The 142,198-nt window shown below is 45.8% G+C and overlaps 1 protein-coding gene and 1 non-coding gene across 4 annotated transcripts; one reads left to right on the plus strand and one right to left on the minus strand.

The window, feature by feature from the left end:
* Positions 1–7,709: 7,709 nt before the first annotated feature.
* On the minus strand, positions 7,710–7,816 carry LOC141570342 (U6 spliceosomal RNA). Its single transcript, XR_012494336.2, has one exon. It is a non-coding gene; the product is annotated as a U6 spliceosomal RNA (small nuclear RNA).
* A 34,157-nt stretch (positions 7,817–41,973) lies between these two features.
* On the plus strand, positions 41,974–108,866 carry NTF3 (neurotrophin 3). 3 transcript variants are annotated; one of them, XM_074326160.2, is made up of 3 exons: positions 43,624–44,187; positions 89,616–89,728; positions 107,761–108,866. In XM_074326160.2, exon 3 carries the CDS (start codon positions 107,782–107,784, stop codon positions 108,553–108,555), a length of 774 nt encoding a protein of 257 aa, XP_074182261.1. In that variant the 5' UTR covers positions 43,624–44,187; positions 89,616–89,728; positions 107,761–107,781; the 3' UTR covers positions 108,556–108,866. The 3 variants fall into 3 exon arrangements, with proteins under 3 accessions (XP_074182260.1, XP_074182261.1, XP_019609900.1); XM_074326159.2 differs by lacking the exons at positions 43,624–44,187; positions 89,616–89,728 and adding an exon at positions 41,974–42,370; XM_019754341.3 differs by lacking the exon at positions 89,616–89,728 and having other exon boundaries at positions 43,628–44,187.
* Positions 108,867–142,198: the final 33,332 nt, after the last annotated feature.

The following is a 142,198-nucleotide window of genomic DNA, read 5'->3' on the forward strand; positions in this document are numbered from 1 at the left end:
GCCTAGGAGAAGGCCTGTTGGGGTTGAGGTAATTAGGTGTTCTACTTACTTCTTGGATTTGAGGATCCAGTTCTTTCCACAAGTTTGGGAAGTTCTCATCGACCATTTGTTTGAATATACTCTCTTTCTTCTCCTTCTGGTATGCCCATTATTTTTATATTGCTCTTTCTAATGGAGTCATAAAGTTCTTGTAGAGTTCTTTCATTTCTTTTAAGGCTCAAGTCTCTTTCTTGTGGGGAGCCATGGTTGCAGTTAACTTTAAAGCCTTAACAGAATGGCTCAGTTTATACTTAACCTATTTCCTCCCACTGAGGCAATTGTCTCTGCCTGCATCTGGAGAGTGCTTGCATGCTGCTCAGAAATGTGGTGGGAGTGGCCAGTTCCCAGCACAGAAGGCTGATGCCTATCAGGGCTATTGATAAGATAATTACATTTGGGAGTTTCAGTAAATTTTGTGTCTCCTGTGTTAAAGTTAAAGATTCACTGTTAACTAGATAATGCATTTTTGTACTTGTTAAACTGCACGTCCACAGAAGGTATAAATTCTGGGGACAAAATAAACTCAGCGTCTCCAGGAACACTGGGGTCCGCGATCGCCATCATCAAAGTGTGAGTGCCTTTTTTCATTCCCACTCCCCTTGTCAGGAACCGTTCGACTCGTGGCGGCTGGCCCGCTGCAAGTGGCGCCCGAACAGGGACTGAATATAGGGGTAATAGTGAGGAACACCGTGTGGCAAGGGCCCAGCTCATTGGAGCTAATCAGTGGATGCACGGTGAGCAAGGCACTGTCCCCTCGGTCGAATGAGTGTGTGAGTGAGTGATAGCTCCACGACTTCGTGTTACGGAGCTTGATTGGGTCCTAACCTGCGGTTCCGGTTCTGTCATATGGCATAACGGCGACTGGGCTTTACAACCCACCAGGCCGGGGGATTATACCGGCGCGCCTCTAGCTAAGACGGATTTGGCCCCGCAAGGGACACGGCCAGAAGGACACCTGAGTGTTTTTTCTTTGTTTGAAAGAAGGGCCGAGTTAGGGAAAAAGGATGGGTCACGCCAGCAGCAAGGACCTGTATGTTAGAGGACTTAAGAAACTGCTTGCTGCTCGCGGCAGTCGTATGAGCCGAGAGCAGTTAGATAAATTCTTAGACTTTATAAAGGAAGTCTGCCCGTGGTTTCCTGAAGAAGGAACGGTCAGCCTGGAAACCTGGCAGAAAGTGGGAGAACAATTAAAGGATTTTTACACCGTCCACGGGCCTCAGCAGGTTCCGATTGAAACATTTGGACTGTGGACTTTAATCCGGGACTGTTTGAACCTTAAACATGAGGAATGCAAATTAGAGAAAGTAAAACAAGCCGGCAATGAGGAGGGAGGGGGCGCAAAGTTGTTAGAGGGAGTTCTTAAAGTTAACAAAGAGCCGGTTGCTCAAGAGTTTCCAGACGACATATGGGAAAATTTGAGCCCTAGAGACCAGGAAGAATTAGAGGATGAGGCTGCTAAATATGATAGGGACAAAAACTCTCCTTTAGTGGCTATGGCTCAAGGAGACGAGCAGCCTGCAGGCACTACACTTTCTTTTGCAGATCAGCTAAAAAAGATTCAGGGACAGCTGATTGAGCTTAAAGTTGCTGTGGACGGAGGAAATTGTCCTCGGAGTCCCCAGATTCCTTTTAGAGATCAATGAAATCCTCGGGGTAAAGATCCCCCCACAGTTAATCCCTCTGCACCTCCTCCTGAGGAGCCCCGTAGGTGGGGACCTCCGCTGCAGTCTTTGGTTTGGGAAATGCCTGCTGAGCCTTCGCCAGGTTATGTTAAGCCAGGATCGGACTCTGTTGTACGATCCCCTCTTCAAATGGCTTGTGAAGAAGCTCACAAGCAAGGGGAGTCCACAGAGCATTTTGGAATATATCCTATCTTTGAAAGGCTCAACAGACTGGGCCTTTATTAAAATCTCAATCAAAATAAAAGCCTAGATTACAACTAAATTCTCCTCCAAGTGTAGTTGCAGGGCTGGATCCACAGCCTGAGGCTCCTGTTTTAACACCTGTGACAATCAGGCAATTATCAGGTGTAAAAGATCAAAGGTCCCCCCTACAAAAGATTTTACAAGCTGCTAGTACAGGAGCAACTTTAAAAGGGACACATTGCTTCCTCTAATTCCACTGAAATTCTCCCATTTTTGTTATTAAGAAAAAATCTGGTAAGTAGAGATTATTACAAGATTTACAAAAAGTTAATAAAACCATAAAATTAATGGGAGCCTTACAGCCAGGCTTGCCCTGTCCTATAGCTACACCAAAAAACACATATAAAATTGTTTTGGACTTAAAAAGATTGTTTTTATACTATACCTTTAAATCCTGATGACTGCCCTAGATTTGCTTTCAGTGTTCCTTCTGTTAATTTACAAAAACCTTTTAAGAGATATCATTGGCTAGTGCTACCTCAGGGAATGGCTAGTAGCCCTACATTATGTCAAAAATTTGTATCAGCTAAAATAAAACCTACCCGAAGGGCATTTTCAGATATTTACATCATCCACTACATGGATGACATACTTCTTGCCCACTCTTGTGAACCAAAGTTGCTTGCTGCTTTTGCTCATTTACAAAAAAAGCTCCACAATTATGGGCTAGTTCTAGCCCCAAAAAAATTCAGCAAGTGCGTCCTTACTCTTATCTGGGATATTGTTTAATGCCTCAAGCCATTGTGCCTCAAAAAATACAAATCCGGCGAGATTGTTTAAAAACATTAAATAATTTCCAAAAGCTACTGGGAGACATTAACTGGATTAGACCTCAGTTGCGGTTGACAACTGGTAAATTACAACCTTTGTTTAAAATATTACGTGGAAAAGCTAATCCTACTTCTCTCCGCAAGATAACACGGGGAAGAGGCTTTGCTTGTATTTCTCCAGGTCCTGAAGAAAAACCTTTGTAAATTCCTGGTCGGTGTTAAACCATACCGTGAGCGACAGCCCACAAAAGAGAAGACATCTATAAATGCCCATCCACGCCCCTAGGGTGTGAAAAAGCTCTCACTTTCCACAGCTGCAGAAGGACTTACCACTTCAGACCCTGTTAAATGGATAAAGACTTTGGGTAGAGGGTTTGCTGGGGATATTGCTATTCTGTTTATTGTTCTGTTTGTTTTACATAGTCCTCAGATGTGGACAAATAGCCCTCCGACAGGCTGTAAATGAAATAACTACATGTTCTGTGTTTCTCATGCTTCAAAAAAATAAAAAAGGGGGAGATGTAGTCACACAACAGCCTAGCCGACTGTTCCCCCCATGTCTTTCCTTAAGGAAAGAAGAGCCTGTAAGACTGGCTTTTTAGGACTTTGCTTATCTTTATGTTTTACACCTCATGTCTCTCTGTCTGGTCCCCAAAAGATGGTTTGCAGCCAAAGACGGGTAAGATATCTCAAGGGAGATACAACCTAAGCCAGGCAAAACCGAGTGGGGACCCCCAATGAGCTGCCTTAGAAAAATATGGGAAGAGGCCTTGCCTCCCCTTCCCCCTGCCTGGGAAAAGCCTCTGCTGTCTCTGGCTTTCCTCAAAGGAGATCGGTAGCCAATGACGGGTAATGATCAGTAAGCGTTTTTACAACCTAAGACAGGAGTCGATCGCTTTGATGATTGATATCCAATGACGGGTAAGTGAAAATGTCTGTACTGACCACCTAAGCCAGACACGATCTCAAAAATATAAAATAAAAAAGGGGGAGATGTGGGGAGCCATGGTTGCAGTTAACTTTAAAGCCTTAACAGAATGGCTCAGTTTATACTTAACCTATTTCCTCCCACTGAGGCAATTGTCTCTGCCTGCATCTGGAGAGTGCTTGCATGCTGCTCAGAAATGTGGTGGGAGTGGCCAGTTCCCAGCACAGAAGGCTGATGCCTATCAGGGCTATTGATAAGATAATTACATTTGGGAGTTTCAGTAAATTTTGTGTCTCCTGTGTTAAAGTTAAAGATTCACTGTTAACTAGATAATGCATTTTTGTACTTGTTAAACTGCACGTCCACAGAAGGTATAAATTCTGGGGACAAAATAAACTCAGCGTCTCCAGGAACACTGGGGTCCGCGATCGCCATCATCAAAGTGTGAGTGCCTTTTTTCATTCCCACTCCCCTTGTCAGGAACCGTTCGACTCGTGGCGGCTGGCCCGCTGCACTTTCTTCTTCCATCCATGTAATTTCCAGGTTTCTATCTTCGATGTCACTGATTCTTTCCTCCATCTGGTCAACTCCACTACCTAAGCTGGCTATTTCATTCTTCATTTCTCCTATTGAGTTCTTAATCTCCAGAAATTATATTTGGTTCTTTTTTTAAATTTAAATCTCTTTGGTAAAATGTTCATGTTGTTCTTTGATTGTGTTTCTGAGTTCATTAAACTGCCTTTCTGTGTTTTCTTGCATCTTGTTGAGTTTTTTCAGAACTGCAATCTTGAATTCTCTCATTTAAGTCACATATTTCCATATCTTTAAGTTCATTTTCTGGAGATTTTTCATTTTCTATCTGAGCTGTCTTGTTGCCTTGGCTATTCATGGCAATTAATGATTTGTTATTTCTCTTCCTAGACATCTACAGGAGTGGGTTCTGCAACAAGTTGATAGGAAGTGGTCTTTCTTTTGTTTTCCAGTACGTGTTGCTAGAATGTTTTATTTTCTCTCCAACTGCAGCCTTTTTTTCTCTCTCACACTGTAGTGTTATGTTTTCTCTGCACTATTCCAGCTTCTCACACAATGGGGGGATTCCCTGGAAGGCAGTCTTCTCCTCTGTGAACAGTTCGCCTGGGTCATAGGTTGCCATGTACATGTGGGGATGCAGAGAGCTTTTGAAGTTCCAAACCTCTTCTGCACCAGATTCAGAGCCCATGTGTTTCAGCAGTTCTGTTTACTCCTGCAGGGATTTGCCCAGTTAGGTGGGGACAGGGGCGGGGTGAGTTGTGAGAGGTGGCCCAGAGCAATGCTGGCAACCACCACCACAGCCAGTCCTCCTTCCACAGCTCCCTCCCCTTTGCTGGAACTAGTTGAGCTGCGAATCTGTGTCTGCGGACCACAGTTCTCAGAACTGCAAATATTCTGTTCTTTGGATCTGACATTGCTACTGTTCCTCTTCTAGCACCGGGCAGGTGGGCGAGGGGCGAGCTCTGGGAGGGTAGGGAGGAGGCGGCTAGTCTCAGTGCCTAAGGCTTCTATTCTCTGCTCGGCAGTGAGGGCTTAAACCACCATTTTCAGCTTTCTTCCCTCAGTCTTTTCTCCGAGGTCTCTGCCGTGAGCATTGGGTTCTGCTGTGTTATATGCTGCCCCCTCAGCCCTGTGGGCCATAAGGGGCACCCTAGCAGTCCGAGTTCTTCCCTCTCCCACAGCTGCAGCAGTTCCGGGATGCAGGGAGCTCCGAGCACTGAGCTAGGTCTGTGTCCTGCGCCCGCTCGTCTCCGTCTCCGCCCTTCTCCCTTCCCTCCTCCCCCGCTCGCGCGATTTGCCCACCTTTAGGTGAATTCAGTAGTGGGCCTCTTCGTCTTGAATGTCTGCTGTGCAGGGAGTCCTTTGTGGAGTTACAGTTCTTCAATTTGTTGTAAATTCCAGGGGAGATTTCCAGAGGCTCACTTCACGCCACCATTTTGATGCCATCACTTGATGACCATACTTTTAAAATCACTGCTGTTGACTCTTCTTTCCTATATGAAACACTCTCCATCTTTGGCTTCTGTGGTAAAGACTCTCACTGACTGCTCATTCGATATCTGTTTCCCCTTTTATTTACTAGTAGCCTCTGATTTTATTCTGGGTAGTAATGCAAGTAGTACATTTCCCAGCCTCACTGTTGTTAAATACAGCCAATAATATGGAAACAGAAGTTGTCTGATAAGACTTATAAAAGAGTATCCTAAAAGTAGTGCAAAAATGACACAAGTACATTGCCTTTTCCCCTTCTTCCCTTAAGTGTCATGTGGATATGATGGCTAGAGCTCCAGCAGCCATCTTGGACCATGAGGCAAACAAAGAAGCCTTATACAAAAGATCATGGAGCAGAAACATAGAATGAACCAGAGTCCTTGATGACAACATGGTATAGCCATGCAAACTCATTGATTATCTCAGATTTCTTCTATGTGAGAGAAAAACAAATCCCTAAAATTTTAAACCACTGTTATTTTCACTTTTCTATTTACACAGCAAACCTAATCTTATCTAATTCGGCTTCCAATGCACTGTAGTGCTCTTTTTGTTTTCTTGCTTCTCAAATTACTCCTCTTGGTCACTACTCCTCATCCTTATTCGTGTTCCTCCTCTTCCTTCTTCTCCAATTTCTTTTCTTTTTAACTTTTCTTCTTTTTCCTGCCTTTTAAACCACAGCTTATCCAAAGATCTGACCTCACCTATCCTGTCTTCTCTACTCCATTCTTCCCTTCTGTCTCTAGACTTGTTTTTGACGGTCTCAGCCAGTTTCATTCCTATAATCGTAACCTCTATCCTGAAGACTCTTAATTTTGAAACTACAACCTTGCATTTGTAGAAAAAGAGCTGCTCCACATCTCCACCTAGATAGCCCAATGGACGGACACATTCAGTGTGTCCAAAAATGAATTTCTGGTCTTCCCTCCATAACCAGACACTTTCCTTTGGTTGCCCATTTCTCTTAATTGGTCACCCTGAGTTCCACTTCATAACCTGTAAACCTTCAAGTCATCTTGAACTTCACCTTCTGCCTGGGCTTGATAAAATTATACATCCCATCCATTCAACGTCTGTAATTTAACATCCAGCCGAACTCTCCTGTCCGTCCCAAGTCATTGTTACAGGTGGGGGTCTCACCATCTTTCTTCTGGGCCACTGCAGTAGCCTCATAACTGTCTTCCCGCTTCACTTCCATTCACCTGTCTGTGAGTGTGGGTGAAGTGCAACCCTCATCATATTCCACTCCTGCGCAGCCACTGTGACCCACCAAATATGGTCCACCATCTGACACCAACATATCTTTCCAAACATAATTTCTACTGTTTCCCATCCTATGCTTTATCTAAACTTCATCCAATCCCTACGATGACCATCTTCAGTGTTTGAGCTGCCTTTCCCTGTTGCTGTCTTGTGTTCGTGCAGGTTCATTTGCCCGTGTTCCCTACTACTTCCTATTTTATCATCCCTGAATCCAATCTATTCTTTGGTCCCAACAAAAATGCCATCTGGAGACTCCACAAAACCTACCATGACCTCTTGAACTGAAAGTTCTTTCTCAAATCCTGTATTAATTCATATGCTTATCCTAAGGCCCTGACTTTTCTCTTTGTATTGTGGTAATAAAGATACATGCTTTCTCTTGTTAACTAGACCTGTCATGTTCATCTTTCTTGTCCTTCAGTGCCAACGTGATAGGCACTCAGTAAATAGGTTGAGTGAATAAACAGTATTTTTAGTCTTTGAGTGCATGAATAAATACATATGTGTTGTCGTTTCTAAGCTCCTTAAACATTCTTATCATCAGTGTTCTGAACTCTGTCTCTGATGGGTTGGTTACTTCTGTTTCATTTGGTTCCATTTCTGGAGGTTTCTTCTGTTCTTTTATTTAGGACATGTTTCTTTGTTTCCCCATTCTGGCTGACTCTCTGTGTTTGCTTTGATGTATTAGGTAGATCCCCTAGGGTTCTTAGTTCTTGCTCGGTTATCTTTTGTAATATGTGTTCTTTATATTTGACTTGCACTAAAAATATGGAACGCTTCACGAATTTGTGTGTCATCCTTGCACGGGTACCATACTAATCTTCTCTGTATCGTTCCAACTTTAGTATATGTGCTGCTGAAGCGAGCAATACATACGTATTAAGTGTTTGACTGTTACTTACAGTCTGTCCTTTCGTCACCATGGTCATTGCCTCCTTCACATCCACCTTCCAGCCTCCACTACTTTGGACAAAATTGTCAAAGAGAAGTGAGAAAAGAAGGAGGAAAGGAATGTAAGTGCTATGCTAATATGCTTCCTTCTTGAAAAACAAATGAAACAGAAAGAAAGAGGTGAAGCCTTCATTTGAGCTGTGATAAATGAGGAGAGGATTATCAACTTTTTTTTTGCTGCAGGAAAGGTACTTTTGCTTCTTTAAAAACTATGAAGGATCTCTCAGAAAGGAGTTCAGTATACTTGATCCACTGCGTATCGGACATTAGGGGCTTATCCTTTGCGGCACTTGACACACTTACACTGCTCCGTTGCAACCAAACTGTCCTCCAGGGAGGTAATGTGCCCTGCTGCAATGATCAATGCCTTTTTTGTTTTTTAAATTCGTTTCAGGTGTACAAAACAATGTAATAGTTAGACATTTACACCCCTCACAAAGTGATTACCCTCTTCTCCAACTTACTCCCCCTCTGACATTGTATATAGCTGTTTCAATTCCATTGACTCTATTCCCAATGCTGATCAGTGCCTTTCGAAGACTCTCCTGAGGCTGTTTTTAGAGCAAAAACCCTCTCAGTTTCACTGCAACTTCGAGGGGAGAAGTTAAGTGCTATGAATCACACGTTGGGATTCATTAACCCCCATGTGGTGCACAGAGTGGGACATCGCACCCAACCCCTCGGCTGTGTGGACAGGTGTGTCCCCTGCTTGGTCCCCAGAGACCATACACGTGGGTCCCCTCTCTCCTCACAGGGTCACAGGGACAGTCAGATGTGGGGAAGAGTACAGTGCTTTGTGTCCTGGCCCCGCATCATACTATTTTACCATGATGCTCTTAATAGACCCCTTTTGTTCTCAGTTTTCTTATCTGAATATAAACTGCATAGAGGACGCTTGTTCACTGTCCCACAGAGAGTGACACTAATTAAGAGGAATTTTTTAACCTTTTTTTCCAGCTGGTCCACAGTATGAGGGAAATAATTTCTTGCCAGCCAATCGTCCATAAAAAGAGTGTGGTTTATACCTGAGAGATGACCACTGAGATGGGGTGGGGGTGGGGATTTCCCCTCTTTTTCTCTCTCTTGCCTTCCTCCACCTGAATACACTCTGTGTCCCAGTGAAGCAGCTCCTACTGAGGGGATCCGGTCACGCTCCCCTTGCGCAGGAGGTGCCATCTTCCCAGTGGGGTACTGAAACCCCATTTCTTCAGCCTCCTTATGCCTGATACATCTACTTAATCCCAATGACGTTTTCTAATACTCCACGTCCATCACTTTGGTAAAAAAAGGAGGAGCGTGCTTTGGTTCCTGAGGGGTGAGAAGCGGTGGTGTGGAGAGGAAGTTCTGGGCAAGCGTGGGGCAGAGGAAGAGAAATGAGGGCCAAAGGGGTTCTCCTCTGGACAGTGCCTGTTTTTCCCCATAAAGGATCTGAGACCCGCACATTATACCATCATGAGGATTAATGTCATTCTGAAGACTCTTGTCTGGTCTTCATGAGAAATTTGTATTCCTTTTACTTTAATTTTATTTCTTGCAAGGTAATAACCCTCACCTTATTATGCTAAAGGAGTATCTGCCCCTTCCCTGCCCTGTACTTTATTGCACAGTTTCATCACATTCGCTGACAAGAAAGAGTCCCTTGCCCAAATCAATTTTCTTGAACACGCAAGCTCCAACCCTGGTAGGGATGGGGGAAGGGGTGACTCTCCTCAACTACCCGTGTAGAAACATGGCTCTGGGCTTCAGGGAGATGATGGATTTCAAGCCTATAAAGTAGTCATCTGTATTGTTAAGGAGCTCCCTAGATGCCGTGGAGGTGGGCCACCCCTGGATTGCGCTCTGAGAGTACTAATGGAATGGGCTTCTCCACCATCCAAGGGGAACAGCCCTTGGAGGAGAGCGTGGAGGCTCTGCCACCATTCCAACTTGTAATAAGCATGTGTTTTCCTACAGTCACCTTTGCAGACAGTAATTGCATACCCAGGATGGTTCCCAGAAAGCTATTAACCTGATAATATTCAGACAAGCATCTATGGTGGCCCCACCACGTGCCAGAACATATGAAAGTGCTTTCGTGAGCAGTGTAAGCCACAAGAGGTGTTCATGCTGCAACAGGGAAGTGTGGGCTGCAGTGTTTAGGGAGGTCTTCTAACACAGTGGGAACTGGTTTTCTATTTAGAGGATGAGTAAACTTCATTTCCCCAAATTCATCAGCATGGAAGTCTCAGGTGTATTTATCTTTCATCAGCTCTTGGTCCTGAGACATGTTGTTGGATGCTTTCCTGGCTTTTGATCATGGGGGAGAGGCAGCAGAGCCAGGATCATGGCAGCACTGGACCGAAGTCTGTGCCAAAGTTGTGGCCCTGCCTCTGCCATTCACCAGCCACACGACCATTGGGCCAGGTCTGTCTTTCTCTCTGAACTTCTGCTCTGACCAAGGTGCTTATTATACTCCTTCAACTCATAGCAAGAGTCAAACACAAGGACCTATTGATTCCACTCCCAAGATTTTATCCTAAGTCATGTTTTCTCAATCTCATCACTACTCACATTTTGCACTGGAAAGTATTTGTTGTGGAAAGATGTCCTGTGTATTGCATGGTGATTAGAAGCATCCCTGGCCTCTACCCACTAAATGCCAGTAGCAACTCTCCCCAAAACGTGTGACAATGAAAGTCTCCAGACATTGTCGAATGTCTCTAGAAGGACAACATCACCCCTGGTTGAGAACCACTGTCACAGGCTATCAAAAGAAAGATAGTTGCAAGAATAATGAGATCTGCAACAGCCCTCAAAATACGCCCCCTCACTTTAAACATGCTTATCCCAGCATTCTTACCACTTTCTGAAGCAGTTCTGGAAGTCCTCTTTCGTGAGTGACTTTACTTCATCCTCCATCGTGACAATACTCTGTGTCACACATCGCTTCTGGTATACGGTAATTTCTGTCAAATAAAAACATTATGGCGTGTCCTCATCCACTGTATTCACCGGATCTGGCACCGTGCAACTTCTGGCTTCTCCCCAAAGTCAAAATGATTCAGGACATTGAGGCAGGCACAACAGTGCAACTAAAGACACTCACGAAAGAGGACTTCCAGAGCTGTCTCAGAAAGTGGCAAGGACGATGGGATGAATGTGTTTGAAGTGAGGGGGAGTATTTTGAGGGAGATTAATGGCAATGTGTCTTTTACTGTAATAATTTTTTTTTAATTTAAACATTCACCATAGTTTTTTATCACACCGCATACGTCTCCCATATGCATATTTATTAGACACCCTGGAGAATTGTAAGTAGTTGGATGGTGAGACTAAAGGATTTGTTTTCCTTTAGCTGTATGTTTTTCCAATTAAAAATAAAAACCTGCTTTATCTTTTTCCGTAGGATCAGTCATGTAGTATATGTGAACTAGCTTTGTACATTTTGAACTACCAAACAAATCTACAGACTCTCACCAATGATGTCACCCTCGTTTCACAGATGCTTATCTGTTTGGTGTGTTCTACCTGATAAGCCTGTGCTTGCAGCATTAGCAAAGGAGGGGTGTCAAAAAATATAGTTTCTGGAGGAAGGTAATATTTGTTATTTCAAAATATCATCACAAAGAAAATAAGAACTTAGATGAATATGATGATGATGACGATGACAACGACATGGCTGGGAACAGCTGACATTTTTCAGTGCTCAAGGCTTCAAAGAGCATCCCATCAGTGGGGTGTGGTGATCAAAGGCTGTCGTTTTTCTCAATAAATCAGTAAAGAGTTACCTCAGTTTCCCATCACACAAGAACCATTTTTCCCTCTCCTTTAATTCTTCTTTCCTTCCTTTTATTTATCTTTCTCTCCTTTCTTCAGTCCTTACTCCCCTACCAATATCGCTTTCATCCTCTTTCTTTTCCTCTCTTCCTCTCCTCCTCCCACTTACCCTTCTCTGCTCCACTCTCCCTCCTTCTCCCCCCACTTCCCAGCAAACACATGTCAGACATCTGGGTCCCAGCACAGAGAAGCAGCTCCTCTAGGTTATGAGGGGCAGGGCTGGCTCGACACCTCACTTGGATACAGAGGGGCTCTGAAATACTCCCCAAATCCCTCTCCCGACACTAAAATACACTTCCTTGTGTGTGCCCAGGCCCACTCAGTCACCACGGCGCAGGGCTCTCAGAACACGTCCTACCCAGTGGCCCTGTGGAGGGCTGCACCAGAGCCAGAGGCTCACGGCTTCCAGGGGTCACTCACCAATGTAAGACATCACTGCACTCAGAGATTGGTGGTGAGCCCAGAAGGTGGCCGGCCAGCAAGGAGGAGCCCAGATATCCACAGCCATTGAACCCACCAGCCAGAAACACCTGAAATGGGAGAGAAGAGCCCCCTTAGCTCCCTGAAAACTGGTAACCTGTTTTCTTACAGGCCCAGGTTATTAAATTTTTTTGTTCACTTGCAGACATGTGACTATAGCCATCTGCTAAAGGTCTTTTTAGCTAAGGGTCTCTTAGCACAGGGCACAGGGTCAAATTGCAGTAATAAGAAATCGATCTTGACAGTCAGGAGAGGAGAAGCCACTACTGTGCCAGATAGTCTGGAACCAGGAGCTGTTTCAGTTGGTAAAGAAAAGGGCCCCTTCCTCCCTCAACCCACAGCCAGCTGAAGTCTAGTTCCAGCCTGACTGCGGTACCCACATGAGAACTTTTCAGAGTTTGGGCCTTGTTTCCCCATCTCTGTAGACGACAAGCAGCATCCCTTCTTTCTCATTCTTTAGCCAGGCTGTTGTGAGAAGAAAATAAGACCAATGATGGTAAAACACTAGAGAATGCCATAGTCGCACAGCTATTGACTCTGCAAGTGAAAGGAGGGAGCGTATCTCCCAGCCTCTGGTCTCCATACTCTTCACCAGTTCAGTGGAGTACGTTGAGCCATGGCCCCCAGACGGTGTGTCCACCCAGAACTTGTGACTGTGACCTTTTGTGGAAAAGGGATCTTTACAGATGTAATAAGGATGAAGATCTGAGGGCAAGATCATCCTGGATTAGGATGGGTCCTAATTCCAATGACAAGCGTCTCCCTAAGAGATGAGGAGGGACAGAGACACAGAGATACAGCCCTGTGACGATGCAGGCAGAGAGCGGAGTGATGCTGCCACAAGCCAAGGAATACCCAGAGCCACAGAAGCTGGAAGAGGCACTGAAGGATTCTACTTAGAGCCTACGGAAAGAAACTCGGTTTCAGAGTGCTGGCCTCCAGAACTGGAAGAGAATAAATTTCTGCTGCCTTATGCCTCAGAGTCTGTGGTCTTTCATTGTGGCAGCCCTAGGAAACTAATATACTCACTGAGAGGACGTGGCATGAGGGTAGAAATTTTCAGTCTTACTGAAACACCCCAACACATTGCCCCAGAAAGGCACAGCTGTGGAAGTCAGATAGACCTGGATTTGAATCTCAGCTCTGATGCTTTTTGACTGAATGTTCTCGGACAAGTTCCTCATCTACAGAAAGTTCATCCATTCAGCAAACACATATTAAACAGCTACTTTGTGGCATGGGAATTGGGCAGGGGTGTGAAGACAATGATAAGATGGCAGGAGCTTAGTCTTTCATGCAAACCTACAAACCCGCAGACAGCTAAGATGCAATGGTCTGAATGCCTCTGATTTCTACAGTGCACAGCATCGTAAGCATGGGAGAGGAAAGAGAAGTAGGAATTTGCCAGGTGAACAAGGCACGGCAGGCAGGGTGGGGAGCTGGTATGAAGGACAGAAGTGTAAGCGCATGGTGACCGCTGCTCAGAAAGCTCTAACAGCTCTCTCCCTGGTGATCTGTAAACTCAAGTCCAAGCTCCGCAGTGTATGTTTGTGATACTTCACATTTTGCCTGCCCACCACCTCCCCTCCTTTCAAACCTCATTTCCATCGACTTTTCCCTAAAAATATCTGCTCTTGGCACTTACTTGTCCCTGGACCAGTCTTCTACCAACCTCTCCAAACCTTTACACATGCTGTCCACTCATGCCTTCCCCCCAACGGCTCCACCCCATCCCCCACCTCCCTCAGCATCCTTCCTGCATCACTTTCTCAGTGTTGATGCGGGGAACTGAACCATCCCGATTCAGCCATGGAGGCCTAAGAGTAGACAGATAGGGAAGACAAAAATGATGTGTTTCGTGGGTCCTCGATCTCATTCACTCCTCCTCCTGCCTCTTCTTATTTCCCTTACTTGCTTTTTTCTTGGTACTAACTTACTTCTAACATCCCCCACCCTCCCCACCGGCACCACCACACAGATCATTTACACTGTGGTGTAAAACAGTGACAACAGCTCAAAACATCACCTTCTAAGAGGGGACTCAAAGCCCGAAACCTAAATAATGAACCGCATGCATTATCAAACATGGAGAGGCCAAACGCAGAGCAGAGACACAACAGTCTTTCTTAAATCACACCCAGCTGCCTCTGCCCCCGAGTGTGCCTGCGGTTAGGAATGTGAGGCACTGACTTCCACCACCTTCCCACCCCATCTCGCTCTCTGCTGCCTGGCTTATCTGCCTTATTCTGACATTTGTCTGCCATTGGGTCTTGTCTCTCTCTGACTCCTTTTCTCTTTCCCACCCTGCCTTTTCCCTCCTCTTTCTTCCAGCTACTTCCAGGTCTAATTGCTCCCTGGGGGAGATCATCCATCTTGTGCACTAGCTGTTCAATTAGAGTGGACCTCAGCAGCCCAGCTCCTCCCTCCCCCCCCTCTGCTTCCCACTCTGCCCACCCCCAGAAGTCACCCTTCAGGAAGCAATATATAACACCCCCCATCCACAGCAGTCTACTGGCCACCCGCCATTCCCAGCCTGAGTCCCCATTAACTCCGCCAAGGCAAACGAATAAATAAATCTCTAAGTGGGGAAAGAAAGAGGAGGAAGCACCAGTTCAGAGCTAATGGAGGTCACCTCCCAGCCAGGCCCCCCACTCCCACTTCTGTGAAATGAACCCAGGACTGGGAGGCAGCTTCCTCTTCAGGCAAGAAGCCTGTGTGTGTGGATTTGTCTGTGCTGTGACGCTGGGTCAGTTCCAGCAGCACTGTATTATCAGAGTTTTGCTGTCATTGCTCAGCTTAATTTGGTCTTCACACACCATGACAGCTTCGGAGCCGACAGGCACAGCGCCTCTTGTCGGGGGACACAATGCCTGCTCGCTGATCAGTGAAGGACGGGCCATGTGTATGTGGTCCTGGAGTCGGTCACTGGAGGCTGGTGGACGGACAGGATTACCATCATTTCAGAGATGGAGAAACCATTCCGTCCGTGACTGGAGATGATGATGGAGCCAGATCTACTAATTCCTATTCTAATTTTTATTCACTGACAATCGTATTTCTCAGGAAGGGGGACACATACCTCGGAGAATGCCTGGCTTTATGCCAGGAGGTACATGAAACCCCAGAATGAATGAGACTTTTCCTTGGATGGTCAGTCTCACTGGATTCTGAGTAATTTGAGACAATTTAATATTAGTAACAATCTCATTATTTTATATTCTGTACACATACATAAATTATGGAATAGAAACAAATGTTTACATTAGCTTCCATGGTAAAACAGAAGACAAAGTGATTTCCCTATAGCACGGTTCCCAGGAAGACACTGCCACTCTCCCCTGATGTACGGATGGCCCTTGACACGCAGTTTAAGAAGCTCTGTCCACAGTTTCCCTGGACTGATCTGGTGAACTGACTTAACCCCCAAACACACACACACACACACACACACACACACACACACACACACACACACGTTAGCTGGACAACTCAGTTATAAACTATTTCTCAGGATTTTGCAGATAAAAGTAGCCTTATGACTTAAGTCCCTGCCAATAAGAAAAAGTGACAAGGGCAAATTCCATATCACTTGCTTACAGACGATTGCCTGGCCTCACTTTTCTTTTGCCTTCCCCTCCTCTGGAAGAGAGACTCGGTTAAGTCCCAGTTTCTGTCTTGCAGAGGAGGACGGCCCTGAGGGACGAGCAGAGTCACAGTGTGAAGGGAACCTAGGTCCCTGTATGACCTCAAGCAGAAAAGCTGCCCTGCTAGTCCCAGCTACTCACCTGGGATTATTATGAAACCGAGAAAACACACCTACCTTATTTACAAGACTGTATTTCCAGGTTACCTTGTTATAGCAAATGTGCTACTTACACAGCTTCCTGTCGGGAGTCTTAGAAAGAAGAACGTCAGTGTTGAGACTCCCAGTTCACGCGGCCTGATTCTCTCTCAAACTGTGGTGCCGAGTAACGTGATGTGGATGGGCGCAGTTGTTCTCATGGAGGTCAGCTCTGGAGACGAAAGGATACCCGCCTACCTTAATCTCTCGTCCTAAATCCGTCAGCAGGCACCTGAGTCCTCACTCTATCATAGTAACTGCAAACCTTGGCCATGGCACTCGGACGTGACACTTGATGTCCACATCTTGAAAAATGGTCACTCTTACCCCTACCAGCCTCACAGATGTTAGCTCATCATCTGCGAGAATGTACCTACATGAGAGTGACGACGATGCTTGTCCCCCACTTCTTGGTCCCAGTCCCCAGAGACCGAGGGAGCAGCACTTTCACAGGTGAGCATCCGTGGGCTGCCTGGTCCTTCAGGTTAGGGATGTTTATCCTTCCGTACAGGGGGTCAGCCACACTTGGCACGCTTGCCATTGTTCCAGTGGTTTGGGCTCTTTCTTAATAAGGACGCCGCTCGGGAGCACGTCATCTCATGAGCTTGTAAAGCAGCTCCTGGAACACATTTTCCAGGTTAAGAGCCAAGGTGTGAGATGTTCTTGGGGAGGACGCCAGAATAGAAGGAATGGAGTGAGGAAAAAGTCAGCTCCTGGACGGGGAATCACAGAGGCTGGATCCTATCCTAGCCCCGACACTGAGTTACTCCGTGACCTGGACCAGGCGCTTGCTCTCACCAAATCCCATTCTGGAAAGTGACGGGGTTTGATCTGGTAATCTAGAAGTTTCCTTTCTAGTACTAAAAATCTGCGATTGTAGACACTTTGGGAAAAAAGGACAAGGAAACCAAGGGGTAAGGGTAAAGGGACTAGAGTAGGACTCCAACAGACGGGAATCTGCTCATTCATTTGCCCATTTATTCATTCTTTCTTTTACAAGATGTCACCAAGCCTTGACTGTATGGGAGGCCCTGTGAGGATAGGAAAAAAAGGACTGCCTGTCGTCCTAAATACTGAGGGGGAGGGACCACTGTCTGTCTGGCACCAAATGAAGCCAATAATTATCCACTGTGTAGTGAATCCAGGTAGCCAGACAGCAGGCTGAGAGCAGGAGTCACTGACCCCATTCACTCATCCCTAATTTTCAATGTGACCTTCAAACAGTGGTAGATGAAATAAGAGCAATAAGGAGAATCACCAATGTTTAAAAATAAATGATGAACGCAACCCTCAGCATATTGGATTCCAAAGACCACAGAACTGCTGTGCCAGAACCAAAAAGATAAGGCAGCAACGTGAGCTAGAAATCTGGGCTGTTGCCCGAGATCTGTCACCAGCTACAGGATCTGTGTCATGTTGAGCAAGATGCTGTCCCTCTCTGAGCCTTAGTTTCCTTAGTTTAAAGCCTGGGGTTGAACTGGATTGTCTCCAAGGATTCTTCTAGGTCTGATGTTACATGAGTCTCTCCCTGATATTATTCCGTAAGGTGGTATTCCCTTGTAATAGTACCACACACTGAAAATACCCCAGAGCCAAGTGTAACCCCTCTGAGTCCTTTATGGTTGATTAAATTAGTGGAAACCAAGCAGGCCCTCACTGGAGAGCCTGGGAAATAGCTGGTTGCTGAGAAAGATTTCTATGGTTAGTGCACACTTGCCCTTGGCTGCATTACACAGTCTCCCAGTTTGCTTTGAGTTGTAATTAAGCACGAAGTAGAGAAGTTCCTCTATGTAGAGAACAGGTCTGAGCCTTTCCGTCACAGAAAATGCTTCTGCACTAAGGGATCTTTTACCATTTGATGCAAGGAGGTGCATTTATCCTTCGACTCATTTTTGTATCTCCACAACCAGTTTTTAATTACATAAGGATATAGAGGCAAATCTGAAAAACATCTTGAGGTTCAGCTGACATTGTTCAGTTATTCAGTGTACCAGAGATGGCATAGGAGTATTTGGCAATGGCCTTTGAGGACCCATCCCAGGGCGTGCGTGTGTGTGTGTGTGTGTGGTGTGTGTGTGTGTGTGTGTGTGTGTAGTGCATGTGTAGAGAGACAGGGTTTGAGACAGGAATCCCCTCCTACGAAGCCCTCTGAGGTGAGAAGAATGCCAGTGGGCCATAGGACAGGCACTGGGGATGGGGACCCCCCCTAATTCTGCGTTACCCACCTCAGGTCCATGTGCAGGGAAGAATCTTCAGAGCCAAAAGGGCAGGCATGATGCAAAGGAGAGGTGAATATGACTTAATTCCATTCTCAGGATAAAAACTGGGAAAACATAGGGGTTAACAGTTATTGAAAACCTACTATGTTCCACATAATGTAATAAGCACCTGATAGGGATTTTCTTTTTTTAATCTAAACACACCTCACAACTCTGAGGTAGGTATAATTATCCCCATTTCATAGATGAAGAAGAAAACAGGACTTAGCAAGGTGACTTAATGTGATCAAACTAGAAAATTGAAACCCAGGTCTTAACTAATTCTGAAGCCTGAGCTTTGTCACAAAACCAGTGATTCCCCAATTGCCAAAGTAGGAGCACCACGGACTATTTTCTCTGTACTTTTCTATAATGGTAAGTTTTAAAAATCTGTTCTACAACTAATTCTTGGGACACCTGTGAGTTTGAAGGAACTCTAAGGATCACTGCGTTAGGCAGGCAAAACAGTAACAGCTTCGTGGGCTCACCTGAGAAAGCGGCAGGAAGTGGAAGTGGAGATAACCATATCTGTGTTTTATCACATGTGGAGTGTTCTGACCTGAGACTTCAAATTGGGAGCCTAAATTTTATTCGTTCTTCTCTAGCACCTTATTTCTGAGAATAATGGATTTCTCACTTTCCTATACGTCCAAGGAGGTGTCACAGTTTCCTTGAGAAAACCAAAGCAAAGCTGCTTTGAGAGTAAATATATGCTGAATGAATGAATTACCATAAGCCATTCATTCTGGGTTCATTAGTTAGTGTTGCCTCATTCATCAGCTGCATTGTCCAATTTACTTTAGAGGACTAGCTGTCTTCAGCTCTGGAGGGCTGACACCTGGCTGAGCTCATCAGTCTCCACACCCTGGAAGAGAAGTGAAGACATAGTCATGCTCTCGCGCAGAATTGTACCCTGAGAAGCAGAACCGGCATTGAAATGAGTGATTGACTGAATATGAAATGATCAGATTCATGCGTATTTAAATGTGAGAGTTCATAAAACTGTAAGAGAATGTTTTCCAACATAGATGAGATGTTCCCTTTACCATATTAAAGACTTGAGTCCAATCAGGCCTCTCGCAAAGCTCTGTATCGAGGTGGAAATTCTGTAGCAGGCTGTCTGTAGCCCCAATGTGTGAAGCAGAGGCAGCATAACATGCGGCAACACTGGGGTGTAATCTAAGGAAACCCCTTCCCTTGAAATAATCTCTTCCCCATTGGCCATCTGGCAATACTTGTCATGCCACCATTCATTTCTTCAGGCTGATAATTTTTTTTTTTTTTTCTGGAATAAGGGCAATTGAGAAGATGAGAGCTGGGGTTGGGCAGTTCTGATGGGACTGCTGAGGAGTGAGCTGTCCAGAGCAGGAGACTGTTGAAAGGCAAGTTTGGATAAAGACTCGCTGTCAGGCAGGTGAAAGTTTGACAGCTCATGGAGCGAGCTGGGCTATCAAGGAAAGGGTGTAGAATGGAGAATCATTTGTGTGGATGTGCACGTGTGTGTGCATGTGTGTGCAGGCGTGTGCAGGTGTGTGGTTGCGTGTGTGCAGGGAACGGGGCTGTCTAAGAGAAATTTCCCAGCCAAGCTGCCCCACAGCACTTGCAGGAGGACGGATTACTGTTGCTGTCTTCCCTCTAGTCAATTCCATCTCTATGTTCTCCGTCGCCCGAACCGTATGTGGAATTTCTGGAAAGCATATGCGATGGCTTTCAGAGTCGCTGGGCAAGCTGGTGAACTAATCTTCCAGACCAGGCAGCTACAAATGATGACTGGGCCTAGAACGGAACTGAAAGTCAAGGGACATTGTTTCCTTTCTGGCTCTGCCTATACTAGATGAATGGCTTTAGTGTCCCTGGGGCTCTGCCATTCAGCATTTGAACTGATTGTCTCAGTTCCTTAGGAGCATCTCAGTGTATTGTCATTTCCCTGTGTCTTGGAGTTACATGTTCAACCTGGTCAGCTCTCTTCGGCTTCAGGCAACAGCCAGTCAACCAGTCAACCAACACAATCTGTGTGTGTGCATGTGTGTGTGTGCATGTGTGTGTGTGTGTGTGTGTGTGTGTGTGTGTACAGAGTGGAGGTAAGGAAGACAAGCTGAATCTCATCCATTCATTCATACAGTAAACAAACATTTGTGTAGCATCTACTGGGCATCAGACACTAAGCCAGGCAGCCAGACCTTGAAACAAAAGCTTTGTAAACTTGTTAAAAATATGTGCTAAAAGTATAAATTGGAGGAACTCACAGATTATGCCAGTGAACACAGGTAAAGGAACATTACACTAGGTAGGGTGAAAGGGGAATGTTAATTCCAGAAGACAGTCTAGAAACGTTGTGGTTTGAGGAGGAAGAGAGAGAAAAGGTCACTCCGGATATAACTTGGCTCCAACATGAATTTTCCCTCAAGTTGAAGTTGGCTCTGCAAAAAGCAGAGTCCTCACTATTTCCCTATAAACGGGTTGAGCCCTTTCCGCAAAGCACTATTATACATTCGAACATTCTCTTACTATATTTACATGGGAAAGAAAGAAAGCGATTCACAGCCTCCCAGTTCTTTTTCTTGCTGCTCTCCATTTGTCTTTGTGGCTGGCATGTTATTTCACTAAAGAGGAATGTCCTATTTTTAAGAGGTAGAAGGCAGTATGTGGGGTGGAGGTTATACTAATACATTTTGACATGGAAAAAAGGAGACCTTCTCTTATTTCCTTATAATGCAGAAAAACAAAGCCGAGAATCTTGAAACGCACTATCATCCCAAAGTGACGTGAAAGTGTTTGGGTGAGGAGAGATGTCTTCAGAAGTTAGCTCAGCACCTGCCTGGATGGTGATGTGGGCGTGAACAGCAGTGCCCCGAACCCCCTACCGCTTTGATTAATGCCCTAGACTCCTGGGAACCCCCACGTCTCCTCTGTGGTGGATGTGCCCGTGTCCCCACAGGGTGGTGCTTGCAGCTACTTGCCCCTGGGTGATGCCAATCCCAGCTGTCTTCTGTTATTTCATATACATTTATTGATTATCTTCTACATTCCAACAAGCTCTAAGTACTAAGCATTTAAAGACTTCAAAAATGAATACAACATTTTTTCGTGTTACAAATCTATTAGGGCTGCCATAACAAAGCACCACAGATGGAGAGGATTAAACAACAGAAATGTATTTTCTCATGGTTCTTCCTGGAGGCGGGAAGTCTGAGACCCAAGTGACCACAGGGTTGGTTTCTTCGGAGGCCGCTCTCTGTGGCTTGCAGGTGGCTGCCTTTCACTGTGTCCTCCCATGGGCTCCGTGTTTGTGCACGTCCCTCGCGTCCGTGCATCCTCGTCTCCTTTTCTTACAAGGACACCAGTCAGATTGGGTTAGGGCCACCCCGACACCCCATTGTAACTTCATCACCTCTTTAAAGGCCCTGTCTCCAAATGCTAATCCCATTCAGTGGTGCTGAGTGTTAGACTTCCACGTATGAATTTGAGGAGGACACAATTCAGCCCACAACAGCTAGGCAGCTCCCTATGCTCACAATAAAATAGATATCTTAAGCCAACTCACATTAAAAAAAAAACCAACACAATTTTTTGTAATGGATTAACAAGTTGAATGGACCTTCTGGCCAAACTAGCTCTTTCCTACAAGTTTGCCGAATTGAGCTCCTCTAAGGTTGTGGGGTACCCCACAACTCCAGGCTCTGTGTCTCATTCCAGTAGAGAGGGAATACACAAAGGTAGTTCCAGGCAGAGGGAACAGATGGTGCAAAAGCACAATCATGGTGAAGTCCTAGTGAAAACCTTGGGTGTAGAGGGTGGAGTTGTATTGGAGAAGGTCAAGAGGTAGGACAGAAAAGGTAAGTTGGGCCCCCAGGGCAAAGGTCCCAGCACGTGTATTAAGGATCCCAATTTCATCTGGAAGGTTCAGCAACAGGGTTGGCGCTTGGAGAAGGGAGAATATTTTGACTTGAAGATCTTTGTTTTTCAGACATATTAGTGAAGCATTGAGGAGATGGACTAGAGTGGGGTGACACACAGATAGGAACCCCACTTTGGGAAGTGACAGCAGAAGCCACAGAGGTAGGGGTCAAGGTTGTCATCATTGCAAAGGTATGGGTGGGATCTCCCCAAAAGACTGGACAGTGAATGGTCTTTGAATCTCTCAGAACAGACACATGCCAGCAAAGTCAGATTTGGGGGGAGGTTATTGGCCCACAGGCACAATGCCATTGGTTTCCCTTGTACTTGAACTAAAGCCATGCTGAGAGAAAAGGAAATGAGATCAGAGGCCCCCAGAAGCTACCTGTGGAGTTTCTATCGTCATGTTAGCTGTCAGATAATGAAATTACTTCTTGGACGAGCGAGATGGAGTTCCTCTTTCCCATTATCGTATTCTTCAGAGAAGAACGTGTGCCTTTTGCCGGCTGCCTGGTCTGCCCAAGGCTACATGTCAGGGCCAAGTCCTGAACATATCACTGGAGACCTTTTATCTGAGAGGTGGGTCAAGACGGGTCCCACCCGCTGGATCAGATGAGGCTTCTCCACCACTGGGAACAAAAACCAGCCTGGTGAAGATGCAAGAGTGGAACATTTTCCTGTTTTGAGAGGGTCATATGACTTGATTTTTTTCCTATTGCTTTTCATTCCTTCACTCAGCATTTGCCAAGCACCTTGTATGTGACAACCTAACCTGGTGGCACAAAGATGTCTATGACTCAGTTGAGAGAAGTCTCTTGCTGTCTGACAGAGACCAGGCAGAGATACGTGCATGAATTAAAATACCACATAGTACATACCTTCTTGGAACCATGAACCCAGGGGGACACAGAGGGAGAGCCACACCTGAGTGTGTGCCATGCTCAGGGAGAGCACACCATGACGTATATGGTGGCGTGATTTATCCAGATGCTAGGGTCAAATATATGGTTCACCGGCCTGTATGGGAACCGGAAATTTCTACATTAATCATTCCTTGGATTAAAGCCCATTTAAATCTGAGAATGTCTTATTGTAATCATATGCTAATATTTCAGCTCAATCCCTCAAAATAACCATTCACCTAAATGATATGAAAAGACATAGAACTGACAGATAATCCATTAATCACCCAAACATTCATGAACTATCTTTTATCTACAGGGCCTGGATAGAAGGGTACATAACGAGGAGAGAGGGGCCCAGGTAAGGGAGTTAGCATCTGTTGACAGTCAGGCAATATGTTGGGTATTTGACATATGTTACATTATTTGCTTTTGAAAGGAAGGTGTTATTATCTCTTTATACAGGTTAAGAAATTGAAGTGACGTGAGTTGATCAAGTTCACACAGACAGAAAGGGGCAGGTCATTGCCATTCCGAATCCCGTGTCCAATGTATCACTCCTTGGCACTCTGGCAGAAGTGCTGGGGTATGTTTTATAAGGAAAGGAAGGGGAGCGGGAAAAGCCTAACAAGAGCTTGGGCATCCGAGTGGGAGGGGACACCCATTGCAGAGCCGACCATGGCCTGATCTTTCCATAGGGTGGAGGCAGAGCACCCCCCCACCCCCCACCCCGCTGTACCTGGAGCACGTCCACACACTGTTGCATTTGTGGTCTCACTGGGTCAGCATTAAGGGCTGCTTTCGATACATGTGTGTTGTATATGTATGTGCTACTATGTTTCAGGTGGATGTATATGTTAGGACTATCAAAATCAATCCCTGTTTAAAAGAATTATTCAATTTGTATCTTTTTGTTTTCATCATGAATACACATACAGCTAAGGGATACTAGTAGGGCAGTCACTGTTCTGTGTAGTATATAATGCCATTTTTGTTTCCGGGCATCCAACCAGGGTCCTCATTTGGGAACAGGTTATGTGTCAAAGGACTAGAGAAATTGTATGCTTCCCTCTGGTTAATATCTATCAAAATCACAGCTCATACAAGGTGTCAGACACTATAGTGAGAACGTTGTACATTGTCATACTTTCCCTTCACAGCAGCTCTGTAAGTAAGAAATATTACCATCTCTGTTTAACAAATGAGAAAACCAGAGCTCAGAAACATCAAGTGACTGACCTAAGGTCACGCAGCTGTTTCTACACACTTACACATATTAGTTCATTGAATACTCATAATACCCCTGTGAGGTATGTACTATTCTTGTCATCATCCTCTCCACTTTACAGATGAGAAAACAGAGGTATGGAAAATCTCAGTGACTTGCCCAAGGTCACACAGCTGGTAAACCCTTGAACTGGGATTTGACCCATCTCTGGATTTGGCCAGCAGAGCCCAGGTCTTAACCACTAGCCCCTCTCACCTATTTGAGAAGCTGTGATTCTGCCTTCTTTCTTGATGGCATCTCAGACTCCAGACTATGCCTTCCTGCCAGAGCCTGGCTTCAGCCTGTGAGCCTGGAAACAACCTCAAGCATATTCTCTGAGGGATAAAGCACCTTGCCTCCAAAAGCTCTTTGGAGCTGCTGCTAGAATGCTTTGAAAAATAACTGTTCAATAAATTGGGGAAATTTTAGTGGAGTTTTTTTTTTTTTTTTGTCATCCTAATGGGCTGGTGCTCCAGACATAATCACGTACAAGAGAAACTATGCAGTGGAGAGGAAAGGAAGTTCCTTGCACTCAGAGCCAGAGGACACCAAGATAAACCTGCACTCAGACACTTCTGCTAATCGGTTGTGAGGGCCTTTGACCCCGAGGCCCTCTGCCGAGCCTGTCTCCCGTACACCTCCAACGTGTCTGACCAGTTTCCCTGGGATTAGCCCCCTTGAAATGGAATCTCAAGTTCATTTGATGCAACTGTAGGCTGCACTCTACTGTACTCTCTTCCACATAAACTACTCACTGTCGAATCTTATCACCACATTCTTATCCTGGCAGAATTGCCTTTCACATCAAAATGCAGGCCTTGACTTTTGTCATTTTCTTTCATTTTAAATTTGATATCGCTCGTTTTTACCCAGCTGTCACAAGTCTCAAAAATCTTTTGAATGTTATTTCTGTCATTCATCGTATTAAAAAATATTTCCAAGGTTGGAGTAGTCCACAGATTTGGAAAGCTTGAACTCTTATCTTCTTCCACGTCATTGATAAAAGGTATGGGACATGGACACAGTTCCTCTGTTTATGTCTCTTGGGACCTGACTGCAGGTTGACCGCAATCCACTGAGACAGCCTAACTCCTCGGTGACCAGTCCAGCTTGTGTGGTGTGTTTTCAGTGAACCCGTCCTCTATCCTAATAACTGTCACCTTGCAGTCTAAGAATTCAACACCATCTATTTAACACATTGGTACCTCGGTTTTCGAATGTCTCCATTGACGAACATTTCAGTTTACAAACACCGTAAATTTTATGAATCTATGGTATCATTAGATAGTAAGATACACGCTTTTGCAGTTTTAGGGGTTGATTTTAAAGGTCTGGAACGGATTATTCCATTTTGCATTACTTTCTATGGGGAAACCGTGCCTCGGTTTTCGAACATTTCAGAACTCAAGCGGACTTCTGGAACGGTTTATGTTCAAAAACCGAGGTACCGCTGTAATCTATTCTAGAATGTTCAATTTAATCTATAGTGACCTGCAGTCCTCTTTCTCACCTGTTTTGAAAATAAAAGCATACGCCCATTTTTCATGATATCTCAAATATTATAAACAATTGTCTAAGATCATAAAAGCTAATTCACTTGATATGTTAATATGTAATTAAGTGGAGCCGGAAGATTTGAATTTAAAAAGTGACTGGTAATCCTCTTTCTGTCTCTGTCCATTCTCCATTGAGGCTGAAAATAGATTTGGAATTTATTTATTGCCCCATACACACACACACACACACACACACACACACACATGCACACACGTGCACACACACACACACACACACACACAGACACACACACACACAGGAAAACCTCCCCCATTACTATCTATGTATCGAGAACAAAAACTCTAGTTATTCACCCAGGAGCACAGCATGAGGAATGGGAAAGATGTCTGTCTCACGAGGTCAGCTGTCAACATCGTGTAGGCGTGGCATGTCCCAAACACATTCATCAACTCAGAAGCTGACACCGATTGGCAAATGAAAAAGGATTGCAGAACTTTAGAACTCGGTGGGGGGGGGGGAAGGGGGAAGGAAGGGGATTAAGAGATTACTACAGCCCTTCATCTTGCACATAAAAAGTGAATCTCACAAGGGGAAAGTGGGTTAATGAGTATTACATGGTGTGTCCATGATGTAGACGAGTTTAAAACCTCTGTCTCCTGACTCCTAAGGCAGTGCTCTTTCCATTGCACCGGACTACTTTCCTAAACCTTAGCTAGCATATCACAGGAAACGGTTACCAATAGTGTAACTGATTTTGGCAAAACAGTAACAAAACTAAGAAATGTATGAAAGGACACTGTTGTAAAGTTTCCTTAGAATGATCCTCTACTCTACTCCCTGTCGTCCCCACCCATCCCCCACCATCCCCATTTTATAGATGTGGAAGCTGAGGCACAGGGAAAAGGCTGCCATTTTTCTAAATTTGCAGAACTGCTAAGGGATTTGAATCCAAACAGAGTGACTCCAGAAAGCATTTTTAACCATCAGGCAAAACTCTCTCTTGCTCACGTATGGCTTCTAAGGGGTTCACCCACCAGTCTGGCCCCCTAATAGGGATAACTGCCTCTTTCCAACAGAGAGTAACTTCCTTACCTGATCCAGCTGATCTGATAAACTGATATATGCTAATGAGCCTAAATGAGCTACACCTCACAATTTCGCTTTTTAACAGAAGCCTCCTGGAGACAATGTCTTTGTGTGATTTTCATTCAGCAAACATTTTTTAAGCACAGGCCCTGTGAGGGATCCATCAAAGATATCCTCAGGAGAGTCAACGTTGCCCTTCCTCTCACATGATAAAGCCATCTGCCTGGTGTGTGATAAATAATAACCCCCTGTGCTGAGATGCACGATACCTTGAGGTCACTTCTTCCCTTTAATCCGTCTACTGAAGCAACTGGCGTGCTGGGCCGATGTGGAACCCATCGCTTTGCGGTGCCTCTAGTCTAGGCACTGTACCAAGGGCCTCACATATGTTATCCTAGTTAATGGTCACAGCAATTCATTTTACAGATGAGGAAACACTGGCTCAGAGAAGCAATTACATGTTAATGATCTTGCCCAAGGTCTCCAGCTAGAAAGTGGCTGAAAAAATTGGGATTCAAAACAAGTGTTTTTTGGTTCTACAGCCCTCATTTTCCTTTCTTTTTCTTTGCATTTTCCCCCTCCCTTCCCGCCTTCCCTCCCTTCCTCTCTACCTGCCTTCTTTTCTCCCTCCCTCCCTCCCTTCCTTCCTTCTTTCCTTCCTTCCTAATTATCCTATACTCTCTAACATCTATTAGCCCATTTTAGGATGGAGGTTATCCAAGATGGACTGCTAACGGTATTTCACAGAAGTAGGATGGAGATATATGTTAAATTCACCAAATTTTATTGGAATTTGAGTGGAATGAAACCTAGACTTAGAGACTGGAGACGTGTGACATTATTTGAAACTTCCCTTATTGCTTAGTACCTATGTTCTAAAGTTAGAAGGATCAGATAAGATGCTCTCAGAGTGGCCATACAGGCAGCAGAAGAGTGAGTGGTAGGAAATACCAGAGAGGCAGGGCAGACTGCCGCTTTGTCCCCAGCCTAATTAGACACCAAGAAGATACAGAAAAAAGATGAGAAATGCAGAATGTAAGTTCCTACAAACTCAATGTTTCCCAAACTTCTGTCTTTTGCAAACCACGTAATGATTTTCCCATATATGCATATCACTAAAACTATTATAAACTTAATATTTTTCTTTAAAATTATTTGACTTAACTAAAGAGATGCTTTCTTTATTTTACAACAAAATACTAAAGTAGAGAAGTAGATAATTAAATATTCATGCAGAGAAATGCTCCAGTCATAAATACATGACTTGATCAATTTTCAAAAAGTAAGCACTCCTATGTAACTGTCATCCAAATCAAGAAATGATCACCAGTGTTCCAGAAACCCTCATTCTGCCTCTTTCTAAGAACAACAACTTTTCTTCTCTTCAAAGGTAATTACTATCCTAACTTTAAAAACCACCAATATGCCTGGCTTCTTTTAGAAACTTACTAAAAATTAAATCATGATATTAAGTAATCTTTTGTGTCTGCTTTTTTTTGTTCAACATATTGATAGATTTATCTATGTTTGTTGCAAGCAGCGATAATTCATTGATTTTCATTTGCTGTAGGGTATTCCATGGTGTGAATACACTATAATTTATGCATTCATTTGGTAGTTGAGGGGCATTTAGGTTGGTTCAAAAATATTGCTACCACAAACATTTTTGCAAGTTTTTTGGTGCAGAAGTATAACATGTTTCTGTTGAGTACGCATTTTGGAGTGAAACTGATGGGCCAAATAAGTGTACGTTCCCCTTTAATAACTACTGATAAAACAGTTGGCTGAAATAATTTACCAATTTGTAGTCACACCAGCAATATGACAGTTCTGGTTGCTCTGCATCTTTACCAGCACTTGCTATTGTCGGTCTTTTTATTTTTAGCTGTTCTGGTTTGGATGCAGTAATTTGCATGCCCATTTTAACTAATGAGGTTGAACAGCTTTACATTTAGACATTCTGTTTAACAAAGTGCTTTCAAGTTCAAGATTTTCACTCATTTTTCTGTTGAATTGTCTTTTTCTAATTTGTATAGTTATTTGTATGCTCCGGACACAAGTCCTTTGTTGGTAATACGTATTGCAAATCTGTTCTCTCTCTCTGTGACTTGCCCTTTCATTTTTTAATTGTTCTTTTAGATAAACATTCTTAAGTTTAATATAGTGCAATTTGTCAGTCTTTTCCTTTATGATTAGTACTTTCCTTATATCTTAAGAAATCTTTCCTATCTTAGGGTCATGAAGAAATTCTCATGATATATTTATACACTTTATTATTTTACCTTTTGTATTTAGATTTCCAATTCATCTGTACTTGATTTTTGTACATAGTGTGAAGTAGAGGCAAGATTCACTTTTCTCCATGTGAATATCTAATTGACCCAACACAATTTATTTTTGAAAATGATTCTTTTCCCCTGCTGTTCAGTGTCATAGGTGACCATACACTATGGTTCTGCTTCTGGATTCTTCATGCTGGTCCATTAATCTATTAGTCTGTTCTTGTGCAAAAACTACACTGTCTTAATTAATGTACCTTCATAATGACTCAGGATATTAGATAGTATAAGTCATCTAACTTTGCTGTTCTTCAAGACTGACTTGGCTCAACTTGGTGGTTTTCAGAATAAATTTGAGAATCAGTTCATCAATTGAGACAGAGAGAGAGAGAGAGAGAGAGAGACAGACAGACAGACAGACAGACAGACAGACAGACAGACAGACTTTCCTGTGACTTAGGATTATATCAAATGATTAAGTCAGTTTGGAAAGAAGTTACATCTTTATAGTATTGAGTCATCCAATCCATGAAAATGGTATATGTCTTTATGTAAATCTTCTTTAATTTCTCTCAATAATGTTTTGTACTTTTCTATGTAGTGGTGGTGTACCTCTTTTACTAGACTTATTCTTAAATAGAAATGTTTTTCATTCTTTCAGCTGACACTTACAAATCAGCATATGTCTCAAGAAGAAAATGGAGCTGAAGATCAGTTTTACTTCTCTGTGCTTCCGTTTTCTCTGAGATCTTGTCTGCTCATGTTCATGCTATGTTGGTAGTTCTCCAGTTACTTCAAACATATTGTTTTCCTTTTTTTCTCATCATTTTATTGTAGGAATTTTCAGACACAAAGAAGTGGTTACACTATTTAACAGAGAACAGCCATGTATCCACAGATGAGATTCTATAATTTACATTTTTTCATGATGGGCTTGTTTTATGTCTCTCCATCTATCTGTCACTCTGTCCATCCATCAATCCATCTTATTTTTTGATGTATTTCAAAATATATTAAGGCCCTTAGGACACTTCCCTTTAAATATGTCAACATGCATTCATTAACTAGAGTTCAGTATTATTTTACAGATATTTTTCCTTTAGACACAAAATTTATATAAAATGAATTGCATATATTTAAAGGGAACATAGATGGCATTTTGACAAATGTATATACTGTATAATCCAAACCTCTGTCACTCCAGAAACCTCTATAACTCCATGCATCACTGTATAACCCAAACCTCTATCACACTATACTCTGTTCAGTGACAGGATATCACTGTATAATCCAAACCTGTATCACTCATGCCTCTTTTCAGTCACTTCCTACTCCCACCACCCCAGGCAATAGCTGTTAAATATTTTTACACAGTAGGTTATTTTGCCTGTTGTAAAACTTCATGGGTATGGACTCACATAAGACACATGATTTTGTGTGAGGCTTCTTTAATTCAATCTAATGTTTTTGAACTTCATCCATATTGTGTACCCATAATTTGTTCTTCTTTGAATATGCAACAGCTTGTTTATCCATTTTCCTATTGAGAGATACCTGGGATATTTGTATCCTTTGTCTTATTCCTGACTTAGGGAAAATGCAGCCAAAGTTTACCGTTAAGTATTATGTCAGTTGTAGGTATTTTGTATATTCCCTTTATCAAATTGAGGAATTTCCCTTTTATTCTTATTTTTCTGTGTGTGTGTGTGTGTGTGTGTGTGTGTGTGTGTGTGTATCATGAATAAGTATTAAATATAATGTCAAATGTTTTTCCTTCATCTATTAAAAATATCTTATTATTGACATTCATTACTATTCAGCTTCAGCTTAAGGTGTACAGTGCAGTGATCAGGCATCTACATCATCCCTGAGGTGCTCTCCCTAATGAGACAAGTGTCCATCAGATACCCTACAGAATCTTTACAACATTATTAATTACATTCCCCCAAAATTTTCGTAACCCCATGGCAATCTTGTGGTTACTGACTATTTTCTAATCCCCTCACCTTCCCCTTTATCCCCACCCCTCCCACCTAGCAACCCTCAGTTTTTCCTCTATGTCTCCGAAACTGTTTCTGATTAGTTCATTCACTTATTCTTTTCTTTAGATTCCACATTCCTCTCTGACTTATTTCACTTAGCATAATGTTCTCTAGGTCCATCCATGTTGTTGCAAATGGTAAGATTTCTTTCTTCTTTATGGCTGCGTAATACTCCATTGTATAAATGTACAGTTTCTTAATCCAGTCATCTACCAATGGGCATTTTGGTTGTTTCCATGTCTTGGCTATTGTGTATAGTGCTGCCATAATGAATGTCAACTACAAGTTTATATATATATGTATGTATATGTATATATATATATATATATATATATATATATATATATATATATATACACTTACAAGAAGCGGAGTACAGCATTAGGAATAGAGACAGTGGAAATGTAATGGCTGTGTGCGATGTCAGAGAGATAGTGGATGGGGGAGGAAGGTTGACACAGTATGAGGGATATAAATGATAAACGTCTAAGTATTACTTTGTCTTGTGCACCTGAAACTAAAATAATAATAATAATAATAAAAATACATGAAAAAAAATCTTATGATTTTTCTTCTATATTCTATCAATAGAGTGAATTTATTGATTTGTTTTCAAAAATGTTAACTGACCTGGAATTACTGGGATAAACATACTTAGTTTATAGTATACATTCCTGGATTCTATTTTTTAATATCTTGTTAAAAATTTTTGCATTTATGTTCATAAGAGACATTAGTCTGTAATTTTCTTTCTCTTTTCTTTATTTGTTTCATTTTTTTCTTTTTTCTTTCTTTTTTTTTTTTTAAATAATGTCTTTGTCAGACTTTTGAATTAGCATTATACTGGCCGCATATAACAACTTACAAAGTGTTTTAAGCTTGATGATATTTCTTCCTTAAATTTTGATAGAATTTATCAGTGAAGCCACCTTTTCCTATTGTTTTATTTGTGGGAAGGTTTATGATAACAGATTCTATTTTTCTAATAGATGAAGGGCTATATTCTATTTGACCATTTGTTAGCTCAAATAATTTGTCCATTTTATCTAAGTTGTTAAATTCATTGTATGAAATTCCTTGCATGACTGTCCCCAGTTTTCCTTTTAACATCAGTAGGACCTGAATGGTAATATCTCTTCTGTTCCTGATATTGGTAATTTTTTTCTCTTTCATTTTTCTAGACAAGTCTAGCTAAGAGGTAACTAACTGTTCTATGTAGAAGTGTTGTACATCAAAAGATTTGTACATTTTTTACTAGACAATTTTGTTGATCTTCCAAAGAATACATTTTGGCTCTATTAATTTCTATTTCTTTGATTTCTTCTTTTATCATTTTTATTTTCTGCTTCCTACTTACTTTTGCTTTATTTTGCTCTTCTCTTTGTGGATTTTGAAGGTAGAACTTGAGGTCATTGATTTTTAGACCTTTATTTTTTTTAATATGAGCATTTAAGCTACAACTTTTTCTCTAAGACTGTTTTATCTGCATCCCAGAGATTATGACATGTTGCATTTTCATTATCATAGAGGTCAAAATATTTTCTACTTTCCCATGTGATTCCTTCTTTGACCTGTGGAATAGCTAAAAGTGTGTTGTTTAATTTCTAATTCTTTAGGGGTTTATAGACCTCTTATTGTTATGGGTTTCTAGTATTAATCCATTGTGGTCAGAGAACATATTCTCTGTGATTTCATTCTTTAAATGTAACGGGACTTGTTTTATGAGCCAGCATACGGTCTATCTTTGTAAACATACCATGTGTACTTAAGAATGTGTATTCTGCATTCATCGGGCAGATGTAGATCTATAAATAGTAATTAAGTCAAGGTGGTTGATAGCGTCATCTTTGTCTGTACTGGTATTTTGGATATTTCTTCTACTAATTGCCTGGACAGGGGTGTTAAAATCTCAAGCTATCACTGGGAATTGTCTATTTTTCCCTCTATATCTGTAAGTTTCTACTACCTCATATAGCCTATGGCCTTCCCTCCAGCTAAAAACTGTAAAAAAACAACAAAACCAACCAACCAAACAAACAAAAAAACACAGCAAACTTACCCCATCTTTTTCTCCTTTTTAAATATCAACCCCCTTCCAAAATATGCCTACTTTTATTCATTCTCTGGTCCCCAGTATATAGTAGCTGTTATCTACAGGAGGGTTGGCCTGAAAGGGCTCACACAGCCATACCATAAAGTGGAAACTTCAGATGGTTTTTAAAAATATTTTTTCCAGATTTTCTAGGTATTTGTGGTGGAAGGGTTGGTATATTACAATTTGGTCTGCCAGAACAGGAAGTGAGTCTCCAAGAAATGTGTTTTTAAAGGAAGTTTTGTATCACCATAAATAGAATGGCTACATTAAAGCAAATTAAATATAACTATTAAAATTGAAAATGTTTATCCATGTGCCATCAAAAATAATCTTAATATATCAGTGGGACAAACATTATGCTTTGGGAAAGTACCTATTTGCTAAAGTGACCACATCACTGATATGTGGTAGCTCAAGTTTGAAAGGGATCTGAACTGTTCAACCCCCCATCCAAATCTGAAACCCGTCCATAACACTGTTTCAAGGCGGTCCTATGCCAGTGGCAGAGAACAATATATTAGTTATGGAGGCAATTGATTCTGTTTTTGGAAATTCTCTGTGTCAGAACCATCACCCTTGTCTTGAGTTGAAATTTGCACCCATGTATATTCTACACATCAATCCTCGTTTTACCCCCTAGAGTCCTGTAAAACAGTCACATTTTCATTCACATCATGACCCTCTCGGTATCTAGGGTCTCTTCAGTTCCTATTTATTGGATGTTCCTAGGCTCCTGAGAGCCATAATGTCAACAACATATATTGGTGTCAGTTCTTTCACAAGGGAGGAATTAGGAGGTAAATAGGAGAGTAAAAATTTGACCCTAGGTTTTATTTTTATTTTTATTTTTTGCTTTATTGCAAGGCAAAATAAATAATTCTACCAAAGAAGCATTCCCTTAGCAAAATAGATCCTTTTGCATTTTCATTATCATAGAGGTCAAAATATTAATACAAAGGAAAGAAGATGAAAAAGCAAGAACAATATAGGGGAAAATTCATTCAGGTGGGAATCTAAAAGGTTATCTATAATGTTATTGAAAAATAGGGTCTAATTACTCCTTTCTCTTCAGAGAGAACCAACCCTATGTCATCGAAAATTAAAAAGTATCAATTTCACTTTTAAAGCTGTCCTTTGACCTCTGCTGTGATTCAAACTCTTTTCCAGTTCCTACTGAAACCTTGCCTTCTGCATGTTAAGTTAATTTTCTCTGTTTTGCCAGTAGAGCACAATGGGAACAAAATAAAGGAAATGAAAGGTCAAAATCAGTTAAAGTAAATAGCAAAATAGAGGAAAGAAGAAAAGATAGGGAAGGAATCAAAGGAACATGGAGTAGCATTTCCAGACGGAAAGCAGAAGATGTGTCTCTTTCCTGGGGTTGTATGGAGAAAGTAGACAAAAAACAGCATCCTGGGAGTCAGAAGTTTGGGTTCCACACTCTCACTGGTGAGTCTCATTATCTGTGTGATCTCTGGCTAGTCCGTTCATTTTCCTGGGTTTTAACAACTTCTGTAAACTGAGGGATTTGACTAGGAGAATCTCAGGCACCTTCCAACTCTGAAACAATGTAAGTCATTCATTCATTAATTTTACATTGTAGCCAGTCTCTGTTTTCCGATCTGAGATGTGGAGTGTGGGCCAGTGATTCATACTGTGAATCCCTGCCCATTATAATTCTATTCTCATCTTCACCATGGGGGAAAGACTCAGTTTTCGGCTTATTAATTTCTATATATAGAAGGCCATTTCCAACTTCATTGTGTACCTCTTTTATTTACCTTACTTTTAAAACGTCCCTAAAGTCAGTTGGGGAGATCGATACAAGTGGAAAGATACTTACTGTCATCATTTGTTGTGTTAGTCTTTCTATTTTCTCCAAAGGAGGTAATTTCTGTCTTTGGACTCATGGTTGAAAACTTGTGGCAAAGGACCTTTTAAGCAGTGGGAGAAGGAGCAGTGGAATTCTGTTATCATAGTTTGGAGGCAGAGAGCTGGACGTGGTGGAGCAATGAAATAACAAATCTGATGCCTCATGGTTACTATCTTGGCAGCAGCTCCTGATTTTAAAGCTCATTCACAGGCAGGTTTTGAATGCTGGCTTGCCTGCTGAGTCTGAGCTCTAAGTGGCATTTAAGTCTATGTCTGTGCTAGAGGAAGAGACATTTGCATGAATGTACATTTGCGACTGGATAGGATTCAAATGAAACATATGTAACAAAACATCAATTGCCCATACTGTTCTAATTCGGGGTTCTATAGTTTCTGAGTGGACATTTCCAGACTTATTGGACTCAAGGCTTAACTTTTCCCCTGTATATCTTGCTGCTGCAAACACTAGTAGATTTGATAAGAAGCCTTTTAATCTTTGGAACGAAGCCAATGGCCTGCCCCGTTGGAAGAATCTCTTAGTAACTTGGCACTGTGTGGCTTTGCCCTGCTGCTTGTGGGAGCTCTCTTACCCAGAGCTGTCATGGAGTCATACAGGTGAGTTCTGACCAAGAAACCTGCTGAGGGGATGGGTAGGTGCTGAATGCAGTCCTTCTTCTATGTACCAAGTCCCCATTCTGGTGTGAGTTACATTCTCCTAGAATGGCACACAAAGGGCCCAGAGATGGACCCGGCTCTACTCTGCTCCATCCTCCTTTTCCCTCTATCTCTCACTACCTAGGACAACCTTGAGCTCAGAAGAATTGACTCTGAGGATATTGCAGCATTGCTACTGCGGGTCTTAGCCCTGGACTAGAGACAGGAAACCTGGCTCATGTCTGAGCTCCTCTGAGTGATCTTCGGCAAGCTGCCGATCCCCTCCTAGACCTCGGTTTCCTCATCTGGAAAAACACCACCCTCTCACGGTTGGACGGTGTAGCAGGGATTGGCAGTTGAGGTTCAGACCTCTGTTTTGCCACTCATTCACACCCATGTATCCTTGGGCAGGTCATGTAAACTCTTTATGCCTCAATTTGCAAAAGCTGCACTATTGTTATCTCCACTTTACAGATTTGAAAAATTGAGGTCTAAAAAGGTCACTGGCCTAAGATCACACAGGAGCTCAGACGTGAATTCTGTCTCCTAGTCTAGCACTAAGGCCAGTGTGTGTGTGTGTGTGTGTGTGTGTGTGTGTGTACATTATATATATATGCACATATATTTAATATACACACATAGAGAGATATCTGTCTATATACATACACACGTGTGATGATATATGTACACACACATGCACACACATGTGTATACATGTATACAAACACACAGTGCTTAAAACATATAATGCATATAATGCTAATAGTATTAACAGTACCTGGCACTCAGTAAGACTCGATAAATGTTACCTGTGATGATGATGACGACGATGATCTTTAAAGAAAGTTCCCACCTGCTGACATTCCTTCCTGTGCTGGGAGCTTATGGTTCTAGGAGACCCGGCTTGGGTACTCTTTGTTGTTTGAGCATTATTTGCATTCTGAGTGGGGGCCTGAGGACAGCCTGCTCTCAGGGTGGGAGCAGGGACAGAACCATCAGTGAATTGTGCCTGGTAAATATAGCAAACCATCAGATGAAGTGGCTGCAGGGGTGTGTCTGTGTGTGTGTGTTGTGTTGGTGTGTGTTGGGGATAGCAGAGGTATGTGAGCTTATTTTAACTTGAATTCAACTTTCCTTGGCCCCCAAGAACTGTTAAAAGCTCTGTTCAGTGTTTTGTGCGAACTCTAGGCACAAGGGCTTTGAAGTAAAAGACTCAGTGATTAATGAAGCATTCTTTCCTTCGTTTTCCTAGACCACCAGAGTGGAGAGAACAATGTTACAAGAAGTGGCTGCAGGGCTGTGTTTTCAAGAAGACATGGCTACTAGGATGAGCCTTCTTTGCCTTCCAGCCCACCCCACATACTTCACACCTGTCTTGTCCGTGGTAAGTGAGGGTTGGTCTTGGGGGCAGGAGGATGGATGAAGTGACCTTTGCTATGTGCCCCCAGCCTCAAATTCTGAGGAGAGATGTGTAGGAGATGAGTATTCATAGGATATCTTATTATCTGTCACTGTCATTCACGTGGCTACATCGAATGGGGCTCCTGATTAGGGGTAAGGAGACCTCTACTTAGCCTTCAATCCTTGGGAAACTGCACGTTTGTATTGCTACACATTTGCTTCCCAGACTTTCCCCACCCCTTACTACCCAGTACGGATTGTAAATGGAGGGTATGGCTGGAAGATTTTTCTAATCCTTAATCCCACTTCAAGTCCCCAACCGGAGGTAAATCCGCATAGACTGCAATACCCAATGGTAGGAATTGTGTGACTGAAACAGCCCTAGTTTTCCAGTTGGCTTTTTTAGCCACGAACTTGCATCTTGTGTCGTTTTTTCCAGCAGGCCACTGCAAGTGCAAAAGACAGACCTTACTCTCACTGACTGCCCCAGTAGTAATGGGTAGGAACACTGTTGCTGTGGAATCAGCAGGGAAACTCAGAGTTGCCATCATGCTTTACATAGGGAAGTCATCTGGCTGTAGCTTATAATCAGCTGTAGCTCTCACTCAGAGATGTCACTCAGGCTCCTGAAGGTGGAGGAGAGCAGATAATATAAAACTCCCAACTGTATTCAAATTAGTGTGTTTCTTTGTTTTCTTAATTATATTCCCAGTTATACAAGAAAATGAAGGCAAGCCCCTTTTGAATACACGCTAAAAACAAGGAACTGAAAAGCTGAGCGATTTCCCTAGCTCTCAAAGCAGTGACCCAGCCAGCTCTCCATTCTGGTCCTCCCAGTCTCCAGCTCCCTAATGATTCTTCGGATACCATTGCCTTTCACGATTACTCAGTGTTCTTACAGCAGAAATTGGAGCCTAAGCTCCACCTACCACCATCCATTTCCTCCTCAGCATTCAATGTTTAGCATCCAGACCCTTCCCCAAATGAAGGAAGCCACAGTGAAAAGACTACAATGCTGGGGGTTTGGAAACTGGACCTGGAACCTGTTAGTTCAGCCCTGGGGCCCCAGCCTTCTTCTCAGACTAACAGACCTGTTCCAAGGTTCTCAGAGTCTCTAAGATCAAACGCATCTACATATTTTGAAATATCCAAATCGACCTTGTATTTCAGCATTTGGTTATGTCTAAATGCAACTGTGGAAGGCTCGGGAAACAGCTGGCTGGTGAGTGGACACAGTTCATCTGATGCATGGAAGGGAGATTACTCTCAACATGTGTAAGTCTGAACCTGAAATATGAAATGCTGGTAGACATGATGAGGGGGGATAGCCTATTGAGCATTTCATTGTCTGAAGATGGAATTAATGGCAGTGCCATATCTATGTCGAGCCCAGATAATAAAACTTTATACGTTCTTCTCCATGAAATATTTTGTTTATGTCACATGGGTCTAATCTGATGTTTTTTTCTTTTTCTTCATGTCCCCACCTCCACCCTTTTCCCTGCCCTCTTTGTCTTCTGAGGCCTATTCCCTTTGGAAATGCATTAGTTACCTAGGAAACCTTAATGCCATTTTTTTTTTTTTTTTATGAGTGGAGTTTGGTGCAGCATAAAGTTAATTTATAGGGTGGTTAGGAATTCATGTCATGACTAGTGAAATAGGAGCCTTTATTATGATTTCTATATCTACCTGTGTGGTAAGAATACATACCTTCCCTCTGTCATTATGGGTAATTTCTTGAACCATAATTAAGAATATGTATGCTATTTCACAAAATGAGTTGATCCACTGTTGTTCAATGTAATTCGTTTTATTGTTCAATGTAAGCCCTAGAACATAATTAGCAATAACAACAAACCAAGAATATACTAGGCAATCTGTTAAGAGTTGAAGGACATGGTGGAATTTCCTTTTAAGTGATGAGGTGGTTCTGCCTTAGAGGCAGAGAATGAATAAGATAAAATTTTGAAATCCTTCAATTGTGTTTTTCATGCTCTTTGAGGTCCACATTCAGAACCTATATAAATTCTAAATATGTCCAGTACTGCATTCTGCTAATTTCTTTCTGTCTGTGTCCATAGGGGAAAATACATACCCATGAATTTACATTAAGGAAATGCAGTGTTTAATGGCTTACAAATAACAAACAGGACATTCCAGAGTCCAGCTTCTTTCTAAAGGATGAGATCCCCCACCAGTGGGGAGGCAGTGTTTCCAGTTTAAGGACCATTAGGTTGGGAGTTAATGCTTACATTGTGTCAGGCAGTGTGCTGAGTGTTTGAAATAAATTAGTTCATTCAGTCGTCATAATCCTATGAGGTTGGCATTGTTTCTGACAATTACAGATGGCTTCTGAGAAGTTCAGGAACCTGTCCAAAGACACACAGCTACTAGGTGAAGAAGGCAGCATGGAACCCAGCTTTGTATGACTCCAAAATCCACTTTTTGAGTGAGTTCTAGTTCCTGATCTGTTACTACTTTTTTTTTTTTCTCTTTCCCTGGGGAAAGTCACTGAGAGGCAGGAGCTTCAGTGTTCTCAGCTATTACATGCAGGGTGGGCACACAGAGGCTGGTAGAATTTGATCTCTAGTATCCCCGCTCTGCTTAGAGATCAGTGCTGATAACAGCAGAGCTGTGCTTTCTCGAGATGATACAAATTTTAGGGACGACGGGGCTTGCTGAATGAACATAGACTAGTCACAGGTTCTGTGGACACTGCACCCACTTTGAAAAAAAAGAATAATGCCTCACACTGGACTCTTAAGGGCATTTGGGCGGAGCTGCTAATTGGCACGAAAGCTGGCGTGATTGTTGGTTCATGCGTGTATGCAGTTAGTATGCGTGTATGTAGTAATGGGTGGGCAGCCAGGAATCTTTTGAGTGCCAGGAGCCATGGTAGCATGCAGCCTTTCCTGATTCTTAAGTTCCCAGTCCCCGTGCAAACCCCTTTCACATTCCATTTAATTGTTTCAGAAACAGACTCTCGGGCTCCTTCAGCTCAAGCCGCTGACTGAGTGATTGAGGGCAGGGATGGATGAGGTAGGGCAAGAAAAGTAGCTGCAGCCCTTCTGGCAGACTTCTCCACAGTGCCCTCCAGCAGCAGAAGAGGCAACTTGCAAAGATTTTAGGCTCAGCTAAGGTGTGGAGTACAGTTTAGCCACCTCAAAGACAGGAAAAAGAACACAATGAGAGAGGACAAACATTCCAGGCTAGCTATATGATCATGGAGGAGATAACCAGGCTTGTTTTTGCCGATATGGTCACAGAGGAAAGGGTCGCTGGAGGCCAATTCTCTCATTTCCTGGGTCAACATGTCACAGTGAATTAACCATATGCTGCTACTGCCCCGACACACAGGCCACTTAACTGAAACATCAAGTAGATAAATGCTGCTTCTCAGAAGGTAAGGGCATAATTCTTTCCAGCATTTCCATGTTGTTTCGATTCAGTGTTTCAACCACAGAGTGGTGCTATTGCAAAAGATAAGGGTGGGCAGAAGGCGACCTCTAGAAATTTGCTTTAGGAGAGAGTTTTAAAGGGGCTTTCAACCACTAGATCTGGTTTCTACGGTCATGAACCACTTTCAGGAGTCAGGGCCTTACACTCAGAAGCAGCAGGGAGAAAGAGAAAGTTCAGCAACCTAAAAATACAGTCAACAGATGGACAGCCAAGGCCTTAACCACAGAATCAACGTGGAGAGAGGCGATTACCTAGCTAATAAAATAAAAGAACCAGTTCTGGATGACAGACGTCCATGGTCCACAGGCAGCAGTGTCTGTAGGGCATGAACTCACCAGCGGACTTCCCAGTTCTCTTTGCTTTAGCTGTCTATATCACTAATGTTTTTCTCTGTTTAGGAAGTCACAACGTTCAGCAATTCCAAAATGACTCTCTACTACATACAATACTCTTTTATTCTATCTTTTTTTTTAAAAAAAAATACACCTTTCTCCTCTTTTTTTTGGCCGCCCCTTTCTCTCACCTTGCCACCCTCTTGGAAACCAAAAGGAAGACCTAGGCAGCTGTCCTAGTCTTCCTTAGAGGGAAGAAGAGAACCTTTACCACTGAAGTAGAAGGGCAAACAGTAAGGCACTGCGGCTGTCCCAGGGAGCTCGCCTGAAGAATTTCTCACAGGGAGGAAAGGGCCGGTGGCTGTCCATTTGGGAAAAAGTGAGAAAAGTGGATCTTTCACTCTGCTTCTGCCTGGTTCTCTCACTCTTGCTCTCTCCTTCCCTCAGCCCCGCCCTCTTTCTCCCCCACTTCGCCCCCCCCCCCCCCAAGGCACCACACATATTTGGCAAGATTAAGGTGTCACCTCTCATATTACAAGGCGTGTTGATTGCACGCAAAGACAGACCCACCAGCTCAGGACAAAACCCCTGCAGTTGGGAAACAATACAAACGCTTCCTGTGATCACCAAGGTCCTGGCAAAGTGAGGTGGCCAGTCAGTGACCGCCATCTGCAGAACAAATTCCGGTCTGAAACTCACTGCTGCCTTCTCTTCTTTTTATACTTCGGATTTTTCAAAATTAGGTTTGCCCCTTCCCTGCCCCTCCTCCCTCCAGACTGCCAGTGACCGAGGAGCTGCAGGCCGATCAGCCCGCACATGTTTTTAACCCATTCCTCACTGCAACAGAAGCCAACCACCTCTTTCCCTGCCATCCTCGGGTTACCGCAGGACCTGCAGCTCGAGAAAAGAGACCTAGAACTTGGCCCATGGAGATGAAACTGGGGCCTGGATCTCCCCTTTTGAAAGGGGGGTGGGGGTGGGGGGTGAGGAGGCAAGATCGGGAAGTGAGGGAGGGCAAAGAGGCGGGCCAGAGCCGAGGGAGAAAACCAGAACCTAACAGAGCACGCCCAATCCAACCTTCCTGGTGCTGTGTACCGGGTGGAGGGAACAACTCAGCAGCCTAATCTGGCCGGGAAGAGGACCTCGGTGAGGGAGGCACTGAAGGACAATCCTGTTCTTCCCAGGGAGCGCGGGCGGTGCCGCCCGTGGACCTCGGTGGGCGCTTCTGGCGGTTTTCGATGTGGCAGCCTCCGTCAGCGGGATAATGATGAGGCAGGTACAATCTATTTAGTATGCAGCCCCAAGATGCCCCATCCCTTCCTACCTTCCCTCGGACCCCCGCAGCCTCTCTCTACGTGGAGTTCGGCCTGATCTAGTAGGCACAGTGCCGGTGCTTCTCGAGGGTTTAACCAAATTTTCAAACAAGTCAAAGGAATTTGGATTTTTTTTTTAAACCTGGACCCTAGCCGGAACATAGAGTGGGCTGCTTATTAGACACCTGGAATGATAGGGCAGGGAGGAGACAAGGTATGTCCCCACTTCCCTCCAACCCCACGTGAGTCAAAAGGTCCTGGCAAGAGATGGGGTGAGGAGTGGCTGAGATGGCAGGGAGGAGGCGGTGGGGGCTTGGAGATGAGGTCTGCCACGCCACGACCTGGGGAGCCGAGTAGGAGGGGAGCAGGAGCGCAAAATTCTGCTGAGGTTCTCTGGATTTCTCGTTGTCCCTTCAGTGACTCCCCCCCTCCACACACACTTCTCTCCAAGGCAAATGGACGAAAGCAAGATGACTTAACTCGGTAAATTTAGAGTGAACGATCTCAGAACAAGTGAAGTCTAATGGGAAGTTAAAATTGTCTCAAAATAAGAGATTTTGCCCCCACCCCCACCCCCACCTCACGACTCCGTTCTTCGAAAAAAATCTACGGGTGGGGAAGTGAGCGTCACCCCTTTCCGGGGTCTACGAAGAGGTCTGTCTGTTTCCTGCCTTTTCTGCTTCCTGCGCAGTCCCCGCGTGCAGACTGGTGGGTGCTGGGCCGGTGCTCGGTTGCACGGCCGGATCCTAGTTTGGAACGAAGGGGCTTAGAAGTTGGAAGGCTGGGTGAAGTGGGAGGCTCGGATCCGTCCTCCTCTCCCTTCACGCTCAAGCTCACGCAAACACACACACGCACACGCACACCCTCCCTTGGTCCCCCGACCCCAGACCCTCCCTCCCCCAATACCTCTCTGACTTGATCTCCCTCGACCGTCTGCACAGCGCCCAGGGTACTGATCCCCACGAGCAGCAGCGAGTTCGCTGGGGAGCGAGTGTCCTTGGGCGTGTTCGTGTTGGGGGGTGGGGGAAGGAGTGACGGGTGGGCTTGATAGGGGGTGGGGAGAGATCTGGAACTGAAAGGGTCTAAGGTTTGGAGGAGTTTACACATTACACCCAAGCTGCCCAGAGAAAGGGGGCAAGAAAGGCCTTTCTGCCTAGTGAAGAAAATCTTTATTAAAAAGAAAAAGAAAATTTAAAGAAAAACAACAAATAAGACAAGCTGAAGATGTGAACATGTAAAATATAGTCAAAAGTTGACTATTTCGTTTTTTTCCTGGGTCTCTAAAAGGGAAATCAAGGGGGAGATTGAAGCAGACGACTCGTTTGGATGTGTTTTGTGTTTTTCTTTAAGAAGGGCTAGGAGACATGACCCCGTCCCCTCGCCGGCCCCCAGAACCCAGGCTGAGGGGCGCTGGGGAGCAGGCCGGCGAGTCACCGCGGGCCGGGCGCGGGGGCGGGCGGCGCGGCGCGTAAGGGGTTAAGGCGCTGAGCAGGGAGCCATCTGCTGGGTTGGCTGGTTATAACCGCGCAGATTATGTTCGCGGGACTCAGAGTTGAAGGGTTCTCTCCCTACCGAACAGCTCCGCGCGCGGCCCCGCGAGAGAGCCCGGCACAACTAGTTTTCTCCGTTGTTTTCCTTTCTCCTTCTGTTTTTCCCCCTGCTGGGTAGTGGCGGCGGCGGGGTGGGGGCGACTTTGAATGACCGAGCTTTCGTCTACCTTTCTCTTCATGTCGACGTCCCTGGAAACAGTCACACGGATGCCATGGTTACTTCTGCCACGGTAAGGGGAGGCGGGCGCGTTGGGTAGGCAGGTTCGGGGCTGGGGGGCCTCGTGGGCTTTTTTTTTCCAGTGGAGTAACACAGGGGCTCCCACTCCGCACCTCGCCCCACCCCCATCGCGCTGCACTACTTTCCCGGGCTTGTGCCTTCCCCGAAGTTTGTGCTGGGAATCAGCCCCGGCCGAGCGCAACCACACCTCCCCCCCCACACACACAAATGCACACACACACACTCACACACACTCACACTCACACTCACACTCCTCCCCACCTCCTCTCTCTCATCCCTCGGCTGCCCGAGAAACCACCCAATATCTGGGAAAGTGATCAGGTTTAAGGGACCTGGGTTGGAAACGGGGGGCGGAGGCGAGGGGAAATGGGGACGGTGGAAGGGCAGGGAAAGGATTCAGCAGAACCGCCAACCCCCCCCGCCCCAACTCCCCAACACACGCGTGTGCTCCTGTAGAGAAGGCTCCCCGCGCATCCTGTAACAAAAGGGGGTGGCAGACAGATCCGGGGCAAGGAAGAGGCGAGGTGCCGCCGCCACTCCCCGGCACGCGCCCCGCACCGGGCTCCCGGCCGCTAGGAGTTCTCCGCATGCCTCCCGGTGCCCCGGCCGGGGCGTGGGCTGGGGGAGGGGACTCGGAGCTCAGGACCTAGAGGTTCGCTTCCCAGTTTGGGGAGTTGAGACTGCTTGCCCGGAGCGGAGTACCTGCTTTGGAGCCCCCTCCCTCCGCGGAAAGCTTTTCTCGGAAACTACCCCACACCCCGGGCAGGTCTTGGCCAGCGCCCACCCCACAGCTACCCCCTACCCTTCGTCTCTGCGCAGATGGAGCTCCGTGCGCGGCCGGAGCATCTGCGACCCCGCCGAGGAGCGTCGGGCACCGGGGCCGGGCCATCTCTGGGGAATTCCTTGAGGTTTCTCCCAGCCGGCTCTAGGAACTTGAGGCGGAGGTGTGGGAAGGCTGGGAGACCCAGGAACCCGCGGAGCTAGGTCGGAGTTACAAGGGCCCACAAAGGTTCAACTTGCTCCATTGTCCCAGAGCTCTACCCATACTCCTAATGAAATTTGGGGAGCTTGGGAGTTTAAAGTTCGGGAAAAGAGGGCCTGGGGTGGGGAAGGGGACTCTGCTTGTTACTTTCGGGCGCGAGTGGGTGCGCTGCGAGGAGGAGCTGCTTCTTTGGGGGAGTTTGTCTGCTGCGTTCCTCATCTGCGCTTCGAACGCACGGAACTGAGACCCCTGCGCCGACTAGTGAGGATCCCTCTCATTGGATCCGTGGCTCGGGGAGATTCCAGGTGGAGAAAAACACGGAACCGGATCGCCTGGTCTCGACCTCTGGCGGCGGGCGGCAGGTTCAGAGTCTGAGCTGAGCCAGCTGCCTAGAAGCAGCCTGAGCGCTGGGCTCAGCTGGAGAGCTCGGAGACTGCGCCCCGTGGACTTGTTTATGTGTGTGAAGAGCAGGGGGCGGGAGCTGGGGGACCGGGTGGGGGACGGAACTAAAAGGGGGTGGGTGTCACTCCTGGAGTCTGATGTTTGCAACTCAGCCGATTAGAGAAGGTGCTGGGCTACCTGCTTTTAAAGAAAGAAATACCCTCTCCCAGCCGACAGAACAGAGAGCAAGAAAAACAGCTCAGCCCTCTGCCCTAAACGTCAGGATGGGAGACAGGGGTAACAGAGAGGGAACTTTTCCGAGGGTACTGTTTTCACCGCGCTCAGAAATCCTCCGTCAGACTCAGGCTGCCCCCCCCCCCCGCCCCCCAATTCCTTCCTGACATGTTGCACAAAGAAAGTTGAGCGGTAGAACTCAGGGGATAAAATCCAGCAGCCTCTGGCTTGGGCTCAAACACTGAGTCCTGGGTACGACTTTGGAAGTGGGGAGAGATGAAAAGAAAGGCTCTGTGAACAGTGTTGGAGGAAAGTAGGAAGCCGGGGAGAGAGGGGTGCAGTAGGGCGCGTGTCGGTGAGGACTGCATTGTAGCTAGAAGTGGAAGACCGCTTCCGTGAGGACGGGGTCTGTGGGCCTATGGAGGTTAGCTCCGGACCCTTGGATGCCCCGTTCCCTCAGGGAAGGCGGTTCATGATGAAAAGTCTCTGCCTGAGGGTGTGCATGGAGGCGGGCTGGGTGTGCGTGGCCAGAGAGCAGGAGCTCCCCTGTGCCCCGTGTGCCGTGGAGGTGTTTCTGAGGAGTGTGTGTGATGGGCATGTGTGTGACTGGCAGGAGAGGAGAGCATGTGGGAACATAGGTGTAGCTAATGAGAAATCTGTGCCTGCGAAGGGTGTTAGAGCAGGAGGAGAGGTGCAGTGTGTTGAAGACAGATGGCTTGTGCATGCCTGCACAGACACATGCAGTGGGTGTGGTGTGGGAGGGCTGCTGGGCTGTGTGTGGGAGTGAAAGGTGGACGAGTATGGGGGGGGGGGGCTCAGGATTACCAGGGATATGTGTGGAGGCGGGGAAAGATTATCTGAGGAGAGCAGGGTGCGAACTTGATGAGTATTCTCTGGGAAGTTTGGCTGGGATGACGTTGGAGTACACGGGGGATAGAAGAGTGTGGGCTCGGATTCTCATTGTGGGAAGACTGGTCAGGAAGGATGCTGGGTTAGCTTTTGCCTTCTCTCTCTCTCTCTCTCCCCAGTTCCCCAGAGAGCAAGGAATTGGAAAAGGCTTAGAATGAGGGATATACATTTAAGGGGAGAAGTCGTGTGTGTTCACACCCAGTGGGATCAGAGAAGATGTGTGCATGGGGGTGGAGTGCTGGAGGAAATGTTTTGCATACCTAGTGGCAGAAATGCATCCTATATTATGCTGTTTAATGGGTTTCTTATTTAATAGAGGAATTCACTGTCAATTAATATTGGTTATCAATTAAAATTTGTGGGATGACTGCCGGATGCTCAGCCCATTGCCGAGTACTGAGCCGTGGAGCTGTGCCCTGGAAAAAATTCTTTCTTGGGGCACAGCTCACTGTTGCGATTTTTGTCAGGAGGAATGAAGCCAGCTCAATGCTAGTTGAGGTTTCTTCAAAAACTATAATTCAGTTTCTCGAGATGTTTATGGATCTTGGGGGCCAAAGGGAAGCTGTCTTGAAATATATCTGTGGTTTTGTAAAAAGAGGGTGTAAAGATAGGGATGGCGTATAGTTTTGTGTGTCGGGGAGTGAGCTAAAGAGAATCACTGTTTTTTGTAGGGGGTGTGGGCTGGGAACAGGGATGGGTGGCGTGCCACAGTCTAGGTCAGAATGCAGGTCCCCAATGAAGAGTGAGTTTGAGTGTGTGTAGTGCCTACTTATTAGCAGAAATAAGACTTGCTGTGTGGACCTGGAGAAGGGTGAAGCAGTGATCAGGGAAGATGAGGGTTGGGAGTGTTTGTTAGTCTTTGATGTTTTCTGGGCCATGAGTATAAAACTAACCTGGAGTGTGTGCACGTGTGTGTGTGTGTATCACACACACACACACACACGCACACACACACAACAATGGGGCTGGAGTTAAGTGACTAGGAGAAACCTAGCTAGGAGAATAGAAAGGGTATATATTCTGGCTCCTGTGAGGGGTTGGATGTATGTTTTTGCAGGAATTCTGTGTGTCTGAGGAAGGATGAAAATTGTCTTGGATGCTCGGATATGCATCTTAAGTTAAAAAGGTACAGATAAAAGGAGGTCTGTAGGCTTCGGGAGCCTTCAGGAAGTGAGAGGAGCATGATGTTGGTTGGGTTCATACCCTGACAGAGCTAGTGAGGTAACTAGATCAGAGCAGCGAGAGGGGTGTGCTTTGGCTGTACGTACTTGCTTGTCTGAACCAGGTGACAGGGAACCTCATTTATTAGGCTCTAATCATATGAGGGCACATACTTGGGGGGACTTTTTCTGACTTGTGACATTCTTGAATTCATGAAATTATAGCTGTACCATTTTGACGTTCAGCCTTATTTTAAGGGGAAATTCATTTATGTAAGAGAGAACTGATCCAGGGTTTGACCATTCGTCAGAAGATCTGGTGGTAGATATTTCTGAGGGTGTGTGGTGGAGGGGGGAGACTCCCCAGTGAGAATGCCTTATTCTAGTCCCACTCTACCCCTGTCGAGCAGTGTGACTTTGGGAAAGTTCTCATCTCTCTGATCCTCTGTTTCTTTTCTTTTTTTTTTTTCCTGATCCTCTGTTTCATTTCACCTTTTATATAATAAAATGGCAATGTCTGTGATGCCTCAGTGAGGAGCAAAGTTCACGCTGCTTCCCCCCAACCAAAGCTTGGTGAGCTGACATTGGAGTACAAAGCTTTACACTGAGATGAAGTCTAATCGAATGCAGGTGCTAGTATGTATGTGAACCATTATAAAAATGGGATCTATACCTCTTCCCCATGATGGGGCAAGTTGGTGAAATCGTCTTAATGCCCTCTGCATGTCTGCTGCTTAGCCACTGTGCAAGTAGAACTTTATATAACTGCCTCAGTTTACTCATCCATAAAATGGAGGTAGCCAAACCTAGATTATGCTTGATGGAAATCCGTGTTCATAAAAGGTCTTTGAACTATTCATAAGAAAAGTGGTCCAAACTCAATGTTATTAATTATCAGAGACAGCATTGTCCTATTCTTTAACAGCTGTGCAGACCACGACTCCAGAATGAATGTGACTTTGAGAACACAGAAAATAGTAATTATCCTTGGCATATTTGAATAAAAGAGGAGCAAAGCCCAGCCATCCTGGGTTACTATGAAGACCTGTTTTTCTCTAAACTATGGGTCCCTGGCAGGCAACAGCCTTTAGATATGTGAACAGGCTGCATGCAGTGCCGCAAGTTGGTATAGCGACTTTCCCCAGAGACAGACATGGAGGCACAGAAGGGCGAGGAAACCCACTGAAGCCTCCGAGTCCTCCCAGAAGTCAGTACATGCTGTCAACTCCTGGCTCACAGTCAGACTCCCATCCTTGAGTTCAGTGGCCATAAATAGTCAGGAGCTAAGCTATTTCCATGAGGCACTAAACCAATTCTGTTGCTTTTCTTGGCGAGATTGGGCCAATTAAGTTGATTGGAAGAGGTCACTGCTGATGGGTCTCACATTCCCCAGGCAGGACAGGCCAGCAGAGTTTAATTACATAACATTTCCCATCTCTGCAATTCCACTCCCAGATGGATCACATATTCAGGCCTCTCCTCTTCCCCTCCATTCAGGACGATTAATTGAGCAGGCAGCTTCTGCTCCGGGCTTCTCCAAACCTTTTCCTGAGCAGTTAGTCCCACTCCGACAGGAGGGAATGTAAATCCACGTGTTGGCTGAAGTGAGAGAGGGGAGTCAGGCCGACACAGAAGGTCTTTAAAACCCACCACCCTGCTTCAAGACCTCACCAGCTGCTCTTTTACTCTTTAATGAGGCAGGCAGTTTCTGGCGGTGGGTTGAACTAATGACCGTTGCTAGGGTTTTAGATTTAGTTTTATTTAAAATTGAGTTTGTTGGAGAAGGACCAAGTCTTCTACTGGAGACAAGCCTAAGCCCCGTGTGGCGCTGCTGATAAGGTCTGTGGATGTACTTTGTGCGTGGACAGGCATGTGCAGAGTGAGAGGAGAGCACGGGATGTGTGTGTGTGTGTGCGGGGGGATGATGCGTGAGCACAGAGTGGCTCTGGGTGGGCAGGATGCATTTGTAGAGTTTATGCTTTGGGTGACAGGTAAATGGGGATCTTTCTCAGATTGGGCTGTCATCATAGTGCTTCTTGCGAAAGGGCCAGCTTGTGGAAAAGTTGGGAGCAGCTTCTTTCAGATCATTTTTATGTGGAGGTGGAGGATGTGTGAGCTTTTAAGTATGAGGCCATTGTGGATAGGACCTCCACTCTTGCCTGGGCAGATTTCTATTAATACCAAGGCTGGGCAAAGGAAACCTTTCAGAGGACGCACTTTAAAACCTGTGAAAGCACATGTAGATGGCCCAAGATCTTTAAAGTATTTTTTCTGTGGTTGATCATTTTCCACAGCTCAGCCTTTCACTCTACCTAAAAATACCAAGGGCTGGAGAGTGCATGCACCCCTGGGTGGTCAGAATGCATCGGCTGTGTCATGTCCTCCTCTGTGCTGTGGTCCTTCTCAAGCAATCTTCACTAGGAACCACCAGAGGCTGTCTGTGCCTCTGGCATCCCCACAGGACACACCTCTGACTGTAACTGTGGTTTAGCTGGAGAAGGACAGATTTTGAAGTGAGATTGGGTGGGGTCTGTTGTGGTTGCTCACCTTTTAGCAGTATCTCAGAGAAGACATTTGTTGAGCCCCAGATCTTTTATAGATTTGGTCAGTCAGAAAGAATTGAAAAGGATTGAGGTTCTTGCTCACTCAAGGCCAGAGCTGTAGGAGTAAATGGTAGCTTACTGATCTCAAAAGATTCCAGGCCAAGGTGGTCTTAAGCAGCATAGGGCAACAGAAAGTCTTCAGCTGCATGGGGCAGCAGAAAGCCTGCCAGTTGGAGGTGGGGGACCTAACTTGAGACTGAGCTCTGTCACTAATCAGCTGTTGTGAGACCCTGGATGTTCTCTCCAGGCCTTGATTTACCCATCTGTAAATGAAGGGCTTAAACTAGAATATCTCCAAGTCCCATTCCAAGCCTACCATCCTAGGATTCTACAGTAGCCCCACCATCCCACTCAATCAGTCCTAGTATGCCTTGCTTGAAGTGCATCTTGGCACACCCTAAATGAGCTCCCGTTTTTGTATCTTTGGGGAATGGCTGAGTCAAAGGCAAAAAGGCATGCAAAGAATTTGCCATAGTGTTTTGTTTTGGCCAAGCATGTTCGCAAAGTTGGCTTAGCCTGCACAGTGTATACAGAGTTGAAAGGGGTTGGGTTTGGCTTTCTGGTCGGCCTGATGCTAATTAGTCATCCAGTTTCCACATGAATGCCTTTTAGTGTCAGTGCTTCTGACTAAGTACCCACCTTTAAGATGATTGATGATGATGATGGTGATGATGATAATGATGATATTTAATACTTGCCTACTTACTGGGTAGGATTAGAAATATTGCATGGCATCAATGCCCCAAACAATCTCATTTACAGATGAGGATACTGAGGTTACATGAGGTTAAGGAATATGCTTATACTTATACAACTAGGTGGTGTGCTGGCTTTCTGTCCTGAAGCCGGTGTCCATCCTAAGTCCATCACCTGCCAGTCAGATTCTGTTTTCTGCATTGTATGGTGTCATCCAGATGGAAGATTGTTCGATAGTCCTCTGCAAAGTCTGTCACCCCACAGGGTAACCTGCTCCACTGAAGATTCATTTTTACTTGAAAGACAAACATTGAGGCTTTCTAGCCACCTGCTGGCAAGCGTGTGTCAGATCTGTCTTAGCTCCCATTTGCATCCCCCACTTTACTTCCCATTCTGTTGACAAGGGCATCTGCCCTTCAGAATGGGGATATTGATTTAAGCCACAATGGCCTAGGTTTGATTTAAACCCTAAAAAGATTGAAGCTCGACATCTGGTTTTGAACCACACACCTACGGGAGGTGGTCGGTCCCAGCATTGTTGAGCCCTGTGATAAGGGTTGCACAGAACCAAGTTAAAGAGAATCTGAATGGAGACCATGAGGGCTTTTCAGAATTTGGAAAGTGGCTTTCCTTGGTAGGCTAAGGAATTCCCTCCATTTATACCAGGGCCAACGTGAACATAGATTTTTGTGCTGAGAGGCTGGAGGCAGGGGTTGCTGCTGCTAAGAACTGGGGCCCCCAGGCTCTGTTTGATGCAGAGCAGAGCAGCTGTAGTGCCCTCCAGCCCTGGCACATGCCTGCTGCATGCCCTTCTCTCTTGGCAGTATCAGAGGTAAGGAAGCCAGAAGGGTGCTTGGGGGTGCATGTTGCTATCTGTGAAGGCTGTGACTGAAAGTTCTTGTTCTTCTTTCTCCCTCCACTGATTTCCCCACCACCATTATGCACACTCATCTTCAAGGCAATTCATGAGAAAGATGTTTTGTTGCTAAAGGTATCGCGGTGTGCAAATAAATGCACAACACTAACCTAATGCTCATGAGGTTGAAGGTGCTCCAAAAATATGTGTTTATACTTTGTTTAGAACAACTTTTCATGTGTAACATGTTGCTTTTCTTCTTTATAAGATAACATAACCCTTCTATGACTATTTTTTGACGATAGCCAGCTCCTTGCAATTTACTTCCCTACGCCCGCCCTGTTTCTAGGTCTAAGCCCCCAGCATTTAAAAATATCTGCCCCTCTGGTTCCAAATGATCCCTTAGGGAATATGTTTCACTTTCTCAGTCTGGGATTATTTCTATCCTGTGTCTAGCAGATCTACTCTTGATGGTTCACAGGGCACGTCCCCTGCTTCCACTGAGCTCAAGAGGAAAATGCAGCTCTGGAAATCACCTGGTTCCCAATAAGTGTGGTCCATGATGGGGAAGGAGCCCAGCTCCCCTGACACCCAGCTTGCTACCTCAAACAGCCTGCCACACTTCTCTTTGCAAAGGGCTCAAACTAGCTGTGTGGACTGCAGCAAATCACTCCTGCTTCACGGGCCTCTGTTTCTTCTTCTGGAAAAGGAGGGGCTTAGATTCACTAGAAGGTCAAATGGATCCTGCCAGTTGTGACAGCCCACATTCTGTGATCCTGCTGGTCCCTAAGCCTTGCTGTGGCCCAGGCCTGGGGCTTCCAGGTAGCCCCGCTGGTCTGGAGAACTTACAGGCACAAATGTGGAGGGGAGGAGGAGGAAGAAATTAAGTTATGTGGTGCCAGCTGACTTATTGAGCATATGGATGAGTGCGTGTTTACAACGTGCTGAAGAAGCAAGCTTGCCAGATTTGTGGCATATCTCCGATTGGAAGTTAGGAGCATAGGGAGAGATTTGTGTGAGATAAAATTGTCTGTGGGTAGCTGAATTCAGTAAGCTAAATCAGAAAGATCCCAAACTAAGAGCAAGGAGTCCAGATTCTACTGCTAACTCTACCAGAGACTGTGAATTTAGGGGAGTCCCTGAACTACACCAGGTTTCACTTTCCTTGTGTGTTAAGTGAGAGAGTGATGGGCTACTGGCTTTGGTCATCCCTAAAGTCTTTCCTGCCTCATCATTTTTACGGTGTGAATTTGGGATTAGTAGAAAAACCTAGATGGATGGCTCCATAAGAGGATATGACTTCAATGTAGAGGGAAATGTGCCTTGCAGAATGATATGAGTGACAGGAATATACATCTGTTCTTGAATTTGAGACGGCCTTGGAGGATATGTTCTGTGTGCACATTGTGTTTAGAATGCTTTCCCCTCCATCTCCACCAAGGGTATGGGCGTCATCCTTCACATCTTTGCTTCACCATTACCTTGGCTGGGAAGCCCCCCTGCCTTCCCCAGAGAGCCTGGGGCTCCTTCCCCAGCTTCCCTGTGTGATGCCACTTAGCAAGGACAGTTTTATTTGCATTTCTATCTTCTCAATAGAACATGAGCTCTGTGGAGAAAGGGGATCTCATCTTTTCATCTTTGTGTCCCTCAGCACCTTGACCAGTGTCTGCTACAGAAATGTGTTGGGTGAATGAATGCGTAACAGGCCATAGTGAGTCCAGACTGTGCAGGGGTAAGAGTCCGGGCTCAGAGAGGTGATGCACTTGCTGAGGGTCCAGAGCCACGCTCTCTGTCCCAGGCCTGAGGTCATGAAGCTCACTGCCTGCTCTCCCGGAAAGCTGCTCTTTGTCTCTTTAGAGACCCCTCTACCCCATTGTCTTAGTCTGCTTAGCTCTTCTGCAAATTTGGGCTTTTGGTCACAGGGAAATTGGGTGTCATTGCACGTGAAATAGGGCAATTTATGTCTAGGCACTCGGAAAGCACATGTTTGAAGATTATTCAGTAAGCATCCTGTTGAAACCTGCTAAGTCTCAGGCCCTCTGCTAGATGTTGGAGAAGAGGTGAGGTGAATGCTGCAGCTCTGATTTGGAAGATCTAGGAGCTGGTGAGGAAGACCAGCTGGGTTACATCATTGCGCTCCTGGAGGGCCAGTGTGAGCATGGAAGGTCAAATGCAGGGGTCCCAACTGAAGTGAGTATTGTTTTTTAGTGTGAATGATGATGGAGGATCCTCTGGTCAACAGCAAGCTGAAGGGTCTGTGTCTAGTGTTCACTTCAGCAGGACAGTGGTGTTCTGGTCCCTGCATTCCCAATGCCAGACCAAGTCTCTGAGCATCTCAGAATCCATTGTGATGTGTGCCCTTGATTCCTCGTGGGGAGAGCTTGGGGAAGGTGCTGGGGCTTGGATGTGTAGGTGTGTGGGCTCGCAGGTATGCTTGTCAGAAGTCTCCTGCTCATGGCTGCTGTCTGCGGAGACAGGCACGTCTGCTCTCACTGCTGCCTCAGTGCACAGTGTATTGTCTCTGTGACCACTTCTGACACAGAGACAGACTGCCATCTACTGTCCACTTCTGTCCTCTGAGTCCCTCCTGCTTAGTGAGCTCCATGGCTTTTTTTTTTTTTTTTCACATCCTGTTTTTAATTGGTTCAGATACCAGGAAAAATAGAATAGACATCAGGTCCTTATTTAGTAATTTCTTTGGAATTTAGGAGGGAGCCTTTCAAAAACAACACATCTGTTAGATGTTTTTCTTATCTGCTTAACAAAAGTGTCATTTTAAGGGGGCCTCATGTCTTTCCTGACCCTCCTGAGCTGCCGTGCTAAGTACCACGTGGAATACCACGAGGTGAAAGGCATGGCCCTACTCCCGTGAGCCTCGCACTCTAGTTGGGAATTCAGGACAGACTTGTGGAGAAATAGACGATAGGGTGCGGCAGGATGTGTCCGGTAAGTGGCACACGAGTGGCAGGGACCACAGAGGCTCTGGGAGTTTGGAGGAAGGGGGCGTCCTTGCAGGTTGGGTGGTTGGGAAAGATAAGTGTGGGCAGCTTGACTCAGGTCTGCTGTTAGCAAGCCCAGGGTTCCGTGAGAGCCTCCTGAGAGAGCCGTATGACGTCGTAGAACGGGCTCCACTGGGAGTTCCGAGACCTAGGAGGCCTGAGGTCTACCAACCCCTTCCTCCCCCCACCCCCACCCCCGTCCTGTGACCCAAGGCTGTGGGTCTTGCTGTCTGAGGGTCCTCCATTCCTGATGCTGCATTGGGTACCCCACTTACACGCAGTAGGAGGTGGCTCCTGGTTCCAGCTTGTCAAAGAGCAATAGCGCCAGAGTCCCACTAGGGTCCCATGCAGGGAGGGGCACCTCAAGGTGTGGTCCTGTCCTGACAACTGCACACACAGTGGGAGAGAGAGAGGCTTTCCCCAGAGGAATCTCAGGTGCTATACAAATACCAGGGGGTGAACGGCTTCGGGAGACGTCGGCCATGCTGCTTCTCTCTGTGCATCACCTGGCCCTTCCTTCCAAAAGCTGTCTGCATAGTACTTCAGTCAAAGATGGCACCCCAACAAGAAATTGCAGTAGTATTTTAGCTGGTCATAGCTCAAGTGTAAGATTCTTTCATGTTAGAATACATTTTACCATTGCTTTATGGAGTTTGTTTGTTTGTTTGTTTGTTTACAACTATGTGAGATTTTTTGATGGTTGTGGATGAAAATGGGAAAAAAGTTTTCATCACTCATTCTCATACTTTTATCTCTCTCTCTCTCTCTTTTGGTATTTAAATTATCACCAAGGAAATCTTCAGTGTGTTTATTTGATGTTCTTGTCTGTGTGTGTGTGTGTGTGTGTGTGTGTGTGTCTGTGTGTGTGTGTGTCTGTGTGTAGGGAGAGGGGAGGAGGGGGAGGGAGAGAGAGAGAGAGAGAGAGGTTGGGAGAACAAGAGAGAAAGATATTTTAGATTGTGGTCTATTAGCAAGTCTAGGAAATCAAGTTGAACTTGGTTTGGGTTACTGGTGGAGAGACCTCAGCTTGTCACTCTAATTCCCTTGTACTTTTGGCTCTTTACGCATCAGCACTATGTCTTTCCAGTCCCGCATTCACTGTTTACATCTCCTTGTAGGGTTGCTGTATAAAATTACTGTCTGTCTGCCACAAGTCTCCTGAATTCTTTAAGGGACCACTTGACAGAGGCACAGTCAAGGAGAGAGCCATTAGGGAAGGCCCAATTTTAGACAAAGAGAGAAAAGAAAATGTTAGGGGGTTGGAGAAGGATTCCAGTGGGTTTTTTTAACGTGCTTTCCTGTGGCATAATGATATCTGTGACTCTTGTTCAAAGAGATGCAGTGAGCAAGGGCTGGGATAGAGACAGAAAGGGAGGTTCTTCCAAGAAAACCAGCGTGGAGGGAGAGCACCAGTTCTGAGCAATGTCCGCGAAGCCACACACCCTTAGGCAATACTTGGGAGGTTTGCTGAGGGCCTGTCAGGTGATTTGCGAAAATAGGAAGTGATGGGGAGAAGAATGCTCCAGGTGGGGAAACAGGTGGAAAGAGGCCGTCAGGTGAGAAAAACAGATGCTAACAGACCTGAAAGAAGTCCAGGTGGGTGGTGCACAGGGGCCATCGTGCGGTGAGGGGGGTAGTAGGCAGGAGCTAACAGGGGCTTACTCTTTACCCCCTGAGAGATGGGGCACCATTGGAGACTTAGAATTGGCACGGGGGAGGGCACTATCAGGCCTATGTTTTAAAAATGACCGCCCTGGCTGCAGTGTGGAAGGTGGCTCTTAATAGTTTATCAATGAAAGAATGACTGGTGGTTGGATTGATGGGAAATGAATGACTGAGTGAACAAATGAATAAAATGTAGAAGGGGAGTATCAAGCCTGATTTTACCTCTGGTTCCTCTGACCAGTGCTGGCTCCCAGGGCGATTAAACCAGCCTGGGAGGGTGGAGGGAGGTCGACACATGAATTATTAGCTCTAGATATGCGGAAACGGGGACGAGAATAGTAGCTCTTAGTGCTGAGAATTTAGGGTGGTTGGTAGTGGGGGGCTCTCCCAACCGTTTTCCTTCTCCTATGCATTTCCATCCTAATTGGATTTAATTCAGGATCAAAAAAGAAGAGAACTCATGGAGTTGCCCCCCAGAAAACCTGAAATTGTGACAGTGACCTGCATCAGAGGGGCTGCTTGCACTGCAGACCTTTTCATAGGCTCAAAATGGGATGTGGACGGATGTTAAGGCTTCTGGGACACCTGAGGGGGACCCCGATTCCTGGACATCAGAGGCACCTGTAGATGATTCCTGTGTGTGTGTGTGTGTATGTGTGTGTGTGTGTGTGTGTGGTGTATGTGTGTGTACACATGCACACACACACATGCACACATGTGAGTTTGAAAAAATCTCCAAAAAATTGCCAAATCCTACAGAATTTCTTTTGACAGAAGTGGGTCTATATAGACAGTTACTTGCAAGGTTGCATTGCTTAGCATACACAAGGAGAGTGTGTGTGACAGTGACCCAGACAGACACCTGACATGCCATCCAACAACTTGGGATGTGGTAACATAAGAACTACTCTTGGTAAAGCCAAAGGGAGCCAAAGAGAACCTCTAGGGCCATCGCAAAGGGGCTTGCTCAGCAGTGACTCTCCCATGTTCTGACTGTTCCAATCTCACCTTTCGCTTTCAGATATTTTAACGTAGGCCTGGGACACAAGAATATAAAAATGTTAAAGCTCATCATGTGATTCCAACGTGCAAACACTAGCTTACGAGTATGACTGTTGTGCCCTATCCCTGCCCTCTGCAGCTTTGCTGTGACATCTGCCCCATTCTCACCCTGGGTGTGCTTGTGAGGACACCCCACTTAGTTAAGGGTGTTTGGCTCATTTGAGCTGAGGTCTCCTAGTCCCTACCCATCTAGGATTTGCCTCCTCTAGGAGGACAGATCACAGGTGCTCAGCAGATTCTGATTGCTGACCCTCATCTACTAGAGGGGTATTGAGGGTGAAGGGTAGGGAGAGGGACATAGGACAGTATTCTCAGGGCATTAAGGCTGTGCAGGTACTTTTATATATGTCATCTCAGTGGTTCCCGCAGAGGCGGGTGTTATACCAGGCTGGAGGGCATGGTTTCCACAATGCATTCAGGATGTAAGATGCTTTGTGGTCTCTGAGTGATCAGTTTTCCTGCGCTGGTTCTCCCTGGGAACATGCATTCCAGTCAGAGCCGCTCCTCTAGGTTTAGCTATGGACCAGGGCTGCTGCTGTCTGGCACCGGTGGCTCAGCGGGAGAGTGAGCACCTCCCGTCCCTCTCAGTTCTGTGGAATCCAACCCAAGCACCAGCCTTGGGAGGGTGCTTCCAAGAGGCCCAGCCTGAGGCCGTGCTTTAACCAAAGGACCTCCAGGTTGAGAAAGCAGTCGTTCTCCTCCTCTCTATTTTCCTGCTGGAAATCAGGGCTTGCAGGAGGGCTGGGGAATGGAAGGTCAAAGAAGGAAGCTAAACATCAAGGTCTGAAAACATGAGTAAGGTCTGAAAATGTTATGTTTCCAACCACATATTCCTGGATTGTAAAGTGGACCATGTGGAATCATTGCAATCCCTGGGTTTCTCATTTACAAAACGATATTACTGTGTATGCTGTCAGGCAGGCTGGGGCCGGATGTCTCACATCCATTGCTAAGTGCGTGCTTCTGTAAGCATTTGGGATTCTCCAGACTGCTGAGTGGCCGAAGTGTAGTGTGGGAACTAGAAGGGTGGAGTGAGCCACGCTGACCAGATGTGAGGACATGGTCTGCAGCAGTGGGCATTGAGATGGGGACAGGCCTCATTCTGCACCAGGAACTTCTAGAGGATTGCACATCACAGACAGAGACCAGCCCTGCAAAGAGCAGTGGGAGCAAAAAACCACAGGGCTCTCGCTGCTCTGTCTGTATAGCACGTGGATGGAACTGAAGTCGTTCTTGGCCAGATGTATCTGCCACTTCCATCTCCCCCTTCCCCGATTCCCCCTTCCTCACACCAAGTACAGCCGCGGCTTTTTTTTTTTTTTTTTTAATCAAGAGACAGTAACGTTTTAAGGAGGCGGGTAGAGAGATGAGCAAAAGAATTTACATCCGGACTCTAGGCAATTTTTTTTGTCTAATGGAGAACTTGTTCATAAGGGACCATATAGAAAGTCGCCTATAGTATTGAAGAATATTAGATACATTGACTGTAAGAGGAGTTAAGAGCGGTCCTCCAATAACCCCCCTACAGGATTATGCACAGAAGTTGAAGGAGAAAGTGCTCCTCGGGCTATTTCTGCCTTAGAGCTAATGGTGAAGGAATGTAAACCTCATTAGCGTGAACGAAACTGGGAACTAACATTTAAGCAAGCGGACCCACGTTGTATTTCTATTGCTGTCTATCGCTAAGAGTCACAACCTCTGGGAGCCTTCGTTCCTCTTTTGTAAACTGGGATAATAACCCCACCTCCTCACCATCATTCAGGGGGAGTTTCAGATGAGATCATGCATGGGGAAGTGTTTTACAAGCTGTAAATTATTTTACAAATACATGTTCTGCTTTAAACTGGTATAAACAGTTTGGTTCAAACAATACTAATAGCTAGCACATTGTTCTGTTTGGAAGGTGGCTGTCTTCCGAGTCAGGCTGGGAACACGTTCCTGAACAAGACACTGCAGCACCCCACTGCTCTGGCCACACTGAGAGGTTGGGAGGTGGCCGCCGTCAGGTGGCACCATAAGAAATATTATAGCTGTGGCTTGGAAGAATTAAAGTATTCCTTTCTGATGATGTCATCTGGGGTATAAGCTCAGGGTAGTGGCATTTGTGAGGGGTGGCTTGTGGGACAGAGGGTTGAGAGTGGACGTGCCTGGGGCAGTCAAAATGTTGTCCAGGAAAGTTGAGTGTATTTCAGAATGTGTCACCCACCCCTTCTGCAAGGCTGGTCACCGAGTTTGTCTCCAGCACAGTTATATATTTGTATCTGCAAAACAGACTTTCCCTTCCATCACCATCGTGGGTCTAGTTGCAGATCTCAGGGATGACTTCCCCTACTGCAGTGGCCCCCACCTTCTTGGTTTATTTTCTTATCATTCTGATATTCCCTTTGAAACATCCCTATTCGCATTTTGTGACCACAGTGCCGTATAGCTTTGAGATCATGAAATATTCAGAGTCCTTTTCCGTTTGCTGTTTTAACTGCTTCCTTGTGTTTGAGTTTTTCTGGTAGTGGTAGAATTTGACGTGTCTTTTCATTGTGTTGGCTTTCCTCATACGGGTAGTTGGTTATTCTTATTGCCGTGTTATCTTCTATGGCAGATTCTCCTAGATTTCTGGCATGTGGCTTCTGTGCTTGGCTTCAGCTTCTTAAATTGTCTGTGGTTTCTTGAATGTTTACTTTCTTTTGAGGATTCCTTACAGTTTCTGGCCTCTGCAAGTCTCCCATCTTGCTTTCAAACCTAGGCACTACTTATAAATCTATGTTTAATGTATTTCTGTTACATATGTGGATTTGATACAGGAGGAGGATGATTGCAGGGGTACTCAGTCTGCCATCTTGAAATGGGAATCCCTTCAAAGTTCTTAAGAATGCTTTGGTCAAGTGAAACGTTTAAGCAGATGGCTACAGTGGAGATAATGGTGATAAAAGCTAGGTTACTTAGCACGGTGCCTGCCTCTTAGCAGGAGCTTGTTTTTGATAGATAAAATTGTTTTTGTTATCTGAATATTATTGTGATGAAAAAGAGAGTATGGATCTCATTTGAAATCCCATCTCCACCTCCTCTTGGCCACGAGACTGTCACAGTATCTCAAAGATACAGTTTCCTGAAGTGTAAAAGGATGACATTATAGTGTTAGGACTAAATAAGATGTAGTGTGTATCTCTCTGTGTCTGGAACATGTCAAGATTCAATAAATGTTAGCCATTGCTATCGTGATATTATTATTTTGCACATAATACAGTGCCATAGTAGGGCATCCAAGGGCAGGAAGTGCAACCAGGCTTCATGAGAGACTTACGAAGACCATTCTGTGTGTCGGATCATTGGCTCTGCTCTCCGTGCGTTGGTGTCTCACTCGCCCTCTCTCTCATCCTAGACCTACCATAAGCTGACTGTCCCAGGGCCCTAGTTCCCAGTTCTGTAGAGAGAGATTCTGATTGGCCCAGCTTGAGTCAGAGCTTGGCACCAGTTCATTAGCTGTGGACCAGAGAGCAGGGTCGTGTCGTGTGGGACACAAATAACTTCAGAGGCCCAAACTTTCCACGAAGGTGCGCTGTTCTCAGAGTGCAGGCCTGTGGACTGAGGACTTCCCCCCAGTTACCCACTCACATCACTACATCATGTTAGAACTGAAAAGCTATGGGAACACGTGAGCATTCCCAGGTGAGTTTAGATAGGGGCCGTGTGAAGGGGGCCAGTCTCTTCTGAGCTAAATTGTGGAGCAGAGCCTCTCCCACCAGGGAGGAGAGCAGAAGTCAACAAAATGCAGACTAACGTGGGTGACAAATAAGTAGACTACGTGGCACCCCCAGTTAGGAAAGGACAGGTTGGTTGATGTGTCCCCCTGCAAGACTCTTGTTCTCACGTTTAGGACCATGCCTGGTCTTTATCTTTGGGTAACGATTCAATCAGACAGACATGAATGAATTCTGCATGTAGTGTAGGGAGGCTTGGTGAGGTCTGTAGGGCGGCCCCTCCTACCTCCCTCACACATGCTGGTGGCCCTTGGAGCCGAACACGCCTTCCGGCTGGCAGTCAGTCCTCTTATCAGCTCCATTTCCCAAGTACAAATCTTAGGCTTTTCTCTACAAAGCTCTCCTTGGGCTCTGCCTCTTCACTTCAAAAGTGCCAATTCTTAGTGTACCTACGCAGGTCCCGATTTGTGTGGGCTTTTCCTCTTAATTCCCTGCATTTATCGAGCTGAACACAACAGTCAGCAAGGAAGGCCTTGGACATAGCCAGAATGGCAGAGATTCAGATGCTTAAATCCTGGGCAATGAGATAACCAGGACGAGGGATTTTAATGGGACATTTTTTTAAATGATTTGTTCAGGATTTGTTCACTTATTTCTTTGCACGTGTGATCATGACACCGGGGGTCACACTGTGCTAGGTCCTTTATGTGTACATTCCCAGTCCCCATAGCAACTCAGCAAGACAGACTAACTTCCCCTACATGACAAATGTGGAAACTGAGGCTCAGAGGTGTTAAGCAGCTTGCCCAGCAGAGCCTGGGTCACAGGCTAGATCTCCCACTTGCTTCCCATCGACGCTCATCTCTTCTGTCCAGCTTCCGTTCCTCCCTGCTTTCAATAAAGCTACATACCTTTCTGTAAGAAATATACAATGCGGTTACTGAAGTCCTTATTTGGAACCTTTTATCGAATTGTTAGATTAATTTTTAGGTTAACCTCAAAAAGTTTAAGCCATCACCTTGCTTTTCATTCTTCTCTTTGTTTTCTACATTAACCGGGATTTTGGTTGATGAACAATTTTGTTGCTTATGGAAGAAAAGAGGGAATACACCCAACACCACCTAACGCTTGCACATTTGGAGAAACAAGGCGTGGTGGAAGACTCCATCACATGCCAAGTACAGTCACGCTCCTCGAACATGACTTGCTCATCCCTCTGTGACACATCTGCCTGCCTCACATTTTATGCTTGAGTGTCCTGACTCCATGGGGTTTCATGCCGTCGTACTTTTATTCATGTTGTTCCCAAAGCTCAGGACCTCTTTTCTGACTTCGTTTACCTGGCTGACTATTACAGGTGCTCATATAGGAAACCTTCCCTGAAGCCCCAAACGTCCCTGGTTCACCATAACTGCATTACATATGATGAGAAGCCAGGGTTACCCCAGGCTTCCCTCCAAATGTCTTGGGAAGCCATAGTTCCCTCCTCTTCAAGTGTGATGGAAAGCCACTGGAGGGTTCGGAGCAGGGAATAATGTCAGCTGCTTGACATTTTTTCAAAGGTCGCTCTGCCTGTTTGGAGGCGGGGTGGGCACAGGCTGTGGAGGCAGTGAGACAAATCAGGTGCCAATACAGAGGGCAGGGGGAGTGGTACCTGGACTCACGTGGTCACAAGGGACACGTGAAGAAGCCAGAAGGTTTGGGATCTGTTTTGGAAGTAAGGCTGGAAGGACTTGCTGATGGAGAAGCGGTAGAGTGTGAGAGAAAGAAAGCTGTGATGAAGAAGGAGCAATCACAGGCCCAGAAGGAAGAGACACCTTTGTTCTTGTGAGATCCCTAAGCCCCACCCCCAAGAGAGCTTACTTTCCATGCCTGACCACAGTGTGTGTCATTACCAGGAACACAGAAAGAAAGAAAGAGAATGTTCAGTATGCTTCATTTAGCTATTCTGAAAAACTGAACTCTGCACGCTGACCTAATGGGCATAAATTCTGGTTCTAAAAAAGCTGTTCATTCAGCAACTAGCTCCTGAGTGCCTGATATGGTAAGGTATTGTGCCTGTGCTGGTGGGGAGTACAAAATGCGTGGTTCCTCACCTCTGAGAACTTGGACTAGATCTAAGGCAATAAGACATCCCAACTAAATAAAACTTGAGATAGAAATGACAGGGCCATGGGAATGTTACATGCAGAGGGCAGTGAAGTCCCAAAGACTTCTGGTGGGTGATTGAGGCGACCCTTGGGGGAGGCAAGAGAATTTTAGTGAGTAGATCGGCATAGCACAGACCGAGGCACAGAGGTAGGAAAAGGCATGGACTGCTTCGGGCTTGGACAGACTTTTCTGCATTGCTCCTAAGATCACTTGAGAAACTATGTATTTGACTTGTTTTTAAAAATGTATTATCTGTTTCTCTCTAGTGTTAGTAAATTTCATGGGGGCAGGACTTTTTTTGTATTCCTGCTGCACTTTTGTACCTCCAGGACCTAGAATACTAGTACAAGGCATATGGTAGTCTCTCAGTAAATATTTGTGGAATGACCATACAACATGCCCAAGGTCAAATGCCTAGGGGGTGCTGGCACCAAGCTTGGAATCACTGTTATTTTGATTCCGGAGTTGGTGTTCTGGACCCCTACCTCACACCACCTTCTTGTTTATTTGTAAATAATCTCCCATCTGCCACTCGACCCTTCTTTTCATCCTCTACTGTAATTGAATAAATAGCACAACTGTCATTTACTAAATGCAATGACAGGAGCCCTCCAGGTGGTATCCTCGTCCCAATCTGCCCCTGCACACGACCCTTTGTTGATTCTCCATTAAATCAGCAGGTATAGTTCACATATATATGGTTCTTTGATCTCATCAGAAACACAAAACATTTGTCTCTTTAATTCAAGAATTTTGGCTTTTCCTCGATTAACGTTAGGGCCAAAGAAGTATCACAGAGCGGACAGGAACTGCTTAAAGATCTTGTACCTGTTCAGTGGAAAGTGGAGGAGACCGACAGCTAAAGGTGACAGCTAATGCTTTGAGGGTCCTTCCACAAGTAGTTGTAACATCCAACGTTGTTTTCTGATTATGAAATTGATACTATTCTAATGCATGTTCATTTTAGAGAATTAGGAAAATATTAGAAAAAACTAAAGAGGAAGACAATTACCAGGAATTCCATCAACATTTTAGTATATAGCCCTGGAAGTTCTTTTTCTGCATGTGTGTGTGCATGTACATGCATGTTTCTGTGTCGCTGTGTGTTTCCTTTTTTATAAGGGAGCTCATTATACTTTGTAAACAATTTCTAATTGGCGTTTTCCTCTTAATATTGCATTGCATGTATTTTCCCATGTCTTTAAGTGTTTTTGTGTGAGAGGATACAGTGTATTCATTCCATCTGCATACTTTAACCATTTCGTTACTGTGGCACATTTTCACTGTGGCCACTGTTTTTCTACTGCAGATAACCATCCTTTCATACGCATTTTTATACACATATCTGGTTATTTTCTTAGAATAGATTTATAGACATTACTTGTCTGGGCTTAAAGGTGTTAACATTTTGAAGAAAGGCAGTGATTTTTGAGAGGTTTATCAGCTATGAGTGGGGAATCTGAGTTGACAGTTATCACAGGACAGCAGAAGGGCTCATTGGCCAATTCCAGGGTCCCTACATTCCCGACACCCTCCAGCATGCAGGCCCAGTGAAGAACACTGTGGATTATGAGAAAGACTGTCACCTCCCCTTTGTGCCATTAGCTTGATACTCCAGGCCTATGTGATTCTTTGATCTAATTTTTGGATTCCTCTGTGCCTGTCTTCTCCCCCCACCCCACCTTCAGCCTATCAGCTCGTGCACATTTCATAGTGCAGTGGAAAAGAACTGGGGTCCCAGAGCCAGGCCAGCTTGGCTTTGACTCCCAGCTGCATCATTACTAATGGGGTGACCTTGACTAAGTTACTTTACACGTTTATCATCCTCAATTTCTTCATCAGTAAAATGGGGACAATAATCTAACTACCTCAATGGATTGTGCAAGGAGTAAAAGGTTGAATTAATATGGAATGCTTAAAACACTGCCTGGCCCATAGGAAGCATTTAATAAATGGCAGTTTATTAAATGGATTTTAAGATAGACAAACAAATAAGAGATTATTATTATTAATATCTATATTTATATTGTTTTGACCTCTGAAGTCTTTTGCAAGTGTGTTAGCATTACAGTGTGTATGAGACTTGCTGACAAGACTTTTCCTCGAGTCCTCAATACCAGCTCTCTCCTCCCTTTTAGTATTTTCCTATCCTTCTCTCTCTCCTTCCCTAAGACACTCGGTATTTTGCAGTGTGGGCTTTTCTCTGGCTTCCCGATCTGCCCACATGTGCATACTTCTCTTTCCTATTCCTCTTGGACTCTCCCTCCTTATCAGTTTATTTGTTTCATTTAGGAAGAATTGGAGCCTGGCTGGCAGCTTTTCTAGTTGGCTTTATTAGTGCTGCATTGTAAAGCATTCTCTCTGTGACTTAAATCCCTGTCATCCGTATCGCACTGTATTTGTTCTCCCAACAGATGTGTTGGGTAGTTGCAGGGTTTTCTCCTACCGTTTGCCTAGCTTCCTGCTACTGCAGGCTCCCCACTTGTTTAGGGGCTTTTCTCCAGCTCACTACAGACCAGGGACATCTGATCTCCTTAAAGATCTCCTCTGCCCAGCAACACCAACGCGAGGAGTGGCACGGCCACCAAGACTTTCTGGAGTGGCTGCTTAGGGGGCGGGGGGAGGATGAGGTTGGGGACCGTGCAGGGTACAGGGTGAGTTTCTTAGGCAGGTTCCGGGAGCTTTCTTGATGCACAATATGCGTGATTCAGCTTGTACTCTGTGGCGTGTTAACAAAGCCTCAACCTTGTCTTGTCCGTTGTGGACAACAGAGTGAGGCTCTGTGGGACGGCAGGTAACGTAGGAAGACTTCAAGAGTGGGGAAGGGTATGGGTTTCCTCGGGCTGCTGTAACACAGAATCACAGCCTGGGTGACTTAGAAAAACAGGATTCATTACCTTACCATTCAGGAGGCCAAAAGTCTTAAATCGAGGTGTGGGCAGGGCCGTGCTGTAAATGAAGGTGCGAGGGAAGGAACTGTCCCATACCTTTCTCCTAGCTTCTGGTAGTTGGAGGTGTTCCTTGGCTTGTAGATGCATCCCTCCAACACTCCATCTTCATACGGTATTTTCCCTGTGTGGTTTCACATTGTTTTTCTTCTGTGCAGGTCTGACTGTGTCCAAATTTCCTCATTTTATAAGGACAGCAGTCAGATTGGATCAGGGCCCACCCTAATGACCTCCTTTTAACTTGATTACCTCTATAAAGACCCTATTTCCAAATAAGGTCACATTCTGAGGGTTAGGACTTCAGCATATCTTTTTGGGGCACCCAATTCAACCCGTAACAGGATGGAAAGACCCTGAGGATTCGTAACTCCTCCACATACCTACCATGTGCAGGTCGGGCTTTGTACAAATATGCAGTCAGTTCTTTTCAGGATTAAGATGAATAGGGGAAAGACCTTTGAGTGGGGTCTCAGTCTCAGCAGTAGTGATAGCCAAGGAGGAAGGTATCTTGCCATCCTTGTCTGAATCCAACCATTTTTATTTTCAATATGACTCCTGCCTTTTTCTTTCATCAATGTGGGAGTTTCTGAGAGCTGAGTAGAGAAAGCCACACGGTGGGAGGCCACCTGGCAGGGGACAGAGGGAGGTGATGGAGGTCTGGGAAATGGAGGGTGGAGGTAAGTGTGGAAGAGGTGGGGAGACCAATCTGAGTGGAGCACCAGATTGGTGGGAGGCTGCAGAAGGCTGCTTGGCAGCCGTGTGTGCTTGTCCCAACCCTGCCACTAGGCTGTGTGGCTTTGTCCTAGGCGTTTAACGCCTCTGTACCTCCATTGCTCCATGCATGAGATTGGAAGGTGGATGGTTGCTGCCTAATATCCTCTTCCTGGCCAGAACAGAGTTCTTAAAGCCTAATTTTAGAGCAGTGGGAGCCGTTGGCCCTGGCCCCCTGAGAAGAGCACAGCCCCTCTTCTTGTGGAAGCATCTTCCCAGCAGGGCTGCTCTGTCCAAGGGTCACCCAGCATTAGGGTTTCCGGGTGGGAATTCCTGCCCGTTCTCAGGAATTTCACTTTCCCATTCCCAAATCCCGAGATATAAACTGTTTTCTGTTCTTCATGATGAATCGTTTCCACAAAGTGACGACCGATACTACCAACAACCTGGGTTCAAGGAGCCGATGTTCCCAATTTCCCAACCAACTTTTCTCAGGATTTGGGAATGGGAAAGCGAAAAATTTTCATGAGAATGGGGGGGTGGGGTGGGTTCCTGCCTGGAAAGCCTACCCAGCATTCATCTGCTGCCCGGCTTGTGCCTCTTTATGCTGCTCCCACTTCTCCCAATGCTGACCCTTGTTTCTCTCCGCCTGTGAGCTTGCTGCTCCTTTTCATGATCCCCATTACTCTTTGACTACGCACATGTGTCTCTGATCGTTGTCAACTCTGGAAGGCTCTGCCAAGCTTCTTGAACACAGCCCATGACTGCCTGGGCTCTACACTAAGGTGGCTGGGAGGCGAGAGCAAGGATGCCTGCATGCCAGGGTGGGGGACAGAAACACCGCCACACATTTCCGAAGCCTCCAGCTTTGACTCCAGAAGTGCTGCTCTAACAGATTCAATACATATTTGGGCTGTTAACCTAAAAATATAAAGGCCTTTCGAAGTGAGAGGCAACACGCGTTTGTTTGAGATCAATAAGAGCAGCTATTTGGGCCACACTGATTCAGTCAGAAGCCCAAATAGTGTTCTGATTACGAGACAAAGGCAGTGGAGTTTATGAGAAGGGGAAGGGGCACAATTGCATCAGTAGAAGGAAGGCATTTCTATTGGTGCAGGTAATGTAACTCAGTGATGTTAATGCTAAACCATGTTTTTAACTTTCAGTCCAGTAGTTATAATAACTACTTTCTTGTTCTCTTTGCAAGTCGTTATTTGGGACACAAGGCTGCTTAGGCCCAGTCCAAAGGTGATTTTGCCTTATTTTTAACATTCCAAGATTTGAGGTATAAGATGTATAAGGCAGTTCCCCTGGCGTGGCTCCGTTTCTGTTGCTGTTCACAAGGCCTTGATCGCCTGTTCACCTCTCCTCAATAACACACACACACACACACACACACACACACACACACCCTGTATTCAAAGGAGCCCATGCCCTGCTCAGACCATTCAATTTAGCCTTCCTGCACCCTGTTTGTAGGGATAATGGGGAAGGGGAAGGGAGGTGTGGCTCAGAGAAGCGAATGCCTTCCTCAAGGGCACTCAGCCGCTAAACGGAGAACACGCTGCCAACTCAAAGGCACTGGCATGCAGAATCTGGCTCTGCCCATCTGTTACTGACGCCCCCTTTATGATGGACGGGGACAAGGAAGAATAACCAGGGAGAAGGGTCAGGAATGAAGGTCAGTAGTTAGCATCAAATCGTTCAGAGTCTCAGAAAACAGTCCCAACTCTGACTCTCCCCAGACTGGATCAGCTTCAGTGCTATGTGAGCTGGCAGAGAAGAAGGAGGGGTGTGATTTCACTGCAGGGCAAGCAAGCTGTTTGCTTATGGATGGCTTCTTCCTTCAAGTGTCCTAGGAATTCCCCAGTCAGTGGGTGGGCCATAGGTCTTCAAGGGGCATTGAGTTTTTCTTAACAGGAATACTGCAGTCAGTTTGCATTGGTGCAGGATGCACTACACGCATCAAATAACTCCTTTCCAGTCACCATGACAACCAGGAATACCTCCTCACATTTCCAAATGCCCTTTGGTAGGCCCACTACCAGCCCTTTTTGGGAATCACTTAGCCTAATATTGACTAAATGAGTGAAAAACCAATGAATGATAAACTACCTTTGTGATTTTGCAATATACTGCAGCTCTCTTTTCTCGCTCCAGAAATGGGCTGAACACTGGGGGCTTTGGCCTCGTCAACTCCAGGTGGAGCCTTGCCAACGTTATTTAATCCATTCCCCTGCTGCGGGCCGCCTGCATCTAACTACCTCAGGCAGGGCTGATGCTCGCTCTTCAGAAAGCTCTGTGGGTCAAGGTGGTCTTCATTCTGTTTCTGTCAGGCTGTGATCTCTGGGAGCCCACCTCCACCTGCACCCCTCCTCCACGGCGTGTGACTCGGTCATAGCTCTGGCGTTCATCTGCTGACTGTCCCACTGTAGCAGGGGAGGTTTGTGTAAGACTCTCTCTTAGCAGCTCAGTGCAGATGGGATGACGAGGACCAGATTCAGTTTCTGAGCTCTGATATTTGCCAAGATTTTTACCAGGCTTCCTGGAATAGACAGGGATACCGCACGAGCTCCCTTAGGTCAAGTGATTTGGGCCCAAGTTCACCAGAGTCTCTGAATGACTGCTCTGTTAGTAGGCAAGTGTGTGGAGCGTCCCGCAGCTGCTCTTCCAGGAGAGACGGGGGTGGGAGGAGCTGCCTTCCTGTCTCTACCACCCAGCTACTGGGTCGCAGGGCCTGGGCAGTTTCTGCCTGGTTTTGCTCACCTGCAAAATGGAGAAAATGATCATCTTGCTACTTTTGCTACAAAGGTATGAAATGAGAGCAAAGGGGAAATATTTATGAAGTGCTTTGAATTCCAGAGAGAACAGGAACTGTGAAAATTCATGGCATGTTAGGATTTGAGGAATGCAGGGTCAGAAGTTAGAAATGAATCTAATCCAGTCACGAGTGTCATTGCCGGGAAGTTCCGGGGCTTCCTGAACTAGAGGCCACACTGTCCCTCTTGCCACTCTGGGATGCCTGCCTTCATTCCAGCTCTTTCCATGATTCTCTCCTCCTCTTCATGACCAAACTTCTTTAGTGGAAACTCCATTTCTGCAATTTCTGTCCGATACTCAAACCCACTGCATTCTGGCTTCCACCATCGACAAGCCACAGAGTCTTCTACGGCCCATGGCCCAGTGAAGAGACGCAGCCTCTTCAACTTGCCTTGTGAGCACACGTTTCCATGTCGTCTTCTTTCTTAAAATCCTCTCTTCCTTTGATCTGCCACACTGTCCTGCTTTTGGCCCTACATTTGTGGCAGTGTCTTCCCACTTTTCTTAGCTGACATTTTCTCCTCCCTCTGACCCAGGCTCTTGTCTCTCCACACACTCTCCATAGCCAGTTTCAAGCCTTCCAGTGGTCTCCTATATCTTGTGTGAGACTGACTCCCAAAGATACAGGTACATTCTTTTAAGCCACAATCTATATGTCTAGCTGCCCAACAGATATTCCATCCAAATGTCTTATGGGTCCCTAAAACTCAGTGTGTCCCAAACTGAACAGGGGCTCCCTCTGGGCCCCAAACCTGTTCTACCTACAGCGAATATTCTCCATTGTTGCCCAGCTTAGGCAGTGGAACCACCTGCTACTGCATTTGGTCCAGTGAGAAACCTGGGACTCATCCTCAGCACGTCCTACTCATTTGTTCCCCACAACCAGGCAACCTCCAATTCCTCATAATCCCAACCTCTAAATACCTCTTGAGTTTGTCCAGATCTCCTCCTCCCCACTGCCACGACCCTAATGAAGCCGTCTTCTCTCTTGCCATTCTCCACACTTTGCAAAGCTAATTGGGTCATTCGTCTACTTGAAATTGTGTAATGGTTTCCTCCCTCCTCCCATCTCCTTTCTTCAGCCATACTGGATTTTGTTGTGTCCCAGAAGGCACAATGCATCTTCTTGCCTTTGAACCTCAGTGCTTAGGTTCTACTACCTGGAGCCATGTCTCTCTGCCCCACCCCACTCCTCATTCCTGTGGCCTGATGCCATCTTTCAGGTCAGCTCGAGCATCACTTCTGTGGGAGGTCATCCCTAGCCTGCTGTCTTATGCTGGGGCCCCTTGCCACATGCTTCCATAGAACCCTGCACTTTCCCTTACACCCAGCTTCTCTTATTCTAACTATTGGTACAACTTCTTTCTCACTAGACCATAGACTTCTCGAGGGCAGGAACTCTTCCTGCTTGTTCATAGCATCGTTTCCAACTACACCTAACACTGTGCCTGGCTTATGATGAAGAGTCAATAAATAGCTGTTGAATGAATGGATGAGTGAACAAAAGGTGTTTGCCTAGCAGAAGCTTGGAATCGCATCAAAGCTCAGGGCTGGAATTAAGGAAAAAACTTCCTCAGGGTGGCATTATGAATTCCCAGAAGACGTGACTAAACCTCCTTCACTTTGGCAGACATTTCTTCCATGCCACACAGCCAGGTAAAAAGTTGAATGAGGCTTAATCCCTTCCCACAAGGAGCTTATTCTTTCTTTGAAAGTCTCTGAAAACAAGCTCTGAAATGATTTTGGCAGGTAGATGAACTGGTCCTTCCTTCTCCATGGCCAGTGATGTAGTAAGGGTGTGTGCATACACACCCCCATGTGTGCACACACACACACACACACTCAAATGTGCTCACACATATGGACATGCCCAAAGCCTTCTTCTCTTTTACAAGATGCTAACTCATATTTCAGTCTGGGCTCTTGGCATGCCGTGGAAAATCCCACTAGTCTTAGGTCTGGGGAAGCAGGTTGGACTGTCATAGTGAAGTTTGTAGTTTGATCTTTGCTGATTTCCTTTATGTCCCCATTGCTTACTTGCTAAGAATTTCTTCTGCACTCTCCTTCCTCCCAAACTTAACCCCTGACGAGGCCCTCCCCACCTCCAAACCAGCTTTCCCCTTTCTGTGCTTGGAGTTCATCTTCTCTTCCTCTTCCGGACTCTCAGATGGAATGAAGTCAGACGATGGAGACTGACCACACCTTTCCTCCTTGACCCCGAAAAAGTTTCTTGGAAGCTACCCAGAGGCAGCCAGTTCTGGAGAAGAGGCCTTGGGCAGCCCAAGGCCCAGTGTTTGCCCCCACGTCCCTCAGTTAAGGACATGCCTGTGCTTCCCTCTCAAAGATGTTGCTGTTATTCCCCTGCTAGGGCGACACACAGCGCTGATCCTGCCCTTCTCACCCCAGCAAGGGGGCTATTTCCTGGAGGTCTTATAAGTGATTCCATCCTCTTTGGTGCTGTTTTCATTTTTAATTATCTTCAGGAAGGAACATACATGCTGGACTTCTGCCTGGCTGTGAAATTTCATTTCCATTGCTTTACACCTGTGGTTGTAACATGAGAAAAAAGACCCGAGCTCAGTTGATGTTCCAGACGTAGGTTATCAAGGTACTTTGGCTGTCGCTTCCCAGAAGGGGCTGTGTTCCAAGAGCAGATTTCATCAGCAGGGCCTTCGAGGGGCTGCATTTCTTCCGCTGCCTTCTCTTTGGGGGTCTCTGGCCTCTAATTCTTTCTTCTCAGCCCCATCAGCTCAGTCTGGGTACTTGGTTCACATCTTCGAGTCTGACGTTGAAACGATACTTGATTAGCCCTTCCAGATGCTCGTTCCAATCGTAATTCGTCCTAAGGGGCCATCTTATCCTCTTGCTTTTTCCTTTTTCCTGATCCCACCTGTCAGCTCCCCCGTGGGACCTCACAGAAGCAGAGCTGGTCTCCGTTTTGTTCTTCTGTTACCACCATGCCAATCATCTGAGGGATTTCTTTATCATCCTATGTTCCTTTCTGTACCCGTACTTGCAATATAATGGATGTACACTTCGTGAGCATTGCCTCCCACGACCTGGGACACCTTCCCAGGGACAACAAAAGAGGGCTAGGTCAATACCAGCACCCACACCAGATTGAATGTCATTCTCTCTTTTCTATAATAAAACTGGATCGGAACCAGCAGCCCTGTAGGAGTACATTTCTTTGCCTCAAAACCAGGCCCCAGAGAGCATTTGATTCCTTGGCAGAGAGGTGTAGGCTTAATTAATTTTTCTCTTTTTTCCTTTGAATCTCTTGGAATACACACACATACTCACATTCGTGCACAATTGGGTGTATAAGAATTTTAATGGCAGGTGGTGTTAGCAGTTCTTTTCCTCCTGAAACAGACCAGGGTTTTTCCATCTGGACTTTTTAACAGGACCTAAGAATATTGACTTTCTAACCACTTGGATTTGGGTGGAGTGAGCAGAATGGGAATGGGGGAGAAGGTTCAAGGGGGAAATATGCTTATATATAAATCACATGTGAAGGGAGTTTTGAAGTCATTATTGCTTCAGGATGTGTGAACTGTAATTATTTTTTAAGGTCCTGATTTGCCCAATGAGCATTTCCCGGGGTTGCTGCTCCAAGCATGACGTCTTTGCTGTCAGGGGGTCCAGCCTGGTCTGATAGGAGTTTAATCGCTTTAAAGGGGGCCCAGGGTAAGATCCGGTTTCTCCAGGTTTTCAGCTGCTGTCAGTCCTGCCTGCAGCGTGACATCCAAATGACTTCGATGATTAAGACAATGGAGTTCAAATGAAGAAGAGACATTTCCCCCCACTCTTTCCTTTTTATTTCTTTTTAATGGTTGGCTGCACACGGCAGTAAATCACTTTTAGGCTGCAGGGCTATTGGCCATTAAACTTGCTCTTTGCTCTCCTCAGTTTCTTGCTCAAAACAGGCAGTGCTGTTTTGGCTAAACTCTGAACGTGACTTCTCAGCTGCCAATGCTCAGCCTTTTAATTCCCAAGCCTGGACCTGCCTTCTTACCATCCTCCGTCCACGTCCTCACACACCCAACTCTCCTTGATTCCATTCTTCATGCTTCACCCACTGCAGCCCTTGGTCAGTAATGGTCATTCCAGGGAATAGTTGTCAAGGGTCATGACAAGCATGCCCCCTCTGTGTTTTGAGAATATTTTCTATCCCCAAAGGGCCTTTCTGGGTAACGAGGAGGGGCAAACTGGGGCAGCCGACAGAAAGAAGCCCTTAGAAAGGAAAAACCTACCTCCATATGGCATACTGATCCAAGACTTATTTTTTGGGCTAGCTACTTAAAAAGAAAATTGGTGAACTTGGAAAAGTTGAGAAAAGAAAGTTGAAAGAATGTTGAAAATGTTTGAGGGACCTGTGTGTGGGGAAACTTTAAAAGGACGTGGTAGAGAATTGGATTTGTGGTAAAACTTTGTAATGGGGTAACTTGTTCTTTCACTGAAGTATGCTTTAATGCAAGGATGACCAATAAATTCAGCACATGTGCTACAATTCTCAATTTTTGCGCATAGCAGACATCACTAATCAATCACAGCACCCTTTCCCTGTCACTCCTTTGCTCATAGCAGACGTTACTAATTCCCACTGAGCTTTACAACATCTTTTAATCCTCAACACAGGTCTCCAAGTAGCCATATGTCAATCAGTTGGACTTGGAACTTAGATTGAATCCCATTGGCCACCTCCAGTTTAATAGAAAGAACATTGGGGTTAGTCAGAATACCTGAATTCTAATCCCTGACCTACTACTTATTAATAATTAATTATTAATAATGATGATCTAACCTCAGTTTTCTCCTCTATATTAAGAAAATAATGCTTATCACGGAGGTCTGAGGTAAGGATTAAGTAAGATAACATATATAAGATAACATACGTGGTGGTGCCTAGAACATTGGCACATTGTAAGCACTCACAAGTGATAGCCAATATGAATTTGAAGTGGCACAGGCACATTGTGCCCCACCCCCCACAATATATAGAACCATAGATGGCACTTCTTTCATTGTTGCTGCTTCTTTAAATGTCCTCAGCAAAGGCAGATGGAGAACAGCTGGGCCCTCTAAATCTACCTCACTTTAATGTCACATTCTTAATACTCTTATTAAATCTCTCTTTCACAGACTAATGAAATGCTCCTTGTTACCCTGGGAGAACAGAGTTAACACCCATGTGTTAGGACCTGACATGTTACGTGTGTAGCCGTGTGCCAACACCAGGCCTCCCTTAGTATGTGGCTCTCCAGAGCATCTTCACTGTGATTGAAGAAAGCCAGAAAGAGATCTGAGGAGAGGGCTTTGTACAACATATTTTCATTGTGTTCCCACTGGTGTGATGACAGAGAAGTGGGTTGACACAGAGGTGGTAGAACAGGCTTTAGGGAAGTGATTTCACTATAGTTCACCTCATTCCAAAGTGAGAAGACTGGAGAGGAAGGTGGAGGCATCCCCAGGAATGCCTTCTCCAAGGTGGTATCTGCCAACAGACAGACTGGGAAGGCATTATTTTCAGAGAGGCAACCTCAGGGAGCATTCTTTGAGCAAATTTAACCCTTAATAGCATAAATTCATACATCCTGCAGTATCAATGACTTCAAATGCCTTTCTCAAGAGAGACAGGTAGGTAGGTAGGTACGTAGGTAGGTAGGTAGGTAGGTAGATAGATAGATAGATAGATAGATAGATAGATAGATAGATAGACAGATGACAGATAGATACATGATAGATAGAGCATTTAACTATTCTACTTCCTATTCTACTGACCTGCACCGAAAAGGCCAAGCTGAATAGATCTCTTCCATGTGGCTTCAAATTCTCTTTGGACTTTGCCTTGTCATTCCTTCCATTCAGGTGTGGACATTTCATACTAAAGGTCCATCAAGGGCATTACGTCCTTTCTTCTGAAATGAAAGGGACAGGACCCAGACAGTTGCACCAAGTTCCAATTCAGTTTCATTAGACAAATACATATTGATCAGCTAAATGTGTGCCAGACAATGCAAGGGATATTGAAAGGTGTAAAATATAGTCCCTGCCCTTACACAGCTTAAAAACTGTCATGAGAGAATAAAGAAATACACAAAGGACAAGGCAAAATAGAAGATCTACAAAAGAGACCATCAACATGCCTGGGAGTTACAAGGAGGCAGATTCCAAAAGGCTTCGTGGAGGAGGAAGCATTTGAGATAGCATTTGAGATGAGTCTTACAGCAGGGCTCAGATGCACAGGCAGGGATGGCTGAGGGTGGGAGAGTAGAGTAGGGTCAACAGACAGAAGGGGTGAGATGGGGGATAAAGAAGGGTATAGGTTACTGTGAGAATGGATTTATATAAGGGGCATAACCCAAGAGATGGGATTCTTGCTCTTGTTGAGGTTGGGTTTTAGAGGCAGGAGTCTGGTATGCATGGGTCTGAGCATGAGTCCAGTGTGGGGTCTCGGCAGGTCTGTGAAATGCTTGGGTACCTGCACAGCTGGCTCGGGCCTCGTTCCATTATGCCACTCACTGGGCTACCAACTTGCTGGGAGAACTTGTCCAGCCACGCCTCTCTGGGCCTCTGTGTCCCTACCTGTAAAATCAGGAGGTTGAGTTACCCAGTCTAGGTCTGACACCTATGATTTCATGATGATGATGAAAAGGTAATAGAGATATCTGTGTATTTGTCATGCCTTTTCAAGATGGAAGCGGGAACCAAGTGGTATGTGTTTCCACATGCAAGTAAATTCAGCGGTCCGGTTCCGGGCTTGGCCTGAATCTGGTGTGAGCTGTGCTTTGTCTGTCTGCTGCACAGGCACAGGTAGACAGCTGGCTCCTTCCCATCTGGGAGGCCCAACGGGTTCTACATTGCAGGGCCACCAACCTGGAATTTCAGCTGAGTTCAGCAAATGCTTTTTTTATTATTAAAGTGTAGTTGACATGCAATATTATATTAGTTTCAGGTGTACAACCTAGTGCTTCAACATTTATATACCTTACAATGTGATCACATGATAAGTCTAGCAACCATATGTCCCCATACAAGGTTATTACGATATTATTGACTGTATTTCCTGTGCTGTACATTATATCCCGTGACTTATTTATTTTATAACTGGAAGTTAGTACCTCTTATTCCCCTTCACCTTTTTTACCCATGCCCCCACCCCTCTCCCCTCTGGCAGTAATCAGTTGGTTTGCTGTATCTACGATTCTGTTTCTGTTTTGTTTTCAGCAAATGCTTTTTGACAGTTCCTGTGTTGGCATTGTGCTGGGTTTGGGTGGGGGAGAGAGTTCTGCCCGTCTCGAGGCTGATACATAGACATGGAGGGAGCAGTGGTTCCCTGACCTGGTACTTTTAGAGTCATTTTGGCGGATATTTTTAAATGTAGATTCCTGGGCCCCATCCCTTGGTGATGTTGATTTAGTAAGTCTGGGGTAGGGCCTGAGAATCTGTAATATGCAATATTAACTGCTCCCAGATGGTTGTGCTGCTGGGCCAAATTCAGGGGGCTTTGATCTAAGGAAAATTATCAGTTGTCACTGCTCCGAATGACTGTTCTACCTTATTTGGACTTATTTTAATTTATTGAACATTTGTTCTTTTGTCCCATGTACTTGATATAGACATCTATGTCCCGGGGTGGGGGGTGGCAATGGAGAGTATAAATCAGAATATGCTAAGATCTCCACTTCTGAGCTTCTTCCCAAGTTAGAGCCTCATTAGGAAGGCAAGCCATTCACATGGGAAATGATGTCATCATTATCATCGCCATTCTCTTTGTATTTATTTAAGACTCACATTTTATCAGCTGAGCCTAGAAAGAACCCCTTAAGGTGGACAGGTCAGGTGTTATTATCTTTTTTTTGACAGATGTGGAGACTGAGGCTCAGAGAGATGAATCGATATGTCCAAACTCACAGAAGTAGCAAGACCAGGCCTCATAGCAAAACTCCTGCCCTGAATCCAATGCTACTCCCTACTCCATGCTAAGTGAGAAGTGTCCTCTTCACCCAAGAGTGGTGGATTGTGGACTGGGAAAGGCCAGTGTGGGCAGGGGGTGTTGGGGACCGTGCGTGGAGAGCCGGAATCAAGGTGGCAGAGAACTCAGACTGGAGCCTGTTGCCAAGAGCAGGGCAGCTGACACAGCTTTGATCTGGAATGAATCGTGCTGCTGAGAATGACAGCTCTTTTTATATCTGCGTTCTAAGGTAGTAACGCCATGACAACCTGTGTTTATGTCATTTTATCTGCACAGGATTCACATGAGGCAGAAAGAAGGCCGGATTTGGTACACAGACATTTATCAGTGGGGAAATTAAGCTGGAAGGTAGGAATTTTCCTACATGAATGGAACTACTGTTTATTAGATGCCTACTGTGTGCCAGGCGCTGTGCCTACTGACGTTGAGCATGGCGTGCTCATTTTATCCCCAGAGCGGCTCTGCGAGGTCGGCGTCGTTAGCCTGATTTTACACTTGGGAAAACTGAGGCTTACGGAAATTGTGTGATTTGCCCATAGTCAGACTGCTAGGAGATTGGCGAGCAAGCCTTTGAGTGTGGGGCTGTTTGACTTCCCGGCCCCCCCACATCAGTGCCCCCTACTGCCCAGCCTTCCTAATGGAACTGGGTCTCCTGAGTCCCAGGCCAGGGGCGCTACTGCACTGCTCCATCAAGGGAACCACAGCAGTAGCAGCTCCAGCAGAAGCTTGGCGTTTTTCTCCCGGCAGCCTCCATGCTTATCTAATAAGAACCATGGACCAGGAGTGGCGACCCAAGGAACATTTCACAAGAAATTTCTTAGCTCCCTCTCAAGGCTCAGAGAGACGATGGGAGTTGCTCAAGACCGTCCAACTCGTAAGTGGCAGAGCCAAGGCTAAAAGGCAGGTCCCCTGACTCCCATTCTTCTATCCGACGTGGCTCAGCCTCTCTGAAGAGTGCTGAGTGTTCTGAGGCATCACCAGGCTCAGGGCCACCAAAAGCGGAGCCTGGACAAGACCTATGGGTGCCATGGGGCCCGTGCTCCGGCCTCGAGGCTGAGCTGCCTTTAGCCTGTCCCAGGACAGGTCCATAGTAGAGCTCTGCACATCTCTGAGGCAAGCTCCATTATCTCTTAGTGTCACACTTTGCATGTCCTTCCTGAACGGCTGACCCAGCTGTGTTCTGCTGTGGCCTCTGGTGAAACGCATCTTAGTGAGAGTAGCTCTCAGTATTCTGCTTCAGTGCTGTCCCCAGTGCCTAAACCGAACTGGGGCCTGCCCTGTTTTGTGCAGTTGAGGTCAAAAACCAGCCTGCAAAGATAATACCAGAAGAATGTGCTGCCAGCCCCAGGGGTGTCTTTTACGACAACTGCTTGTTCCCTCGTAATTCTTCTGACAAGTTCTCCTTTTGATCCAGACTTTCCTAGGCACTGATTCATTCCAGAAGTGACGTGTGTGCACACATACATGCTTGAGGGGGATCCAGAAAAGGGGAAAGAAGAGACATGGGAACTCTACATCTGTTCCACTGTGGTAGAGAAATATATTCAGAAACTGCTGCCTACTCACTGAAATGTTATTTGCTTTTTTTTTTTCTTCCCGGGTAGCGCCTCCTGTTCAAACTTGAACATGAAAATTCCTCCACTCAAAACGAACAGGCAAGAAATGCTGCAGGTTGGGATTTCCCAGGACTGGCAGGGAATCTGAACTCTCTGTACTTGTTAGTTTTGTTCATGGAAAGGATGGGGGAAGAGAGAGGGAGAGAGAGAGCAGCAGGGAGGCACCACCCCTTGAAGTTTTCCTTCAAGCCCTTGAGGAGTGGGGACTTTGCAGGCTCCTTTTCTGGAGGTTTGGGAAGGAAACTAGGAAGAGCTGATCCTGTGATTTGAGTTCTGTGATCTACATCAGACTTTTTCTTCTCTCCCTCGCATACCCTCATTGCAGTCAAAGAGAAGAGTTTTGTTCTTCCAAAGGGGGACATCTAGTGCCTGGGAGGAAGATGTCTTCAGCATGGTGCTTGTTCTTCCTCCACATTTAAATTACCTATTCTTAGGCCATGTTCCTTTGAGTGTCTTCTGTGATTTAATTAATTTATAGAGGGTTACAAAGTTGTCATAAACGCACAACATTTTTAAAAATAAAAATAAAACAGGTAGACACTTATATCTAATTGGGTACACAAAACCCAGTTGGCACTCAACCATTACCTGGGTGTGTGACCTTGGGCAGCTCACCTGAGCACCTTGGGCCTTGGTTCCTTCCGTTGTAAAATGAAGGTCGAGGGGTAGGTGATCTCCAAGTGCCTCTGAGTACTGAAATCTTGCTCTTCTGTGATTACTGCTTTTAAAATGCTACCATCATTTTGAAGCATGTATTTGGGGGGATTCCCCCAGGTGAGTGTGACCTTGTGTTGGATTTGAGAGGTTTTGTTATTCAGTCAGGCGGCGATCACTGCAGCTGCAAGTGGCTTTGCTTGCTAGCAGGGTGGAATTCTGAATTTGGCATTTTTTTCTCCAAGGGCTTGGCCAATTGCCAGATTCTTCCGTCTCCCACCTCTCACCCTTCCTCAAATGGTTGTGTGTAAAAGATTCTTTTGATGCATCCTCTAGACCTGTCCATTAATCTTGCTTTTCTGAAAACTTTACATGATGTATGTCCATCCTTGAATTCCAACAGTTAGAGATGAGCTATGTTTCACTGTTCAGTTATCAAATCGGAGTGGATTTATTTCCCAGTTCGCCGCAGCAGACGGATAAACAGGCCAGTCCTTACGCACTGCCTTTTCTGTCCTCCTTCTCCCTCCCAGCCTAGATTTCCCTTTGTCCCAACCTCTCCCCTGGATTTATCGCACTGTCTACCTCTTACACACTTGCAAGTGGAGAGGTGAATCTTTTTCATTTCATTTTCCCAAACTCAGCCTGTAAAGCAACTTCAACTCTACCCCCCACCTTCCCATGGCTTCTTCCCCACCATGCTTTTCCTCTGATGAGATTTCCTCTCTGAGGGAATATTATGGTCCTGTTCTCTGTTCCCAAACAAATTCCCCTGGTTCTTTAAATCTGGTTTCAATCAACATAATCACAGTCTGTTCAGTGATATCAACTCTCTCTTGATTTGTTCTTGTAATTCACGCTGTGTCTTCCACCTCTCGGGCTGTTTCATATATACACACTTAAATGCATATATATATGTGTATATATTACATGTAATGTATGTATATTATATATTGAAATAGAGATACATATTTCATCATGCCTGTAATTTCTTTTCATCTTTCTCTAAATCAGTATCTTAATGTACATAACTTAAACTGGATTCATTTGAGAACCCTACGGGCTTTTCTTACTTTTTAGGAAGAGCTATTTAAATCTGGGTCAAAAACTAGTTATATGCTGAGGGCAGACTTCTTTTATCACCCGTCATAAATCTCATCCATAGAACGGACTAGTGAAGCAGTGAGGTGGGCAGTTTGCTTCTCCACATCTCACCAATGCAATATAGTGTTTTCTCCTCCGTCTTCAGCCTCATCCTGTTATAAGTTCATTCTTTTAACAGGACGAAAAGATATGAGGTGGCCCTGGGGAAGCTCTGACACATGGAGGCCATAGAAGACATTATAGACACGAACTTGGAAATGGCAACCCAGTAGTAGAATCTCAGTCTACCCGCTTCCTACTGAATTCTGCGAGCCCAATAATTGTGCTGCCCTGGCTGTGCTAGGATACAGGGAAGCAAGCACTATTCTGAGCGATAATGAAGCTCCCCCCACCAGCTCCCCACCCCCCACCTGTTGGGTCAATAACACTCATCACCTCATCAGGGAGGGTGGATACCACCTAGAATAGAGAAATCAGCTGAACTGCTGAATGGATTTTGTAATCCTGTAACAGACAGTTTGGGCAAGTCATGGCTTTAATGTCCAGAGCCAAGCACTTAAGAGAGAAAAGTTTTTTGTGAATTCTGCAAATTTAACTTTACAACATCAGAGCCAGTCTAGAGTCAGAGCATAGTGACATCAGAGCCACTTTCCCAAACAACAGGCCAGGAGGGGAGGGCTTAAAGGAGAAGCCACAGAGCTTAGACAGGCTCCATGGAGGGAGACGGGGAGCGGCTGGAGTGTGTAGCGTCCTAGAGAAGGAGGGAACTATATTGGGAGGTGTCACCATGGTGGGGTCAGTGATGTTTCCCACGGAGCAGCAGATCAGTCATCATGTAGCACACAGGACAATGGGGAAACACACATCGTCATTTAACTACAGGCTGTGGAATTAGAATTAGATGGGATTTTCTAATTAATCTAGAACTGGCCCTCACCAGTAAGGCAAAATGTCAAAACACTGGCCAAACCTTTCTTGAAAGTCACAAATCTTATAGAATATCTCTCTTTCACATTCCAGAATAATATAAAAATAGTTTTGAACCATGCATTTTTTTTTTTTTTTAATTTTGAAATAGTTTTAGACCCATGGTATCCATTGGGTCTAAATTTCTAAATTACCCATCTCTTTGATTTAGTGAGATACCCTGTGTTAAAAAAACAAAACCAGAACGAGGTGAACCGCATGTCCCTTTTGCACTGTGACTTGTTCCTTAGTTCATTTGAAGAGAGACTGCTGGCGTGGAGGTTCTCATGGGGAAATCATGCGATCGGGATTCTTACCCTTCTCTTTCTCATCTCTGCTGAGAACAGAAAGCTGGACTAACTGCTACAAGCTCCAGGAGGCAGTATCTAGTACATCCAAGTTTTTCGGCAGGAAAACACCCCCTCACCCTGAGTTTAATTCCTGAATCCTGTGTCATGGCCTGGATGCCAAAGTGGAAGCAGGGACATCCGTGTCTCTGGGACATTCCACTGGGAGGCCTGCTGTAACCTGAGTGAACCATTTGTGCAGTTCCTGTTGATAAATCTCCCCGCCACCCATCTTCCCTTGACTGTAGGGCAGGGGGCTCTGTCTGCCTTCCTCTTTACTTCCTGTTCTGGATGAGCATGCCCCTGCCTTCTCCTGGGTCCCAGATGCAACAGCTGGAGAAGGGGGACCTGGGAAGGCAGGGTAGGGGGGCATAAATGGCTTTCGACACTGCCCTGCCTTCCCTGTCTCTGCCTATCCACACCGGCCCAGCAGTGCTATGAGGCCAGAAGACCTAGTGTTTCCTTCACCTACAAAGTCCAAATACATACTCTGCCCGTGCCACTGAGGCTTGAGGCCTCTCTGCCATCAAATACTGATTGTAAGATGAGTATGCAACCCTGATGACTTCTGGTAAAGACCATTATTTTGAAATTACAAAATGTGTGTCTCTTAGTTGCTGGTATTCACGGAAGCTGGGTCTGTTGTCAACACCTGCTTTGAGCTCCTGCCTTCCCCACCCTTCCTTGTGGTGACAGAAGTTGCAATTCCTTTCCTCTGTTATTGGTCTCCTCTCTTCTCTCCTATTGCTAGATCTTGCAATAGACATTTTAAATAGTTTATTCATTCACACTATAGTTTCTGTTGCAAAACATGGACTCACTGACTTTAAGGTAGTTTTTAGCACTAAAAATACCTCTGGTTTTTATGGACTGTTTCGTGGGCTATTAACATGGAGCAGACTGCGTCTGGAAGCAGCAATTCAGAAAGGGTCGGAACACCTGGATTCACACTTCTTGTGTCATCAACCAGGGAATGACTGTGAATATGTCACTTTCCTCTTTGGGGCTCAGTTTCCTAATCTGTCACACAGAAGCACTGTGTGCGTTTGGGAACCTCTAACGCAATAGTATATGTTAGAATTATAAAGTAACACTAAAATACAGACCCGCAATCATGTTCATACTCTGTTCCCAGCAGGAACATACCAAAAGGAAAGGGACTGATGTTGCAATGAGAGGATTTGGGGTCGACAGTGGGAGGAACAGCAATGCACAGGGACATGGATGGCTGAGGGGACCCACGGCCCTTCCCAGAGGCCTTTCAGAAGGGTCAGCTGCAGTATCGGCTGTTTATTATGTACGGCCCCTCTGTGGCCATACTCTTAGGGAGCTCTTCTTGGAGACCAGGAAGCGGTTCTGGGTGGGAGGCAGCTCACCCAGAGAGTGCGGAGAGGGAGGGCCTCTGCACTGAGATTTGAACTTGTTCGCTGGGGATACATTTCTGGGTCTCCCTGGAATTGAGGAACAGATCTCTTGGTGGGAAGCCTCTGCTTCCTAGCGGAAGGTAGAAAGTGGACTTCAGACATCCTGGAAGTTTTTCTGTCTTGGTTGGTGGTAGGAAGACTGGGAGAGATGGAGATACAACCCCCCCCCAGTGCGTTGCATAACCCCAGCAAGTCTGATGCAGGAATGCGTGATGTACAAGGCAGGAAAGCAGCCCGGGGTCCTGAGACCTGGTCTGCATACAGTCAATTTTCACCCGGTTTCATTTTGTTAAATGTGATGTCTGAGATCCTGTCGAGAAAGCATCACCTGGCTAGAGGAATGTTATTTAGCTAATGGCAAGGTTGTGCTCTGTACATAATTAGGCTCTAAAGGAGGGTTCGGATTTATGTATGTATGTATGTATGTATGTATGTATGTATGTATGTATTGGAATAATTTGAAATTTCCACACACAGACTTGACCTTCATGGAATTGCTAGGAATACCAGGACTATGTTGATGAAAAGAGGGTTCAGGAACGGTGTGGTGGGAGAGGCAAGCGTGATCAGGCCTGTAGTGCACACGAGTCGTTAGGAAAAAGAATGAGAGTCAGAGGATGGGGAATCTGCTCCCAGCTGGATGTTTGCCATTGGACAAATCATTTAACCTTCCTAAGATTCCGTTTTCTTAGATTTAAAATGAAGACAATATTGGCCTTCAGGTCTTTCATGATTGTAATGATCAATCCGAAAACTGACAGACAGAGGATATGTTGAGAATTAATGACCTTTGGGACCCACTACTACCACTAACCTTGCTTTTCCGCTTCCGTGGTTACTTACACTCTGTTCCTCTTTCTGGTCAGTTTTTTTGTCCCTATAATTTGAACCTGTCTGGGGTGAGGGAGGGGGGCTGCTGATTTCCAGTGATGCTGGGGACAGGGCAGCTTCTCAAGGCTGGCTTGACTGCTCTCACTGGTTGCTCTCCCATTTGCCCCTGTCTTTTCCACGGGCCCCTGGCAGGGCGATGCTAAGGGATAAAGTCATGGCAGTGGGAAGTGGCAGGATGAGGGACCACTACTGCCAGGAGTTAGAAGCTAGCTAGCCTTCTACTTTCTGTTCTAGATAATCAGTGACCTCAGATTTCTAAGTTGATGCCAGTATTGATTTATTCCCAGAGTTGTTATTCAGTGAAATTATTAAGTGCAAAGATAAAATTCTCAAGCCTTCTATTTCTTTGGGTCAGGAAAGTGCCCTGTCTGAGGCTCCCTCGCAAGGTAGATATACAAAGGGTGCCAAAAAATGTATAGACATTTTAAGAAAGGAAAAAACTGTATTAAAGCTGTAATACTCAATATATGCTGATAACAAAAGATGAATACAAGTCATGAGTATACATTTCCCAGTGTGTGTATATATATATATATATATATATATATATATATATATATTCTTGGGAGGTTCCAGCAGAGTTCCTGTCTTATTTTAGTTCAAAAACAGCCTCTTCTCTCCTAAGTGGTCTTCTTGCTAAAAGCATGAACCTGAACCTTCTTTTTGTCACCATGGGGGACAAGTTTTCTTTCTCTTTACCGTTTGCCTACCCAGATCTTCCCAGATAGTGTACATCTCCTGGTAGTAAATTCTTTTCAATCGAGACACGTAGTTATACAACTCATGTGCCAGGCACCATGGTAGGCACTGGACTGCAGCAAAGAATGCTCTGTGGGCCCCGCTCTCAGGAGCAATGAAACCCAGTAGTTCCCTGGGGCTTCAGGAGCCCCCTGAGCTGATAGGAGGGTCTTCCAGAGCCTTGTTGCAGCCAGGACTTGGCCTTCGCAGCATTGGCTAAAGGGCATTTTGGCCCAGCCCTAGTCTCTCCTTCCCAAGTCCTGTTGGGTGCTGGTTCCCACTTGCTTTTATTTGCAGGTTCTCTGGTCTTGTGCATTCACTTCTGTCCCTAGGAATTCCCAATCGAATCCTGACCTTAGACCAGAGCTGTAGGATCAGGAAGTCTTGTTAGAAGCATCATGGCCTACCAGGTGATGGACTGTACAGAGACGAGACGCAGGTGCAGAGGGGCCACTTCCTTCCCATGTTAGTGCAGGTGCCCTTGTCTGTGCCAGAGAGCTGCCTTCCTCCTGGTCCCTCTTTCCTAAAGAGAGGCTACCATGCTGCTTCTGGGCAGTGGGCTGGGGCTGCTGGAATTGAAATTTTTATTTTCCTCAATGGCATCTGAATTCTTCCTTTGCAGTTACTGACACACAGTTTTGTCTGAGAGATCACCCATGTCGTCCGTCATTGCTCAGCACATCTGGAGACCACTCACATACGCATCCTCAGCTGACTCACCCTGGCTACTTTATTGCTCTTAACTCTGAAGAAGTCTCTTTTTTCTTTAATTCAAGTTTATTGGGGTGACAATGGTTAGTAAAGTTACATAGGTTTCAGGTGTACAATTCTGTAATACATCATCTATTGATCACACTGTGTGTTCTGACCACCCAGAGTCAGTTCTCTTTCCATCACCATGTATTTGATGCCTTTTACCCTCATGTACCACCCACCTCCCCCCTTATCCTCTGGTAACCACTAAACTATTGTCTGTGTCTATTGCTAAGCAAAATAAGTCGGACAGAAAAAGTCAAGAACCATATGATTTCACCGATATGTGGTATACAAAACTGAAAACAACAAAAGAACAAACAAATGAAGAAACAAAAACTCATAGACACAGACAATGAATAAGTCTCTTTAAAGGTTGTAGGTAGTCCATATCTGGGGCCTTTGGAGAAGAGAGAGCATGAAAGGGAGAGCTAATACTAATTGTACCAGGACAAAATCATAAATGGTCACACTTCTTAAGAGGTTCATCCCTTTGACCCAGTGTCATTGTTTATAGGAGCTTTTATTGAGTACCTACTATGAGCCAGGCACCGTGGTAGGCACTAGGGGGGTCAAACACAGAATGAGAGCTTACAGTCTGTGGGGAGATAGGCAAGTAAAAGCATGAATATAGAAGAAGGTGGTAAGTGCTAAGGGGGCGTCTTCTTCAGGGAGGTGATGTACGAGCATGACCAGACAGATAGGAATTAGCCAGGTAAGGGGAGCGGTGGGGAACATTCCTGGCAGAGGAGGTAGTCAGGGGAGTCCTCTCCTAGGTGAGAGAGCACACACTGTGTCTGCACAACTGAAGTCCCTCCCTGTGGCTGGCACACACAGTGTGAGAGGGGAACTGGTGAGAGGGGAACCCGAGAACCAGACCATGAAGGGTTTCATGCCAGGCTAAGAAACTGTGTCTTTACCTTGAAGGTTTTAGAAAAGAACAGAAATTTCTCCAGCTGGAGAGTGACTCAATTAGGCTTAATTTTAGAAAGATCTTCCATTGCTGTGTAGAAAAGAAATGATGGGATGCTGGGAGAGGGCAAAAGTGGGGTCTCAGAAACCACCTAAGAATCCACTGAAGTAATTCAGGCAAGAGAGAGAACATGGGCTATAGAGAAAAGGGGGGTGGATTTTGAGAAATACGGGCAGAGTCAACTAGAATGAAAGATCAATTTGATATTGGGGGCAGGGAAGAGAGACGACTCAAGCATGATATGTGGTGAATATAGGTGCCCTTTCCTGAACAAGCACAGGAGGCTGGAAAAGGAGCAGGGTTTGGGGAAATATGGAGACCCCCGTATTGGATGTATTGCCCTTGAGATGCCTCTGAGACATTCCAGTGGAGATGTCCAGTGCGCAGTTAGCCCTGCAGGCTTGGAGTTCAGGGTTGAGGTCTGTGCTGGAGGTGGGGATGTGGAAGTCATGCACGCATACACCGGGTGCATGAGACTGTGCAATCATCAGTGCAGATGAGAGGAGAAAGACAGGATTTGGGGAAACAACACTGAAAGAGTGAAAAGGTAAGTGCTGGTGGCACTTGGACAAAAACCATAAGACAGTTCTGCCACCAGAGAAGGAGCTGTGAGAGGTTAAGGAAGGAAGGACTGCAATGCGTCTGTCTGATTTTACAATGAGGAGCTCGGTGTTCTAGGAGGTGTGCGTCATGAGGGACGTGGTGGTGCCGGTGGTGATGACGGAAAGAGAGAATTCTGCCTGTCACAAGGGGGTTGAGGAAGTGGAGGTAATGGACACAGGGGCTCTTCTAAGAAGCTGGGCTGGGATTAGGGAGTTGTCCTTAAAGGAGGACAACTAATTCCTTTTCTATTTTTAAGATTGACAACACAGGAATATTATACACTGATTAGAGAACCTGTAGAGAGGGGCAGGTTGAAGATATGGCTGGGAGGGAGCCGTGGAGAAATGAAGCTTCTGAGGAAACAGCGGGAGGGACCAGCCTGTCAGTATAGGTCCTGTTAGACAGGGTTGTGTGGGAAGGACCACTCCACCACTCAGGAAATTATAGCTTACTCAGGGTGGCCACACATCCTGGTTGACCCAGGGTAGGCCTGCTGTGCAGCTGTTATCCCAACCAAACAATTAATAAAGCCCCCTTTCACTTTCAAATGTGTACTAATTAGAGTGATAAAGTATCTGGTCACTTCAATACAGTATCTGGTCTACTTTATACATTTAAGTCGAATTGTGGGTGGCGGTAGGGTTAGAGTCCCTACCTGAGGGATTTTTTTCTTTTCTTTCTTCTTTTTTTCTGTGAAGTTGGAGGCAAGATTTTCTGTGTTCTCAGAGCCTTCAGGAGACAAATGCAGTTTTCAAAGAGCTGTTGTGAGGAATGGAAGAAAGACCTGGCATGAGAATAAAAGCAACAAATCGTTGAGCTACAGCAAGGGCTGAGCTAATCTCGAGAACATAAATTTACTTGGCACCACAGAGTGCATATGCATGGTTTGCCCTTCTCAACAGCCTGGATGTCAGCTGGGAGAAATGAATGTTTGAATTGACCTGAGGTCGGGAATGTACAGGGCAGATGTGACCACAGTGTAGAGAGTGGCTGAAACAATGGACCATGGGAATAACATACCAATAGTTGGCTTTGAATATGAAGACATTAGTTGCAGCATTACTTATGAGAGTGGAGAATTGGAAATACTGCATTTCCTGCAAAGGGGATGTAATTCAGTAACTTACTGCACATTTCTATGATGGAATATTATGTAGCTATCAACATTTTGTTTACGAGGTGAGATCAAACAATACGGTGAATAGTTAAATAAAGAAAAATGTATTACAGTAAAAGACACATTGCCATTAATCCCGTCAAAATACTCCCCCTCGCTTCGAACACACATCCCGTTGTTCTTGCCACTTTCTGAAGCAGTTCTGGAGTCCTCTTTCATGAGTGTCTTTAGTTGCACTGTCATGGCTGCCTTGATGTCCTGAATGAATTCAAAACGTTTACCTTTCATGGTCATTTTGACTTTGGGAAAGAGCCAGAAGTTGCACGGTGCCAGATCCGGTGAATAAGGTGGATGAGGACACACTATAATGTTTTTATTTGACAGAAATTGCCGTACCACAAGCGATGTGTGACACGGAACGTTGTCATGATGGAGGATGAAGTAAAGACACTCACGAAAGAAGACTTCCAGAACTGCTTCAGAAAGTGGCAAGAACGGTGGGATAAGTGTGTTCAAAGCGAGGGGGAGTATTTTGCGGGAGATTAATGGCAATGTGTCTTTTACTGTAATAATTTTTTCTTTTAATTTAAACATTCACCGTATTTTTGGATCACACCTCATATGAAGAATTTTAATATGATGGAAGAATGCTTAGGTTATAAGATGAAGTAAGAAAGTCAGAGAATGATATATATTAAACAATCTCAACTATGTAATGCATAGAAAAACTTTGCATGTGTGTTCAAAAAGCTGGACACCAATATCCCATAGTGATACTTGGGGGAGCTGATAGATTTCTTTATATATTTTTTTGTATTTTTAGAATGTTCTTCAATATGCACTTATTCCTTTTATAATAAGGAAAATAATTTCCCTAGAAATAATATTTAAGGAAAAAATTTTAAACCTAAAAAGGGGTCTATGCATTCACAATTTAATTCGGCCTCCTCAGAAAACTACAATACTGAGTTTTTATGCTCTCAGTCCTCAGGGTGGGGAACGTGACCATGGTTCTGGTGTCGTACACATCCGGGTTTGAATCTCAGCTCTGCTACTAATCTTTGCTACAGTATGGCCACAGTGTGATCTCAGGCAAGCTATTTTCTCCTGGGCTTGGTTTCTTTATTTATGAAATAGAATAATACACGTCTCCAGTCTCTTCCTTACAGTTCCCAATTCTAAAAAGCTCAGAAAACCCAAAGTTATTTCTTAAGACGACAGCAGATTCATTTTACTGCAAAATATGACCTGAATTGACATGATCTTTATCTCACTTAGTGAATATAATTTTGCAGCAGAATATGAACTTATTTAGTCATGGGATGCTGCTCCAGACCCATTGAGGATATTAGGTCATACGGGGTTTCCGATGAGGGTTGTGCACTGTAGGACTTGCCTCATAGGGTTATGATGGCATTAAATCAGAGTATGATTGTACAGTTCTAAGCACAGTTCCTGGCATGGAGTAGATGCTCAGTCATGTTAGCTATCATCATTACTAAAATTATAATTATTCTTGAGCCCTCACTAAGTATAGAGCGCGTGACGTCTTCTTGCCCTCTCTTCCTTCCAGTCCTTTCTTTATTGGGATTTTTTAGAAGACTGAAGTGTCATTTATTATGGGAACTTAGGTTGACATTGTTTAGGACATAGGAGTGGAAAAATGGGAACTTCCAGCAGGGAAATCTCCTGCTTCTTTTTTTCTTCCAGATTTCTAGCTTCTTGAAGAATAAGTCATAGAGAATAATGCCTGTTAACAGGGCACCCAGATAGCTGAAGAGCTAATCAAAGAATAAATCTTATTTCCTTGATGAAGACTTTAATCTTAAAGCATTTGTGTTTATTGTGGAATTGTAATATATTTGCAGCATAGTTGGTCTACATTTAAAGATGTACTTTGCTTTAACCTAAAAGTAGTCCAATATATAATGTTTTAAAATTGAAGAGTGATTATTTACTGCTTTCTATAGGAATCTACAGTTAAGATTGTTTATTGCAAACCCTAGTAGTATTTTAAAATATAATTCAGCCTTTTCTGAAGCATGCATAGAGTACAAACTGAGATCATTACTTCTTCCTTTTCTTGGATGAGTCGGTGCTTCATAAATTCCGTGAAAGTGGCATTGGGCAACTACATTATTAACATCACCAAGGCAATGAAAATGTATTATGTTATAGGAGCAAAAATTCCACGTTCTGAATCAATACCAGTATATTTCCAGACCCTTCATTTAGAGCACAGTTAGCAGCTTTCCCCTCCCCTCAACCACGTCACTCACCCACATTGGGGTAGAAGTCTCTCAGCACTACTGATCTCTGTGGCTCCATGGGTCTCTCTGTGGTGAAGGGTTTTGCCTTCACAACATCAGCATAGAATCACAGAGCCTCAGGTCTGGAAGGGACATTTTTGCAATCCCCTCTATGACATCCAATTAACCTGATCACCTAGACTGCTTGCCTGGAATCTCAGTACAGCATTCTTTCTAGTAAGCCAAAATAGAACTCCCTGAAATAGATGGCTGTAAATGCTTTATGAGTTGGTCCAGTGGCAGAAGAGCTAGTTTGCTGGCCAAAAGTGACTGCCTATTATGAAGTCTCCGACCTTTTTCCACTTCTTTTTTTTTTTTTTTTTTTTAGCATATATTATGCACACTTAAGTTCCCTTTGCCATTTTTTTTTTTTTTTAAGATTTTATTGGGGAAGGGGAACAGGACTTTATTGGGGAACAGTGTGTACTTCCAGGACTTTTCCAAGTCCAGTTGTTGTCCCTTCAACCTTAGTTGCGGAAGGTGCCATTCAGCTTCAAGTTGTTGTCCTTTCAGTCTTAGTTGTGGAGGGCACAGCTCAGCTCCAGGTCCAGTTGCCGTTGCTAGTTGGAGGGGGCACAGCCCACCATCCCTTGCGGGAGTCGAACTGGCAACCTTGTGTTTGAGAGCCCACGCTCCAACCAACTGAGCCATCGGGGAGCTCAGCGGCCGCTCAGCTCAAGGTGCCGTGTTCAATCTTAATTGCAGGGGGCGCAGCCCACCATCCCTTGCATGAGTCGAACCAGCAACCTTGTGGTTGAGAGCCCGCACTCCAACCAACTGAGCCATCTGGCCAACCAGGAGCTCAGCCGCAGCTCATTGACTTCATTCTAGTTGCAGAGGGTGCAGCTCGCTGGCCCATGTGGGAATTGAACCGGCAGCCCTGTTGCCCAAAGCTCGCGCTCTGACTAACTGAGCCACCCGTCCACCCCCCTTTTTCCACTGCAATTCATCAGGTCCTTGTTCACCTCCCTACTCCGTGCCCAGCACAATGTCAGGACACATTCATACACATTCTTGGGTTCCCACTTATCCTCCATATTAATCCATTCATTAGCACCAAATTTCAGGGCTCCTTGCCAAGCCTATCCAGCATAATTGGAGCTTCTGAAGTCAGATTCCCCCAATTACATTAGTTCAGTTGTCTCATTAGCTGCCATGCATCATCCAAACACATCATCAAACATGTTTTCCTTCATTATTGTCATTTTCTTAATACAGGTATTGTTGAGAAAGATTGTTTTTAACACATACTTTGGCTTAGCCTGTTGTTTGATCTCCAGAATACAATAAATCTTCAGACTAACTAGAACGAAGGCTGGGGGGAGGGGGGAGGATGGGAGTAGCAGAGGCTTAGAAAGAAATAGGTGCAGAGCTTGGGCCAGTGACAAGCCACATCCATCTCCCTGGACAGGAGGATGCTCTTGCAGCCACAGGTGGCCTCGCTTTGGAAATGACTGGCTTTGTATAAACTGTTGCAGCAAAGATATGGTGAGCCTAGAGAAAAGTGTAGTCTGCTCTTTGTACTGCAGGGTGTCTCCCCGTGTTCACAGATAGGTGACAGCTCTCCACTTCCTGGGTGGTCACAGGCATGTGGTCTGTCTTTCGGACTCTTCAGGACGTTGATAATAGAGAGGATTATTTTTTAGGAAGCGCGTAGGATCAAGAGTTGGGAAGCAGGGCTCTGGTTTTAGCTTTACCGCAAGCTGTGACAGCTTTTGAGTCTATCACTCACCTACTTTATGCCCTAAATTTCTCAGCTTAAAATAGCAATGCCCTCTCTGTATAATTTTCTTAACTTCATCTGCACCCAAAAAGCTAGAGACAGTGGGATTAAGTCTTAAAATGCAGGCCTTGGCATATATAGTTGGTGCTCAACGTATCACCCTTCCTTCCTTTAAGAAGGTTCTGCCACGCCCCCGGATGTTTCTCTGCCTAAGACGTGTGTGTCTGTTTTGGAAAACCTTGAGCCCATGATCTGGCCCATGGGATCTCATGTTTTCCCTGCTTGCTCCTGTCTCCACTTGTTAGGTTAAAGGGTTGCCTCACTTCCTGCTTCAAGATGGCTTCTGCTCACTCTCCAGAGAACCCACAGGGGCCTGAAGCCTTTAAATACAATGATGCTTCTGAGGAAGAGGAGCTGCATGGAGTTCTCAGGCTCCTTTGACAATTTGAGGTCACCTTCAGCCCACCCATCTCAACCCCTCCAGACCTGTGGAAACTCACAAAAACTAGTGTGAAGCTGTGCATTGTATTTTTCAAGAGTCAAGCTCAGTGGCCAAAAGATGTATCAGAGGGGGATAGGGGAGGTGCATGATGTAGGGGTCAGGCAAGGAGGGATGGAAAGTCTGTTCGCATCCCCAAAAGGAGCATTGGAAGTTAGGTTGGAAAAATCTCTTCAGCCTTTATTTACTCACCATGGTGGGTAGCCACGGGAGGAGGGGGAGGAGGGGGAGCCGGGGTGGGGAAGGAAGACAATAGAACGCTGTGTTGCCCTGCTAGAAAAGCACGCTCTAAGCAAATCATGTGGCCAGCTCCTTCAGAGCGCTGCTCAATTAGCCCCAGTGCTTAAAGGAGGGTCTCTCACAGCTGTCGTGTCGGCGGGTGGGCTGGAGCAAAGGCAAGCAAGCGCTCTGGGCACTCAGGAGGCAAACCGGCAGGAATGCTTAATGGGAATTGACCTTGGGGGGGAAAGCACAGTGTGCTCCCACCTGAACTAAACTCATCCTTCTTGAACAGAGAGGGCTCGAGAGGGACTTGGTAGGCTGTTCTCAGGAGAGGCAGTGTGGGGAGACCACGGAGGAGGTGACCAGAAAAGTGAGTGCAAACGTTTCATGCAGAGTGACCGACATATGGAACGTGTTATCCAGAAGGGTTACAGGCTGGAGGAGCTCCTAGAGTGTTTCAGGGGTGGGATGGGGGAGGGGGCAGCTTTCAGAAACTCAAGGAGGTTTCCAAACAAAAGGAATTTGAGAAGGGTTGGAGAAATAATGAGAAATGCAAACTTGACCTAGAGTTTCTCTTTCTATCTCCCGGGTTTCTCTCCTGCCTATCCTTATGTGTTTCCAATTGACAGGGACCCAAGAAGGCCATTGGAGCCATGTGCCTTACTATGCAAATGAGCAGAGCTGACAGTGTGTAGGGGGGTAAGTAGGACCCCCCAGAGCCATCTTTCCCTCCTTTGTATCCAAGGGCACCAGAGGGACAGCATCAAGCCCGGAGCCTGGTTTAGGCCTCCTGTGGGCAGACACACAGCTAGCACTGGAATGATCTTAGGCTGATTTATTCGGACTCCCTCCCTTTGGAGAAGAGCAAACTGATGCCTGGGAGGAGGGAAGAAAAAGGCTTGTCCAAGGTCTTGCAGTGACTTAATGGGAAAGCTGTGGGGAGCATCCAGTCTTGGGATCCCTCTTAACCCTTAGATTTTTCTCCCCTTCTCAGCATCTCTCTCCCAACTTACAACACAGACATACACACACATACACTCACACACACACTCAAGGACACATCAACTGAGATATACTAGACACACACAGACGTACACACGCTCACACACACACTGCCCGGCCTCTTTCCCAGCAGCACGTATATTGGTTGGAATCCCTCTCCACCACCTGTGATGGCAGTGTTGCTGCGCATTGCCCCAGCCACTCTTGGGACAAGGAACAAATGTCCTGTATGACCATGGCCTGTTTCGTGGGCCTCTGCATCACAGCCAGGGAGCTCTCTTTGAAACTGAGTCCTCATGTCTTCATGCTTTCTCATGGCACCTGGTCTGTGGCTACCTGCCATGTCTGCAGCACCAGCTTGTTCATTTCCCTGATGGGAGGGAAGCAAATGTACACCAGTGCAAGGATTTAGCTAGCTCGGGGGAATAGTGACAGGGTGGAACAGTTTCTAACAGGACTCTAAGTGCAGACACCCTCTGGAGCTACTGTAGTAGTGGCCTCGGAGGGGGCATTCTCTCTCATGACCCCCATTTTTCCCTAGCCCGGTAAAAAAGCCACGTGTCCAGGGGCCTTTGACTCAGCCAAAACCTCCTGTTCAAAAAAGCCTTATCTGCCTGCCCCCCTCCCCCCACCCCGACACACACAGATGTCTCAGAGAGTAGAGAGTGGCTTCATACCTCTGCATTGCCAAGTTGCCAATTTGCAATCAGATCCACTGGATGGCAGGACCTTAGCCGGAGCACATCTCAGGTGATTGGCAGCTCCAAAGGACATGCCTATTCTACATGGTTCCAGCCTCAAGTAGCAAGTAGTACAAGTAATTATCCTAGCGATCCATCTCAGATCCATCCTCCAGGAATTGACTCAGATCCTTCTAAGCAAATCTAATGACATGCCATTATTGACACTAAAAGGTGACACCTCTGATCCTCTGTAGTTTTCCCAGCTCTGAGTGTTTGCTTATCTTTTGCTGTGTAACAAACCATCCCAAAACTTAGTGGTGTAAAACAACCACCATTTTATCATTCCTCATGATTTCTATTGGGTAAAACTGGGTTCGGCGATTCTTCTGTGCCATGTGGCATGGACAGAGGTTGTCACTTGGTGGTGTTCTGCTGGCTGATGGGCGGGTCCAGACCGTCCAGGCCAGCTTCATGTGCAAGACTAGAGCCTCGGCAGGCTGGCGAGAACACTGTCGAGGGGAGCCTCGCTAGCATGGTGACCTCGGGACTGTCAGATGATTCACATGTCAGTTCAGGGCTCCAAGAACAGGAAGAAGCTGCATGGCCTCTTACAGCCAAGCCTTGGGAAGTCATATAGCGTTACTTCTGCTATACTATACTGGTCAAAACGGCCATAAGCCACCACACACAAGGGGAGGCCACATGGACACCACCTCTAGATGGGAGGAGCATCAAAAATTGGCGGCTGTGTTTTAAATCAGCAACATGCTTATGCACTGTATCTGGCCCCAATGTGTTTTCTGGCTAGATCCTCTTGTAGCGTGATGAATTTACGTACTTTTGCTATCTGATATATCAAAGGAGCCTCTGTTTACGCTGAAGCTTCCTCTCTCGAGCTTTCAGGGGTGTCTCCCTAGGCCAGTGTCCTGTGACTGCCCTGCAGTCTCCCCACCTCCAGCTCCTCCTCCTGAGAGAACGTGCTCCTATAATCATAATAGCAGTTGGCTCTTCAGAAACAGTCAAGTTTCCAAGGTAATGGAGAGCACTGGTCTTGAGGACATTGCAGAACAGGGAGACCAAAGGGATGAAAAAGCCATCAGGTTGGAAGTGAAGTCATCCAGTGTTGGTAGATGAGAGATGGAAAGGAAAATGCACAGAATCCCAAAGCCCTCACAGAATGTGGATGTCCCTAGGTGTTACGGTGCCAACACTACACAAATATTTGTAAGAGGAAGGAGGGAAAGATGCTGCCTCCATGGGCTACCTCTCAGGCTGGAGGAGGGGAGGCTGTCAGGGCCCCAGCCCTCTCACATGAGTGTAGTGTTAAACATGTCGCATTGGTCAGGCTCATGTGGGACCCTTATGCCTCCCTGAGAAAGCCCCGCTGGCAGTTGAGCCTTGTGGATGGATTTCCCTCTTTGTGTTCTTAAATATACCATTCTGTGTTGGTTCCAGATGAGCAGCCCAGGGCTGGTTTTCTGGAGAGCTGGGTCTCAGTTCTGGCTCTTCCACTAATTTATTGTTTCATTTTGGGCCAGTTACTCTCCCATTGTAAATTTCCTATTATCTGAGAACCCTAGTAGTTCAAGATGCCATTACCTGGCTCTGTAGCTTCAAAGGAACACAGAAAACAGGGAGGACCAGAAAATGAGACTGGTAATGAGTATCATGTGGTCTGGTGAAGAAATGACTCAGGGCTGGCAGAGGGTAAGAGACGCATAGAGTACTGCGGCCAGGGAGAACCTTCGAAACTCTGTAGTTCAAGGATTCTTCACCTAGGATCTGTGGGTCTGTGGGTTAAACTTTAGGGAGCCTGTGAACTCACTTGAAATTACTTTGCAAAATTTTTCCTTTATGTGCACATGTATGTTTTTTAGGGGAAAGTGTTTTTTGTTTGTTTTAACTTTTATCACATTCTAAAAAGGTCAACAATCCAAAAACAGCAGGGAACAACTGCTTTAGGCCACCAGCATTATGTTATACGATTCTTAGCCAGGAGGGGTAAGGCCTTCCCAGATGCTGTTTGGAAAAGTGATTGATATTTAGTAGAGGGCCAGGGCTTCGTGTGTCGGGGACAAAACTGAGCATTGAAGAACTTTCCAAAATACCAGCACCATCCCTGTGGAGAAGTTCCATTAGGAATTGAGACCCCAAGATCAGCCACGGTTCTCCTGCAGCCACAAAGCTGGTTAATAGCAGAGTTGGTTTTCATTCATAAGTCAGAGCAGGAGATGTGCCAAGAATCCATGTTATTTTATTTTTCCTTGTCAACTGCAAATATATTAAGGTCGATGAAAACCAAAGAATCAGAGATCTTTCTCACCTTCAAAAATCCAGCAATTTTCAGAAAGAATCCCTGAGTTACTGGTCTTCTTTACCATCAAATAAGGAAAGAGGAATGTTTTCCCTTTGGGGAAACTGAAGCATCAATAAATGAGCCTATTAGCTCCATGTTGCAGAGATGTGTTTCAGCCTCTGTGCACTGGTGATGCCAGCCTCAGATGGTGAAATGTCGTGTGTGTTTCAGACGTCCTGTCTTGGATGTCCCTTTCTCTAAAAAAGGATGGAAGCATTAATATACCAACGTGGTGCTCACTGCCTAGTTCAGTGCAAGCCTGTGGCAGGTGCTTTAGACTTTCTGGAATGAATTGGGGGGGGGGGGTGTTAAACGCGGTATCTGTCCAAAGTCCTGTGGGGCTGCACAGACGGGTTTGCGTCCTGGCTCTGCCTCCCAATTGATGTGTGATCTCGAACAAAATGACTTAATCCCTCTGAGCCTCAGTTTCCTCGGCTGAACAGTGGGGATAATAATCAGATCTGTGAGGATTACTTGAGCTAATCCGTGTGAAGTGTCCTGCGAAGTTCCTAGCATGTGGCGCAGCTCAGTAAATGCTAGCTGTTATTATTAGCGATTATTATGGCTGTGTCTGCTAAAAGATGGCTTTGGCTTCAGGGTGTTGGTGCCAAACTTGCTTTCAGAGGACAAGCTCTGGGTTGGTTTTAGTCTCGCCCAGCTGTCCAGAAAGAGTCGGTAGACTGTGTGGGATCGGAATCAGCTCATTTATGAAGTGCCTACCACACACTCCAGTTGGGGGGGAGATTGATTTTCTTCCTGGGTACACATCCCAGCGTCACTTCCCAAGTGGGCGACAAGAGGCTCAGAAGTGACCGTATAGCCAGCTGTCTTGCCTCAGTTCCCTGGTCTATCAAGGTGTTCATGTGAAGGGTGGTGGCCAGAGTGAGCAGAGGGGAGAGATGCTAGCAGAATAGAAGGAAGCCTTGCCCTCAGAGTCTTCAGACATGGCATTTTCCTAGAGAGGAAATCCAGACCAAAGACAGCCACGGACCATTTACCGATTCCTTATCCTCATGAAAGGAAGTTGGCTGTGAGGGGGAAACATAGGCTATATTTGATACAGGTCTGATCGCCACTCCTGGAGGAGAAAAGCTGCCATCTGACCACACTTACTGCGGCCAAGTCCTCGTGGGGCCAAGCCATTATGGTTTGGGTTGATCCCGGCCTTGCTATTGCTGCTCTGGGTGATGCACAAAGGTTTGGCCATTGCCAAGCCAGCTGTGGTCTTGGTTTGGAAGAGGCACCCAAAGTGTGAATGGAAGTCGTTCTTTGGGATTTCCCTTAGCTTCCAGCTCTCAAGAGAAAGCCAACTTCTTTATTCTGCCATTTGATGACTTTCTTGGCGAGGTAAACAAGATTGATGCTTCATCTTCACCATCATCATTATTTATTCTAATTATTAAAGATTAATTACTCAGCAACCCATCCCTTGTAGTAATATTAACTTACAGCTTTATGGGAACTTTGTGGGTTGTACATATGCTTAACACATAAACCCAACTCAAACATGGGGCATAAATCTAAAATGAAAAGGTTCACCTGGAGCAGTTATTCTCTGATACGAAGAGTTCAACTCCAGGTGTACCCTCAACTGTCTATGTAACTGAAGCAGCCTTCCCTTGTGTGTTTTACACGCTTGAAAAGTGGAGCTAACCAGATGCAGAAAATGAAACTGAAACCCAAATGCCTCAGAATATTAAATTATACGATAATTTGGAAATAACCTGACTGTAACCCATCCTCATCTTGGGGAGCTAAAGTGTGTGTGTGTGTGTGTGTGTGTGTGTGTGTGTGTGTACAAGCCCATGCATATGCACCTTTATGTGCAGTGGCGGATGAGTATTAGTGCCCAGAACAGAGACTAAGTTTACTAGACCAATGCCCTTCTGGCCAGTGGCTGGATCGATACAGTTGCCCCTGCAGGTCCTTCCTTGTCTGCCCTCTGCTGATGAAATGAGTTTGTAGTATGGAAAGGCTAGAGTAAATCGGGGTTTCCTGGGGCTTGTGTCGGCATACCAAGCTCCTTTCAGATCTCTTTGCCAGGATGGGAGCACGCCAGAGGGTTCCTTGGCCCGGGCAGCGACTGCACTCCCTTCCTGTCAGAGCTGCTGGCGCACATTGTTTTCACATGTGCCATACCTTCCATCTTTCACTGCCTCGGGGCCAGAGGAGGGTATGCTTTGAACAATGTAAAATTCCTCCCCAACAGCTGTGCAAAGCAAACTCACAGCTTTCAGCATCCATCTTGGGGCACTGAGCTTGTTTGTTGCATGTAGGCTCCTTGTCCATCCAGAGGTCTTCAGTCCGCATTTTCTGGCCTCTAAGAGGGACCATTTTAGAAATTCCTTTCTGAGGGAGGCGAGTCAACCTTCCAAGGTGCTCTGTTTTGTGTTGTTTCATTCTGGAATATGCCTTCCCTGCCGGACTGTGTGCCGTGTTTCTACTGGGAAGCCAGCATCTCCTGAAAACGGAGGACCTCGTCCTCCTATTCCACAGACCTTGAGCCGAGAGTTGTCTATGTCAGTCAGTTTCAGAACCCTGAGTAAACCAAGGTGTAACAGAGGAACTATGCAGCATGAGGGACTTTTACAAACCAAAGAGGAATCCATCTCCTTGCCTCTCCTCTGTCCTGTGTTGACTCTGCGCAGATGCAGACCTGCCCAGGGGTCAGGGGCTCCCAAACAAGGTCTCACCAAATACGTCACAGAGAGGGTGTCCCTTTCTCCTCTAGATCACTGATCACTTTTGGTTCGGGGAATTTAGAACCATCTCTCGGTGGCAGTCATTGACCTGCTCTCTGATCTTGGCTCCAATTTTGTGCTCTCTCAGAAGCTCAATTTATGTATTTGTGCTTCCACAGTCAGGGGAGAACTGCCACCGTGCCACAGGTGTGCTGAGAGTGTGCTGAGAGTGAATGAGGTGGGTCTTGGAAAAGAACGTAGAGCTGTGGGGGAAACGCACACAGCCCCCTTCATGTGAGTTCGTTTCTCATTTACTCCATATGCAGTGAATTCCAAGTCTCTCTTTCCCTTCATCCTTTTACAAGCCTTTCTCTCCCTTGTTGGTTTTGGATTCATCTGGCCTCCAGTGAATTAACCTACGTGTTTCCAGTTTGAATCTCATCATACTATTTCCAGGTTGCCAACCCCCACGGGTACCGGGGAATAATTGGTCTGTCCTCACCGGTGTTTGTAGCACCTTCCCTTTGAGCGTCATCTGTGCATTTTAATTAATCTGCCACTTTCCCCTCTCTCCTGCTTCCGGATCATTAATAAAGAGATTAACCAAAACCAGACCAAGCCCCAGCGGAGGCTCCGCCAGGATCTCTGTCATTGGGTCAGAACGTCTTCGTGAGGCTCCACTGTTAATTTTTAGGCCTCAGGACCTGTGTTCAGAACAAAGCCTATTTGAATTAACTTTGCAATTAAGATATGGGGAACAAGCTCAGCTGGTCTTTTATATGGCCTTAGTGTAATATTTCCACCACATTCCTTTCCTTTTTGTCATTCTACTTGAAATCTATGGCTTTCCCACCTCTCTCCCTTTCCACACCCTGAACAAGATGTTAGGGTTATCTGGCAGGATGTGGTCGTTGGAGTCCTTAGCATTAGTCAGAGACCATGTCGTAGCTGCAGAAATTCTCCAAAGATCAGGCCCTTCTGGTTACAGCTGGACAGTGTCCCTGTTAACCCCAGCCAGAGGACGCATTTGCCTCCCGGGGATGTGGCTGGACCAGAAATCATGAGATCGCTTGAATTTGCGTATTAAAAACTTGGCAAATTTAAAAGTGCTTCCACATTTGATCTCAAGTCTCCTCCCTGAGGAAAGCTAGCATCTTTATGCCTTCTCTGTAAGTCACCCTGATTTGCAGAACTGATGCCAAGCCCCGGGCTTCCGAAGGTACAGCCAGTGCTCTGCCCACAACCACATGGCCTCTGCAGGGATGGGTGATCTGCAGAGGGACTGACCTCGGAGAGCATCGGGCCCAGGAGGGACAGGACGAATAAGCTGAATGTTGTTCACTGATCTCACGGGGAATATTTCCATGGGGAGTATGGGGCGAGGAGGCCAGAGCTGTGGCCTCCAATCCCTGGAAACTCTGCTTAGGGCTGAGGCTTATTGCGGAGATGCTCAGCCTGCTGGTGGCAGCTGTCCTGGCTCCAGGCGTGGAACTTGAGCTTCCTCTGGAAATAAACTTTTGGGAATGTTCGAGAGCAGGGACAGACAGTATAATCATTAAGAGCATCAACTCAAGGGCCAGACTACGATCAGACCACGGCTGTACTTATTATCTGCTTATTAGCTAGTTATTAAACCATCTTGTGGCCTCAGTTTCCCCATCTGAAATGGGAAATGTAAGTACCTACCTCAGAGGAATTGTTATCAATATTAAAGACTTAATGTACCTGGCACATAGCATTTTTGTTCTCGGTGCTCGCACTCTGACCAGGCTAAATATTTACTCCACACATACGCAACGGGCAAGGTCTTTGGTCCTTTCAGGAAGAGGTGCTCCCATGTCGGGAAGCTAGTGTCGGGAGAGGTCAATCAGAACTCAGCGGGTACAGCCCCCTGTACGTGTGACAGGACCGATCCTTGTGCTTGCTGTGGGCCCAGATCCTGCACCACTCGCCATCCCAGCTTCCTTCTCCACTTCAGCTGCTTCTTGAATACCCCCCACCCCTCTGTGTGTATTGTAAACTGAGCCAAAAAGGAGGAACCAGAAATTGCTCTCTTTTGAGTATTTTGAGGGATGGTGAAACCTTGTAGGAATGTTGCCCCAGGGACTGAGAAAACACCATATGTGGGAAAGCATTTCTAAGTGAGGAAAATAGCATATGCAAGTTGGTCAGGATCTTGGAAAACTCCGAGCAGGGGAAATGGGCACTGGGGAGAGTGTAGGAAGAGGGTTTTACTGAGGTCTTTAACAGGTCTTTTTCCAATTATAGCCAAGAAGAGCCTAGGGACTGTAGCCTATTTCAGAGCCAGGGCCTGTATTTGCTTTGGGAAAAGAAGGCAGAGTTGATTGGCTTCCAAACCAGACTTGGCAGAGGTCCATCCAGATCGCAGGCCAGTAGCAGGGTCTTGGGTAGGTCTCGACCGTAGTAGGCGCTTATTCTGTAACAGGCACTGAGGCTCTGCCATAGACCTGCCCTGTGCTGGGCGTCAGGCGTGTGTGGATGAAAACGACGTGGACTCATCATCAACGAGGAGACATACGACAGTGATGACACAATAGGTTAATTGTTTATGAACTCTAGTGGTCCTTCCCTTTTTCATAGCCCCACTCCAGGGAACTGGTCCTCTGGCAACGTGTATGTGTGCCCGCACGGCAGGCATGCAGCATCTCCGCTGCCACGGATAACTCAGCTTTGTGTGCAGTGTGTCATTCTGTTCCAAACACTGTGCTAGGTGCTTCCACAGAGAGATCATTATTTACTCTTCACGATAACCTTGAGTATGCACGAGCCGCATGATTTTTGTTGAGCTGAAGAACCAAGTATCACCCATCATTCTCTACTCTTCCTTAGTGGTCTGAGCGTGGGTGACTCAATCACCACCACTCCTGGCTTCAGTTTCTTTCATGATTCGTAAAAATAAGGAGGTTATCTAGGGGCATTTCCAGCTTCCAACATTGTGTTTGGGGAGTTCGACGACCAACATTTGCCAACATTCATGACCTTGCTCCCTGTGGAAAAAGCTGAAAGCAGATTATCAGATGGTGGCCCAGGAAGCCTGCTGGATTCCATGTGGCCTTGCAGATAGTTTAGAAACACTTACCAGGCTGCAGATGATGAGAAAGAATCATGGCAAGGTTTGGGATTTGATGGTAAGGAACCGTACAGATCCGGAAAAGGCAGGACCTAGTCGCAGGGACTTTGGGGAGCTTTTTATATTATTAAGTTTTTTCATTTGTCCCCCTCTACCCCCACCAGCGGTTGCCTGATTTCTTTGTGCTGCGTTTGTGTGTTGGAACTCAAAAAGGGGGCAGGGCTGTCTAAAAGAGTCAGGAGACCTCCATGCTAACCCACCACATGCCTTGGGATTCCCAGAGGCAGTGCACACTGAGCTGGGATGGTAGGAAGGTCCACCAGGGTACAAGCAGCAGTATTGTCTGTAGAGAATTTAAAAACAGTCATTAAATCAACTAAAAGTCAGCCTGCTTTTTATGCTCACCATGCTTTGGCAATTCATAGCAATGTCAGTGATAAAAATATTCCTCCTGGATGATCCTGATCTCTCCCACTGCCCCGTTTTGTTCCCTCCATCCTTGGCCACTGCTGCCTGGAGGAAGAAAGCAGGCAGTCTCAAGGGCTTTTGCATTTTCCACAACCCCAGGCTCTCTGCCAGACGCAGCTGAAGTCATAGCTCCTGTCCACAGCTCTGAACATGACACCCTGCCACGCAGCACTCAGTGGGCTGTGGCCATCCCTCCTGACCAAAAATGGATTTCTACTCTTACCTTCAAACGATTTCACCGCGATGGAACATCTGAGTTCCTGCAGCCAGGGTTGGCTTCATGAACCTGCAACCTGTGCTGTGGCCCCGCACTCAGCAAGGGGACCCCATTGAACTCATGGTTCAATGCTCTGTGGTTGCCATCTTGCAATTCTTAGAATTTTATTTCTGAATATGTGTTTTGTATGTGAAGTGCAATGGGACAATGGAGCATGCGCCTGGGGACATGCCATGTTGGCTCAAATGCTGCTACACCTCCTGCAGCCACCCTGCCTCAAAATAACTTTTGCACAAGGCCCTGCACATTATGTAGCTGGTTCTGCTTTCAGCCGCCCTCACTTCCATCTCTGACTCACTGCACCTAGACCCCCACCTCCACCTTGTATGCACTGGGGTGTGGACACTGTGGAGAGGCACAGACATAAGCAGGAAGGAAGGGGCTCCTGGCCTTGGAGAAGAGAGTCTTGTGAGTAAACCGTGTACAACGCTGTACCTGCCACCATCACCATTCAGACCACAAGCTGCAGGAATGCAGAGGAAGTGGCCGCTGCTGCCGCCAGGGAGCGTCACAGAAAAGCCAGTTTCTTAAACCAGGCACTGAAGAATGGGTAAAATTTCAGCAGGAGAAGTGATGAAAATGTGCAAGGTGAAGGGGACAACACACACACATGGGTCATAAAGCTTCTTCAAGTAGCTTTCGAATAGTGGAGCGCAGGCTGTGTGAGACCAATCGTAATAAAGAAAAGGGAGGCTGGGCCCTGAGTGCAAAGGACCCCTCTCTCTTTCTTGTGTGTCTCCCTTCTTTAAACTGCAATTTAGGTTTTCCTCATCTGTAAAATGAAGGAGTTGGATTACAGGCTCTTCTCTTTCTTGTACCCTTTGGTTCTGTATGCAGGCCACCAGCCATAAAGACGCTTCCGCAGTCCATCGGCACCATCCATCATTCTTCTTATCAACTCACCCTTGAAAGGACCTTGCTAATCTATACGTCGACTCTTATTCTACCTGGGACCTCCCCCCAAACCCCAAACCATACCTGATCGCCTTCCCTATGAGTAGATATCTTGTGTACTCTGAGATTGCAGTGGCTGAGATTTTGGGGGATTTAATAAATTGAGTTTGATAGATTCTCAATCCCAAATTATTTTACTGCGGTTATGTTCTATTTGGGTGTAAGGGTTGGGAGCAGGAGGTGTAATTCTAATGACATGTATGCCATACTTTTTATGTTTTTCAAGTTTCATTTTGTTGATCCTGCAAGATTAAAGGAAATGTCACTTACATGCAGAGCGGGAAGGAGATTAGTTATCCTGTGGGAACCATTTTCCTAGGATAATATGAATCCTAGGGCAATTTTTAGGGTTGGGCAGCAAAGCTAGCATCCTTCACTCAGCTTTGACCTTGAAGGAGTCAGTTGTCCAGAAAGTCGTTCCCATGGAAGAAAGATGGTCCCCTTATCAGAGAGACAGGCCAGGAGCCAGGAGGAGGAAATTGGAGCAAAGTGCCTGCAACATTGCTGGCCTTTGGGGACAAGAGAGCAGTTCTTTAGACAAGATGGGGAAAGTGGCTGCATCTGTGAGTCCTGGGAGCAAGTTAGTTAGCATGGGCAGGCTCAGACATGGGTACATGGTAAGTAGGACAGCTTTTCTATTTCTCGTGCCACCTTTGTTTTATTTCCCTTCCGGTTCCCCCCTGGATTTCATAAAGCCTTCCTGAAAGGGAAAAAAAATCCTCCCAAGGATTTTTATTTTCCACGGTTGCACAGAACCGTAAAGAGAAAACAATGTACCCCTGGGGGCCAGGGAGGTGGTAGCAGTGGTAATTAAAGAATGGATACCTCTAGGCAGGTGATGTGAATCACAGAGCACAGAATTGGATCACTCATGCAGCCACCCCTCCCCACCTGGAGAGTCTCCTTCCAGTTCCAAGCTTCAGAAAATCCGAGCATGGATCTGCTGAGAGAGACCAGCAAGGACGGTATCTTGAGATCAGCCCACTAATTCCACAAAGACTCACCGGAAACCCCGTGTTGAGGTTCTACAATGGCAACAGAATGAGAGCGTTGATGGGTTAAAATGTCATTTAAACAGGGAGATAACAGAATTAGAAATCTAACTATTAAAAGAAACATTTCGTAATGGTATCTTTAAAAAGCCAAATGAGAAAAATCAATCAGCAAGGAATCTTGCTATTCAGGGCAAGTCCAGCTCATTAATTTGAGCTGGATGGTGCTGCCTCTCTCCATTTTCTGCTGCTGTCTTGTAAAGAGGGTGTCTGGGAGCAGCTGGGTGTCCAGAGGAACCATGTTCTTTGGAGAGTTTGGCAGAGCACCATAAAACTCAAGCCTTGTCACAGAGTGGGTAGTGGCCCCATGTGTTCATTTTCAAGGTAGAAGAATGACTCCAGCAGTCGTGGCCCCACCGGAGGTGAGCCCATCTCTGATGCCACAATACAGAAGCAGCCACGCCAACCCCCAGCCTCAGGGCATTCCTTTGAGAGATCCCAGGGTTTGCAGTTAAGGGGCAGTAGAGCTCTGTTTCTTGAGATATTTGCCAGGCTGCTGCTGCTCGTACAAGACTATAAATACCCGTTGTCATTTTCAGGTTCAGTTTCTTCATAGTTTGCCAAGGTGGAGTGGACTATGGTCTTCTCAGGCTCCAGTGATGTTTAAAGAAGTGGCAGGATATCGTCCACACACAGCAGAAAGCTGCAGATATAGTAGACCTCCAATGCCAACGCAATGGGTGCTGTCTGTGTAGGAAAGAGCAGAGGCTGAGGCCCGGAATGCATTCCTCACTCTGTCTTTGCCTTTGTGACGGGGGTCCTAGGAAGAGACCTAACTCGCTTCTACTGTAGGACACTCCACTAGTGTTTTTGGTTTATTTCATTTAAAAAATTATTTGGCCCTCCCTCTCTTGTTTACACAACACATGCGTGCGTACACCCACACACAGACACACACGTGCATCTCTTTCTCCAACACACAGTCACAATGCTGGAAGAAAGACTGTTGAGGTGAAGCCCTTGGAGTCTAGGAGAGCAAGGCGTTTTAGAGATTCGGGGGACTTGGATGAAGGCAGCAATTCCCAGGGGTGGGGAAAGAGCTAGATGGGCTCTGTGTCTGGACATCGGGGAGGAATTTTGTTTGCTCACCTAGGGTGGTGACACCTGCTCTCTCTTACCCGCACAGGGACACTCGGCCTCAGGTAGCTGGCCCCAGAATGACATGGACTCAGCTCCCACAGCCTGCTATTAACACCTGTGTTTCCTTTACAGATCTTACAGGTGAACAAGGTGATGTCCATCTTGTTTTATGTGATATTTCTCGCTTATCTCCGTGGCATCCAAGGTAACAACATGGATCAAAGGAGTTTGCCAGAAGACTCACTCAATTCCCTGATTATTAAGCTGATCCAGGCAGATATATTGAAAAACAAGCTTTCCAAGCAGATGGTGGACGTTAAGGAAAACTACCAGAGCACTCTGCCCAAGGCAGAGGCCCCCCAAGAGCGGGAGCAGGGCGAGCCCGCCAAGTCGGAATTTCAGCCGATGATTGCAATGGACCCGGAACTGCTGCGGCAACAGAGACGCTACAACTCGCCCCGGGTCCTGCTGAGTGACAGCGCCCCCTTGGAGCCCCCGCCCTTGTATCTCATGGAGGATTACGTGGGCAACCCTGTGGTGGCGAACAGAACGTCGCGGAGGAAGAGGTATGCGGAGCACAAGAGTCACCGAGGGGAGTACTCCGTGTGTGACAGCGAGAGCCTGTGGGTGACCGACAAGTCGTCGGCCATCGACATTCGGGGACACCAGGTCACGGTGCTGGGGGAGATCAAAACCGGCAACTCTCCTGTCAAACAATATTTTTATGAGACGAGATGTAAAGAAGCCAGGCCTGTCAAAAATGGTTGTAGGGGGATTGACGATAAACACTGGAACTCACAGTGCAAAACGTCCCAAACCTATGTCCGAGCACTGACGTCAGAAAACAATAAACTTGTAGGCTGGCGATGGATACGGATAGACACCTCCTGTGTGTGTGCCTTGTCGAGAAAAATCGGAAGAACATAAATTGACATCTTTCCCCATATATAAATTATTACTTTAAATTATATGATATGCATGTAGCATATAAATGTTTATATTGTTTTTATATATTATAAGTTGACCTTTATTTATTAAACTTCAGCAACCCTACAGTATATAAGCTTTTTTCTCAATAAAATCAGTGTGCTTGCCTTCCCTCAGGCCTCTCCCATCTGTTAAACCTTATTTTGTGACCCAGCTCTCAGGAGCCGCTCTGTAAAATCTGTGTACACCAGTATTTTGCATTCAGTATTGTCAAGGCCATGACTGTCATTTTAGTAAACTTGTTAAAATCAGATGATGTCAGAGTTGTGTCTAGACAGTAATGACCCCCTCTTGGTATACTTTATATTTGATTCATTAATTAAAAGAACTGTTATCACCGCCATTGAAAACGACACCCAGTAGCTTGGAGCCCCACACTAAATTCTGACCAGCAAGCTCACTGTCGGGAGCTTGCTCTCCTTTCTCTGCTGTCAGTTTTGCCCATTGGAATTACGATCTGCTCCAGTGGGATAGTCCTGGAACAATAACGATGAACCTGGCAATTTCAGTTTTGCAAGTTTCTTTTCAGCACATTTGTTGTTTGGGGTTGTTTAAGGGTTGGATTTTTTTGGCTTTGGTTTCTGTTTTGCTTTTTGTAAGTGGTTTTCATCCTTTTAGGCACACAGGAAAAATTTTTTTAACTATTTGTAACAGAATAATTGTATGGTTACCCAGAAGCAAACTGAAATGGATCATGAATAATCTACCCACAGAAGAGAATTTGCTCATTGGAGAGTCTTTGGCGCACGGCCTTCCCCCCTTCTGGCAGCCCCTCATAGACTGCATGAGGGATTAGAAAATGCTCAAGCTTTGGAGTCAGACCTGGGTTCAAATTCCAGCTCGTCCCCTGTGACTTGGGGCAAGGTTTTGAAGACTCCTGAGCCCATGTTTCCTAGGGTCAGATAGGGATTCTGCCTACCTTACAGGGCTGTCCTGCGGATTCGGCCAAATAACCCCTGTCGACTTCGTAGCGTAGGGTAGGCATTCGAGAGTGGTAGTCCCCGGTCCCTTCCCCTCTTCTCCTTTCTCAGCTATTGTGTTCCTCTACATCATTTTTGGTTTGGTTGAGTCATCACTTGGAAATGTAAAAGCTCAACTGGAAGGAACCTTCCCAGTGCTTATTGGGTCCCAGAAGGAGTCACAGCAGTGGAGGGGTAATTGTGGGGATGGCTGCCACTGTCCTGCCGCAGCAGGCCTGGGGAGGACACTAGTGGCGTCCCTCAAGCCTTTTTCCCACTGGGAAGCAGTTTGTCCTCCTGGGATTGGAACCTAAGGACTCTTATCTCCCATCTCATGGGCTACATGAAGTGCTCACTGTGCTACCATGGAGGCTGCCATTACTGCCTGAAATGTGTCCCATGCCTCCCCTGGATTACCTTGCCTTCAAGGCCTACATGTGCTCTCTCTATCTAGAGCAGCTCGTACCCCGAGATTTCTCTAGCACATGCCTGATAGAAGATGTGTCCTTTATGTATTATGAACCCTTGAAACAGGCTCACCAAGTAGCACTGACTTTGGTTAAGTCTGCACTCAATTCTAGATGCCTAAAATATGAGGGCTGGAAATGAGGAATTTGCCCCACGCCCGTTATGTGCGGGGCACCTTCAAACACAGCCACCTTCAGTTGTCACAAATCCTTTGAGGTAGTTACGATCATCTCCAGTTGACAGGTGAGGAAATTGAGGCTTGAGGAGTTGACTTGCCCCTGATCACTGAGCAGGTAAGTGGCAGAGTGTAGATTGAAACCTCTGTTTGAATGATGACACAGTTTCCTTTTCTCCTTACTGGTTCTCCCTTTCCCCCGTCTGCATGTCACATTGCATTGCAGAATAAACATTAAGATCCTAGAGAAATAAAAAGTGTAGTTCTCATCGTGGCAACCTTTTGTACCTCTTGCTTCGTGAGCCTGCATCAAAAACACAGTGAACCCGCTGATAAGCTAATGGAAGCCTTATGATCGACCCAAGCCTAGTTCCCAGGCAGGAACTTGGGTTTCTCTTCTGGAACTTCTACTCTAAATGGGTAGAGGGCTTGTCTAGAGGGTCTGGCTGCCTGAGGAGATGGGCTTGGGTGACAGAGGCCCCACACCCCAGCCTGGGAAACCAAAGACCCTAAACAGCAGGGCTGCGTCCTGGGCCCTGCCTTGAAAGGAAGGAGTTTGCCTGCATGTCAAGAGTGATTCTGGAGCAGCACGCTTCGAGGGTAAATGTAGCTTTGAGGGGAAAGTGAACCTGGGGATGAGTGAAAACATTCCTGAAAGGAACTCTGGGCTTCGGGCCATGTGACCGCTCTGCCTCTCCCATGCTGGGTGGCAGAGTAATGAAGCATTAGCCAGTTCCATTTCAGTAACTTTATTAGCAGAAGAGGGTATTCACGTGCTGCCAAAGTCAACATGTTAGGCTAATTGGTCCTGGACAGAGCTGTTTTCGAGGTTCGTAGCAGGCCTATTTCTACGTAGTGTGCATATCTGCTTCTGCGACCGGTTAAAAATTAAACTCATCTCTGAGATAGAAGGAGGGCTGGTGTCTGGCTCCTGCAAAACTCCAGTCTCTTTCACCTCCCCTTATTGTTTGGATATCCTTGGATAACTCCTGTCCTAATGGGGGCTTTCAGCATCATGAGATTCTACTGCAGAGGTCGGGGCCTGTCCAGAATGGACAGTCATCACTTCCGTTGTGAATGCTACACTGAGAAGCTCTGCTGGCCCTTGGCAGGAGCTTCTCTCTACCCTCTCATCCATCTCTAAGGTTCCCCGATGTATGGGCTGTGTGAACTTGAGCAAGTTGCTTAACCTTTCTGAGCCTTTGTTTCTTTGTTGATACAATGAGCGTAGTGCTTATTTCATAAGACTGTTTTACAGTGTAATGAACACATCTAGTTCCTGGCGCATAAGAAACCCCCTGTAACATGATGATGATGATGATGATGACGATGACCACGACGGCAGCTAGCTTTTAGGTGATTTGCAGGAGGCCTCATCGGGAATTCTGGGAGGAATTTCTAAACGTCACAGTGGACATGTATCAATCATACCGCATGGAAGGCGGTCCCCAGGGACTATTCCCAGGGACAGTTTCACTGGCCCAGTCTTATTGACAGGCCTTGAATTCTTCTCAGTGACACTCCAGGGAAAGATTTCTAACCCTTCCCAGCAAAACTACTAGCAACCAATGTGATTTCTCAAGTGTGTGTGTGTATGTGTGTGTGTTATTTCTTGCGAATTTATGAGACAGCTTGGTTCTTGTTCTCATTCTCGCCCTCCTCCCCTCAGCCTCCCTCCCTCCCTCCCTCCCTCCTGCTCTCTCACTCCTGTCCAACAATGCTTTCTCCAGGTTGGTGTTTTAGGGTTTAGAGTTTTTGAGGATTTCTTTGTTGGTCGCTTTCCCGTGTCTGTGTTTATGTGTGCTTTTTAGTTCATTTACTCCATGTAAAAACCCTCCACCGAGGCTTGGAGAAACCATCTGCATTTATTTTATCACTTTTGAACATGTGTTTGAGAATGAAATCTGTGTATTCAGTTTATAGCTACCTGGAGATTTGTCTGGCTTCACCTGGAAGACCCATCCCCCAGGCTTCAAGCTCTGATAGCCCAGGACATGCAAAGCCAGTGCCAGGTCCTCGGCTAGGCCTGGCTCTACCTCGCAGACCTCCAACTCTGCTCAGCCTCAGGGAGGGTACTCTGGAGCCTGGAGAACAGTCAGTCGTCTACAACACCCCCCCCGTCCCCCCCCCCCACACACCCCTTACAACCCTGGCCAAATGGCCTTGACCCTGTCAATTCCACAAACCCAGGAATTGCTGCAGCCACTGAAGATTGCGTCTCTCATTGCAACCTTCTTCGTTGTGACCCTCTTCCTCAAAGGCCCCACCCCCAAATCTAAGGAGACCCAAACTCCTTACATATGCCTTCTCAAGTTACAGTGGGTGAGTGGACTTCTCAAAAGGCACATGTGTTTCACAATGAGCTGAAATGCAAGTGCCTCTGTGTTGACTGGAACCCCTGGGTTTTTGGTTGGTTCCAGATGGAGGTTGGCCCAGCTTGGGAGAGCACAATGACAGAGCAGGTTGAAGCGATCTGAATGAGTGTGGATTTGTTGCCTTCAGTCCTCGCCTGTATTTGGTTACAGTGTATGGAAGGCCCATGAAAAAGCGCAGATGTGTCTGCGGTGGGGAACAGGGATACAGAGGAGTAAAGAAGTGGAAAAGGCAATGGCCCAAAGATATCAAAAGTCTTTCCTAGAAGCTGGCTACCGCTGGTGAGTTTGGCTGAGTTGAACTGTTGCGGAGTTCGGTAATGGTTTAGACTGTTCAGTTACAGAAGGCTCTGTGGCGAGAAAACATAGAAATTTATTGGGAAATTGTGAAGCACAGCCTAATGAGTTAGATGGCTTTTCACAGGGAGATGTAGGGAGGTGGGTGGGCATGTATGTGTTTGTACATGTGCGTGTATGTGTGTATTCATGCGTGGGCATGTGTGTGTGTGTTTGTGTGTGGTTGCTTTGATATTCTAACTCTTAATGTGTTGCATTTTTTAAAGGGAAGGTAATGCTTGAAAAGAATGCTCCGGAACACAAGTTTAACCTTTAGGAGACTGAGCTGGTGGCCAGCTGGGGAGCATATGGAAAATGAACATTCTTGGGGCTAGAGAACAGGCTGGTCAGGGTTGAGGATTTGCTGAAAGAAAAGGCATCAGACTGACTCCACCAGCCAAAGCAGAAGGAGGTGGAGTTGTGGACCTTCTGATTTGGTAGGAAAGCACTAGAAGCTGGTGTGGGGTTAGGGGGTGGAAGGTAAGGTCAGACCAAAGAATGAATAATAGTAGTAATCGTTATCATTTACTGGCTGCTTCCTCTGTACACAGCACTATGTACATCCGGTAGTTTTAACTCTGTTGTGCAGTTGAGGACATCTGGCAAAGAAAAGTTCCGGAACTTGCCCAGGTTGTTCAGCTGGTAAGGGGCAGTGCCCAGAGAGGAGCCCAGGAAGTCTGTGCAGTGTGGAAGGTGAGTAAGACAGTAATGGAGAACATGCTGAATGCTTCAGGGACCTTGAACGTCGAATATCAATGGGGTGAGCGGGGTGACATGCCCTTGGCACACAGGAGAGGTTACAGGGTCAATACAGCTGAGATTCCCAACAATTGTCCCACGTGAAGGGGATGCCAGACTCATCAGGAGAGCAGCTCACAGCAGTGGACCTCCCAGTTCAATTTTACAATCACTATCCTGGGGGAAGGTGATTGTAGTTTCTCGCTAAGAGTAAACATCAGCATTGCTCAGCCCTTTGGGGCTCTTCTAAGAGAAAAGTTTCAAATTTGGACAGAACCTTTATCCTTCCTTGTAAGGCAGATATCTGTCTTTTATTCATTCAACACATTTTGTTTTTTAATTTGCTGAATGCCTACTAGACATCAGACACTCTGCTCACCTGTATGGACTCAGCACAAGAGATGCCAACTCTCTGGGAAGAGCAGTGAATAGAAAGGATAGGACCTTAGAGCAGCTTAGAGCAGCCTTGACAATTTCCACATCCTCTCTATAAGCACCTCCTCACAAGGAGCTCGCTCTATTTTAAAACAACTCTAACTATCGGATAGAAATTCATTCCCTATGTCGAAACCAAATCTCCAGATAAAACAGCCATAACTAGAGTGTCAACAAAAAGAATTCCAGATAAAGAGCAACTAAATGCTGCTTGGGACAGTCAGGGGAGGCTTCCTGAGGTGGTGACCTCTGCGATGGCTCTTAGGGATGAGTAGGAATTTGACAGGGAGGAGTGAGGCAAAGTCTATGCCAGACAGAGGAATAGCCTACCAAAAAATGCGTAATGGTGAGAGGGTCTGACATACATAGAGAAAAGTAAAAGATTTGGGGTAACAAGAATTTCATGACTAGGAAACTGGAGAGAGAAGTTGGGACCAAATAATTCAAGGTCATATGTGAAAGGCTATGAAGTTTGTATTCGATTATTTGGGGACCCCACCATCAGGGTCAACTGGAGGACTTATTAAAACTGATTGCTGGGCCCCATCACCTGAGTTTCTGACTCCTTAGGTCTGGAGTGGGGCCTGAGGATCTGCATTTCTAAAAGTTCCCAGGTGACGCACAATTTGAGGATTGCTGGTTTATTAAGCAAGGAGGAGGCAACAACGGTTTTTTTCCAGCTTTTTCTTTTTTCTTTTTTTGGAAGATAATTTTTGTGGCAATGTGTTGGATGGATAGACTAGACACAGATTGATGGCGTGCTAGCTGGAAGACAGCAGTCACTAATACAGGGGAGGACTGAGGCTAAGGAGAAGGCCATGAAAGTAGGGAGAACGTCAGATTAGAGAAGCACTTTGGAGATGTACTCAATAAGATTTGCACATTGGATGTAGAATGAGAGAGAGGGAAGCACTAAGGAAGAGGAGCACAACAATCTCGAGGAATCATGATTCTAAATCGTAATCGAGAGGACAGCAAGACGAGTGGGTTTGAAGGCGGGAATAATAGATAATGCATTTGAGGTGCCCATGGGACATCAAGGTAGAAATAGCCAATAGACGGTTGATCAAGATAGATGCATGCTTGAAATTATGAAAGAACAGCTCTTTATTTACAAATAACCCAGCATAAATAAGCTTTTTTGTTTACAAATAAGTCTAGTTGCAGTTCAGTGGAAACAAAAATGGGTGGGAGCTTGTCAGCAAATCAGGGTGTGGAATCTGGGCTCCCCTATAGAGGCCTGTGGTCAGGTTTCCATGGCAGACGGCCAATTCCACCCACTGCTTCACCCCTTTGGAAGCTGGACAAGTGCTTGGAGATGACCGAGGAGAAGGAAATGTATATGCTGAGGCCCAGGGCACCTTCAGACCAGCGTCACTCCATGGAGGTGTGCCTTAGTGGTCAGCTTGAAGATACCGTCAGAAACAATTCAAGTTAGATGTTAAGGGAATAGTCAGATGTTGGGAAGCTGAAACATAAAGAATAGAGAATGAACAGGGAGCTGTCAGGGCAGGGTGAGGGTGGTGTTATTTACCATATATTTCCATGATTAAAATCCTTGTTGCTATGAAATTCAAGACATGAAATGTCAGTGTGCCTAAGGGAAGTCAAACCCATTTTCATATACTCTGAGCATTTAATAGCCCTAATTAAAGCAGAAGATCTTTAACCAAAAATCAAAAGCCAGGCTTTGGCAATGGAAGTGTAAACAGGACCCAGTTCATGAGTCACCTCATCCTTCTTCAGCTCTGAGTGAAGCTTTTTATCAGAGACCGTAGGCGCCCCTTTCTCCCTTTGACAGAGGCCAGCGTTACGCACAGCGCTGCTTTTCCCCAGAAGCTCTCCTTCAGGCTGTCCTCACTCTAAGGGACTTTTTATCCTGTCAGATCTGTTCCATTCCAAAGCAGCAAGACTCAGTCACTCCCTGTTGATGTCAGGGTGGGTCCTGGGGACCCCTCCAGCTGCAGAAAGGCCTGGGCTGGGGGGCAGCCAGTGGGAAGGGCCACTCCCTCTGAATTCCTGTGCGTCTGGCTCCTGCTGGTCGTTCCCCAACCAGGGCAGGCGGTGGAGGGTAGGTAGCTAGATCTCTGGCTCTGACACCCAAGGGAATTTACTTATAATCTAAGGCATGTTTCTTATAATCTAAGACGACACCTGGGGCCTCGTCACAGTGACTTTACTTGGGACTGCAGTTGAGTCATTTGTACTCCACAATCTTCAGATTTCCTTCCTGAAAAGCGGGTATAAAAACATTTCAAATTTGATTACAAAGTACCCTGAGAGCTAACCCAGCCTACCTTAAGAATGAGTGGCAGGGGTGAGAGCTTTGAGAGGGTATAGGAGAGATAAGCTGGATGGTCTCTGAGAAGCCCCAGAAAGACCACTAGAATGGCTTCCATATCCAACCTCCTAAGCCAGCTAGACTCCAGAGAGGCTAAGCAACCCAGCAAGGTCACACAGCTAATATGTAGGGCAGAAACGGGATGAGAGCTAGGTCTTCTGCCATCCAGTCCAGAACACCCTCCATTATCCCACTGCCCTAACAGCACCTTCTCAACCAAACTGTAGGAGTGGGTGACATGAGTGCTTTAGACACTTCACTGGGCCAGCAGGAGGGCTTTTGTAATGGTGCCGCTGATGTCACTCCAGCATTTTCCCTGCCAGCAAGTGCTTTGCTGTTCCCAGGGACTTCTCAGAGACCTGGATTTTTCCACATCGGATCTTAAATTTGCAGTTACAAGGCCCTCCAGAGGCTGCCCCTCTGGTTGGTGTGGTGGTGCAGTGACCTAGGCTGAACCCCGATCCCGCCATTCATAATCATGTGACCTTGGGCAAGTTCCTGATTTCACTGTCTCAAGTTTTCTATAAAATGGATATGAGGGTAGGACCTACCTCTTGGGTGATAGTGTAATGTCTGTAGCTGGAACAGGCAGTGTGACACAGTGAACCAGTAGGGTGGAGCAGGGTCCTGGGTCTCCCCTGGGCCTTCTTTGAGTGTTGGAGAATAAGGAATTCCTGTGCACCCCAGGGAAAGGCCGTACTAACTGGTACCACGGTCGTTTGGTATTTTAACAACTGGCCCAGCTGTCCCAACACCTTCCAGCCTGACATCCACTCTGCCTACTTAACAAGGGTGTCATCGGGAGGGACGGCAAACACGAAAGACCTCTGGCAGCTCGCTTGGCATCCAGGAAGCTCCCAGGGACGTTGGCTGTCGCCCCAAGAGCCAGGACCTGTGCCTGCAGACCCCACCCTGCACACACACACTATCCTGCTGCTCATCGCCACCCTCACTTCTAGGGAAGGGTCTCTTTTTCTTGCCCAAATACCTCACACCATGGCCCAAGTCAGTTCTTCTAGTGCTTTTGATTTTTAAGTCCAGACCAAATCTGCAAGCTTCCTAAAGCGCTTGTGAACCTACTCAAGGCTCCAAAAGCTCAGTGCCAGGTGGATGGGAAGGGAGGTCGAGAAGCAAAGGATTTCTGGTTTCTATAGGCTTCTCTGGCAACCTCTACCCTTCCTCCTCTTCATACTGTAACGGATGGTGGCTCCACCGGAGCTCAGGGCCGCCTCTGCTGCTGGTGGGGCACTGCCTGTCCTGGTCCTTTCGTTTTAGCAAGAGGTAAGAGCGACGCAGCACAAATGAGCAAGAGCTCGGTGTGGCCATCGAGAGCTGCAGATGTGAATCCTAGAACCCTAGTCCCACTGCATGACCTCAGCTGAGTCAGGGGTCTATGGGTAACATCCATTCCCTCCTCCCTCTGTACTGGCTCGGTGTCAGATCCTGGCTTGGGGACACAGACTGCAGCACAATCTCCTGAAGAAATAGACACAGATAATTGTGATGCAATGGGAGCAACGTTTCAAGAGTTTTCATGACAGCTTGTTATTAGGGCGCAGATAAGGGACTGTTTGCCTGAAGCCATCGCATAGGTTTATGTTGTTGGAACATAAAGAGTGAGGTCAGCAACAACCAGCTCACGGAGGTCCACGATGCCGTGCTAAGGAGCTCATCCTCTAGAGAAGAGGGGGTGGGGAGCTATGTCCTGTGGGTGTTAGCTAGGAGAATGGCCTTCAATAGCTAGACCTAAGTGTCTCGTCTGTCAAGAAGGGCTCTGAGCTTCATCGCTCCAGCCCCTAAACCACCTGCACTGGCTGCTCTGTTGTGTCTGTGCAGTGTGCAGACCCAGGCCTGCTGGAGGCGGAGGACAGGGTGTGACCACCATGTGGTGCCCTGTGGAGAGCCCAAGATGCCGTATTGCATTCTTTCTGGAGGATGGACATGCTCAAAGTCACGTGGAAGGGAAAGACCTGGAGGGGCATCCTGGCAGACTGAAAGCCAGGTTTGGAGAAGGTAGATGCAAGACTCAGGTTGTGGTGGGGCCACTTGATCTCTCGTCCCCTCATCTGGGACCCATTATGCAGCACCACCCTGTGCATTCCTTGGTCCCCTTGGGCTGGTGGAAGGGCCAGCTCCAGTCCTTGCCCTTTCTGGTCTCCTGCAGCTGGAAGTCCAGGTGCTAGGTCTCAGTGCGGGGATGACTGCACTGTCCACATTGCTTCCTCTCCCTCTTATCCTGTCAAACTTCCTCCTGAACTTTTGACACGATCCCTGCTTCTTGTCAGTGTGACTGTCAGACCAGTGCACTCAGCCTCCTCAGGATGGGTCTGACAGCCTTGTTTAGCCTCTGGAACCCAGAGGCCCTGTTCCTGGCCAGTGACCCACATTTCCCTTTTCAGCCCTGGGGCAGCAAGGCTGCAATTCCTCAGGAGGGTAGGAAGACAGCAGCACAGTTCTGGTGGCCTTAGGAATACAGACTCCTTGCTGCCCCATGGAGTCTTTCTCATTGCTGAACAAACAAGGCAAGGTCCCTCCTCCCCCATCCTTCAGGCGCCCCACAGCAGAGCTGGCTTTTCTCGCTCCTGATCTGGCCTTTTAAAGGAGCTGAATGAGAATATTCCCAGATAGGAATTTCCATCATATGCCGCTTTCATCTGGCCCCACACAAATGCTTTCAGGAAACCCCGTTGTCTAGAGACCTAGCTCCCCGGCTACGCATTTGAGGTCACTGACAGTGTAGCCCAGCCACTTTCCTGGCTATTTCTCTCTCTCACTAACACTGCGAATGGCCCCGCTGACCAATTCCCCATTTCTCAGGCCTCCCTTGCACACGCCCACCTCCAAGCCTTGGTGAAGGAGGTTCCCAGCCCTCCCCATCCTTCTCTGACCACGGTCTTCATCACACCCAACATTTTCTCTCTCTCTGACCCAAACATGATGCCAGGAAAGAAGAGGTGGCCCATGTATGAAGTCTCGACTCTTGAATTTATGACTCTTCCCCCTTTGACGGGTGAGGATGCTGAAGCCCAGGGACAGGCAGTAACGTGCCCGTAGTCACAGTTGGTCAACAGACTGCTGGCACTCACACCCACGTGCTCCAGCTCCAGAGCTCAAGCCTCAGTGTTCTCCATACAGAGCTTGTTTCCTTTGACTTGTGAGGAGGCAGGGAGTTCTAGATTACACAGTCAGGGCTCCCGACTCTTGTCCACATGTCTTGATCCATGAGACATGTCTCTTCTTCCTGGGGTGCTCATCCTCCACTTTTCCTGGGGGAAAACGCTAGCCATCCTTTATAGCTCACTTGGCCTTAATCAGCAGCAGCCTCCATTCCCTTCCTCAGGACTGGCTGCAGAATTTGGGGGGCTGATGCAAAAGACGAACGTAAATGATTAAGAATTTCAAAATCATGACAGCAAAACATTAAACCCCAAGCACAGGGCCTTGTGTGACTGCCCGAGTCACACACCCATTAAGCCCACCTTGCACCTACTCTGGGCTGCAGAGCATGCGGTGCTTCTCCTCCAAGCACTCTCCTCCCCTGGCCATCGGGGAAGCAAGGCCCGTGGCCGTCCTTGCTGAAGCCCTAGTGTGAGCAGTGCCTGGCACAGAGTAGATCCCCAATCATGTATATTGAGCTGGAACGATGTCTTGTATGCGAAAGATTATAAACTTCAGAATATGTGACTCTTAGAACAGAAGAGATACCTGTATGTCTAGGTCCAGATTTTCTGGTTGAAACTTAAAAAAATATATCTGAAATCTTCTTTAAAAAACAATGCAAGAGTGGGTCCAATTATGGGTTTAATTGTGCCCCCCATTCAAGTGTTGAAATCCTAACCCCAGTAGCTCAGAATGTGACTGTATTTGTAGATAGGGTCTTTAAAGAAGTGAGTAAGTTAAAAAAGAGGTTATTACAGGGGGCCCGAATCCAATCTGACTTGTGTTCTTGTAAGAAGAGGAGGTTAGGACACAGGCACACGTGGAGAGAAGATGGAAGACTGACTGTGTGAAGGCACAGGGAGAAGACGGCCATCTACAAGCCACAGAGAAAGGACTGGAACAGATTCTTTTTTCATGGCCCTTAGAAGAAACCAACCCAGCCAACACCTTGATTCTAGACTTTCTGCCTCCAGAACTGAGACAATACATTTCTGTTGTTTAAGCTGACCAGTCTGTCGTCCGTTGTTATGGCAGCCCCAGCAAACTCATACAGGTACTTAAAGAAGAAAAATAAATCACAACACATTATAAACGTTAAAAGCTGACAGGTACCATAAAAAGTCAGAAAATATAGAAAACCTAAACTAACGTTTTATTAACTGTTGAGCGTACTTCTATAATACTTTATTTCCCGTGTTTTTGTCTGCAAACTCTTTATACCTGACAAAAGTTTTATAATATTATTTTTCTATATAGAGAAAAGAAAGATAATTTAGCTTCTTTTGTAACAGGATTGATCAAATTTTGTTTTTTAATATTGATACTTCAGAAAAGTTTCTTTCAGGTTCATAGCTTAACCTTGGTAAGGTCATGTACATATTCAGAATTGTTACCAAATTTAGGAAAACCTCTATTAAGGTTTTCCACATGTCAGCTGAAAAATGTCAGAACATTTCCATTTGTTTTAATGTAGTGATTAATCTTAAATGTTCTTCGAGTTGCCAACACTCATTAACCAATCTGTCATCATTGTTCACACCGTAGGGTTATGTTGTCTTTGTCCATAATAGCAGTTTATGTTGAATCAGCAAAAGAAGGAACATCATTTTTCCAATGTGAACATGTAATTTGTCCCTTTCCTTTCATTTGATTATTTACCAATCCAAAGCCTACTCATTACTTGGGAAAATGTATCATTTCTATTGGAAATTTATCTTTTTCTCTTAATGAATTAATACTTTAGTGTGATCTGAGATATTTTTGGTCACAATTTATTTCTTAATATAAGAATAATTTCAATCTTACTTTCACAAGGTTTTAAAAACCGTATGACATATTAATACATTGCTAGGGCACCTCCCAGCCTTGAGAAGTAGCTGGAGCAAATGAGGGAACTTCAAGCTGAAGCTTCACTAACTTTCTGGTGAATCAGCCCTAGTCAAAGTTGGAGGCTGGGGCTCGAAACAACCGAACCAACACACAGTTCCAGCCCCACCCTTGCCCCAGCCAGCGACACCCATCTTCAGACCCACGGTCCCAGGCTGCAGCACATTTCTGTGAGGTCAGGATGAAATTACTCACATTTTCTGTGTTTGTGTGTACAGAAAGAGAAACAATTTTCTGAACCCAAAATGAAGTTGCCTTAGGGGGCATTGTCTATCCATCTGGTCTACCAAAATAAGATTTTCTCTGGTTTCCTGTGTAAAGTTTCTCTGTTTGACTTTTTCAGCAGTCTTACAAGGTTTGCTTTTTGTTGTTATCCATTCCACATAGAACCTCTGAGTTCCCTCGGGGTGAGAGACTTGTTAGAAGTAGGTGACAGAAGTCCCAGGGCCCCCCAGGATGGCCCAGGGTATGAGTGTCCCTCATCGTGGTTAAGAGTGTGGCCTCTTGAGCCAAACTGCTGGGTTCTGACGTGAACTCCATCCTATGCTAGCCATGCAACCTGGGTAAGCCAACTCCTCCGGTCTTGCCTTTCCTCGTCTGTAAAGTGGAGAGAAAGGTACCTACTAACACAGGACAGATGTTCTAGGGAGAAGTGAGTGAACTCATGTTGCAAGTCAAGCACTTAATACAGGCTGAGTGCTCACTACAAGACCGTTTTTATTGAGGTTATGTCAGAGACTCAGGGAAGCTGGGAGGAGGCACAGGCCTTGTCTCTGCTCTGGGGGCTCCTCTGATCCCCTTCCCTCAAGGCCTCCTTTAAAGCTGCACCCTCTGCTCCGCTAGCCTGGGAACAGTCACATGTCTAGTCTCCCATTTCCTATCACACTGGGGTGGAGCAGGGAGGTGGTGTTCCTACAGACTCAGGCCTTCAGCTCCTTGCATGCTGAGTGCACAAGAGGACTGTACCTGCCCAAAGGCCATCCAGTAAACACCTGGTGAGGCCATTACTGTTTGACAAAGACTTGCTGCCAAACCTGACCCAGTGTGTGCCAAACATCAACCATGAAAAGTGTAGGTCACACTGCTTCTTCCCAGAAGCCTTTCCGGATTTCACTCCTGCATTGAACTCTGCCCATAACCTGTACCTGCTCTAACTCTGGGCTCAGCTTGTTCAAGAGCTTGCCCCTACTGTTATGTATAGTGTGTTTCCAAAATTGTGCACTAAAATCAAATATTCAAAAGCTTAATCATAGGCTTACATGACATGGTGGTCTATTTTTCTGGGGATCTAAAAGAAATTGCAATATTGTAATTGTACCTCACCTTTATTTTTGCGCTTTTTTTTGCAGTATACTACCCATATTTTGAACGTACAGTAGTACCTTGGTTTTCGAACATCTCCGTTGACAAACATTTCGGTTTACAAATGCTGTAAACCCGGAAGTAAATGCTTCAGTTTTCGAATACACCTCAGAAGTCGAACATGTCACATGGCTTCCTCTGAGTGCAAAATCCTGAGGCCTGGCTGTCGGATGTTTTCCAACGTTTCAGAACTCCAATGGTCTTCCAGAATAGATTATGTTCTAAAACCGAGGTACCACTGTATTTGTTAAATTATAGTTTTACAATTCAGCATTCATTGATATTAATGAAGCATCAATATTGAAAAACACAATGGTGTCCTAGGTGCCAGATGCCAGTCTAGGTGTTTAGGATATATCTTTCATGGAGTTTACTGTCTAATAATGGAAGGAGGCAGACAAAAAAAAAAAAAAAAGGACATGTAATAACCAAGTCAGTCTGTTAGATGGTGATAAGTGCTATGGGGAGAGGGGGAGAGAGAAAGCAGAACAGACTAAAGAGGGCCCAGAATGCAGGTGGAGAACGGAACGGGGGTTGCAATTGGAAACAGGAGGGTCAGAGGAGCCCCCTGACATGCGGAGCTTTGAGCAGTGACTTGGAAAGTTGGTGCGGGAGTGAGTCCAGAAAAAGAGCATTCTGGGTAGAGGGCCTACAGTAGAAACGTGTCTGGCTTCCATCGTAGCACAATCTGCTTAGTTCTTTTGCGCATTTGGTTGTGGCTTCTTTGCTCCGCTTGGGCACGCCTAACGACACCTATCTCATTTGTACTGTGTTTATGAGACCTATGCTTTCTACCGCTTTCCTTTTATAAAGCAATAAGGACAAAATTTAATCAAATGTGTAAAATAACTGTACACGAACCCTGTGCCTGAGGCAAAGGGTGCCGGGCTGACACTGAACTGTCGGCTGGCATGCTGCGCCCCCACGTGGAAGCTTGGAAGGTTTGGCCCCTAGGCATGGAACTTCCAGTCTGGCACTTGGAAAGAAGTCCAGGCGGATCAGTGTGCAATGTCCCAACGTGCATGTTGAGCAAAGGGAAATTTATGCAAGTCAAGGACTTCTTGCTCTATTAAAGAAGAGCCCAGGGCAGAAGCAGGGAGTTGGGGAGGGGTGTGCGGTGCTGGTGGAATGTGGGCCACACCCGCTTTCTTCTCAAAGCCAGGGAGGGCTTTCCTGTCCTTGAACCAGAGAGCAGACAGTCTCCCTGAGGCAGCTGTGTGTGCAGGGCGGGGTGGTGGGGGTTCTGGGAGAGGGTGCGGTACCAGGGATGGCCTGGGACACGCAAGTGCACTTTGTTCTTCTTGGCAAAGGTCCTTCTGTTCGCTGGATGTGCATGTCTTTTTTCCCCCAGGGTGCTCTGGATGAGAACCTCTGAGGCAAGGCACCCATGCTGCTGTTCCCAGAGGCTTAAGGACAAGCTGTGGGACATGTGAGCGTCTGGGCTCGTGAGCCTGGGAATTGGGGAGGGGGTGTCTGTGTAGGGAAGCTGGCCCACCCCAGTCATAAATGCCATCCTCTTAGGGAAATGCAGGAGTATTTTATTGTTTCATTGAAAACTGAGCCCCCAGTGCAGCTGTTCTGCCCAAGAATTCCAGGGGGCAGGGATGTTGCGGGAAGTGGGGAGAGGGCCTGCTTGTCAAGTATCTGAGATCTTGTTACTGGGGTTGGGGGGAAATCGGATGCGGTTCCAGGGCTCAAATCTTTCTTGCCCCACACACCAGGGCGCTGGCTCCACTACAGGCCATCGAGACCCAAGGGCCGTGTGTTTAATCCCCTGTCAGCCGAGCAATGGTTTCTGAGCCAATTCTGACAGAGTCTGTTTTCAGAAAGGAAAAGATCTTTTTGTTGTTGTTAAACTCTTTGTTTGGAGAGCAAAACCTGCTTCGTGTTAGAGGTGACAGGTTAGGCTATGTTGCAGACAGGACGTTCCCCTCCTGGGTTTGCTGACGGAGGCTCTTGCGCTAGCTGCTCTATCCACTTGGCATGCCCTTTCCTCGGGTGTCCAGTTGGCCATCTCCTTCTTGGCTGTCAGATTGCAGCTGCAAACGTCACCTCCCTGAGGATGTCTTCCCTGGCCACCCAGTATAAAGCAGTCTCCCAATCTCTCCATCTGCCACTGTCCTGCTGCAACCCTCTCCGGCAGCTCTCTCAGCCTGATATCTTGGTGCTCATGAGAATGCAAGCATCTTGAGCGCAGGACTGTCCGTTCTTTTTGCTGCGCCATTACCAGCACCCAGCAGGCATTCAATAAATATATTGTATTATGTCGAAGAAAGAAATGGTGTTTGAGACCTGGGTTGGGTGTTTTCTTTGATGAAGAGATGGGGAAAATAGAACATGGTCGAACAAAGGAGAGTTTAAGGAGAAGCACCTGAATCAGGAAAGAAAAGGAATGCCTTTTTTTTTTTGTTTTGTTCTTCACAAACAAGCTCTTGGAGATCAGATCCCATCATGGTTCCTGCCAGGCAGCTTGGAGACACTGGGATGGACTCCTAACAGCCGTGACCTCAGTTGCCATGACCTCTCCCTTTGTGAATCCCATCCCTATCTCACACGGCCCTGAAATCCCTTTCTCATTTCTAAAATGTTTTCCTACAACCTAATGAGTTTGACTTCCTCCCTTACTTAGGAAGGGGTTGTCATTTTACATTTTAAAAGTCAAAAAGAAAACTTTTGGTCCCTCCAAACCTCTCTAGATTCTCTTGTAGCTGTGTGACATTGATCAAGTCAATTCCCTTCTCTGGTCCTCCGTTTTCTGTAAAGGGAGGAGATGCTGCTCGCTGATGTCCAGGGTCTGTGTATTAGGTTGATGCAAAAGTAATTGCGGTTTAAAAGGTTAAAAATAATTGCAAAAACCGCAATTACTTTTGCACCAACCTAATAGAAAGCTGTGAGCTTCTGATGCCCACAGTCCGGGAACATCCACAAAGGGGTTGCTTCTCTTATGAGAAGCCTCAGGAGCCAGTATCCCTGGGAATTACAGGAAGCGGAGGTCTCCTTCCTGGTGCCCAGGCCACCACCTGTTTGTCCCTTGGGGCTGTCCTTCCCTTGTAATACACCAGTACAACACATCATGAGGACGCTATTTGACAAGAAAGGAAAAGTTCCCCGGGGTATATTGATTGCAAAAATGGCCCCAGTTCTCTGCTCGACCCTGTATCCAAGTCCTTTTCAATGTAAGTTCACGCACCTCTCATCAAGAGCTGGAGCCTATTCCCGTACTCCTTAATTTGAACTGGCTTTATGGCTGCTTTGGCTAAAAGAATGTACTAGAGTGTCAATGTGTAAGTTTGGAGCTCAGGTTTCAAGAGTCCTCACACAATTCCTTTCTCCTTCTTTGACCCCTGGCCATGAAGGTAGGTCTAGACTAGCCTATTGGAGGATGAGACACACAGTGCAGTGCCAACTGGCCCAGCCTCGGCCATTTTAGATTAACCAACAGCCAACTGAGCACCAGACACATGCATGAGCCCCAACCAAGACGGGAAGAACTGCCTACCCAGCATCAGTCAAGCTGGCTCCGATTAGTAGAACTGTGCAGCTCGCCCATAGACTTGTGTGTAATGATAAGTGGTTGTGTTAGGGCTGTTTGTTATGCAGCATTAGCTGATTGATGACCCTGTCCGAATCTTCACCAATGGCATCCCAGCCCTCTCTTATTTTCCACTCTGGAGCATCCTTGCACATGGTCTGCTTTTCTGCCTCCACACTGCAAATTTATTTCTTAAAAATACAACTTCGCTCCTGTAAGTACCCATAAAGGCATATGGACAACTGCCTATAGGATGTAATTTTATTTTTCAGGGTCTCTTGAAAATTGGTTGGCAGAAAGCATCAGTTACTTGGGCCAGCCGTGGTATCTGACCCTGTCACTCAAAGAATCAATTTTTTGAAACACACTCCAGATTACACACATTATGTCGATGAGCACACATCCTACCTCCAGCTCAGCGGCATGAGCTATCACATGAAGTGGAAATTGGATGCAGCAATGAGCACTTTTATGTTTGGGAAGGGACCCCTGCGAGGATGCAGATTTGGCGGGGTGCTCCAATAGAGGGCTCCATGAGGTCACTGGAACCTAGCAGGCCAAGGAAGCAGGAGCCCTAAGGCGTGTCCGTACCCATAGGTTGGCTGAGGATTGACCCTACCTTCTTGTGCAAGCATTCCATTTCCCTCATGTGTTCAGTAACATTTGTCAGAAGTCTATACAAAGCAGGCAGGCACTGGGCTAAGCCCAGGAGGTGACAGAAATAAATAAGGCAGAGCTCCTGCCCTCAAGGAACTTACTAGTTCATAATCCTGAAGGTGCAGAAAACCACTAGGAGAGTATGCCAGTATATCATTAGGTTCAGATTCAGTTATTTCTTCTATAATCTGGAGATAAATGCAGATTAATCAATGATCAACAATTAGGTCAATTAGAAAGATGTTTATATTACTTATGAGCTTATAGTTCTTAAATTTTACTCAAATTGCATTTCTCTCTGCAAATACTATTAATATTGATTTCCAGCCCTCTCCCCAAATTCATCTCCCAGTTTTACTCACCTCTATAAGTGATTCCTCTGTTCATCTAATTGCTCAGGTCAAAAATAACAGGCAGCATGTAAAAACAAAACAAAACAAACAAACAAACAAACTATACACATATATGTATACTCTGTTTTCTTTTATTCTATATCTTATCCTTTGCAATCCTGTAACTCTACCCTTACAATATACACAGAATCCACCAATTCTTAAGACCTCCACTACCACCACCATCCTAGCACTAGCCCGGACACCTCTCACCTGGACTTTGGCAGAAATCTCATAACTGATCTTCTTGCTTCCATCCTTCTCCCCTACATTCTTTACTAATCTGTGTACAGAAAGATCCTGTTCAAACATAAGTCAAGTTAACCCTCAGCTCAAAACCCTCCAATGGCTTTCCATCACACTTACAATAAAATCCAAATTTCTTATCAGAGCCTACCAGGCCACAGAGGACGTGGCCTTCACCACTTCTCTAACCACATCCCCCAGCACCCTCCCCTTCACCAACCCTGCTTGAGTCACATGAACAATACTGGTTTTCCTTAAATTTGCCAAACATTCCTACCTCAGGGCCTTTGCACTTGCTCTTCCCTCTGCTTATGACCTTCCTGACCCAGATCCTGTCATGGACCATTTTTCATGGCATTGCAATCTCTACTCAAATTTGAACTCTTTAGCGAGAACGTCCTTGACCACCAGAGCTGAAATCACCGCCACCCTTCCTCTCTCCACAATGCCCTCCACACTCTGTCCCTTTCTCCTGCTCGCCACTACCCTGTATTATATTATGCATTTGCGTATTCCCTGACTTGTTGCTGAATGTGTGCTGCCTGCATGCAGAGGTCTCCGCTGTCTTGTGTGCTGCCATATATCTAGCACTTTGAACAGTCCCTTGCTCTTCCCAACTGCATAATAAATGCTGGTGGAACACATGGCTAAGTGTTCACATTAATTCTCCTAATATTTCTAAATGTTTCATTTTGTAGAATAATCATTAAGTGAATGGACAAGAGTATAGTATAGCTTAAACATGACTTTTGGCATCAGGAGTGAATGGAACCCCATGGCTTCTCTATTAAAACAACAACAACAACAAGCATTTGTTTTTCCGTCTTCAAATCATGCTTTCTCCCCTCCCAACCTAAGAGGTACTATAGTTATTTCTGTTTTACCAGTGAGAAAACTGAGGTCCTGAAAAGGTTAAGTCAGACTCAGTCTTTTGTTATCTCACCAAGAGGGTCCACCTCTGGGATGCAAATTCTGTCCAGGAACTTGGGCCAGAGAAAGTGCTCTGTGGATCACTTCTGAGGCAACCCCCCTGCCCTTTATGTCCTCCACTCCTGTAACAAGGGAGCGAAGAGCCCCTTCCCAGGCCCCACCTCTGTCCAGCCTGTCCCTCCCCTTGTAGGGAAGCTGGGACTTGCCTCTGTCTATGAACAGGTGCTGTGCATGTGGGTCTCTGCTTCCTAGGAGCACAGCCAGCCTCCAGGAGCCCAAGGCTGCGCTCTCCAGCACCTTCTTGTCAGGCGCAAATAAACAGTTGTTAATATCTTCCTGGGCGTATGTGCTTGATGTCATCACAACAAGGATCTCTGCACTTGGCACAGGCCAGGGTGTAGACACCCGAGGCCTCCAGGCTGACAGCTGCATGGGGTCATTTTGAATTAGAGGATGTCTTGGAAAAGAACAATAAAATCCAGCATCGCAGCCTCTCCTGAAGCCTGACTGCCCAAGGCCTGGGGACTCCCAGGTGCAGCCGGGCCCTGCCGCTCCTCTGCTTGCAGGGAGAACAGCCCGCAGTGTGCTCAGCTGGGGGCAGCTTGCAGAATCTTGTCCTGCTCGGGCTGCTCCTCCAAACAGGAGGAGAGAGCACAGGGGCCTCCACAGGTGAGTGGCCTCCTGGAGAGTCTCACTTTTTCCAAGTATTTTACTTACATCAAGTCCTTGTTCTCTCGAGGGAGAGGGAGACCACATAGCACAAAATGGGCAAGAACTCTGGAGTCCTACAGAATTGGATGAGAGCCTGGGTTTTGATCCCTGCTAGCTGTGTGACCTTGGGCAATTTCCTTGACCTTGTTGTGTTAGTGAGGACTCCAGCAGGGAGCAGAAGCACAGTGAAATTGGGTAATTTGAGAAGGGTCTTAACAGACTATCTACCAAGGTGTGGGCACAATAGGCCATGTGGCACCTGGCCTAGGAACAGCAGGGCACCATGACCCACGGAGGGCCAAGATGAGGATGAACAAGGAAGAGACTGCTAGAAAGCTCAGCAACCCAGGTCAAAAATATTTTAAGCAACATTTTTTAAACTAATGTAAAAAGTGTATGGTGAACAAAATATAAAATCTTAAATAAAAACAGGCTCCTGCAAAGCCATGTCCAACCGTGTTGGAGCCTGAGGCCAAAGGCAAAAATGGGCTTCCCTATGTACATGTTTCTGTACATTTTTATAGTTAATTTTTCCCAAACCATTCAAGGAATTTTTTAAATATTGAAAATTGAAAGCAAGTGGATAGAACTCACATTATTTTAAGTATTTTATTTACATCAAAACCAGAATGTATTATAATTTTACTTTCCTGGCTTAAAATGGAAGCAAACTCATCGATAATGTTTTCAGAATCTACTTGTTGATTTGTGTCATTGTCAGTTGAGGGCATTGCCATGTTTGACAATATCTCTTGACCAAGTGACTATCTTAAATAATTTTTAGCTTCAGCTCACTGAAACTTCTTTCGGAGAACCACACTAACACGTATTCTTTAAAGAAATATCCTCAAGGCCACTTCCAAATTTGGAGAAGATTGCACTAAGCAAAATGTGTGAATCAGTGTTAGAAGATCCAAATGCAATATGATTTTACATTATAAATGTTTGATACTCCATGTTAGTTACAACTATTTCAGATGAAATTTCTATAGTGCTTAAATCATCAGTATATTTAAGAGCTAAGTCAATGACCTCTTTTTGTAAATCAGATCTATTCATGGAAAATAACTTTTTATAGCTAAACATTCAAAATCCAAACATACTTTGTTTAATTTTCCTATCTCCATTTAAAATGTGAAATTAGGACATTTAAAATCTTAATTCCTACATTTGATAGATACTGGTCTCATCCTAACTGATACTCTTAATGATTCCTACATTTCCAGTTTCCTCACCTTTTCTTTCATTTCTTTCTAAATTCAGAAAGTATATTCATATCTCATGATAAAGTTTTACATTTATCAAACATTTTCAATGTTATTTCCTCTTATTTACTGTAACACCACTTTCAGTAGAAAAAATGGTGAACAAATAAATAGATTTTGGAAGTATTAATGATGTTTTTGCTTCATAAAGACAGGAAGATAAAATTGTAACACATTCAGTTTGGAGTATACGCAAAATATTTAAACCTAAAATATTATGTTATAAGTTTTAATACACCTACTTTTCAATTTTTCAGTATTTTTTCAACTAATGATCTGGGGAAAAAATAACTATTAAAAATACTATATTAAAGCATGTTAAACAAAAAAAGGGGCACTCAGGTTTCCTGTTGCCTCAGGCTCCAATATGATTCTGAACAACCTGGCCATGAGGGAAAGGGGAGGAGGTGCTTGCTGGAACCTGCAGACCGAGAGGGCTGATTGACAGGAGCTGAGACTCTACAGAGAGGAGCCAGGAGAGCCTCTTGACGTCCCTCTCACATGTCCTGCTGGTGTTCTGTCTGGGCTGGACCCAACTGCATGCCAAAGGGTGAGGGAGCCTGTTGGTGTGGTCCGTGTGAGTCGCTTGTAGCCCAGAGCCAAGTGGAGAAGGGTGGAGAAAAGATCTGGGGAGCAAATGGAAAGTCTGCAGGACCCTGTCTCAGTCTCAGTGTACATACTCAAACATGGAAGGTAAGTACCCTGCAAGGTTTTTGTAGGAGGTAAATAAGGCATTATATATAAACTGCCCAAGGCAGAGTAGGCATCTCCAAAACTTGAGCCAATATTACAGTTAAAATGGAAGGGACCACTGCTGGCAGCAGAGGGATAACCAGGGATTCACTGGTCAAGGAGGAGGCAGGCAGGGTCCTGAGGCCATATGCGACCACTGGGGCAGGACTGGCCCCAGGATCACCAGCTCTGCCTTCTGAGAAGCAGAGGAGGGATGGAAGGAACCTAAACTCCCCGACCTTGGTTTCCTTGATTGTACAAAGAGCCTGATGGTGACTGCATATCTCACAGGATTTTGAGGGCTGAGAGAGATAATGCATGTGAAAGTATTTTGTAAACTATGAAACATGTTAATTTTCATTTGGGGTGGGAGGGCTGGTGCTTGTTTGATCCTCAAAACAGAAAACCACATAAAAGCTACGAGGACATATTGTCTTCTTTACTATGAAATCAGATGTGGAAAATATTTTCCTTACTTTAGGATGCCATGTGAATTGTTCTTGTTTGACAGAATGTTACCGTGCAGAACTAAAGAATAAAGAGATTATAAGACCAACTTTCTCCTGTTTTGCCGAGATATTATTTTAAATTCACGTCCTTCCATTGCCTCTCAGTGTCCCTCAATTCAAAGCTTGGACCATGATACTCACTGAAGTGCTTTATGCTTTGGAGAAGAGAGTCACCTTGACAAGTCAAGGTTTTGTCAGCCTGAGTGACATGTCCCAAGAGGAATATGTATTCTATGGTAGAGTTCAGAAAGGTAGACGAATGTAGACACATCACAAATGTTCACCAAATTGGAATGGCACAGAGGAATCTTTTCAATGGCTTGTTTTCCTGTGGGCAAAATGAGTTGGAAAACTGCCACAATTAGATCCCATGGGCAGAGCTCAGCCGCAGGCCCCATGGGCAGAATCAGAGGAAAGTAGGAACTGCATGGTCACCCCCAGTGTATGGATGAAAGATGGGACTTACAGCCTCTACGTGACCTCAGAGCCCCAGCACGGGTGGCCACAGGCACACCTGTAATACCTGACCAGCCAAGGACAGACTTGCTGCTGGGTTGCAGGGGTGGGATCGTGTGTCAGCCAGGGGATCTCTCCAGTCCTGCTGTGCTTGGCTTTGACCCTGAGCAGCCACATCGCACCTCAGCCTTTATTCCTCACCTAGGCGACGGGGCCATTGGGCTAAGCCTGCGATGCCACAATCTGGGTGCGCAGGAGATTGGAATTTGGTGCAAATCTGGGTGTGCAAAATCTGGCATCTGTATTTTGTTCAGGCACCCGCGGTAACTTTGAGGAGTGGCCATGCTTGCAAACCACAGGTGTAGGTGGTCTCTTGGTGCCTACCAGCCCTACCTCTGGCATCCTCTTCCTCTGTGGGTAGAAGCTCTAGAGACAGCAGGTTTTGAGCAGAATTCCATGAAAGGGCAGCGAGGGAGAGAGTTTCTTCTCTGGCACAGGGATGGCATAAGGACAGCTGTGGTAGGTACAAAGACCTGGACTCTTTCTTAGGATATTCCGAGACCTGGTTGGTTTTTACTGCTGTCACCATGTGAAATTATTACACTGTCTTGACTGATTCTATGCCTCAGATGCTGTAATTTCTCATCTAACCCCAGTTAGATCCAATGTTAATTGATCTAGAAAGGTTGTAATAGTATCAACACCCAAAATATTGTATGTATCCTCTCGATCTGCTGACAATCCCTCTGTGGCCTGAAAACAATGTGCAAGGCACCTGCATCCAGCTCTGGGTTCCTCCTCAGATCGGCTGTTTTGTAGATAAGCAGTGTCCCCAGAGGCTGCGCCTTCACACAAGGAGGGATCAATTGGCCAAGGGGAGTCTCCAGGAGCTGAGGGTCCGGGGAGCCAACAGAAAGTGGGACAAAGTAACAGGCACACCAGGGCAAGCTGAGGCCCAGGGACTGGATCTGCTGTTTGTGCGTATGGCACAGCCCCACTGAGCAGGTCAGGCCACAGACCCGAACCCAGGATGAGGCCGAATGCTGCAGAGGCTGGCCCTGAAGAGGCGTTAAGATGAATTAACATGAGGCCCAAGGCACATACTAACTGGGCTCCATCCTGTAGGGCGGTGGGCAGGGCTCCAGGCAGCGTTCGGTGCTGGGGATCAGCAGTCACGCGAGCTCTGCTCAGAGCCTCAGCAACGGCTGGCCCCCAAGGTCCTGCTCCAGGCACAAGGTCTCTGTGCCCAGGTGCCAGGTCTGGGGCAGGAAGAGGTGAGGAGGCCGGGGAGAGCAGCTGCCCTTACCCAGCCCTGCCCATGCCAGCTGCTGTGCTGTGCCCCTTCCTTCACGATGGCAGTTTGAAGTCATAGGATCACCCATTCTATGGGGGAGGAACTGAGACTTAGCGAGATTCAAGGTCATGGCTATCAGGTGGCAGGGTTGGTGTTTAAACCTGAGTCTGTGACTACCAAACCTGTGTTCTCTGCCACAGGGTAAATGAAACGCCAGGAGAGGAAGGCTGGGCAGAAAGCCGTCCATGGAATGTGCCCCAGGACTGGTGGTGGTGTGGGAGGTGAGGCCTCCATGCGTACTCATTGGATCCCCGGCCCTCCAGACCCTGAGCGGTGCTGGTCACAGAAACCCACGAGGTTGGGGTGAGGGGCAGGGATGATGCCGGCTCTCTGTTCTCTCTCCATCAGGCGGAGATGATATCCACTCTCTTCCCAGGTGGTGAGTACACCTGGGAAGGGCTGAAGAAGTCAGGGCAGTGGTGAAGACAGCAGGACCCTACGCTTGTCCAACCCCACCTGTCTGCAGATTAGAATCTAGGGTCCAGGAGCGGCCCAGGGCTCCAGCTGGCATCGGCCAACATTAACCCAGGGTCTGCGAGGAATTTTACAGCGAAGACAAGTGCAGTCTGGAATAAAACAAGGGAGAAGGAGGCTGCTGGAAAAGAGCAATCGTGATGATGGTGAGGGGTGATCAAGGCTTGGAAGGTGGAGAAGGACGTGCTTGGCAAAGACGCCGAGGGGAGGCATTTCGGGTTGGGGCAAGAATGGTGGTGGGACGGCTCAGAGATGGAGGTGACTGAGAAACGGGAGCTGGAGTCGGGCCAAAGCACGTTCACATCCCAGCTGCCCCTCGTTGAGCTGGGCAATCACGGGCCAGTCCATGACTTACCTGCTCCTCCTTTTCTTTACCTGTGAAAAAGGGAGGAATAACACAAAGCTCGTAGGGCTGTGTTGTGAGGAATCATTTAGAGCACATGTGTAAAGCATCTGGCACAGAGATCGGCATGTGCTAGGGCTCCAGGAACACAGCTTTGCTCCGATAATTGCTGATGGTGCAAAGGCTCCTGGTAGCCAAGGCAGGAGGAAAGAAGAGATGCAGGGATGCTGAGGAGGAGTTGATGAAAGGTCCCGTCACAGTGCAGGAGACCATAAACGACATCACAAACAGACGCTTGGGGGCTGCCCCACATGAGCAGAGGGTGCAGAGCACAGGGCTTGCAGCCAGCTTTACAGAGGTGGGCTTTCAAAGCCAGAGTACAAGCTAACAGAACTGCCTGGCGTGGTGGCTGCTCTGCTCTGACGGGCTTGGGCTACCCACCTGCCTAGGTTCCTTGGACGTTCTCCAGAATGCCAGGCAGCCAGACGTGAGGTCATGTATTTACTACAGGGACCTGTGCAGCTGGTGGGGAGGGGCAGCTCGGCAGGGCTCAGCCTGTTCCTGGTGTTCTTGTTGAGGCCCAGGCTGCTTGGAGGCCCTCAAGCAAAGGATGTATTCGGTGCAGGAGTGAGGGGAAAGGGTCCTGCATCTCTGCCCTCCCCCACCCCTACCATTTTTTTCCTTCTCACTGTCCTGGGCAAGGTGGCCCCTCCTAAGTGAAGCTCCTGAGCTTGGTAGCAAGTGTTGGCACAGACACAGCTAACAGGTCTGACAGGCACCACGTGAGAGCAGTCTGCTCAAGCTGCCTTTCAATCTCTGCCTCAACACCTCAGGCAATTGAAACCCCCAGGAAGTGGTTCTGGGGAAAGAGAATGTGCCCGCGACCTATAGACATGGCCTTCAGGGCTGAGAGGAGATGCAGGGTGTCATGTGGGGCGGCCTGCGGGGTCTCAGCTCCCACTCCCCACATAAGAATGCAGGATATGGTGAGGCCAAAAAGGAACACCCATGGAGCCATAGATACGGGAGTCATGCCACTATATTCTCGCTGGCGGCTGGGTTGGAGACACAGGAAGCAGGAGCCACACTGTCCACAACCTACCATCCTAACTGCAATCCGTGCTTGCCAGCCACCATCTTCTTGCTAGCCCCCATTTGCTACTAGCATGGCCACGGCAGTTATATTAGTGGCCAATGGCTCACTGGTTACAGCTGACGGCTAACTAGCCACAGCTGATGGCCATCCAATCACAGTTGATGGCCATTTACTACCCGAGTGAGCACCTTTCCACGTGAGGCCACGAGCATGGAAACTGGACTCCTGGCTCTGTCCCCACACAGGTCCATCTGCCTCTCCAGAAAGGAGACCAGAGAGGAAGACCAGGGAAAGTCTGCCCCTGCGGATTGAGTCATGGGGCGAGAATGAAGTCAGCGCATTGGATGGGCTTCAGAGGCCATCTAACCCAGTCCTTGCACTTAAAGAAAGGGAAAATGAGGCCCAGAGAGAGGAACTTCTCAAACAGTGTGAAGAGTGAGTGGTTATAGAAGGCTGACAATGGCCCCCCAAAAGATATCTATGTCCTAATATAGAACCTGTGAATGTTGCCTTATAAGGGGGAGAGAGGGAGAGTCTTTGCAGCTGTGATCAAATTAAGGATTTTGAGATGGGGAGATTATTCTGGATTATCTGGATGGGTCCTAAATGCAATCATATGTGTCCTTATAAGGGGGAGGCAGAGAGAGACTGGATGACATACAGAGGAGAAGGTGATGTGAAGATGAGCAAGCAGAGATTTGAAGATGTAACCTTGATTCGAGTGACGCAGCCACAAGTCCCCAGGCCCTGGAACAGGCAATAACAGCTTCTCCCTAGAGCCTGCGGAGGCAGTGCAGCCCTGACAATGTCTAGTGGAGCTGAATTCAGACTCTTGTCCCAGAACTTCGAGAGAATACATTTCTGTTGATTTAAGCTACCAAGGTTGTAGTGATTTGTTACAGCAGCTGCAGGAAACTAATACGGTGATGTAAGGACCAGGTCCCACCCCTGGAGCCATGTTTTTCCCATTGTTACGTGCTGGAGTGATAAGAGGGAGGGATGATGGGGGCCAAGAAGGCAGGGATCCTGATTTTCATTGTATGCGCTTTCTACCAGCTGTGGGGACAGAGTACCAGAGAGCAGTTTCCAGGCTCTCGGCCTCACGTGGAAAGGTGCTGGCTCGGGTAGTAGATGGCCATCAGCTGTGACTTGTTGGCCATCAGCTGTAACCAGTTAGCCATTAGCCACTGATATACCTGCCGTGGCTACGTGGTTGGTTGGTTGGTTGGTTGGTTGGCAAAGAAGGGGATGGTGGATTGTGGATTATGTGGCTCCTGCTTCCTGTGTCTCCAACCCAGCCGCCAGCGAGAATGTACTGGTATGACTCCCCTATCTATGGCTCCGTGGGTGTTCCTTGTTGGCCTCACATATCCTGCGTTTTTGTGCAGGGAGCAGGACCAGAGTCCCTGCACGACACCAGCCCATGGGGTAAGGACCAAGAATCCCTATTTGGGGGAAGTGGGATGGGCCGGTGAGGGAGGTGCCATAGGAAATGAAGGGCAAATATATGTTCATTCTGTCTCCTCTGTGTGCGCAAGGAGAGGACCAGAAAGACCAGAATGGAGGCAGTGGACCAGCAGCCTGCTGCTAATGAGTCTTTAATGCTGTCTAAACACAATTTGGGGTATTTACAGGCGAAGTTGCTACTGTGTGACATGGAGCATTTGGAGTGTCTCAGCCAGCATCTCCGTCCAGGCCAAGGCGGAGCTCCTGGGGTTGATTAGGAGAAAAGCCACTTGGGGAAAGAACGGTTGGAGCTGTTTAGCATTTCCTCCCTCCTGTCTGAAGGGGGTCCGAAGGAGTGCTGCTTCTGCTGAGTACAGGCTAGAAGCCCAGGCCCAGAGCGCAGGCGGGAGCATCCCACTCACGAGCAAACGGCAGTGGTCAGTCGGCCTTGCCTTCTCTGAAAGCATCCTAATGGTGGCGGCAGAAGGTTGGGACTCCAACCTGCCCCGGCCACCTGCAGCTACGTGGCTTTGGGTGAGATGCTGGGCCTCCTGAACTTGTAAGAGCGAAACGTGAAAGGGCTTTTGTAAGCTGTAGAGGGCCAGACTCGCAGGGCTGTTACTCCTACCTCATTAGCTTTGTTGCTTTTCCTCATAAGCTTCTATTACACCCTAGTCAAGTAGGTTGGATTGGAGGGTGGGAGGGCTGTGATGCCAATGCATGCCTGACTCAGGGCCCATCCATCCCATTACTGAAAAACAGCAGAACAAACATTATCTTAGGGCACACGCACACACATTTCCAAGGCATCGGGTGGACGGGGGTGGTGGTGGGCGGGGGAGAGAGCCCTATCCCTTGAGAGCTATCAGTCTAGCAAGACACACGGAATGCATACATGGGAAATGACCTTATTAGAAAGCAACACATCTACAAGTGCCAAGTGACACAGCCCAGACATACAAGGCCATGCTGAAAGCCCACACAGCTGGAACGCAGGGGCAAGGCAAGGCCAAGGCAAAGTACACTTGGCACTCTCCTGAAGTCTGACACTGAGAACGTCGAGACCCAAGGCCAGGCGGTGGTAGGGCTGACTGAGAGAAGTGCCACTCATCTGCCTCAGCGTAAGGAGCAGGAAGGGCTTCTTCCATGGGGTTATCAGGGTGACCAAGGGAAAAGGAGGGCTGAGTCAGGGACACTGGAGTCTCCGAGCCTGGCAGTGGCCAGCAGTGATCGGGCCGGGCATTCTGGTGGGAGAACCCTGCTGACCGTAGCCCTGGTGGGGGAGTAGGTAGTCCCTAGTGAGGAGGAGCCCTGCTCTATGACAGAGCTCTGTGCCACCATCAGCACAGTGCCAGATGCCCAGCCCCAGGCAGGCGGCCTTGGACATGAGCACAAGTCCATGTTCTAGGAATTACACAGCAGAGAGAAGCCTTGGTCTCACAGGGCAAGTCTGAGTTCTGGCCGTAGTAACCAGGAAACAAATCACAGGACTGGCTCTTACAGGTAGGTGACATCTGCAGACTGGGGCTTCTCGGGCGGTGGGGAGATCGAGTGTTCATTCTCCTCAGACCATGGCAAGCTGCGGCCACGCAAAAACTTTAATTGCTTCTGTTTCGTTAATATTTTTCCTCTTCCTCCTTGATCCCTAGTTCTCTTCCCCACCCCTAATGTGTTTGGTATCGATCCTTACATAGGAATGTACTTTTCTAAGATACATTTTAAGTACATTGTGTGTGTGTGTGTGTGTGTTTAATGTATGTAAGTGGCATTGTGCCATGGCCTTTCTGTTTCTTCTTTTTTTAAAACTAAAATTATGTTTTTAAGATCTACCCATGAAACTGTATGTCCCTCTACGTTTTGGTTTTGATAGCCAGTGCCTGGTGTTCCAGGGTGTACCCACCCCCCTTTCACTTACCCAGGCCCCTGGAGATGTACACCCAACTGCATCCAATTCTGTTCATGTCCTCTTGTGACCAAGGCTGGAGTGATCACATAAAAGCTACTTAGTTGTACTCACCATTGCCCGATTTCTCTCCAGAACCTCTGCACCAGACCCGCTTCCTGCCAGCGGTGCATGAAGCTGTCTGTTTTCCTCATCCTTTCAACATCCTTGTTAATCTGACGAAAGCAAAGTTTGGGTTTTGTGGTAGTTAAGAGTGTGGATTCAAATCTCTCCATCACTTACTAGCAATATGACCTTGGGTGAGCCACTTCTCTGTGCCTTTGTTTTTGCATCTATAAAATGGAGATAGTAATATAATTATCTCATGGGGTTATTATGAGGATTCAATGAATTAATGTGAAGTGTGGTACACATTTACGTGTTTAATAATTACAAATACTACTAGTACTATTTGCTGCTACTGCTACTAGTACTACCACTTCTAGTGAGGTTTAGCTTCTCTTCATATACTTATTGGCCATTTGGGTTTTCCTCTATTGCGGATTGTTTATTCATATCTTTTTCTCATTGTTCCATTGGCTACCCAAGTTTTTCTTGCTGATTTGTGTTTGTTGAATATCCTAAATACTAATCCCATGTTTATTTTTCATTGTTGCAAATATCTTCTCTCAATCTGATTTATTATCTTTGATAGTAATGTCTTTTGTTAAACAAAAATTCTGAAAAAGTCAAATCTATTTTTTTTATTTCTTTGTGGTTTGTGTTTTTGAAGTGTTATTTAATAAATCTTTTCCCACCCCAAATTATAAATATGTTCTCTATTTCTTTCATGATGTTATAATTTTACTCTTCATATATAGATCATTAATCTTTCAAAAGTTCACATTTACTTTTAGTGAGGTAGGTATGCAATTTTATTTTTCTCCAATATAATTCTTTGCTTTGTGATTTTATGGTGATTTATACATATGTATTTAGGAGACAGATATATAATATTAATATAATCAGGTTTTTTCAGCACTGAATTCTATTGCATTAGTCTCTTTGCCTATCTCTGCACCAACATCACATTGTTTTTATTACTACATTATTATGGTTTTGTAATATTTCCATGTTTTCTTATTGAATAGGATGATTATCCTGACTTATTTTTATTTTACCGAATTTAATTACCTATTTATGGATCTATATTTTTTGATACACATTTGGAGTGAGTTTATGTTCCTCAAAAAAATTCTTATGAGATTTAAGTTGGGATTTATAGATTACTTTGGAGAGAATTGATGTATTTATAATGTTAGGTTGACCATTCATAAATAAGATATATTTCTTCACTTATTTCAATTTTTTGTTTACTTTGAGTTTTTAACTTATTTTCATAAAGATCTCACACATCTTTTTTTTTAAGCTAATTCTGTTTTTTGTTGCTATTTTGATATGGTGTTAATTTATTTTTAATATTTCTAATATATGAAAATGTATATAGCAAAGTTTTGCAAGAATAAAGTGATAGTATTTTTTATAAATTGATCTTATGTTCATCAATGTAGATGAATTCTTGTTAGTTCTGATGGTTCTATTGTTTCTCTATGTGGAGAATTCTACCATCTGCAAATAATATAGTTTTTCTGTTTCCTTTTTATCATTATTTCTAATGTTTATTTTTCTTGCTTTATTGGCCAGTACTTTTAGTACCATGTTAAAGAGTAGTGGTCATAATGAGTATTCCTTGTATGGAGCCCTAGATTAAACAGAGCGTGTCTAAAATTTTTCTCTTGGGAATAATGTTCACTGTGGGATTTTGGTATATATTCTTAATCAAGTAAAGAGAGTTTTACTCCTGGTTTTGTGAGAATTATTACTATTATTCTAAAAAGGTTTAATGCCTTTTCTGCATCTATCAAGATAACCATATCACATTTTTCCCTAGGCCATTATTTTAGTGAATTACTTTGAAAGAATTTTGTTATTCCTTGCTGAAAATATTCATTTTGAATATAATGTATTATTTTAAATACACAGTTGGAGTCAGTTAACAAATAGTTTTAGTTGTTTGAATAGTCGTATATCTGCTCAAAATGAAATAAATATTTTTAATTGTCATTTGTTGACTTTTGAATCAAAGTTATAGTAGCCTCATAAAAAGTTAAGCAGCTTTCTCTCTCTCTCTCTCTCTCTCTCTCTCTCTCTCTCTCTCTCTCTCTCTCTCTCCCTCCCTCCCTCCTTGAAAAATTTGCATAAGATAGATTATATATAGCTTGAAAGCTCAATTACACTCGCCCATAAAACTTTTTGGGTTTGCGGATTTGTTGGCACATATGTGAATTTGGAGGGAGCATTTAATATTTAAATTTTTAAAAGAAAGTTTGATTTATTCATTTTTTTCTGATTTTTTTCTTCTGCTACATTTGCTTTTTTGGAATTTTATTCATTATACCTAAGTTTTCAAATATTTTTCTAAGATACTGTGTTTCCCCGAAAATAAGACCTAGCCAGATCATCAGCTCTAATGCATCTTTTGGAGCAAAAATTAAAATAAGACCCGGTCTTAATTTAATATAATATAAAACCAGATCTTTATAAAATATAATATCGGGACTTATATTAATTTTTGCTCAAAAAGACGCATTACAGCTGATGGTCTGGCTAGGTCTTATTTTGAGGGAAACACGGTAGTACTTTGTAGTTCTTTTGCTGTTTAAAATTCTCTGTTTTGTCTGTAGTATTTTTTATTCTTTCTATGTTGTTAAGTTGTCTTTTCTCCTTTCTTAAAATTTTGATGTCTTGCCAGAGATTTATCAGCAGTACGAACTTTTTCACAAAACCAGACTTTGGTTTTGTTAATCTTTCTATTTTTTTTTTAGTTTATCATTTTGTTGATTTCTACCTTGTTTTTATTTTCTATTTCCTTCTTAGTTCTTTCAGTTTACTCAATCACTCTTTTTCTAACTTCTTGAGTTGAAAGCTTAGCTCATTTGTTTTTGTTCTTTCTTGCTTTCTGATAAATGTATTTAAAGCTGTAAATTTCTCTCGAAATGATTTAGTTGCATACCATATATTTTGACATATGGTGTTTTCATTTTGTTAAGTTTTAAGTACTTCATACTTTTCCCTGTGATTTCCTCTTTAACCAAAGGGTTATTCAGTAGTACACTTTTTTAGTTCCAGGCATATGGGATTTTAAAAAACTGTCCTATTGTTACCAAGTCCTAATTTTATGGTCAGAGTATAGTTTGTGCAATATTGTTTCTTTGGAATTTATTGAGGCTTCCTTTGTCACCCAAGTTTAATACTGACTTTTGTGA

Source organism: Rhinolophus sinicus, chromosome 1 (genome assembly GCF_057876585.1).
Source record: "Rhinolophus sinicus isolate RSI-liver-muscle chromosome 1, RSI-T2T, whole genome shotgun sequence".
Classification (NCBI taxonomy): Eukaryota; Metazoa; Chordata; class Mammalia; order Chiroptera; family Rhinolophidae; genus Rhinolophus; species Rhinolophus sinicus.